Below are 144179 nucleotides of genomic sequence, written 5' to 3' on the forward strand. Positions count from 1 at the left end.
TGGTTTGTATATGTTATATATGATAAAATAACAATACATCAGATAATATATATGCTAAAATAACATCAGATAATTTGTTTTATGCAATTACTATAATAATAATCTATATAGCATATGTATTTAATAATGATTGTATTTGTAGTCAAGATTTGCAAAGTACTTTAAATATATTCTCTCATTCAGTCTTCTATAAGGTCGCTGAGAGGTAAGTGCTGTTATTATGCTAATTTTTCAGATAATGAAACTAACTAAGAAGGGCTAACTTATTTGTTTAAGGTCACATAGATACTCTCTTGTCCAAGACAAGAGAGTAAATCTTGCTACAGTTACCAGCCCTGGAGTCTTGCAAATCACTTAACCCAAATTGTTTTGCCAAAAAAAAAAAAAATGGAATAAGGAAAGAAGGAAGGAAGGAAAGAAGGAAGGAAGGAAGGAAGGAAGGAAGGAAGGAAGGAAGGCAGGCAGGCAGACAGGAAGGAAGGAAGGAAGGAAGGAAAGAAAGAAGAAAGAAAGGAAGGAAAAAAGAAAGAAGGAAAGAAGGATGGAAGGGAGAGGGATCCTATTATTGAATGCAAAAATTTTAGAACATTGATTTTTGTTTGTTTTAATCTCTTACCAAATGGAAATTTGGGAATTCATCATCATGACAACATTTATATTATGGTTTGCAAAGTGCTTTTAAAATGTTAAATAATTTGATTTGTACAACAATGTAGATACTATTATTGACCTCATTTTATAGATAGGGAAAGTGAGGATTAGAGAAGTGACTTGTGATTTATCTATATATCTATGAGATGTCTGAAGCCCCATTTTAACTCAATATTTTTGATTGCAATATCTGAGCTACTTTCACTGGGCTACCAAAGGTCTTGGTAATTAAAGATTAAAGGCAATCATTCTATGTTATGATATCCCATGTTTAAGACAATTTAAACAAAGAACAATATGTAATCCAAATTGTTTTTGTTTCATGCCTCAATTTTTTTTCCTTTTCCTTCTCTTCCCCATTCTTTTTTCTCTGTCCCTTCCTTTCCTCCCTCACTATTCCTTTTCTTTCCTTTCCTTGTAATTGAATCTGTGGAAAAGTGTTTTAGCTATGAAGAAAAAAGTCATTTAAATTAAACAAAAATTATTTTGCTCTAATGTGCCTTTCTTTTCTTCTTTATTTTTGGACTGCTTAAATTGTTTTTAAATGCTAAATTCCACTTTATAGTAAAACCACAGTACTGTAGCTTTTTTCCATGGTGGATTACAGATCAGTTTGGCTTTCAAGTTAGACAGATATGGACTTGGGAGGCACATTGTATCCGCCTTAGGTCAAGTTCCTTATGTTCCAGCATAGCAAAAATTGAATTGCCAAATATTTTTATTGGCTTGTCACCTTTACTATTGTAAAAACATTAATTCAAGTATCTATTAAAACCAGATCCTTGAAGGCTTGAAAATTAAACTCTTTTGTATGTAATTGATCTGCTTAGGTCCTATTTTGTACTTCGATTTCAAATTCAGTGAGTTAGATATTAGTGTTTTTAAGTTTATTGTAAATGTTCCTTTTGAAAAAAAAATTTCCTGACTTATTTGATGTATATGTTCTATTTTTTTACAGTTAAGGAAATGAATTTATTAATTTGAAATTAACATAATTTCAGTAATGTTTTAGTGTCTTTTTATAATTAGACTGTATTATAGAAATCATTCAAACATTATTTAGGAAGAGAAAGACTCAAAAAGATTATTTTTAGTATTAAATTATCTAGAAAAGGCTTAAAAGAGAGGCATTAAATATTCTTTAGAGATGATGTCAATAACAAAAACTAAGGCTGGTGGTGTAGTAACCTTTGTCTGGTGCCATTTAAAAAGCCTTTAGCAAGTTTCCATGCTGGACATGGATGCTTTTTTTTTTCCATTATTGCTTTTTTCTTTGACACATAAGATGTTTTGATTTCACAGTCAAAGAACCAGGGCAATGTCAGGACACCATCCAAAAAATCCTTGTCACTATCCAAAAGCTAAGAAATAAAACCATCAAGGATTTCATCGAAACTAGCAGAAATACTTCTTCCACACAAACTGAGGAGCATTTACAATATTTTTGTTAAGCTGGTCAAAGCACCAGGAATAATTGTTGCAACATAAAAGACATATCTAAGGTCAGATTTGAACTCAGGAAGATGAATTTTTGACTCCAAGCCCAACATTCAATTCACCATGCTACCTAGTTGCCTGAGAGTCAATTATGGCATATACTTTAGTGGGCCTTTTTTTTTTTTTCTCTTGGAGCTTGATTCTATCACTATTATTGTATTAGAGTATTATCAGAAAAAGCTGGCTTCTAAGTTAAAAAAAACTTGAGTTCAAATTCCACCTCAAACACTGAATTCCACTCTAATTCTGAGGAAGTCAATATTTCAGTACCTAGGATTTTCTAAGCCCATGAATTGGAGTGTTATGGGCTTTATGGAACCTATGATTAATATCCCAGTTCCATGTAATCATATACAACTTTGTGGTCATTGTTACTCCTCCCTTTTCTTTACTATCCGTATTCAATAAGAAATGTCTTCTTAATTCTAATTACTAAATATCTCTCCTATACATCCAGTTCTTTCGTTTGAATTGTAATCATTTTCATTCATGTACCCACCACATCTCTCCTGGATTTCTGCAGTCCTCACATAATTGGACTTTATTTTCTCCCTCTGGTTCTTCATATCTTCTTTCAGACAATAACCAAATTAATATTTCTAAAATGCACACCTGTGTTATCACCTTGTTCAAAAATTTTAAGTCACGCATTCTTTTCTCTAAGACAAAATAAAACAAAACAACAAACTCCTTCGTGTTCCATTTAAAGCTCCTTACAATATAGCAACTTTTTAAAAGGATGATTTTACATTATCCTCCCCACTCCCTAACACATACATTCTTTGTATTGCCAGAATTAATTATTTGGTTTTTCTCATAAATGACATTCCATTTTTGTGATTCACTGAATTTATACTGGTTGTCCATGTATGAAATGTTTTTCTATGTCTGTTTCACTTTTTTGTTTCTCAATTTCCCATTAATGTTCAGCTCATGTTAAAACTCATTTTAGGTTTTTCCCTTCCTTCCAACTTGTTTTCTTTCCTTCCTTCCTTCCTTCCTTCTTTCCTTTCCCCCTTTCCTTCTTTTCTGAAGACCTATTTTGTCATTTATTAAATATATAAAATCTAAAATCACTGAGGACAGCAACATTAATAGTGGGAGTCAACAGCTTAGGAAGGCATTCTAATGATAAGGTCATTGATCATTTGATGTATGGAGCCTCTTCTTCAGGGGGCAGAATATCTTGATTCCAGAATTATCATCCATGATTTTACAAAGTAGAATTCTTGATTTCATCAAATTCTTGAGGATTCTAAGTACCAGAAGAAGCACATTGAAATGTTGATTCCACTTCATTATTCTAACAGTTGTCACTCATGATTCTTGAAGTAGCAAAAGTCTTTTTTTTATTTTAGAAAGTATAACAAAAATTTCAGAAGTGACATTTTAAAAATAATTTTGAATATTTATTAATTTATTTTGTTTTTGCATAATTTTTATTTTCCAAATATTTATCTGACTTTTCCCTTTCCAAGAATAACATTCTTTTCAATGGAGGGGTGGGGGGATACAGATAGAAAGACAGAGAAAGAGGGGGGCAGAAAGAGAGAGGGTAGGGAAGAGAGACAGACAGACAGAGAGACAGAGAAAGGAGTTGTGGAAAACTAACATAAACCACACCTTTGCGAACATGAAAGAATTCACCAAGACCAGATGTGCTCATGATAACTACACAACATTGAATTGTGTGTCTGTACCCATGTGAATTTTCATTTACATTGTTGCAGTTCTTACATAATTATTTTTGTGTGTTTGTTCTTATTTCATTTTGTTTCAGTTCAGAGAAATCCTCCTACATAGCTCAATAGACTTCATATTCATTGTTTCTTATGGAATAATAATACTACATTACATTATCATATTACAGTTTGTTTAGCTCTTCTCCCATTAGTGGGCATTTGTTTTATCTCTAGTTCTTTGATATTAACTAAAACAAAGTTGAATGATATTTATAGAAAAACTAAACTAGTATTGTTTTTCTCATAATATGTACTTTTATGGTATTTTTATATCCTATAAAATTAAGGGATTGGAGTGGACTAGAAAATCGCTTTAGTCATAGTGTTCTGATTAGAAGGAAAAAAACCCATCATGGCATATGCACAGAAACATTGCTGGGAAAGCGAGCCTATGGTGATCAGGAGAACTGAGTTAGCAGCAATAAAATTATTTTAAATCCAAGTGGTGAAATTTGAATATCTACATTTTTACATGACTTTCTTATTATGAGAATTACAGTATGAAGATTTTCAGTAGCATATTCAACAAAATTAGATGATATATGGGATATTACCCTTTTCTTGAAAACATTTGGGATAAGTTTAATAGTTCCTATAATGACCAATTTGGTTAAAGTGATTATATAAGATTCTTGATATATCTTCTCCAAGATATGACATTCCAACTAAATGACTCAATCAGGATCATATAGCTAATGTGTTACAGAATTTGAGAACCCAAAGGGATCTCAGCAATGATTTGGTCAAAAGAAATATCTACTGACATACCTGACTTTGGTCTTCAAGTCTGTGTCTGAAGACCATCCCCACACATCCCTTCCCTGCTTCCCCATCATAGGAAATTGCAAGAAGGTAGTCTTGAACACAAAATTTTTGGTTCAAACTTTTTTTACTTATTACATTTATATTTTAATTTTCTTGTCTTTAATTTTGATTTGAAATTATTTCAAACAGAAATAAACAATTTAATGCACAGAGTGCCAGATTTGTAGTCAAAAAGATTTGGGTTCAAATTCTCTTTATCCTGACTGTGTGAGCCTAGAAAAATCCATTAATCTTTCAGAGTTGTAGGCAATCCCTAAGGTTAATATTTGCAAAGAAAGTGATTTTTTCCATGGATAGATGAAATTTCCTTATCTGGAAGTTCCATATACTAATGATTGGTTGGTATAGTCTTATGTAAGTATATCATGGGGATCTAAGATAGCATTCTGTACACAGAATATATTCAATTCCTCATTTCTCTAACTTGAACTAAGATGTAAAGAGGCATATGACATTGCCAACTACCATGAGTATTATAGTTATAGTTTTCTCTTCCAGATCACAACTTTTCCCATAGCAGTTCTGATACATCTTGGTTGTTACAAGAAATTAAATCGCAATGTTTCAGGAGTTTCATGGAAGCCACAGAAGATAGATTAAAGCCAGTAGATGACATAAAAATATTTTCATTTAAAATTGACCAATACATGGACCCACACAACACCGTATATCAAAATAAGATCAAAATGGGTGCATGATTTCGGCATAAACAACTAGATTATATCTAAATTAGAGGAACATAGGATAGTTTATCTCTCAGACTTATGGAAGAGGAAGAAATTTATAACCAAAGATGAACTAGAGACCATTATTGATCACAAAATAGAACATTTTGATTACATCAAATTAAAAAGCCTTTGTACAAACAAAACTAATGCAAACAAGATTAGAAGGGAAGCAACAAACTGGGAAAAACATCTTCACAGTTAAAGGTTCTGATAAAGGCCTCATTTCCAAAATATATAGAGAATTGACTCTAATTTATAAGAAATCAAGCCATTCTCCAATTAATAAATGGTCAAAGGATATGAATAGACAATTTTCAGATGATGAAACTGAAACTATTTACACTCATATGAAAGGGTGTTCCAAATAACTATTGATCAGAGAAATGCAAATTAAGACAACTCTGAGATACTACTACACACCTGTCAGATTGGCTTACAGGAAAAAATAAAGATGAATGTTGGAGGGGATGTGGGAAAACTGGGACACTGATGCATTGTTGGTGGAGTTGTGAATGAATCCAACCATTCTGGAGAGCAATCTTGAATTATACTCCAAAAGTTATCAAACTGTGCATACCCTTTGATCTAGCAATACCCCAAAGAGATACTAAAGAAGGAAAGGACCTATATGTGCCAAAATGTTTGTGGCAGCCCTGTTTGTAGTGGCTAGAAACTGGAAAATGAATGGATGCCCATCAATTGGAGAAGGGTTGGGTAAATTGTGGTATATGAATGTTATGGAATATTATTATTCTGTAAGAAATGACCAGCAGGATGAATACAGAGAGGCTTGGAGAGACTTACATGAACTGATGCTAAGTGAAATGAGCAGTACCAGGAGAACATTATATACTTCAACAGTGATACTGTATGAGGATGTATTCTGATGGAAGTAGATTTCTTTGACAAAGAGAGCTAACTCAGTTTCAATTGATCAATGATGAACAGAAGCAGCTACACCCAAAGAAAGAACAATGGGAAATGAATGTAAACTGTTTGCATTTTTGTTTTTCTTCCCGGGTTATTCCTACCTTCTGAATCCAATTCTTCCTGTGCAACAAGAGTACTGTTTGGTCCTGCACACATATATTGTGTCTAGGATATACTGTGGCATATTTAACATGTATAAGACCGCTTGCCATCTGGGGGAGAGGGTGGAGGGAAGGAGGGGAAAAATTGGAACAGAAGTGAGTGCAAGGGATAATGTTGTAAAAAATTACGCAGGCATGGGTTCTGTCAATAAAAATGTTATTAAAAAATTAAAAAAATAAAATTGATCAATATATAACCTATGATCAAATATTTAACCCAAATTTAACAGTACAGCACTGTGTTCTGCACCCTTTCCCCCAGCTTCCCTCCCCTTTCTCTCTGTTCTTATTCTCTCCCTGTTAAATCCCAGTCTTTATCTTTACTCTTCTCTATTTCTGCTTTCCACTCTATCTTTCACTATTCCCTTTCTTGCTAGCAAAGTTGGTAATTATTATGGTTATTAATGATGTCATTTCCTTAGTAATTAGTATCCTTATCAAAATCTTGTTATTCAATCAACTAGACCTTGCTCTATTTCTTTAAATCACAACCAACCAGAATTCATCTCTCCTGAAATTTCTTCAGCTAAAAGCTCTATTTTTCAGGTATTAGTGTTCCCAGATGTGTTTCTTCTTTATTTGAGTTTTCATGATATATTGGTTCATTCCATATATTTTCTCTAATAAGTGAAGTTTAAATTTATTTAGAGTTTTTTTTTCTTGTTGATTTTTCTATCCATTATGGTTGACATATGTTATATTAATGAGTTGGAGGGAGCGATGTTGGAGTGGGATAGGAGTGGGTTGAAGAAGACATGTTAGGAAAACCCAACAACTACTTCAAAATAAAATTTATCTCATAATGGATTTAATACATTTTTATCCTTTTAAATAAAATTAGTTTGGTGAATCAAAGTTGTTTCACTATTGTTTCATCTGAAAACATATTGTTCAGAGTAAAGTATTTAATAATCTGAAAAAGCAAAATCTGAGTTTGCTTCCAACTGTTCTTGAGATAAGTTTTTTTTGTTGTTGTTGTTTTTGTTTTGTGTTGTTTTTTGGTTATTGGTTTTATTTGGTGAAAAATACTACAAATGAGATGAGTAACAATAATGTTAGTACATTCATCCCAACAAATAAATTGAATAAACATATTTATAAAGAGAATTATGGTGGAAGGTAGATAATGGAATGCATATAGCACAGAACTTGGAATCAGGAAGAGCTAAATTCAAAATCTAGCCTTATAATATATTATTAAATCTTTGATGTGAATAAGTCACTTAACCATTATCTGGCTCAATTTCCTCATATCTATTATCCTGTTGTCTCATATTAAATGAGATAATATTTGAAAAAAAATATATCACAAATCTTAAAGCACTATATAAGTGGTAGCTATTTTTACTAGTGGTTGATATGTTTGTGGGCAAATATACATATATACATGCTGAAAAGCAGACAAAAATAGGCTTTATTTCTGAAGTGGCAATTTTGGGGAGCAACTTAGTTTCCAAGATGGTTTCATCAGAATTGCTTAAAGAGGTTTAGTGTTTAGTAATGAAAATATTGTATTTGTAACCTGCACAATAGTATTATTCTTTTTTGATTATTAGCTTCAAAGAATCCCCATGAATATTTTTTCACAAGCATCTCCAGGGGATACAGTTGAAAACAGTGCCAATCATGTCCTGCCCCCCAAAGGTGAAGAAAACAAAAGAGAACTCTACTTTGAAGAATGTCTTCTTGTGAAGATAGGAGTTTTAGAATATATTAGATTTAGCAAAGTATTTCTAGGTATTCTTTTTGAAATATGTTTAAATTTGAAGAAGTCAAATTTATTTTTTGCTACATTTTGTTTTACCTTACCTTCACTTTCAAATATATGTACATATCTGTATATATATATATATATATATATATATATATATATATATATATATATATACATTCCTCTTCTCCCCATTCAGGAAACAATCTGCTCTGTAAACGAAGAATAAACAAAGTAGGAAAAATGGAAGAAAGAAGGAAAAATAGAAAGGAAGGAGAGGAGAAATGACAAAGAAAGCTAAAAAAGAAAAGGAAAGGAAGGAGGAAGGCAGAAAGTAAGGGAAGGAAGAGAAAGGAAGGAAGGAGGGGAAAAGGAAAGAAAAGTTTTAGTAAAACTAATGCATTATCCAAGACCAACAATGTATTGGGTATTGAATACATATTGACCTTTACCCCTTTATTTTAAAAAAAGAAAAAGAAAAAAAAAAGGAAGAATGTTTCATCTTTTCTTCTATGTCATTACCATTGTGTTATCAACAAGTCACATTGACAATCATTTATTAAGTGCATATTATGTGCCAGACACTGTGCTAAGCACTGAAATTGTAAAGAAAATGAAAACATAATTATGAAAAATCGTCTGAAATGCTCTAAAGAAGCTCTAATATAAAGAGAATAAACTATGTACAAACAACCTATATGCAGTATAAATTGAATAATGAAGAAAAGAAAGGCAGCATATTTTTTTTATTTTTATTACTTAATAGCATTTTATTTTTCCAATTATATGTAAAGGTAGTTTTTAACATTTTTGCAAGATTTTGAGTTCCTTTTTTCCCTTTCTTTCTCCACCCATTACCTACCCTCTCTCCAAGATAGTGAGCAATCTATTATGCATTATCTTCATGTACAATCATTTTGAACATATTTCCATATTAGTCATGTTGTGAAAAAAAATCAGAATAAAAAGCAAAAATCATGAGAAAAACAAATAAACAAACAAAAATGGAGAAAATACAGTGTTTCATTCTGTAGTCAGTCTTCATACTTTTCTCTAGTTGTAGATGGCATTTTACATCCAAGTCTATTGGAATTCTGTCTGATCAATACATTACTGAGAAAAGCCAAGTTTACCAAGTTGATCATCACATAATCTTGCTGTTACTGTATGCAATGCTCTCCTGGCTCTTTTTACTTCACCCAGCATCAGTTCATATAAGTCTTTTCAGACTTTTTTGCAATAAGCCTGCTCATCTTTTCTTATAGAATAATAATATTCCATTACAATTCATACACCATACTTATTCAGTCATTCCCCAGTTGATGGGCATTCACTCACTTTCTATTTCCTTGGGAAGGCACTGTAATTAAGGGAGGATCTGGAAAAGCTTTTTGTAGAAATCCATTCATATAAGAGTTTCTAAACTTTTCCAAATTGCTTATATTTTCTTAAAAAGCAAAAATGTTCATCTATATTGAGATATCAAAAATATTGAATTTCTTGCCAGATTTTTGTTAATACTAAAAGTGTATATATTTTGGTATTTATTTTATCCTCTAGTACAAGAAAAGTCCATCCCTTATTTTAGAAGTAGAAAACCATGTGATACATTGGATTTATTCAATGTACACAGCATTTTCTCCTTTCTTCCTTTCTCCTTCCCTCCCTTCCAAGCTTTCTTTCTGTCTTTTCAGAAAGTGCAGGGATTTGGCAGTGAAATCTCAGAGACTAATCAATGACTTCATTTAAATATTAATCCTGGGGGAGCAGAGCAAAGATGACCAAAAAGACAGACGTGACTTTCTAAGCTCCTCTCATAACCTCACAACCAATTATTAAATTCAGCCTCAAAAATAGTGCTTGATTGGTAAAACCCAGGAAGATTAGAAATACAGCAACTCACCAGCCAAAGATAATCTGAAAGATCACCAGGAAAGATTTGTCCTGAGGAGCAGGAACAGACCAGCACAGGCAGGGAAGTAGGAGAGGCTAGCAAACAGAGCTGATGGGAAAGAGGGTGGCCTCTGTGGTTAAAAAATTACAGAGGAGACTCTGGCACAGGCTGATTGCTCTGCCTTGATTGCAAAACAGCAGATCAGCAGAGAAATTAAAGCCAAAGACAGAAAGTAAACTTAAAAATGCCAGAATCTAACAGAATCTGGCTATATCCACCCAAAACAGGAAGTGAGTGACCCAGAGCAGATGGTAACAGTTCAGCAGACACATTCTGCAGTATGGGGCTTTTCCTCAGGGCAGTTACAAATCTGCACAGCAGGTGGGCACAGCCTGGGGCACCCGCTAATCTGCACAGTGGGAGGCATGGCCTGGGACAAAAGAATTTCTGTGCTTCTGGGGGCAAAGACACTTCCAGTCAGTGCAGGATTACTTGCTGGTTAGCTGCTTATACCCACAGCCCTCTGGTGAACTTTGGCCTGGGGTAGTGAAACTTTCACTGCTCATTCTCTAGCCTCAGGGTAGGCGCTAATCCGCACAGTGGGATTCTTCACTGGGCACTTCTACCTTCTGCCCTCGATAACCAGGTCAGAATCACTTCCAGTGGGGGGAGGGAACTTTTTCCCAGAGAACTCTTATACCTCACTGCTCTTTGTACCTCTTTATACCTATCCCTGCTTTTGCAGAGGAAACTGGTAACTTCCTTGCCCTGAAGGCAGAACCTAAAGGTTTTAAAAAATGAGGAAAAAAAAATCAAAAGGACAATCAATAGCTTCTATACAAAAAGAGAGCAGGTTTGCAACCCCGAGGAGACTAATAGCAAACAGTCTCCAGACAATACCCCAAAGGGCAATGTGATATGGCCACCATCACATAACACTCTCCTAGAAGAGACCATTAAAAGTTTTAAAAAAGAGTTAGAAGAAAAATGGGGAAAGGACAGAGAAGCTATGCAAGAAAGTGACAACTTCTTGAAATGTGAATTGGAAAAGGTAAAGAATTGCCAGGAAATACAGGAAAACAAAATTTGTGAATTAGAAAAGGTAAAAAAAAAAAAAAATCCCGGAAAGTAGGATTTGTGATTTAAAAAAAATAAAGAATTCCCAAGAAAGTAGGATTTGTGAATTGGAAAAAGAAAATAACTCACTTTAAAAAAAATTAGTGAAATGGAAAAAATTCCATAGAGCAAAACAACTAATTTAAAAACTCAATTGAACATATACAAAAAGAAGTAAAAAAAAAAAAAAAAAAAAAAAAAAAAAAAAAAAAAGCTAAAGAAAATAACTCATTAAAATCAGAACTGAACAAAAAGAAACCAATGATTCATTGAGACATCAAGAATCAGTCCAGCTAAACCAAAAAGAAAAAAGAAAAAAAAGAAAGAAAGAAAGAAAGAAAGAAAGAAAGAAAGAAAGAAAGAAAGAAAGAAAGAAAAAGAAAAATTAGAAAAAAGTATTAAATACCCACTTGGAAAAATAACAGACTTGGAAAATTGATCTAGGAGAGATAATTTGAGGATTATTGGACTTCTTGAAAATTGTGAAGAAAAAAAAGAGCCTAGATACTATTTTACAGGAAATTAACAAAGAAAACTGCCCAGATGTAATAGAATAAGAAGGTAAAATAAGCATTGAAAAAATTCATCAAACACCTTCTGAAAAAGACCCTAAAATAAAAACTCCAAGGAATATTGTGGCCAAATTTCAGAACTATTAGATGAAGGAAAAAATATTCCAAGCAGTCAGAAAAAAACAATTCAGACACTGAGGTGCCACAATAAAGATCATCCAATATCTGGCTGCCTTCACATTAAAGGATCAAAGGGCCTGGAATCTGATATTCTGAAAGGCAAAAGAACATGGAATGCAGCTAAGAATAAACTACCCAGCTAAGCTGAGCATTTTCTTTCGAGGAAGAAGATGGACATTTAATGAAACAGATGGATTTCATTTGTTTGTAAGGAAAAAACCAGAACTAAACAAAAAAATTGATTTCCAACCACAGGACTCAAAAGAAGCAGAAAAGGTAAAAGGAACTCTTGAGAACTGTATTTCTGTTGTAGATATACATAAAGACTACCTGTATAATTTGATTTTACTGATATAACATTAAAAGGGAAGAAGAAATGGAAAGGGGATAGTGTCAGAAAAAGGGGAAAGGGGGGATAAAAAGAGGAAAATACATCCTATGAAGAAGCAAAGAAACCTATCATATCTGAGGGAATTTAGAGAGGGGGAGGAACATTGTATGAATCTTACTCTCATCAGAGTTGGCTCAAAGAGAAAATAATTGACATATTTGTTTTACAGAGAATCTTCTCTCACCTCAGTAAAAAGTGGGAGAGGAAAAGGGAAAAGGAAAAGAGTAATAAGGGAAGGGTACAAGAAAGGGGAAGAGATTCAAAAGGGTTGGGAGAGATTCTAAAGAGGGCACGCTGTGTGAGGCAAGTGGTGCCCATAAGTTTAATATTGGGAAAGGGAGTAAGGGAGGCCAAGAACAAGAAAAGCATAATCTGGGGATAACAAGATGGCAGGAAATAGAGAATTAGTAATTTTAATCATAAATTTGAATGGGATGTATTCTCCCATAAAATGGAGGCGGATAGCAGACTGGATGAAAAGTCAGAACCCTACAATATGTTGTTTGCAGGAAACACATTTAAAGCAGAGAGATACATACAGAGTAAAAGTAAAAGGCTGGAGCAGAATCTATTATGCTTCAGGTAAAGTCAAAAAAGCAGGGGTAGCCATTCTTATTTCAGATCAAGCAAAAGTAAAAATTCATCTAATTAAAAGAGATAAGGAAGGAAACTACATATTGCTAAAGGGTAGCATAGACAATGAAAAAATATCAATACTAAACATATATGCACCAAATGGTATAGCATCTATGTTCCTAAAGAAGAAGTTAAAAGAATTGCAAGAAGAAATAGACAGCAAAACTATAATACTGGGAGATCTCAACCTTGCAGTTTCAGAATTAGATAAATCAAACCACAAAACAAATAAGAAAGAAATTAAAGAGGTAAGTAGAATATTAGAAAAATTAGGTATGATAGATCTTTAGAGAAAACTGAATGAAGAACGAATGGAATATACTTTCTTCTCAGCAGTTCATGGAACCTATACAAAAATTGACCATATATTAGGACATAAAGACCTCAAATTTAAATGCAGGAATGCAAAAATAGTAAATGCTTCCTTTTCAGATTCAAATAAAAACTACATTCAACAAAAAGTTAAGGGTTAAGTTAAGACCAAAAAGTAATTGGAAACTAAATAATCTCATCTTAAAGAATGATTGGGTGAAACAGCAAATTATAGACACATTTAATAATTTTACTCAAGAAAATAACAATGATAAGACATCATACCAAAATTTGTGGAATGCAGCCAAAGCAGTAATAAAAAGAAAGTTTATGTCCTTAGAGGCTTACTTGAATAAAATAGAGAAAGAGAAGATCAATGAATTGGGCTTGCCACTTAAAAAGCTAGGAAAAAACCAAATTAAAAAACCCCAATCAAATACTAAACTTAAAATTCTAAAATTAAAAGAAGAAATTAATAATATTGAAAGTTAAAAAAAAACTAAGAGTTGGTTTTATGAAAAAAAACAATAAAATTGATATTGGTACATCTGATTAGAAAAAGAAGAGAGGAAAATCAAATTAATAGTCTTAAAAGTGAAAAGGGAGAACTTTCCACTGATGAAAAGGAAATTAGAGCAATAATAAGGAGTTGCTTTGCACAAATCTATGCCAATAAATTTCATAACCTAAGTGAAATAGATGACTACCTGCAAAAATATAGGCTTCCCAGATTAACAGAGGAGGAAATAAATTGCTTAAATAGTCCCATTTCAGAAAAAGAAATAGAACAAGCTATTAATCAACTCCCTAAGAAAAAATCCCCAGGACAAGATGGATTTACATGTGAATTCTACCAAACATTTAAAAAACAATTAGCCCCAATGCTATATAAATATTTGAAAAAATAGGGAATGGAGGAGTCCTACCAAATTCATTTTATGACACAGACATGGTACTGATACCTAAACCAAGTAGGATGAAAACAATCTCCCTCATGAATATCGATGCTAAAATCTTATATAAGATATTTTCAAAAAGACTACAGAAAATCATCCCCAGAATAATACACCATGATCAAGTAGGATTTATACCAGGAATGCAGGGCTAGTTCAATATTAGGAAAACTATCAGTATAGATGGCCATAATAATAACCAAACTAACAAAAACCATATGATCATCTCAATAGATGCAGAAAAAGCATTTGATAAAATTCAACATGCATTCCTATTAAAAACACTTGAGAGTATAGGAATAAATGGACTTTTCCTTAAAATAATCAGTATTTAAAACCATCAGTAAGCATCATATATAATGGGGACAAACTGCAACCCTTCCCAATAAGATCAGGAGTGAAACAAGTTTGCCCACTATCACCATTACTATTCACTATTGTGTTAGAAATACTTGTTTTGGCAATAAGAGTTGAGAAAGAGATTAAAGGAATTAGAGTAGGCAATGAAGAAACCAAAGTATCACTCTTTGCTGATGATATGGTGATATACTTAGAGAACCCCAGAGATTCTACTAAAAAGTTATTAGAAATAATACATCTTTAGCAAAGTTGAAGGATACAAAATAAACCCACATAAGTCATTAGCATTCTTATATGTCACTAACAAAATCCAACAGAGTTACAAAGAGAAGTTACATTTAAAGTAACTACTGATACCACTACACACTTGTCAGATTGGCTAAGATGGCAGGAAAAAATAATGACCAATGTTGGAGGAGATGTAGGAAAACTGGGACACAGATACATTGTTGGTGGAATTGTTAATACATCCAACCTTTGTGAAGAGCAATTTGGAACTATGCTCAAAAAGTTATCAAACTGTGCATACCCTTTGATCCAGCAGTGTTACTACTGGACTTATATCCCAAAGAGATTTTAAAGAAGGGAAAGGGACCTGTACGTGCAAGAATGTTTGTGGCAGCCCTCTTTGTAGTGACCACAAACTGGAAACTTAATGGATGCCCATCAATTGGAGAATGGCTGAATAAATTGTGATATATGGATATTATGGAATATTATTGTTCTGTAAGAAATGACCAGCAGGATGATTTCAGAAAGGCCTGGAGAGACTTACATGAACTGATACTGAGTGAAATGAGCAGGACCAGGAGAGATCATTATATACGTCAACAACAATACTATATATGATGATCAATTCTGAAGGACCTGGCCATCTTTAACAATGAGATGAACCAAATCAGTTCCAATGGAGCAGTAATGAATTAAACCAGCTATACCCAGCGAAAGAACTCTGGGAGATGACTAAGAACCATTACATAGAATTACCAATCCCTATATTTTTGTCCACCTGCATTTTTGATTTCCTTCACAGGCTACTTGTACACTATTTCAAAGTCCAATTCTTTTTGTACAGCAAAATAACTGTTTGGACATGTATATTTATATTGTATTTAATTTGTACTTTAACAGATTTAACATGTATTGGTCAACCTGCCATCTAGGGGAGGGAATGGGGGGAAGGTGGGGAAAAATTGGAACAAAAGGTTTGGCAATTGTCAATGCTGTAAAATTACCCATGCATATAACTTATAAATAAAAAGCTGTAATAAAAAATACTTTAAAATAAATAAACGAAGGAAAGAAGGAATAAATAAAGAAATATTAATCCTGCTGTTCAGGACAGCCCTTTTGCACCTGGTGTGCAGAAGCAGCAGAGACTTTTCAGACATTTGCATTATTATCAAGTTGTTGGTCTCTAATGAGGAAAACATATGGAGGACAGGAAAAAAACAGTTCCTTACATTTCCATTTTTCAGACTTTGACTTCTTACCTGAATAATATTATTCTCTTCTATAAAACAAAAAGAGCAATAAACTCTTCTATCAAATATGAAAAGTAAAGTTCTACCTAGAGAATATTTTTTTAATATAGCTAAAAGGGCAAATTCAGCAATTTAATTCAGCAAACTTTTTAAGCAGCAGTATACTTTGCTATAGAACTAGAAATTTGTGTGGGTGTGTGTTTGTATGTGAGAGAGATACAGAGATACAGAGACACAGACAGAGAAATGTGTGTAAGATACCAAAACTATGAAATATCGTATAGGAGTGAGGAGCTTTCTAGAAAGGGAAGATTTGGTTTACTGGATGGGTAAGTGGGAATGGTTTTGCAATTTGTCTGTCCCATTTCCATGCAGATTGACATACCCCACTTGCTGTAAAAAGAACCACTGTTTTTAGGAACCTTAAATCTTGCTACTTTCTTTCTCTTTTTTGAACTAGTGATTGTAAAGCATTATAGTAGACAAATGCACTGTTGGGGAAGACATAATTTCTGTCCTTAAATAGGGATCATGCAAAATAAAAATTGAAAAACAATTGGAGAATACAAGGAACACTTAATTAGGGGGATAAGCAAAAGCTTTATACAGAAATTATGGCATGCAGCGTTTTGGAGGAAAAAAGGTATTTAAGCATGCCAAAGGAAGTGAATTTGAATCTTGTCCTCGTGGCTTCCTTTTTATGAGAAAGTGGGTAATTTGTTTAAATTTCTCTAAGCCTGAGTTTCTCAAAGTAACAGGATTGTCTTTTCGACCTGAATTCTACCATCTCTATGTTCTCAAGCTTTGATCCTCTTAATTAAAAAAACAAAATGTGTTTAATAATAAATGATCTAATTCTTTCAAAATTAGAGAGTTGGCAATGTGTCGGATCATCCGTGCCCATTATTCTAGACTGCCAGTCTTCAGGATATCCCCAGATACACACAAAGATGAGCCAGTCTTGAGGTGCAAAAGAGCCTTTCTTTATTGATAATCCCAGCAGGAGTTAGCAAGAAGCAAAAGCAAGAGAGTGCAAGGTCAAGTGTCATATGTGTGTCTGCATCTCTCTCTCTGAGTTTGACTCAAAGCTAGCTATTTATATTTATTCTTTTCTGGAATTACCCCATACCTAGCCCACTCAGTACTACATAGGTGGAGCTGCAGAAAGCAGACACCTGGAGTTAGTGCTGCATCCTAGGTGGATATCCAGCAAGAGGACACACTCCTCACCATTTCAAGAAATGTATTAGCAGTTCTTTTAACACCAGCAAGATACAACCTCCTGCCTAAGAAACCAGCCCATTTTTACCTCCTGGGCCCACTCTACCATTTGACATGGCATACACGGCATTCTCAGAGAGAGAGAAATGTCCCTAACATGGCAATAATCACAAATATTGCTATTACAGGATTATTAACAGGAAGAAACTTAAAAGGTTATTTAGTCCAATATATTTATTGTTGGAGAAAAAGTATATTTAGAGGAGAAAATATATAAAGAGTACAAGATCATACCTAGAAAGTGGCAAAACCAGAATTCATACTCATACTTGGTCTCCAATTTGAGGATTCTATCATGCCCAAAAGTCTCTCCTGAGTTTACATTCTAAAGTGACTTATGATATATATTACATATTTTTCTCTAGTATGTCTCCTCCATCCCATTTTCAGTAAATCTATGGAATTTTACTCTTCTCATTTTGGTTGTACAAATTGTTTCTGTAGTTCTGAAATTTACCATACTAAATTCTATTGTCTGGCATATTGGGTAGAGATACTATAGGTGATTGACCTCAAAGTTCTATTTGTTTTATTTTTTTTTTCTTTTGTTTTACTGCAGCTACTGCTGCTGCTACTGCTTTGAATAAATGAGACTACTCATGAATGCAACAGATGCTTCTGGGTGGTTTTGTTTTCTTATAATTTTATAAGTTGAATAAAAACCTTATGGAAATGTTTAGTGGTATTTTCTTTTTCTCCCTTCCTCTTTAGTACTGAAGTAAATACCAGTATAATTGTTTGTTCTAAACACTCTTCCCAATCGTGAGACTAACAATTGACCAACAATGAGGAGTATGAGCCAAGGGTCATTCCTCTGAGCCAGAGTTCCTCTTACTTTAGATGAAAACACAGATTTGCCACTTTTCCAGGTACAAGATGGCAGCTTATCAGCAAATTCTTCTTTAGTCTCATTTTCTTCAAGGTGGTTAAGTTATTTTTTCAGTTCATTCCCCAAAACAAAAAAGAAAAAAAAAGAAAGGTTGAAATGCGGTGTTTCTTATTTTTTAATAGCTTTTTATTTACAAGATATATGCATGGGTAATTTTACAGCATTGATAATTGCCAAACCTTTTGTTCCAATTTTTCCCCTTCTTCCCCCCACCCCCTCCCCTAGATGGCAGATTGACCAATACATGTTAAATATGTTAAAGTATAAATTAAATACAGAATAAGTATACATGTCCAAATAGTTATTTTGCTGTACAAAAAGAATTGGACTCTGAAATAGTATACAATTAGCCTGTGAAGGAAATCAAAAATGCAGGTGGATAAAAATATAGGAATTGGGAATTCTATGTCTTAGTCATCTCCCAGAGTTCTTTTGCTGGGTGTAGCTATTTCAATTCATTACTGCTCCATTGGAACTTATTTGGTTCATCTCATTGTTAAAGATGGCCAGGTCCTTCAGAATTGATCATCATATAGTATTGTTGTTGAAATATATAATGATCCCTGGTCCTGCTCATTTCACTCAGCATCAGTTCATGTAAGTCTTTCCAGACCTTTCTGAAATATCTCCAAACAATAATATTCCATGATATTCATGTACCATAGTTTATTCAGCCATTCCCCAATTGATGGGCATCCATTCAGTTTCCAGTTTCTGGTCAATACAAAGAGGGCTGCCACAAACATTCTTGCATATTCAGGTCCCTTTCCCTTCTTTAAGATCTCTTTGGGATATAAGCCCAGTAGTAACACTGCTGGATGAAAGGGGTATGCACAGTTTGATAACTTTTTGAACATAGTTCCAAATTGCTCTCCACAAAGGCTGGATGTATTCACAATTTCACCAACAATGTATCTGTGTCCCAGTTTTCCCACATCCCTTCCAACATTCCTCATTATCTTTCCCTGACATTCTAGCCAATCTGACAGGTATGTAGTGGTATCTCAGAGTTGTCTTAATTTGCATTTCTCTGATTAATAATGACTTGGAGCATCTTTTCATATGGCTAGAAATAGTTTCAATTTCTTCATCTGAGAATTGTCTGTTCATATCCTTTGACCATTTATCAATTGGAGAATAGCTTGATTTCTTATAAATTAGAGTCAATTCTCTATATATTTGGGAAATGAGGCCTTTATCAAAACCTTTGACTGTAAAAATGTTTTCCTGGTTTATTACTTTCCTTCTAATCTTGTCTGCATTAGTTTTGTTTGTACAAAAACTTTTCAATTTGATATAATCAAAATTTTCTATTTTGTGTTCAGTAATGATCTCTAGTTCTTCTTTGGTCATAAATTCCTTCCTCTTCCACAGGTCTGAGAGGTAAACTATCCTGTGTTCCTCTAATTTATTTATAATCTTATTCTTTATGCCTAGGTCATGAACCAATTTTGACCTTATCTTGGTGTGTGGTGTTAAGTGTGGGGAAATGCAGTATTTCTTAAATAAAACAGCCTATGCTGAGTGAAATGAGCAGGACCAGGAGGGCTGATGGCAGGAGTTGGAAGGTTCTATCTGTGATGTTCGGATGTGGGCCCTCCCTCCAGTAATATAAATCTAAAACTTCCCTATAACATCTAGTCTGGGATGGTCGCTTGAGGTAGTAGGAGATGATTGGCCCAGGGTCACAGGGCCAATGAAAGAATTTTAACTTTCATCTTTCTGATTCCAAAACTCAAACTTTCTCCCTCATGCCAGGCTATCTCTCACATTTTTACCATAATAAATACAAATGTTACTACTACTATTCTGATATTTAATCTCATAATATTGGAAGCGTGGGGGGGAGGGAATTTTCATCTTAATGTAAATCTTAAGTAACAGAAGAAACACTTGATCTAAGCAGAAAAAATGGGAGAGATATACTTAAGGCAATATATAGATTAGGGGAATAAAAGGAACAATAATCAAACTACATGTCAGAAGTGCCACTTGGGATCTTAGCCTCTTCTACCCACATCCCACATATAGTAATTCATAAAGCAGGTTCTTTGGAACAGAAAAAGAAGGACCTTCATGACCTTTACATAAATGGAATCAGTGAGAAAAGAAACAAAGAGAGACAAAGATAGAGAGCAGAGACAGGGAAAAATAGAGACATAGGTCCAGAGACAGAGAAAATAAGAGACAGAGAGTGAAATAGAAAAAGAGACAAACATAGAGACAGTAAGACAGAGATAGAGGAGAAACAGATGGAGAAAGAGAGAAAGACAGAGGCAGAGAAACACAGAGAGAAAGGAAGACAGAGAGACAGAGAGGAAGCAAGGGAAAGAGACAGAAACTGAGACAGAGAGAAACAGAGAAAAAGAGGCAGAGAGAAAAAGACAATGTGAGGCAGAGAAACACAGAAACAGACAGAAAGACACAGACAAAGAAAGGAGGGGGAGGAGAGGAGAGAAGCAGAAGACAGAGCCAGAGAGAAATAAGATTGTTCAGAAAGAAAGAAAGAAAAAACAGGAAAATGAAATACAGTTCTGGGAAAGGGAAATGGGAAAGAATCATAATCCAGAGGAGGCAGAGACAAAGGAAGATAAGCACTATGCACAAAGGATGTCCATAGCCACTTTGGAGGTTTGTTTGTAGAGTAAAAGGTACTGAACCTCATGACTTTGCCATCTGTTTGTGAGAGAGATGTTTTTTGTTTGTTTTTTCTTTCCATTTTTCCTCTTATTCCTGTAGGTAAGAAATTTCCTTTTCTCTACTGCAAAAGGAAACTTATGCTTTCATTGAGCTTTATCAACTGTCCATATGATGTGTGATAAATAAATGGGTAAGTAGTTGGAGCTTTTCATTTGTTATCCTAAAGTGTTCTCTTAATTATACTGTGCATTGGCAGGATAAACTTCAACCAAGCATCAAATATCTTTGTTGAGTAAGAATTATCAGTCTGGGATTGCTTTCTATGTAAAGCCTTTTGCACTTTGATAGCATGTTCTAATTCCCCAAATCTGAATGATGGACAGACTTGACTACACTTTTCTCTCTCTTCCACAGCTTCTTTTAATGATCCCCAAGGTTTCTAATGAAATATTGCATGATCTTTCAAAGACTACCTCTGTGAGGTGGATCTTTGGGTTCTTTTCATGGGTAGTCTTTTAAAACAGACAGAACTCTAGCTCTATCTGACATGACTTATGTAATGGGACAAATGAGTGGTCCTTTTTATCCAAAAGAAACTTGATCCTTCTTTTAAATTCAGTGTAGAGCAAATTGATAGTTAGCTGATTATATTCCTTCCTTAAATAAAAATTTCTTTTCTAATTTTCAGTCTTATGTCTTTCAAGAAGCCAGAGCAAACTTTTACACAAGAGCAGGGAAAGCACGGATTACCAAAATAATGGGAAAAAATGTGGCACATATTAAATGTGATACCTTAGGAAACTGATATTCATTTTCAGCATATCAATTCATGAAGCCTAAGTAACTATTGTTAACAAAGCACAGGAAAGAAGGTTCAATGGATCCTGGTAAACTTGGACTTAAGACATGCATATGTTATATATTGTTGTTTAGTCTTTTTAGTTGTGTCCTATTCCATGTGATCCCATTTGGTATTTTCTTGGCAAAGATTACTAAAGTGCTTCTCCATTTCCTCTTCCAGTTCATTTATAGATAAGGAAACTGAGGGTGAAGTAACTTGCCAAAGGTCACAAAGGTAGTGTCTGAAACTGAATTTGAAACCAGGGTTTCTTGTTTGTAAGTAGTTTACATTCTACATTATTGAATATAATTTTGAAAATATTTTCATAAACACACGAATTAAGTTGTTAATTCTGAGTTAAGTGAGCAGAACCAAGAGAATGCTGTTCATAGCAATCACAAGATTATGTGATGATCAACTGTGATGATTTGCTCTTTTCAAAAATGAGGTAATTCAAGGCAATTCAAATAGACTGGGGAAAGAAAATGCCATCTGCATCCAGAAAGAACTATGGAGACTGAAAGTGGATCAAAACATAGTATTTTAATCTTTTCTTGTTTGTTTTATTTCCTAGGTTTTTTCCCTTTTAGTTTGTTTTTTCTTATACAAATATGGACAAATATGGAAATACATTTAAAAAGTGAAAAAAAGAAAACATTTTCACAAACATTTTCAAGAAAATGAATAGTACTTTTGTATTACTCCATTCAGAAGGAGTCAAGTATAAAATATATTTGGTGGCCACTTTTTGGAAATTTGGCCAAAGGTTGGACCTCTGCTGGCCAGTTAGACAAGTCAGTCAACAAGAATGTATTCAGTATCTACTATGTGCCAGGCATTGTGCTACATGCTGTGGACACAAAGGCTATAGCTCTCAAACTGTTCACAGTCTAATGTAACTTTTCAACTCTGAGCATGTGTGCTTATTCTATCTTGGAATATGAGTTAATCTTGCTTTTTTATAATTATTGTTTTCATTCTTTTGAATTATAGAAAACTACAGCTTTCAAAGAAATACAAAGGGTAATGGAGAATCACATGGTAGGCAAAGACAAGCTCCTATAGATTACAAAAAAGAAACTCCGAAGAGGAATTTGAGGAAAATATATTACCAAATACATATATGATTTAAAAAAAAAAGATGATCTATTCATGGGAGAAGCATAGATGGTCCATGGTCTTTCCTGTTATTTTTGAGACATCAACAAAAAGTAAAATAAAGGTCATGTTGTAAAGTTAAGATGGATTGTATTAAGCCCATTCCTTTGTTAACATTTTGCTTAATGTGAATTTCATTCATCCATTCATTTATCCTAATAATTAGAGAATAAGGCATTTGATTACTTAAATGAAGTTATGAGTAACCTCACCATTTACTCATCTTTTATTGAATTTCTTCATTTTGTCATAAGCAGAAACCATGTTACTGTAATATCTACCACATACCTTCCAAATCCTTTCTTTTAATTCAAAATTCAAATTATCGTAGTTCATAATAGTTCTAAGTCAGGTATGAGACAAGTGATAGGATGTGGATAGAGCCCCTGCAAATGTAGGCCCTCCCTTACCTCTATTACTGTCTAATGCTTTCAAAATGTTCTAGTGATAGACATGGAGGCTATAAATACAATGAATGAAGTAGTGTTTACTTTATGGCTATTCTAACATACAGACAATAAAGGGATTATACACATATGCACACATTTATATGTATATATTATGCATATTATATATGTACATATACAAATATAGGAACATATTTATATATTTGTACATAATTACATATATACATATATTTACATATGTGAGATAGAAGCAGAAAAAGAGAATAAAAATAAATAAAAGAAAATACAAGTGATTAAATATAGTATAGTTTGATTGGGAGAACAATATCAGTATTAAGAAAAGTTCATATAGGAAGGTTCTATAATTATAAGGTTCTGGTTAATATGACATAATTATATGTCATGGATTAGCTTTGATAGTGATATTTATAGTATAAAAGGGAAAAAGGATTAAGGTGGGGAGGGGGAAGAGTGCTCAATCCAAGCAACTGCTAGGTAAAAGTTTTTGGCCTGGAGTAAGGAAGATTTGAATTCAAATTCTTCCTCAGACACTTTCTGTCCTTATGATCCTGGACAAATAATCCATTCAATATCTTCCTCAGTTTCTTCTCTGGTAAAATGGGATTAATCTTAGAATGATAATCTGTACCTCTCAGAATTGATATGAAAATCAAAATGAGTAAAAAAGCAAAGAGAACTCTAACCATGGATAGATTTATTTTAAAAAAAAATTGGTTTCAAGATGACAAACCAAGATGAAAAATATGAAACAAGATATAAAAAATGAAACTGTAAATTAGATTATAATTCAGAAGGAAAAATACAATTGAAGAGAAAATAAAAAGCTAAAACAGAAGGTAGAGAGAAGCAGAGCCATAATGGTGGAGAGAACATACATTTCTTTCTGACCTTCTCCAATGACCCTCAACTAATTAGCAGATCCAGCCTTTGAATTAGTTCTGAACTGGCAGAATCCTCAAATATTAAGAGTGCAGCAAATTACCAGCAGAAGATAATTTTGAAGATTGCAAGAAAAGGTCTGTTTCAGTCAGGCATGGAGATAGGTGGGCAAGCATATGTAGGCAGGCAGAGCACAGCGGCCAGCACACACTGTAGACCAGGGCAGGGTTGGTCTCCACTGGTCCATACAGACTCTGCCCTGCAGAGAATCTACATGGAGGAATCTACACCATTGTTGCCCTGGCTGCAACCCAGTAGATCAGCAAAGAAGTTATAAACCATCCAACACAAACACAATAGGTAAATAGTGAACCCCAAAACAGGGTCTCATGGGACCTGGACACACCCACCAAGCACCAGGATCCATCACAAATAGGGACCCTTTACTGCCACTTGTAGAGAAAGCTTGGAAAACCTTCTTTGTCCTAAAAGCAAATCATATTTAGTGTACAGAGAAACTTCTATCACCTTATTGAAAAGTGGTAAGGGAAAGGCAAAAAAGGAAGGAGTAGACTAAATAGAAGGGAATACAGAAATAGCAGGGGAAAGATATAAAAAAAGGGGAGGGACTCTAAAGGGAGAAGGCTGCTTGAGGCAAAGGTTGCACATAAATTAAATACTGGGGAGGAGGGAAAGGTAAAAAGGAAAAAGAAAGGTATAATTTGGGGATAATAAGATGGCAGGAAAGACAGAATTCAGACTTTTAACTGTGAATGTGAATGGGATGAATTCTCCCATAAAATGGAGACAGATAGCAAACTAGGTTAAAAGCCAGAATTTTAAAATATGTTGTTTACCAAAAACACATTTAAAACAGAGCAATATAAAAAGAGTAAAGGAAAAAGGCTGGAACAGAATCTATTAAATGAAGTCAAAAAAGCATGGACAGCCATACTGATCTCAGATCAAGCAAAAGCAAAAATTGATCTAATTAAAAGAGATAAGGAAGGAAACTATATTTTGCCAAAGGGTACCATAGATAATTAAGCAATATCAATATTAAATATATATGCACCAAGTGGTATAGCATGGAAATTCCTAAAGGAAAAGTTAAGAGAGCTGCAAGAAGAATTAGACAGCAAAACTATAATAGTAGGAGATCTCAAACTTGCTCTCTCAGAACTAGATAAATCAAACCCCAAAATAAATAAGAAAGAAAATAAAAATGTAAATAGAAGGCTAGAAAAATTAGTTATGATAGATCTTTGGAGAAAATTGAATGGGGACATAAAAGAGTATACTTTCTTCTTGGCAATTCATGGAACCTATACAAAAATTGACCATATATTAGGATATGAACACCTCAAAATCAAATGCAGAAAGGAAGAAATAGTAAATTTATTCTTTTGAGATCACAATGCAATAAAAACTATATTCAATAAAAAGCCAGGGGAAAATAGACCAAAAATTAATTGGAAACTAAATAATCTCATCCTAAAGAATGAATGGGTGAAACAGTAAATCATTGAAAAAATTAATAATTTCATTCAAGAGAATGACAATAAGGAGATAACATGCCAAAATTTTGGGAATGTAGCCAAAATGGTAATAAGGGGAAATTTTATATCTCTAGATACTTACTTGCATAAAATAGAGAAAAAGAAGATAAATGAATTGGGCTTGCAACTAAAAAAGATAGAAAAAGAGCAAATTAAAACCCCCCAATCAAATATTAATTTGAAATTCTAAAAATAAAAGGAGATTAATAAAACTGAAATAAAATACAATTGAATTAATAAATAAAACTAAGAGTTGGTTTTATGAAAACAAAAAACAAAAAATGGAGGAACTTCTAAATAAATTTGATTAGAAAAAGGAAAGAGGAAAATCGAATTGTTAGTGTTAAAAATGAAAAAGGAGAACTTTCCACTAATGAAAAAAAATTAAAGCAATAATTAGAAGTTAATTTGCCCAACTTTATGCTAATAAATTTGATAACCTAAGTGAAATGGAGGAATATCTACAAAAAATATGTTATCCAGATTAACAGTCCCATATTAGAAAAAATAAATAGAACAAGGTAGTAATCAATTAGTAAGTAACTGTAAATTACAAATTAGTAAGAAAAAATCCCCAGGATCAGATGGATTTACATGTCAATTCTACAAAACATTTAAAGAACAATTGACTCTAATACTATATAAACTATTTGAAAAAATAGGGAATGAAGGACTCTTACCAAATTCCTTTTATGACACAGACATGGTACTGATATCTAAACCAGATAGGACAAAAACAGAGAAAGACAATTATAGACCAATCTCCCTGATGAATATTGATGCAAAAATCTTAAATAAAATATTAGCAAAGAGATTATAGAAAATCATCCCCAGGATAACACAGCATGACCAAATAGGATTTATACCAGGAATGCAGGGCTAGTTCAATATTAGGAAAACTATTAGCATAATTGTCTATGTCAATAATCAAATTAACAAAAACCATATGATCATCTCAATAGAAAAAGCATTTGATAAAATCCAATACCTATTCCTATTAAAAACACTAGAGAGTATAGGAACAAATGGACTTTTCCTTAAAATAATAAATAGCATCTATTTAAAACCCTCAATAAGCATCATATGTAATGGGGACAAACTGCAACCATTCCCAATAAGATCAGGAGTGAAACAAGGTTGCCCACTATCATCATTACTATGCACTATTGTATTAGAAATGCTAGCTTTGGCAATAAGAGAATAAAAAAGATTAAAGGGATTAGAGTAGGTAATGAGGAAACCATATTATCACTCTTTGCAGATGATATGATGGTATACTTGAAAACCCCAGAGAATCAACTAAAAGGCTATTAGAAATAATTCACAACACTAGCAAAGTTTCAGGATACAAAATAAATCCACATAAATCATCAGCATTTTTATACATCACTAACAAAATCCAACAGCAAAAGATACAAAGAGAAATTCCATTTAAAATAACTGTTGATAGTATAAAATATTTGGGAATCTATGTGCCAAGGGAAAGTCAGGAACTATATAAGCAAAACTACAAAGCAGTTTCCACACAAATAAAGTTAGATCTAAACAATTGGAATAATACCAAGTGCTCTTAGATGGTTGAGCAAATATAATAAAGATAACAATACTACCTAAACTAATCTATGTGATGATCACATTTAGCACCCAGAATATATTAAAATCAGCCACAGTCAGAATAAGGGAAAATCCTTGATCTTTATTCTCTGCAGAGGTGAAGGGGAATGGTGATATGAAGTGAGAGCAATTGCGACATGAATCTGGCCAGCAGTGCCTCTGCCTCTCTCATTCCACCCACCAAATTGTTTCTACATCATCTCCTATACAACATATCAAAACATGCACTGAGAGTTGGCGGGGCCATTCTTTCTCCAAGCATATATTAATAGAACATTGTCCAATTGCTATTTAGCCTCACGTTTTCATTGGGACCTCAGTGCAACAACTCAAGAGCTCCAGTCCATTACAAAGCTATTTATTTAGTGCTATACCAATCAAACTCCCAAGAAACTCTTTTATTGACCTAGAAAAAATAACAATAAAATTCATCTGGAAAAAAAAAGGTGAAGAATTTCAAGTGAACTAATGAAAAAAAAATCAAATGAAGAGGGCCTAGCTGTATCAGATCTAAAACTAACAGCAGTCATCAAAACCATTTGGTAGTGGCTCAGAAATAGACTAATTGATTAGTGGAATAGGTTAGGTTCACAGGACAAAAATAGTCAATAACTATTGCAATCTAGTGTTTGACAAACCCAAAGACCCCAGATTTTGGGATAAGAATTCACTATGTGACAAAAACTGCTGGGAAAATTGGAAACTAATATGACAGAAAGTTGGCATTAACCCACACTTAACACCATATACCACGATTAAAGTCAAAATGGGCTCATGATCTAGATATAAAAAATGATACTATAAATAAATTAGAAGAACATAAGATAGTTTGCCTCTCAGATCTTTGGAGGAGGAAGGAATTTGTGACCAAAGCAGAACTAAAGATCATTATTGATAACAAAATAGATAATTTTGAATATACTAAGTTAAAAAGTTTTTGTACTACAAAACTAATGCAGACAAGATTAAAAAGGAAACAATAAATTGGGAAAGCATTTTTCCATTTAAAGGTTTTAATAAAGACCTCATTTCCAAAGTATATAGAGAATTCACTCAAATTTATAAGAAATCAAGCCATTCTCCAATTGATAAATGGTCAAAGTATATGAACAGACAATTTTCAGATGCTAAAATTAAAACTATTTATACTCATATGAAAAGGAGTTCCAAATTAATATTGATCAGAGAAATGCAAAGTAAGGCAACTCTGAGATATCATTACACAAATCTCACATTGGCTAGAATGATAGAAAAATGATAATCCTGAATGTTGGAGGGGATGTGGGAAAACTGGGACACTGATACATTGTTGGTAGAACTGTGAATGGATCCAACCATTCTGGAGAGCTATTTGGCACTATGCTCCAAAAGTTACTGGGGTTCTATCCCAAAGAGATCTTAAAAGAGGGAAAGGGACCATATGTGCAAAGATGTTTGTGGCAGCCCTTTTTTTAGTGGCAACAATCTGGAAACTGAGTGGATACCCATCAGTTGGAGAATGGCTGAATAAATTGTGGTATATGAATGTTATGGAATATTATTGTTCTATAAGAAATGATCAACAGGATGATTTCACAGAGGTATAGAGAGACTTACATGAACTAATACTAAATGAAATGAGCACAACCAGGAGATCATTATACATGGCAACAACAAGATGATCAATTCTGATGGACATGGCTATTTATAACAATAACATAATTCATACCAGTTCCAATGGTCTTGTAATGAAGTGAGCCATCTATACCCAGAAAGAGAATTATGTTTGTTATTGTTTGCTTGCATTTTATTTTCTTTCTCATTTTTTCCCGTTTGATTTCATTTTTCTTGTGCAGCAAGATAATAGTATAAATATGTATGCATATATTGGATTACTTGCCATCTAGAGAAGAGGGTGGGGGTGGGGAAACTGGAACCCAAGGTTTTGCAAAGGTTAATGTTGAAAAATTATCCATGTAACTTGGTATGCAACCAAAAATAACTTACTCAGCTAGAATGAGCATCTTTTTCCAGGGAAGAAGATGGACATTCAATGAAGCAAGCAAATTTCACCTATTTTTGATGAAAAAGCCAAAACTTAACAAAAAGTTTGATCTACAAATATAGAACTCAAGAGAAATCTAAAAAGGTAAAGATTAATCTTGGGAACTATATTTCGGCTATAAAGATGTATAAAAAATACATGTATACCTTGTTCTAGAAACTAGATGTGGAAAGGACATTGTACCAGAAAAAGGGTAAAGTGGGGATGCTACATCTCATGAAGAGGCAAAGGAAACCTATTATATCTGAGAGAAAGAATGGAGGGGGGTGAATATGGTGGGTATCTTACTGCCTTCAGAATTGGCTTTAAGAGAAAAATTTTAGACATATTCAATTTATGGTGAAACTTCTCCCACCTCATTGAAAAGTGTGAAGGGAAAAGTGAAAAGGGAAGGAATAAGCTAAGTGGAAGAGAATACAGAAACTGGGAGGGAAAGGGGTAAGATAGGGGGAGGAACTCTAAGGCAGGGGGAGGGATACTAAAAAGGGAGGGCTGTGAGAAGCAAGTGGTGCTCACAAGCTTAATACTGGGAAGGGGGGGAAGGGGGAAAGAAGGGAGAAAAGCATAAACCGGGGTTAACAAGATGGCAAGTAATACAGAATTGGTCATTCTAACCATAAACGTGAACGGGGTAAACCCTCCCATAAAGAGGAAGCGGTTAGCAGAATGGATTAAAAGCCAGAATCCTATGTTGTTTACAGGAAACACACCTGAAGTGGGGAGATACATGCAGGTTAAAGGTAAAAGGTTAGAGCAAAATCTACTATGCTTCAGGTGAAGTCAAAAAAGCAGGGGTAGCCATCCTGATCTCAGATCAAGCTAAAGCAAAAATTGATCTAATTAAAAGAGATAAGGAAGGGCACTTTTTCTTGCTAAAGGGTAGCATGTATAATGAAGCATTGTCAATATTAAACATATATGCATCAAGTGGTGTAGCATCTAAATTCTTAAAAGAGAAATTAAGAGAGCTGCAAGAAGAAATAGACAGCAAAACTATAATAATGGGAGACCTCAACCTTGCACTCTCAGAATTAGATAAATCAAACCACAAAATAAATAAGAAAGAAGTCAAAGAGGTAAATAGAATACTAGAAAAATTAGATATGATAGATCTCTGGAGAAAATGTAATGGAGACAGAAAGGAGTACACTTTCTTTTCAGCAGTTCATGGAACCTATACAAAAATTGACCATATATTAGGACATAAAAACCTCAAACTCAAATGCAGTAAGGCAAAAATAGTAAATGCATCCTTTTCAGACCACGATGCAATGAAAATTACATTCAACAAAAAGCCAGGGGAAAGTAGACCAAAAAATAATTGGAAACTAAATAATCTCATATTAAAGAATGATTGGGTGAAACAGCAAATCATAGACATAATTAATAACTTCACCCAAGAAAACGATAATAATGAGGCATCATACCAAAATGTATGGGATGCAGCCAAAGCGGTAATAAGGGGAAATTTCATATCTCTAGAGGCCTATTTGTATAAAATAGAGAAAGAGAAGGTCAATGAATTGGGCTTGCAACTAAAAATGCTAGAAAAGGAACAAATTAAAACCCCCCAGTCAAACACTAAACTTGAAATTCTAAAAATAAAAGGAGAGATCAATAAAATTGAAAGTAAAAAAACTATTGAATCAATTAATAAAACTAAGAGTTGGTTCTATGAAAAAACCAACAAAATAGACAAACCCTTAGGAAATCTGATTAAAAAAAGGAAAGAGGAAAACCAAATTGTTAGTTTTAAAAATGAAAAGGGAGAACTCGCCACTAATGAAGAGGAAATTAGAGCAATAATTAGGAATTACTTTGCCCAACTTTATGCCAATAAATACAACAACTTAAATGAAATAGGAGAATACCTCTAAAAATATAGCTTGGCCAAACTAACAGAGGAAGAAGTAAATATCCTAAACAGTCCCATCTCAGAAAAAGAAATAGAACAAACTATCAATAAACTCCCTAAGAAAAAATCCCCAGGACCAGATGGATTTACATGTGAATTCTATCAAACATTTAAAGAACAATGAACTCCAATGCTAAATAAACTAACGTATATATTCGAGTATAAGCCGACCCGAATATAAGCTGAGGCCCCTAATTTTAACCCAAAAATCTGGGAAAACTTATTATATCAGTAGGTTTAGGTAGCGCACTGGTGCTCTCAGAGGAGGAGAGTGGGTGCTGGTATACGTATATAGAGAGGTTGCCAGCATTAGTATACAGTCCAGTTACCGATTGTGATACTACAGGAACAGCCGCATCACCATAGCAATGGCTGGCCTTGTAGTATCACAGTCCGCACTCGCGCTGTATACTACACAGCAGGAGAGCATTCAAAGGGATATTTACACATGTTTTGTCTAGTGACTCGAGTATAAGCCGAGGAGGGGATTTTCTGCCCAAAAATTGGGCAGAAAAACTCAGCTTATACTCGAGTATATACAGTATTTGAAAAAATAGGAATTGAAGGAGTCCTACCAAACTCCTTTTATGACACAGACATGGTACTGATACCTAAACCAGGTAGGCTGAAAACAGAGAAAGAAAATTATAGACCAATCTCCCTAATGAATATTCATGCTAAAATCTTAAATAAAACATTAGCAAAAAGATTACAGAAAATCATCCCCAGGATAATACACTATGACCAAGTAGGATTTATACCAGGAATGCAGGGCTGGTTCAATATTAGGACTAATATTGAACCAGCCCTGCATTCCTGGTCAATATATAATTGACTATATCAATAACCAAACAAACAAAAACCATATGATCATCTCAATAGATGCAGAAAAAGCATTTGAAAAAATCCAACATCCATTCCTAATAAAAACACGTGAGAGCATAGGAATAAATGGACTTTTCCTTAAAATAGTCAGGAGCATATATTTAAAACCGTCAGTAAGCATCATATGCAATGGGGAAAAACTGGAACCTTTCCCAGTAAGATCTGGAGTGAAGCAAGGTTGCCCACTTTCACCATTATTATTCAATATTGTATTAGAAACACTGGCCTCTGCAATAAGAGTCGAGAAAGAGATTAAAGGAATTAGAGTAGGCAATGAGGAAACCAAACTATCACTCTTTGCAGATGATATGATGGTATACTTAGAGAACCCTAGAGATTCTACTAAAAAGCTATTAGAAATAATTCATAATTTTAGCAAAGTAGCAGGATACAAAATAAATCCCCATAATTCCTCAGCATTTTTATACATCTCCAACAAAATCCAACAACAAGAGATACAAAGAGAAATTCCATTCAAAATAACTGTTGATAGCATAAAATATTTGGGAATTTATCTACCAAAGGAAAGTCAGGAATTATATGAACAAAATTACAAAAAAGTTTCCACACAAATAAAGTCAGACTTAAATAATTGGAAAAATATTAAGTGGTCTTGGATAGGCCGAGTGAATATAATAAAGATGACAATACTCCCTAAACTAATCTATTTATTTAGTGCTATACCAATCAGACTTCCAAGAAAATATTTTAATGATCTAGAAAAAATAACAACAAAATTCATATGGAACAATAAAAAGTCGAGAATCTCAAGGGAATTAATGAAAAAAAAAAATCAAATGAAGGTGGCCTAGCTGTACCTGATCTAAAATTATATTATAAAGCAGCAGTCACCAAAACCATTTGGTATTGGCTAAGAAATAGATTAGTTGATCAGTGGAAAAGGATAGGTTCACAAGACAGAATAGTCAACTATAGCAATCTAGTGTTTTACAAACCCAAAGATCCTAACTTTTGAGATAAGAATTCATTATTTGATAAAAAACTGCTGGGATAACTGGAAATTAGTATGGCAGAAATTAGGCATGGACCCACACTTAACACCATATACCAAGATAAGATCACAATGGGTCCATGACCTAGGCATAAAGAACGAGATTATAAATAGATTAGAGGAACACAGGATAGGTTATCTCTCAGACTTGTGGAGGAGAAAGAAATTTGTGACCAAAGATGAAGTAGAGACCATTACTGATCACAAAATAGAAAATTTTGATTATATCAAATTAAAAAGCCTTTGTACAAACAAAACTAATGCAAACAAGATTAGAAGGGAAGCAACAAACTGGGAAAACATCTTCACAGTTAAAGGTTCTGATAAAGGCCTCATTTCCAAAATATATAGAGAACTGACTCAAATTTATGAGAAATCAAGCCATTCTCCAATTGATAAGTGGTGAAAGGATATGAACAGACAATTTTCAGAGGATGAATTGGAAACTATTACCACTCATATGAAAGAGTGTTCCAAATCATTATTGATCAGAGAAATGCAAATTAAGACCACTCTGAGATACCACTACATACCTGTCAGATTGGTTAAGATGACAAGAAAAATAATGATGAATGTTAGAGGGAATGTGGGAAAACAGGGACACTAATGCATTGTTGGTGGAGTTGTGAACGAATCCAACCATTCTGGAGAGCAATCTGGAATTATGCCCAAAAAGTTATCAAACTGTGCATACCCCTTGATCCAGCAGTGCTACTACTTGGCTTTTACCCCAAAAAGATACTAAAGAAGGGAAAGGGACCTGTATGTGCCAAAATGTTTGTGGCAGCCCTCTTTGTAGTGGCTAGAAACTGGAAATTGAATGGATGCCCATCAATTGGAGAATGGCTGGGTAAATTGTGGTATATGAATGTTATGGAATATTATTGTTCTGTAAGAAATGACTAGCAGGATGAATACAGAGAGGCTTGGAGAGACTTACATGAACTGATGCTGAGTGAAATGAGCAGAACCAGGAGATCATTATGCACTTCGACAACGATATTGTATGAGGATGTATTCTGATGGAAGTGGATTTCTTTGACAAAGAGACCTAACTGAGTTTCAATTGATAAATGATGGACAGAAGCATCTACACCCAAAGAAAGAACACTGGGAAACGAATGTGAACTATTTGCATTTTTGTTTTTCTTCCGGGGTTATTTTTACCTTCTGAATCCAATTCTCCCTGTGCAACAAGAGAACTGTTTGGTTCTGCAAACATATATTGTATCTAGAATATACTGCAACATATCTAACATATATTGGACTGCTTGCCATCTAGGGGAGAGGGTGGAGGGAGGGAGGGAAAAATCGAAACAGAAACGAGTGCAAGGGATAATGTTGTAAAAAAAAATACCCTGACATGGATTCTGTCAATATAAAGTTATTATTAAATAAAATAAAATATAATATTTAATAAAAAAAGAAAGAAAAATTATCCATGCATATGTTTTGAAAATAAAAAAAGCTTTAATAAAAAAAAAAAACCTCAAATAGAATCATGAAGAATTGAACATGACTGAAAATGATCAAACATCAGGAAAAGATATTCTTAGTCTTACTAAAATAAACATACACACACACATACACACACACACACACGTGCACACAAGCACACATATAACTGAATCACATACCTACACAATTTCTTATACCCTCATTTACATACAGTATAAACACATTCACACACAAACACACACACACACACAAACACATATACATTCACTCACATACACTCATTAAACTACATTGTTTATATACAAATTGATGATAATTGCATTTATGAGTGGCAAAATAAACTCTGTCAGTGTAAAAAGAAATGGATTAGTGGCTTTTGGTAATATACTTTTTTTAAATATTCCTTTCAAAACATGGGGCCCATTGTTTAAGACAAATACTTAGTCTTATCCACAAAACTATTTGAGGGAAAGTTTTGTTTAATTGGTTTTTTGTTGTTGTTAATCAAATATGTACCATCTTCCAGATATGGGTATCTTGCATTCTGGGTGCTGAGGCCCCCAAAAGAGCCTTAGAATGGTCTTAAAAAGCAGCACCAGTTGAAAGCTTAGCACACATGATTTGCATTTTAGTTTATGGCAAAGATTGTTATGTTGGTGAAATTTTATTAGCTCAATTAACTACATCAGGAATGAATTACCAGGAAGCCTGCAAGAACGGCAATATATGTCATGATGTAAATTTAACTAGCCTTTTAACTTCTTCCCAAACTTTTTTCACTTTTCTGAGCTTTTACTTCTTTGGACAAATTTTCTCTTTCTCTCCCTTTTTTTTCTTTCTATTTTTCTGCCAATTACCTTTCATCTTTCAGTTAGCTATTCTATGTAATTTTTTCAGTCTTTCTCTCAACTCAAAGACACTGATAGCTTGCCTCTTATAAGAATGATGAGTTGCAAGCTATACTCAAAGCAAATATTTTCTTCCAGATCCCTGACAAAACAAAAACAACAAAAAAGATTGGATTCCTGAATATTACTCATATCTACACAGAAGACATAGGATTGAGTTTTTCTCTGTTACCTACTTTAAATTGACTCAGCATAAAGTCAGAGTTTGTAATTTTTTCTGGCCCCTTAGTAATCTTTCCTGAATTGATCAAATTTCAGTAGCAAACGTCTACAATCCATGTAACAGATAAAATGAATAATGCTGCTAAGAATAGGGAAACACTTAAAATATGGCCAAAATATTGTCTCCAATGACCCAAATTATAGTCTACCCAAAATCTTCTCCTATGTGATTCCTATCCATGACTTCCAAATCTTCTACAGATCATCATCTAACATTTGTGTCCATTTGTTTAGATCTTTGATATTATATACGTCAGTAAGAAATATAGCTTATTTATCATTTATTTCTTATTCCCTCCATCTAATTAATATACTCTCTTTTCTAGTCATATATGTCTGTCTTCAAGTGTATGAAATAATCTACTCATGCCCACTGAAAAATTCTCAAAACTATATATAGTATTCTATGACTAGTAACCTTATAATGGCATGGAAAATAATACTGGTAAAAAGCTAAACCTTTATTTCAAGAAGACCTTTAGGTCCCTTTAGGGACCATCCAGTTTGCAGCCACTTTTATTCATATCTATGCCCAATTTTATTTTTTTATCTCATCAGTTGCTCTTCAATATTTATGGACTGATTGGATCATTGTTTCAATTATCTAACTGCAAATAAGAATCTGGACATTAATATTCCGTGTTTACTTTGTTTTTCCTTTGTGGATAGTTAATCCAAATTCTTATGTGTAATTATGAATCCCTCTTAAAATACTCTTCAAAAATATCATAAGGGAGGTAAAAGCAAAATTCACTGAGAATTTAGAGAATGGATATTTCACTCTTTGGTCTTGGATGAATGGTAGAAATAAAAGAGAAACTCAAATGTGAAATGGGTGAGGACAAACTGAGTAGTTAGAGATTACTTTGATGGTAGTAGAAAAATTCAGAAGGGAAAAAAGTTAGGACAGGAAAGAAAAAAGGTCCAGTTTTGGACACGTTGAATTTGAGATGCCAATGGGAATATACAGAATTCATGAGGTAGAGGTAGATTTGACATATAGATCTAGAAAACATCTGCAAAATTAATGACAATATGCTGAGATAATTAGAGTGAAAATAGAAGAGAGTCCCAGGAGACAGCCTTTGTAGGCCTAGCCAGAAAAGATAGAGAAGATTTGATCAGTGAAATAGGAGAAGAACCAATAGAGAGCAATTACAAAAATATCAAGTTAATTCCCCTGGATCTCAGTTTCTCTTTCTTTAAAATTGGGGATTAAACTGGATAATCCCTTTGAAAATATGGCTATATTTGTTGTCATTAGTCATTAATACTAATGAGAGGCAATAGTGCTATCAGGAAGACTAGGGTTTTAAATTCATTTCATGTATGACTCTAAGCAAATCTCTTAGCTTCTTAATGATCTATGGGCAACTATATAAAACAAGGATCTTAACCAAAGGTCCATGAACTTCTGCCAATTTGGGGGGAACCATATTTTGATATAATTGGTTTCATTTATAATCCTATTGCTTTTATTTTATACATTTAAAAACAGCATTCTGAGAAACAATCTGATGTCTTCATTAGATTGTCAAAACGTTCTCTGAACCTCCATTTTCAGTTGGTAGCTACTTGATATCCAACCCATTCATTTTAATCATGTGGAAACTTTTTTTTTTGTGCCCAAAAATTAAGTGACCTCCCAAGGACACATGGATAATAAGCATCCAAGATAGGGTAGTCCACTAAATCCAAAATGAAAGTTCTTTACCTCTTTATTAGAATGTAGGAATCTCTGAATCATTAATTATTGCTCTGTTATATATGCTAGAGAGAGACATTGTATTCTAAATGATTATCTTCTATTTATAATTATCAATTTACTACAGTAGTTGGAGTTCCCTTACCAAGGTTTTCAGTCACTAATGAAGTCACAGTTTATTATGGTCATCTTGAATCTTCCTCCATGAATGTCCTACTTTGTTGTTTCATTGTGACAGGAGTTAGGCTAGGAATAACCATTTATTAAGCACCTTCTCTGTGCCCAAGAATGGTAGTAAGTTCTGGGGATAAAAGACCAAAAGTTTGTCCCTGATCTAAGAAGCCCCATATTGTCCAAGGCAACAACACCAACAAACAAGCTTTATAAGAGTAAACTGGAGATAATCAATAGAGGAAAAGATATAGCTTTAAGAAGGATTTGGCAAGATTTCCTACAAAAGGTGGGATTTTTCATGAGGCTTAAAAGAAGCCAGGGAAACCAGGACTCAAAGACAAGGAGAAATGGTATTCCAGACATAAGACATAGCCAGAGGAAATGCCGAGTTAGGAGATAGAGTGTTTACTCTTCAACAGTAATATGAAGTAATATGGAAATGGCTATGGTTTAGGGGAAAGACAATGATTTGGGGAATGGGTAAGTTGGATTTAATATTTAAATAGATGCAGAAGGGAATTAAGAGAAGGGCAAGACAGGGAAAGGGAAAGAAGGAAAGGAAGGAAAGAGGAATTGAAAGAAGGAAGGACGGAAGAAGGAAGGGAAGGGACAGTTAAATAGCTTCTACTATATTCCAGACACTATTCTAAATACTTTACAAATATTACTTTATTTGATCATCACAATAACCTTGAAAGATAGGTTCTATTATTAGCCCTATTTTACAATTGTGGAAATGGAAGCATATAGCAACTAAATGATTTGCCCATAATCACATAATTAGGAAGTGCCTGAAACCAGAAGTGAATTCATGTCACCCTGACAAGACAGTCTCTTTCTTATCTATTATTCCATCAAGCTGTGTAAACTTTTAAGTTAAAATCTTATTTCCCTTTAATACTCTGTGATCCCAGACACATCACATATCATTTAAGTTCTACTTTATCATCTGCAAATGGAAATATTAATACTTGTAGGACCTATATCAAGAAGATTCTAATGAGACTTATATGTGATAAAATAACTAGAAGACTTTATTACCTTTAAAAGACTACAATAATATTATGTGTCATTAAGAATATATGTTCTAGAGGCAGCTAGTTGGCACAATGGATAGAGCACCAGTCCTGAAGTCAGGAGGACCTGAGTTCAAAATCTGGTCTCAAACACTTAATACTTCCTAGCTGTGTAATGCTGGGCAAGTCACTTAACCCCAATTGCCTCAGCCAAAAAAAAAAAAAAAAAAAAGAATATGTGTTCTGTGGCAACTAGATAGTGTAGTGGATAGAATATCAGACTTGGAATCAGGAAGGCTTATCTGCATGAGATCAAATCTAGTCTCTGATACTGACCAGCTCTGTGACCCTGTTTACCTCTTCTGCAAAATGAGCCAGAAAAGGAAATGGCAAACCATTCCATTATTTATGCCAACAAAACCTCAAATGTCATAGCAAAGAGTTGGATATGACTGAAACAACTCATCAACAATATATGTTTTACTTTGGTCAACTTATTTACTGAACAACAGGGATTTTGTGGAGCTAGCACATTGTTCAAGTGTGCTATTATGCACTAGTTATATACTACACATCTTTTGCGGGGGTGGTGGTGGTGGTGGTGGTGGTGGTGGTTAAGTTACATCTTTTATTCTTTCTTCACTTCTATATATATGCATATATATATATATGTTATTCTATGCAATGATTATTGATATCAAAATGATGAGCCCTAAAAGATTGATAATGAGCCCTTCAAGATTCTCAATATTATTTAACAAAGATTATGGTATGATTGTTATTTCATATTTGCCAAATTAGTTAATTAAATATTAGAATGATTTTTTAAATTGAGGATTCCAGAAAAAAAAGGAATAAACTTGAAATGCTTCATTAGAACTCATTTGCCTTGAACATTCTGGTGAATTTGCATTGTATTTTACTGTAATTATCTAATGTTTTATTGTTCATGTATTTTAAATGTATCTCTTCATGGAGATAGCTATTCAAAATGGCACCATAGTAATTTTTAATCCATTGTCTCTTTTCTTTTGCAAATAGGATTTTTTTTTTCTAAATACATATAAAGATTGTTTTCAACATTCACTTTTTATCTCCCTCCCATCTCCCATACCCAAGACAGCAAGCAATCTAATATAGGTTAACTATGTGCTATCATAAAAATGTATTTCCACATTAATTATGTTGTGAAAGGAAGAATACAACAAGAGGGAAAACCCACAAAACAAAATGAAAACCAAAAAAAAAAAAAAAAGAAAGAAAAATGTATGCTTTGATCTTCATTCAGATGTCATAATTCTATTTCTGGATGTGGATAGCATTTTCCATCATGAATTTTCTGGATTTTTTTGTTTTGTTGCTAAGAAGAGCTAAATTGATCATTACACAGTATTGTTGTTACTATTCACTATGTTCTCCTAGATATTATATCAGTTCATGTAAGTCTTCTGAAATCTGATTGTTCATCATTTGTTATAATACAATAGTAGTATTCCATTACATGAACATATCACAACTCATTCAGCCATTCCCAAGTTTTTGGGCATCTTCTCAGTTTCCAATTCTTTGCCACCACAAAAAGAATTGCCATAAATATTTTGATGCATGAAGACCCTTTTTCCTTTTTTTATGATCTCTTTGGGATACAGTTCTTGTAGTGGTATTGCTAGATCAAAGGGTTATGCACAATTTTTCTGGGCATCATTCTAAATTGCTCTCCAGAATGATTGGATCAGTCCAAAACTTTGCCACCAATTTATTAGTGTCCAACTTGTCCTATATTCTCTCCAACATTTATCATTTTTCTTTCCTGTCTCATTAACCAATCTGTTAGGTTTGAGAAGGTACTATTGAGCTGCTTTAATTTGTTTTTCTTTAATCAATACTGACATATAGTATTTTTTTCTTGTGACTATGGATTGGGAAATGACTTATATTCTTATGTATTTAAGAAATGAAGCATTATTTTTGTTTTTCTTCCCAGGTTATTTTTACCTTCTTTTAAATCTGATTTTTCTTGTGCAACAAGATAACTTACAAATATATATATATACATATATTGTATTTAACATATACTTTATTTTTTTTTATAAATTTTTTTATTTAATAATTACATTATATTTACACTCATTTCTGTTCCGATTTTTTTTCCCCTCCCTCCCTCCACCCCCTCCCCTAGATGGCAAGCAGTCCTTTATATGTTGGATATAACATATACTTTAACATATTTAACATGTATGGGACTACTTGCCATCTAGGGAAGGGGGTAGAGGGAAGGAGGGGAAAAGTTGGAATAGAAGTTTTTGCAAGAGTCAATGTTGAAAAATAATTACAATAAAAAAAGAAATGAGGCATTTACTTGAAACACACTTTAAAAATTATTCTCCAGCTTTAATGTAATTAAAACTACCCATTCTGCATTTCATAATGTTTTCTCTCTTTTGTTTAGCCATAAATTCTTTCCTTCTCCAAAGATCTAACAAGTGAACTATTCTTTGCTTTTCTAATTTGCTTATGGTTTTGCTCTTTATGTCTAAATCATGTAGCCATTTTGACCTCATTTCAGCATACATTATGAGATACTGATCTAAGCCTAATTTCTTCAATACTATTTTTCAATTTTCCCAATAATTTTTGTCAAATAGTAAATTCTTATCATAGAAACTGAAGTCTTTGGGCTTATCAAATAATAGATTACAATAATCATTAATTAGTGTGTCTTCTGTACCTAGTTTATTCCAGAGATACATCATTTTAGTTTTATATCTGGTATGACTAGGCTACTTTGTTCAGGTTTTTTTCTTAATTCCCTTGATATTCTTTACCTTTTGTTCTTCCAGAATTTTATTTTTTTCTAGCTCTATGAATTTAGTTAGAATTGTCATTTTTTATTATATTAGCTCTTTCTACTCAGGAACAATTTATTTTGTGAAAGAAAATTTTTTCCAGTCATTTAAATCTGATTTTATTGTTTGAAAAGTGTTTTGTACTTGTATTTATGTTGTTCCAGTGTTTGCCTTGGCAGGAGTTCCAAATATTTTATATTGTCTAGCTATTTTAAATGGAAGTTCTCCTTCTGTTTCTTGCATCTGAGTTTTGTTGGTCACATAAAGAAATGCTGATAATTTATGTGGGAGTATTTTATAACTTGCTACTTTGAACATCCTTATTTCTTTTCTAATCTTATCAGGAAAGCTTTTTAGCTTATCTCCATTACAAATAATGCTTTCTGAACAAAAGCTATTTTTCCATCTAGTGAGATAATCATATGATTCCTGTTATTTTTGTTTTTGATATGGTCAATTATACTAATAGTTTTCTTTGATATTGAACCAACCCTGTATTTCTGGTATAATTCTTACCTGGTCACAATGTATTATCCCGGTGATAAATTGATGTTATCTCATTGCTAATATTTTATTTAACATTTTTATATTCATATTCATTAGGGAAATTGATCTATATTTTTCTTTCTCTGTTTCTATCTTTCATTTTTAAGTTATGCACCATATCTGTGTCATAAAAAAATTAAGTATACATCCATTTTGCTATTTGAATTCATACCTAGCACATAATTTTAAAAGGAAAAAGATATGATCACAACAATGAACGGGTTGGGTGGGGTGAGATGGGCTGGATTTCTGTCAAGAAATATAGCCTTGGGAGTGTTTTGAATGAAAGTTTGAAAAAGAGATTGCTAAGAGTGACTGAATAAAAATTTCTATATAAAATTCTAAGTTGAAAAAAAAATTCATTGAGCAAAGCCAGAAACAAATTATTCACACATTTTTTAATAGCCTGGACAAACTTTGCTAGCAGAAGGATATCAATGTTTGCATCCACTTTCAGTCTTACATGAATTTAACTTGACTATATGAGACAGAACACCGTAAGCTCATAGCTGTCGGCAGGGAAAAATAGCTGGGAATCAAACAAACAGCTTCATCGTTGAGATTGTTTCAAGCTAAAAACTCTTCCAGCAGCTGTTTGCTTTGGCTATTATTCCTGTCCATTTTTTAAGCCAAGAAAAAATTCTTTTTAAAAATGTGGGCTGGTTATTTCTGAAGTTAGGAAGAGGTCTTGTCCTTGCAGCATTGTTGGCTTTTTGCTGTTTTGACAGTTGGGGGAGAGGGCTTTCCTTTCTGTTCTCCCCTTTCCCATTTCACTGTGTTAACTCATAGAACTGGGGTTGCTTGAAGCAGGAAGGGAAAAAACACACACACACACACACACACACACACACACACACAAAACTTCTGAGTTCTTCAGTTCCAGACATGCAGTCCTGTGGTAGTTACCTTCAAGAAAAGTTTATGCCCCAAAAGAATGTTTAGTCTTATATAGCCACTAAGGGGAGAGAGAGAGAGAGAGAGAGAGAGAGAGAGAGAGAGAGAGAGAGAGAGAGAGAGAGAGAAAGAGAGAGAAGAGAAGAGACTTAGCTTTGGATGAAGGAAAGCTTTGCTTCTTTCTGCAACTTATAATAGTATTAGCTTCAAAATAATTTTTTTCAAGATGACTACTACTTTGATTTAAGGAATCTTTTTTTTTTCTTTCTGGAAAGCTGGAGTCTACTAGAGTGAGGTTAGACGCATTTTCTTTGGCAGCATAACTCTATTTTTATGGAAGCTATGCCTGTTCTTGGAGTTGACTCAAAGCTAAGACATCCAGCTGTTGGGTCAAAGCCTGTTCATTTTGCCCTACCGATACCAAATCTTGGCACCACAGGATTACATCAGTATTCTTCCAGATCTTTGGAACTTACTGAAGCTGAGGGTTCCATGCTTGCATGTCAGCTCACATTAAAGTCAACCTGTGATTTTGGGAAGAATAGATCTCTCCCAGGAAAAACCAAGGAGACTGAAGATAGTAAGGTCAGTGCTAAATATTGCCTATAACTCTCAATAATTAAATTATGAATTCATTCTTCTGGAGTGTTGAGAAATAGGGAGAAGAGGAACTAGAGAGTATGTGTATAAGAAAGAAGGCTTGGTAGATATTTGACAAGTTTAGTTAGAACCTTGGGCAGACACTATTTTAATGAAATTAATTTTTTGGTAAAGTTGTGAATGCAATTCTATTAACTTGCATCTTTAGGAATAGCTCCCTGAGTAATCTATTCAAAGAAGTTACTGGGTTTCCTACAAAATCAGGGAATGAGGAGAATGATCTGTTTCTGATTGTTGCTGCATATGAAATAGCAAGATTTTTCTCACCTTTTAGTTCTCCTGTAGAAATAGGTTTGTATCTCAGATAATTCACAAAAAGAAAGGGTATGACTTCTATCTAAAAACTGTTTTAATACTCTAAGTGAATCCTGGTTTAATTATAAGTCCAACATTGACCCTAAGTAGAAGATGAGAAATATATAGCCCTTTCTCCTCCTTGCAGAAGTGGGGGACTACAGGTATAGAACATGGCATTTGGTTTAGTTTTGTTGCAGTGTTTTCCCTCTATCTTTTTTTTTTCTCTTTTATGTTATAGAGAAGTTCTCTAGGTGAGGATTGAGGGTAAGTTAGAATAGCACTGTAATTATTTCAACACAAAAGATTTTTTAAAAGTAAATTTAGATAATTTTAACTTGGATAGATGGATTACTGTGAGTAAAAAAAAAAAAAACAAAAAAATTAGACATTCTTTGTTTTAATGTTATAGATATATCCAGGAGATTTTATCTAATTTTCACCTTTTTTTTGGAATACTTGTACCTCTCTTGATCACTTATCTGACTTCTAGTCATTTAGTAGATTATAGCTTGCACACAGTAGTACTTCATTCTGGTTAGTTTGTACTGATTTTTGTTTTGTGCTAGTTTGCTTTAAATACATTATACCCAATAACTGTTATGTCAAAGGCAAGTGTTATATAGATTACATGGTCTCATTTCCCATATCTCTTGATAGATGACATTTTTAGATTTGTATAACCTCCATCATAATATATTCTGACAATGCGAAACATAAAAGGGGTAGCATGGTAGTGCAGTGGATAGGGTGCCTGGCCAGGAGTCAACAAGAATATTCATTCTGAGTTCAGGTCTGATATTTATTAGCTGTCTGACTTGGATAAGTCACTTAACACTATTTGCCTTAATTTCCTCATCTGTAAAAATGAGCTGGAAAGGAAATGGCAGACTATTCTATCATTTTTGCCAAGAAACTTCAATTCTGTCACTGAAATTGAAAGAAGTGATCAATAACAACAATAATAATCCTATTTACTGTAACTGGAAATGAGTAAGGTTTTGATGTCCCTGTTATTTTTTTTTTTAGTTGTTTCAGTCATGTTTGAATCTTTATGATCACATTTGGGGTTTTCTTGGCAGAGATATTAGAGTGGTTGTCCATTTCTTTTTCCAGCTGATTTTTAAGATGAGAAAACTTTAAGATTAAGTGACTTGGATAGTGTCACACAGCTAATAAGTGTCTGAGGCTATTTGAAGTTTAGTTTTCCTGAGTCCAAGCTAGCACTCTATTCACTGGATTATCTAACTGCTGTAATATGATTACTATTTACAGCTCATGGAGACACTACCCTTCCATGGTTCTGACTTGTCAGCAATTGCTTCAGTTTTCCCAAGTCATTGTAATAAGAAGAACTATAGAGTGCCCAGATAGAACAATAAAATTACAGTGTCTTCATAGATGTACAGTTAGATGAATCTCAGAAACCCTTTATCAGCAGCTATATGGAGCAGTTGTTGTGGACTTGAAGTCAGGAAAAACTGTCTAGAAATTGAACCTCAGACCCTTCTTAAGTCATTAAGTTTTAAACTTCTGTCTGTCTCAGTTTTCCCAACTATAAAATTAGGATAACACATGTCTCAGGGATTTTTATGAGGATCAAATGAGATTATATAAGTAATGCACCTGTGACTTAATAGGTGCTTAATAAATGCTTCTTTTCTTACCTTCCTCTATTTACCCTCCAAATTACCCCACTCCCATTCATTTTATATATGAGGAAACAGAAACCCAGAAATGATGTGACTTGCCTAAGATCATATAAATTATAAATATTAGGGATAGGATTTCAATCTAACTCCTCTGATTCCAAAGCTAGCAAGTGTTCTTTCCAGAGGAAAGAACTTGTCTAAAATCTTGACCTGTGGCTAACTGTGGATTTATGACTAGGGTAACTTGACCCCCAAAAAAGATCATCTCTAGAACATTCCAGAAAAATAATTACAAAGTCTTTTTGGAGGACTTTCAGTATGGTGGAGCTCCTCACTTTTATAGTGGGTCCATTCTACTCATGGATGGTTGAAATTGGAAGTTTTTCTTTGTATCTGGGTAGGTGGTGGAGTCCAGAAGACTCAACTTCCTGATTTCAAATCTGGCCTCAAACCCTAACTATCTACATGAGTCTGACCCAGTCACTTAACCTGCTTGCCTCAGATTCTTATTTGTAAAATGAGTTGGAGAAAGATATTGAAAATTCTTCTAATATTGTGTTGCCAAAGACATCCAAAATGGGGTCTTGAAGAGTCAGATAAAATTGAAATGATTGAACAATAAAATTCTCCTTATATCTAGTCTCAGGTTTCCTTTTTGCAGCTTCTTCTTTTTCTTACCTTTCAAGCTCAGGGACCATGCATCACACATCTAATTCTTAAAAAAAAAATTGAAAATGACTATCCTGTCTTCTATCTTCTTTAAATCTTCTCTTCTCTGTATTAAAGACTCCTGGTTCCTCCAACCGCTATTTTGATGGCACTGTTTTGTTTTTCTCTACCAGCCCGACCTTCTTTGGACACATTTCAACTCATCTAAGTTCTTCCTAAAATGTGGCACTCAGCTTATGATTCAGGACTCCAAATGTGGTATGGCATGCCTCAAGAAGACAGCCTATTTCCTAATTGTTTATGTCAGTTTGGCATATGATCCCTCCCAGCAGGCAGGCTCTGACCATCACAATTCTTTTTTGCCTGTGATGGGTACTGGACATCCCCTTTCCTTGGGTTATCCATAGACTCTCATTAAGCTTCATGAGTTGAGAATATGCCTCATTTATTCTACCCCATTCTGTCATTTATGGGAAGAACTTTAAATCCGTTAATAAGCTCTATATAGTCAGTGGATCATCTATAAGTGTTCTGGTCCACATTCTGTTTTTTCTCAGACTTTTAGATATCATTCTGACTTGCCCCCTGCCCCTTCTTATTCTTGTTCTCCTTGTTTTATCACATTTGCATTATTCCCAATTTTTAAAACAGGAATTCTTTACTTAGGATCTATGAATGACAGAGATAGATAGATAAATAGAAGATAGATAGATAGATAGATAGATAGATAGATAGATAGATAGATAGATAGATGGCTATGTGCTTTTTGCTCTTGCTAACTCATTTTCTGTCATGTCTGACTCATTGTGATCCTGCTTGGGTTTTTCTTGACAAACATATTTGCACAACTTACAATTGCTTTCTCCAGTTTGTTTTATAGAAGAGAACATTGAGATAAAAAGAGCTATGTAATTTGCCCAAGATCATACAGTTAGTAAGACTTTGAGGCTCAGGTCTTTGTTATGCGAGGCTGACCCTCATTCCACTGTGTCACCTAACTGTTTCTTACACATACATATATACATACATAACTGTACCACCATATAAGTGACTTACTTTTTAATATTTTGCATTATTCCTATGCATTTAAAAAGTATACCATTCTTAGAAGGGATACATAAACAGGTTTTTTTTTTTTAATTATACCTTTTTATTTACAAGATATATATGCATAGGTAATTTTTCAGCATTGAAAATTGCAAAATCTTTTGTTCCAATTTTTCCTCTCCTTCTCCCCACCTTCTTCCCAAGATGGCAGGCAGACTAATACATGTTTAAAATGCTAAAAGATATGTTAAATACAATATATGTATACATATCCATACAGTTATTTTGCTGCATAAGAAGAATCGGACTTTAAAATAATGTACAATTAACCTGTGAAGGAAATCAAAAATGCAAGCATATAAAAATAGAGGGACTGGGAAAGTTATATAGTGATTCACACTTATGTCCCAGAGTTCTTTCACTGGGTGTAGATGGTTCTATTCATTACTGCCCATTTGGTACCGATTTGGTTCATCTCGTTGTCAAAGAGAGTCACATCCATCAGAATTGATCATCATATAGGCCACATCCATCAGAATTGATTATCATATAGTATTGTTGTTGAAGTATATAATGATCTCCTGGTCCTGCTCATTTCACTCAGCATCAGTTCATGTAAGTTTCTCCAGGCCTTTCTGAAATCATCCTGCTGGTCATTTCTTTCTTTAAAAAAGAATATATATATATATATATATATATATATATATATATATATATATATATATATATATATATATATAAAATTAAATATGTTTTCTGTAAACAACATATTGTAGAGTTCTGACTTTTGATCCAGTCTGATATCCACCTCCGCTTTATGGGAGAGTTCATCCCATTCAAATTTATGGTTAAAATTACTAATTCTCTATTTCCTGCCATCTTGTTATCCCCAGATTATGCTTTTCTTTTTCTTGTCCTCCCTTACTCCCTTTCCCAATATTAAACTTATGGACACCACTTGCCTCACACAGCGTGCCCTCTTTAGAATCCCTCCCAACCCTTTTGAATCTCTTCCCCTTTCTTATATCTTTCCCTTATTCTTTTCCTTTTCCATTTTCCTCTCCCACTTTTTAATGAGATGAGAGAAGTTTCTTTGTAAAGCAAATATGTCAATTATTTTCTCTTTGAGCCAACTCTGATGAGAGTAAGATTCACACAATGTTCTTCCCCCTCTCTAAATTCCCCCAAATATGATATGTTTCCTTTGTCTCTTTGTGGGATATAGTTTCCCTCTTTTTATCTCCCCTTTTCCCTTTTTCTGACACTATCCCCTTTCCATTTCTACTTCTCTTTTTTATGTTATATCAGTAAAATCAAATTATACATGTATTTTTTTCTTATAGCTTTTTATTTACAGGTTATATGCATGCATAATTTTATAGCATTGATAACTGCTAAACTTTTTGTTCCAATTTTTCCCCTCCTTCCCCTCCTCCCTTCTCCCAGATGGCAGGTTGATCAATACGTGTTAAATATGTTAAAGTATAAATTAAATTCAATATAAGTATATATATAATAATATATATATATTATATATATATATATAATATATATATATTATATATATATATATATATATATAATATATATATATATATATATATACACACACACATACACACATGTATTCTTTATGTATATCCAGAACAGAAATACAGTTCTCAAGTGTTCTTTTTATCTTTTTCTGCTTCTCTTGAGTCCTATGGCTGGAAATTGAATTTTTTGTTTAGATCTGTTTTTGTTTTTGTTTTTGTTTTTGTTTTTTTCCTGAAGGAACAAATGAAATTCATCTGTTTCATTAAATGTTCATCTTCTGCTGTGGAAGAAAATGCTCAGCTTAGCTGGGTAGTTTATTCCTGGCTGCATTGCAAGTTCTTTTGCCTTTCTGAATATCAAATTCCAGGCCCTTTGATCCTTTAATGTGGAAGAAGCTAGATCCTGAGTGATCCTTATTCTGGCACCTTGATATTTGAATTGTTTTTTCCTGGCTGCTTGGAATATATTTTCCTTAGTCTGATAGTTCTCAAATTTGGCCACAATATTCCTTGAAGCTTTTATTTTAGGGTCTTTTTCAGAAGGTGTTTGATGAATTCTTTCAATGCCTATTTTACCTTCTGATTCTATTACATCTGGGCAGTTCTCTTTGATGATTTCCTGTAATAGTATCTAGGCCCTTTTTTTCATCATAATTTTCAGGAAGTCCAATGATCCTCAGATTATCTCTCTTAGATCTATTTTCCGGGTCTGTTGTTTTTCCAAATAGATATTTAACATTTTTTTCTAATTTTTCATTTTTTTTTTTTGGTTTTTCTTGAATGATTCTTGATGTCTCAATGACTCAATCATTCATTTCTGTTTGTTCAATTCTGATTTTTAATGAGTTATTTCCTTCATTAGCTTTTTTTACTTCTTTTTGTATATGCCCAATTGAGTTTTTAAATGAGTTGTTTTGCTCTATGGAATTTTTTTCTATTTCACTAATTTTTTTTTTAACTGAGTTATCTTCTTTTTCCAATTCACAAATCCTACTTTCTTGGGAGTTCTTTATCTTTTCCAATTCACAAATCCTACTTTCTTGGGAGTTCTTTAGCTTTTCCAATTCACAAATCCTCCTTTCCTGGGAGTTTTTTATCTTTTCCAATTCACAAATTATATTTCCCTGCACTTCCTGGGAGTTCTTTACCTTTTCTAGCTGTCCTGTCAATGGGCTGCAAAGAGCGGCTGAGATGCAGGAGTGCTCTGGGAAATGCTCCACCCCTGAAATGACTAGGCTTGGGTATCACAGATGAGCTATGGAAGTGCCCTGTGAGGAGCCCTGCTGTGATGATTAGCAACTGCCTTGGAGCTAGAGACTGAGTAGCTAAAGTATCACTGCCTCCCTGCAAAAGCCTACTTTGAATATTAGCAATTGCCCTACCCTTCATGGCACCAGAAGTGTCTCTGCCGGGGGAGCATATTGATCTGGGGAAATTCCATTGCCCCAGGCTAAGCCCCACACTGTGCAGATTAGAGGCTGCCCTGGGATATGCCCTCTGCTGTGCAGATTTATGACTGTGCCCCCAAAAGCCCCTAGCTGCAGAATGCCATTGCAGAGTTGTGTTATGGTTTCTGCTGAGTTACTTCCAGTCCTACGTGGGCACAACCAGATCTTGTTAGGCTCTGGTGTCCTTCAGAATACCTACAACCATAGGCTCTAATTTCTCTGCTGGTCCACTACTCTGCAACCAAAGCAAAGTAGTCAGGCTCTGGCAAAGAGCTCTCAGTAAACCTTTCTACCATGGAGGATGCCCCACACCTGGTTCTATCCTTACCTGTGCTGGTCTGTTCCTGCCCCACAGGACAAAACTTTTCTGGTGATCTTCCAGATTATCTTCGGCTAGTATTATGTATTATGAATTATGATATGAATTCTTTGTCAAATAGTGAGTTCTTATCCCAAAAGCTGGGGTCTTTGGGTTTGTCAAACACTAGGGATAGTTAAAGTTATTGACTGTTTTGTCCTTTGAACCTAATGTATTCCACTGATCAACTAGTCTATTTCTTAGCCAGTATTAAATGGTGTTGGTAACCACTGTTTTATAATATAATTTTAGATCTGGTACAGCTAGGCCACATTCATTTGATTTTTTTCATTAGTTCCCTTGAATATATTGAGCTTTTATTCTTCTAGATAAATTTTGTTGGTTATTTTTTCTAGGTCATTAAAATTGTTTTTTGGAAGTCTGATTGGTATAGAACTAAATAAATAGATTAGTTTAGGTAGTATTGTCATCTTTAGTATATTTGCTTGCCCTATCCAAGAACATTTAATACATATACAGGCTTGCCATGCTGCTAAGGGAGACAATGTCAAAAAAAATTTTTTTTTAAGGATATTCCATTCCTCATGCCCATCAATTGGAGAATGGCTGGGTAAATTGTGGTATATGAATGTTATGGAATATTATTGTTCTGTAAGAAATGACTAGCAGGATGAATACAGAGAGGACTGGCGAGACTTACATGAACTGATGCTAAGTGAAATGAGCAGAACCAGGAGATCATTATACACTTCGACAACGATATTGTATGAGGACATATTTTGATGGAAGTGGATTTCTTTGACAAAGAGACCTGAGTTTCAATTGATAAATGACAGACAAAAGCAGCTACACCCAAAGAAAGAACACTGGGAAACGAATGTGAACTATCTGCATTTTTGTTTTTCTTCCCGGGTTATTTATACCTTCTGAATCCAATTCTCCCTATGCAACAAGAGAACTGTTCGGTTCTGCAAACATATATTGTATCTAGGATATACTGCAACATATCCAACATATAAAGGACTGCTTGCCATCTAGGGGAGGGGGTGGAGGGAGGGAGGGGGAAAAAAATCGGAACAGAAACGAGTGTCAATATAAAGTAATTATTAAATAAAAAATTAAAAAAAAAAAGAAGGATATTCCATTCCTCTTAGTAATCTGGAGAAAAGGAAGACATTCTTTAAGGCTTTATTTAGGAGACCATTGAGCATTAACTAGCCCCATGACATGTTCATAGGATCATAGATTTAGAGTTGAAAGGGCTCTTACAAACTATTAAATCCAATCCCCTAATTTTACAAATAAATATACTGAGGCTCAGAGAGATTGTGACTTGCCTAGAGTCCAGCAGTAAATGTTCAAAGTAGCATTTAAATCTTGATCTTCCTGAGAAGTCCAGTGTCCTTTTCACTAAGTCCATATTAACTCTCTCTTTTGATCACTACCTTTGGGCCAATCTTGTCCATAATTTTCCACAAAATATCTATTAGGGGCAACTAGATAGAGTAACAAATAAAGCATTGGCCCTGAAATCAGGAAGTTCTGAATTCAAATCCAGCTTTAGCCACTTAACACTTCCTAAATGTATGACCCTGTGCAAGTCACTTAATCTCAACTGCCTTGCAAAAAAATAAAATATCTACCAAAAAATCTGCTTTTTTATTTAATTTTATGCATTCCTCTCATTTTTAATACCTTTTACAAACCATGATTCATAATTCTTATAGGTTATACTTCTGAAGAACACAGTTAGGTTGCATGTAAATTGCAAGACAAAGTTAAGAAGTCACATCTTCCCAAATTCAAATATGTTTTTTTTTTTAAATTCTACTTTATTTTCTTTATATATATACATATATATAATTTTATTTTATTATAACTTTATATTGACAGAATCCATGCCAGGGTAATTTTTTTACCACATTATCCCTTGCACTCTCTTCTGTTCCGATTTTTCCCCTCCCTTCCTCCACTCCCTCCCCTAGATGGCAAGCAGTCCTATATATGTTAGATATGTTGCAGTATATCCTAGATACAATATATGTTTGTAGAACCGAACAGTTCTCTTGTTGCACAGGGAGAATTGGATTCAGAAGGTAAAAATAACCTGGGAAGAAAAACAAAAATGCAAATAGTTCACATTCATTTCCCAGAGTTCTTTCTTTGGATGTAGCTGCTTCTGTCCATCATTTATCAATTGAAACTGAGTTAGGTCTCTTTGTCAAAGAAATCCACTTCCATCAGAATACATCCTCATACAATATCGTTGTTGAAGTGTATAATGATCTCCTGGTTCTGCTCATTTCACTTAGCATCAGTTCATGTAAGTCTCTCCAAGTCTCTCTGTATTCATCCTGCTGGTCATTTCTTACAGAACAATAATATTCCATAACATTCATATACCACAATTTACCCAGCCATTCTCCAATTGATGGGCATCCATTCAATTTCCAGTTTCTAGCCACTACAAACAGGGCTGCCACAAACATTTTGGCACATATAGGTCCCTTTCCCTTCTTTACTATTTCTTTGGGATATAAGCCCAATAGAAACACTGCTGGATCAAAGGGTATGCACAGTTTGATAACTTTTGGGGCATAATTCCAGATTGCTGTCCAGAACGGTTGGATTCATTCACAACTCCACCAACAATGCATCAGTGTCCCAGTTTTCCCGCATCCCCTCCAACATTCATCATTATTTTTTCCTGTCATCTTAGCCAATCTGACAGGTGTGTAGTGGTATCTCAGAGTTGTCTTAATTTGCATTTCTCTGATCAATAATGATTTGGAACACTCTTTCATATGAGTAATAGTTTCAATTTCATCCTCTGAAAATTGTCTGTTCATATCCTTTGACCATTTATCAATTGGAGAATGGCTTGATTTCTTATAAATTAGAGGCAGTTCTCTATATATTTTGGAAATGAGGCCTTTATCAGAACCTTTAACTGTGAAGATGTTTTCCCAGTTTGTTGCTTCCCTTCTAATTTTGTTTGCATTAGTTTTGTTTGTACAAAGGCTTTTTAATTTGATATAATCAAAATTTTCTATTTTGTGATCAGTAATGGTCTCTAGTTCATCTTTGGTCACAAATTTCTTTCTTCTCCACAAGTCTGAGAGATAAACTATCCTATGTTCCTCTAATTTATTTATAATCTCATTCTTTATGCCTAGGTCATGGACCCATTTTGATCTTATCTTGGTATATGGTGTTAAGTGTGGGTCCATGCCTAATTTCTGCCATACTAATTTCCAGTTATCCCAGCAGTTTTTATCAAATAATAAAATTCAAATATGTTTTTAGATTCTTATTATCTCTGTGATCCTAGGCAAGTAACTTTAGCAAATTTATGTTACTTTCCTCTTTTGTAAAAATGAATTGTAGAAGGAAATGACAAACTATTCTGTATCTCTGCCAAGAAAATCATAAATGGGGTCAGAAATTGTTGGACATGACTGAAAAATGTCTGGACAATAAACGCCACACAAATACAAATACAAATAAAGTTTCTTTGTTCTTTTTTTCTAACCAGCTTAGAAGGGATTCACGTAGATGCCCACCATCAAACTACATGTCTGCTTTCCAAGAGCATTTTAAGTGTATGTAAATGATCAGTATCAGCATTTTTGCCCAAAACTGTAAAACGGGACAAAATACAACATGACCATCTTAGTTATGTTTATATCTCTCAAGAACTTAGTACATTGTAAAATAGATATTTGATTTTTTTAAATCTTAGAAGTTGCTGTAACCCTCCTCCAAATATAATTTCACACATCACCTGTCATGAAAGTGACAATGTGGATAATAAATGTTAAAATGAATTCAAGAGAAAGCATACAGTAGACAGTGAAGAACAGGTACACTGTACATAAGTGGAATTAATTTTAATTTATTTAGAACTGAGAGGAAGCAGACCTTTTGAAGGGGTATAATTAAATAATTTTATTGATGCTGAAAGTTTGTTTTGTGGAACAGTGGGAAGTTAAATTTGGGTGAGATTTTTAAAGGATTTTGATGGTAGAAAAAAAGTATTTGGTTTATTTTGGTGGAAGGAGGATGGCATTGCTGAAGTAGAAAGAACTGGATTTATAGTTAAAAGATCAGAGTTCAAATCACAACCGTAACAGAAATTCCTGTGTGGTTTTATGCAGTTCACTTAATCTCTGTTTTGTCATTAGCAAAATGTGTGGGGATCCTAAAATCAGAGGCAGAAGAGACTTTAAGGCTATCAGATTCCTTCTACGAGAAGGAGGAGGCCAGAAAGGTTGTGATTTGTGTGTCAGTTTAAGGCAAATAAACAATTTATAAAGCTTCTAAAATGTGACAGGCCAGGAGCTAAGTACTGATAATACAAAAAACAGTCCCCAGTTTCAAAGAGCTCACAGTCAATTAGACATATAGGAAGTTGATAGTAAGTCACCCCTCCTGTAGAAAACTACAGTACTTTTTAAAACTTTGATCTGACAGTCTTGGATTAAATACATTTGAGGAAGGGGAAAACATATAGTCAGATAAGGCAATTTAAAATACTGTCAAAGCAAATGGAATCCTTTTTTGAAAAAATGTTAATTATATTTTGGGCAAATAGCAAATAAATAAATCTTTGGGTATGAGTTGTTTCTGTATCTTCCTCCCTTACTTCATAGCTTTTGTCTCTCTTTTTGTCTCTGTTTATCAGGATCTCTGTCTTTATCTCTCTGTATCTCCATCTTTTTCTGCCTGCTTCTCTGTCCTTTTCTACCTCTTTTTGCCTCTGTCTTTGTCTCTGCCTCTCTTCTCTTCCGTCTCCCTCTCCTTTTCCCTCTTCTCTCCCTCCCCTTTCCCCTTCCTTTCCTCTTCTCCCTCTCCCTCCTCCTTCATTTCCTCCTCCTCTTCCCTCTCCCTCCCCTTTTTTCTCCCTTTTCTCCTCTCCTCCTTCTCTCCCCTCTCTCTCCTTTTCTCTCTCTCTCTTCTCTTTTTTCTCCTTCTCTATCCTTCTCTCTCTCTCTCTCTCTCTCTCTCTCTCTCTCTCTCTCTCCTTCTTCTTCTTCTCTCTCCCTCTCCTCTTTCCATCTCTGTCTCTAATTTCATATAATTTAAAATCCATTTTTGTAAATTTTATAGTACTTGTGTGTTTATTCTTTCCTCTCAAAGAGGACCAAGGATATCAGGAGGTCACTGTCTTGATTTGCAATTTGGTATAAGTGTGGTACAATTGTACACATTTTCACAAGGCTGCACAAGTAGTATCACAGATAAGATTCAAAAGAATCCATGAGCAGTGTTTTTTTTTTTCCATTGTGTTACATTTCCTAAGCATCAGTCAATTATGAGTTCAAGTCTTGCTACTGATACAGAGGTGGGAAGGAAGTCACTTAATCTTTCATGTCCCAGGTAACAACAAAGATGATGATGAAGATAGATAACATTTATATAACACTTTCAGATTTGGAAATATATCATTACAACAAACCTAGAAGACTGGTATTATTACTAATCCCCACTTTCCAGATGAATTTATACATTAGCATTTGGAAAGGGAATTTTCTAATTGGAGAAAGTTCCCTACACTGAAAAATAGTATATGTCTAGACCCCCACTTTTAATCTACCTAGCATAAAAACCAAAAAAGATCCAGAATTCTTAAGAGAGGAAAAAAAAATTCCTCCCCATATCCAACAAAATGAATTCCTTAAGGGGAAAGAAAGTAATTTGACATGTCAGGTGAATACTATATGCTGACTGAATGATTTATATCAGGAGTAAGTAGGCTCCTACAAATTTCTAAGGGAAGTTTTCCACACTGGATAGCCTTCCAGATGCAGAGTTTTTACCACTAACCTCTCCAGCTCCAGCAGTTTCTTTTTATCCCCAACTCTTCTAAGAACCAATTCTAGAACTCCTGCCCTCCCTCAAACTAAAGCAATTCCTAAGGAAGATTCCTCTTTAAGAAAGCAAAGAGGAACCTACCCTTTGATCTCTGTCATGGGGGGATATCCTATGTCTAAAATGTTTGAATGTAGAATGTTTTCTTCTATGGAAATATTATTACATATGGTTATTACATAGTAATGTTAGTATAACTTCTTCCAGCCTCACTTTCCCCATCTGTAAAATAGGGATAATTATATCATCTATCTCATAGGCTTGTTACAAAAATCAAAGGAGATAATGTATTGAAGACTCTGAAAACTTAAAAGCACTACATACATCTTAACTATTTTTGTTGCTGGTTTTATTATTCTTCTTTTTCTCCTTTCTTGTGAGAAGGACTTCCGGTTAAGATGGCGGAGAGGAGGCACACAGCTGCATAAGCTCCGTGCTTTCTCTCACTATCCATTTCATTACAAGCCTTTGAATTAATGTTTGACTGAAAAAAACCCCACAAATAGTTACCAAGAGAAGCCATCCTTGAGATTCGCCAAGAAAGGTCTGTCTTTACTGGAGGGCTGGGACGGTTTTAGATTGGGCGCAGGCGGCGGGCAGCAGCAGTGAGAGCACAGGAGCAGACTGGAGAGGGGGTGGGGAGTGATCGAAGCCGTCTCTGCGGGGAGAGCTTCGCTACAGGACTGGATACTTTGCTTCGGCAGCAAGTCAGCAGCCGGGCAGAGAAGCTAAAAACACCGGGGTTGAAGAATACAACCCCAAACAGCTGGAGTCTCTCAGGACCTGGCCGCCCCCCTCTTCCCCCCCACAGTGACTCAGCACGCTTTTGGGATCTCAGAGCGCAGGCGCACACAGTCCTGCTAGTGCCTCACTGCTGCCCCCTGCAGTCTGTAGAGGAAGTTCGATAACATACCCAACCCCTCCCCCAAAGAAAGACTCCAGTTTTTTCTGTTTTTCTTTGGCAGTTTGTCTTTGATTATTAGACAGAATGAGCAAGAAGCTGAAGAGGACTTTAACCCTTGACAGCTTCTACACAGATAGAGAGCAGACTCTAAATCCTGAGGAGACTAAAAACAGACAGTCCCCAGGTGAATCCCCAAAGGAGGAGATCATCTGTTCCTCAGCACAGATGAACCTCATAGAAGTAATTAAAAAGGCTCTCACAAGGGAGCTAGAAGAAAAATGGGGAAAGCAGAGTGAGGCTTGGCAAAAGGAGAGGGAAGCTTGGGAAAAGGAGAGGGAGGCTTGGCAAAAGAGCCTGGAGAAAGTTAAAGAGAGAGTGGATAAAGAAGTAAAATCCTTGAAAAATAGGATTGGTGAACTGGAAAACAAAATTGGCGAAATGGAAAAAAAATCCACAGAACAAAAGAACTCAATGGGACAATTAGAAAAAGATTTTAAAAAAGTGAGTGAAGAAAATACTTCACTGAAAATCAGAATTGAACAAGTGGAATTGAATGACTCGAGGAGATAAGAAGAATCAATTAAGCAAATCCAAAAAAATCAAACAATGGAGAATAATGTGAAATACCTTCTGGGGAAGACAACAGACCTGGAAAACAGATCCAGGAGAGACAATCTGAGAATCATTGGACTTCCAGAAAAACATGATGAAAAAAAGAGCCTGGACACTATTTTCTAGGAAATTATCAAAGAGAACTGCCCAGAAATCATAGGAACAGAGGAAAAAATAAACATTGAAAGGATTCATCGATCACCCACTGAAAGGGATCCTAAAATCAAAACACCAAGGAATATAGTGGCCAAATGCCAGAACCCTCAGATGAAGGAAAAAATATTGCAAGCGGCTAGAAAAACCCAATTCAAGTATCAAGGAGCCACAATAAGGATCACCCAGGATTTGGCAGCATCCACATTAAAAGATCGAAGGGCCTGGAATATGATATTCCGAAAGGCTAAGGAACTTGGTATGCAACCAAAAATAACTTACCCAGCGAGAATGAGCATCTTTTTCCAGGGAAGAAGATGGACATTCAACGAAGTAAGCGAATTTCATCTATTTCTGATGAAAAAACCAGAACTTAACAAAAAGTTTGATCTACAAATATAGAACTCAAGAGAAATCTAAAAAGGTAAAGATTAATCTTGGGAACTATATTTTGACTATATAGATGTATAAAGAATACATGTATACCTTGTTCTAGAAATTGATGTGGAAAGGACATTGTATCAGAAAAAGGGTAAAGTGGGGGTAGTACATCTCATGAAGAGGCATAGGAAACCTATTATAACTGAGAGAAAGAATGGAGGGGGATGAATATAGTGGGTATCTTACTGCCTTCAGAATTGGCTTTAAATGAAAAATCTTAAGACTTATTCAATCTATGGTGAAACTTCTCCCACCTCATTGAAAAGTGAGAAGGGAAAAGTGAAAAGGGAAGGAATAAGCTAAGCAGAAGGGAATACGGGAACTGGGAGGGAAAGGGGTAAGATAGGGGGAGGAACTCTAAGGCGGGGGGAGGGATACTAAAAAGGGAGGGCTGTGAGAAGCAAGTGGTGCTCACAAGCTTAATACTGGGAAGGGGGGAAAGGGGAAAGAAGGGAGAAAAGCATAAACCGGGGTTAACAAGATGGCAAGTAATACAGAATTGGTCATTCTAACCATAAACGTGAACGGGGTAAACTCCCCCATAAAGAGGAAGCGGTTAGCAGAATGGATTAAAAGCCAGAATCCTACAATATGTTGTTTACAGGAAACACACCTGAAACGGGGAGATACATGCAGGTTAAAGGTAAAAGGTTGGAGCAAAATCTACTATGCTTCAGGTGAAGTCAAAAAAGCAGGGGTAGCCATCCTGATCTCAGATCAAGCTAAAGCAAAAATTGATCTAATTAAAAGAGATAAGGAAGGGCACTATATCGTGCTAAAGGGTAGCATGGATAATGAAGCACTATCTATATTAAACATATATGCACCAAGTGGGGTAGCATCTAAATTCTTAAAAGAGAAACTAAGAGAGCTGCAAGAAGAAATAGACAGTAAAACTATAATAGTGGGAGATCTTAACCTTGCACTCTCAGAATTAGATAAATCAAACCACAAAATAAATAAGAAAGAAGTCAAAGAGTAAATATCTTAGATATGATAGATCTCTGGAGAAAATGTAATGGAGACAGAAAGGAATACACTTTCTTTTCAGCAGTTCATGGAACCTATACAAAAATTGACCATATATTAGGACATAAAAACCTCCTTTCTTGTGAGAAGACATTGTTTTCTTAAATGAGTACCAAATCAAATCAAGTAAATAAGCATTTACTAAATCCTACTGTGTGTCAGTCACTTAGGATAAAGAAAAGAAAAAAAAAAAAAAAAAAAAAAACAACTTAACTGCCCTCAAGGAATTTAGAGTCTAATGGGGAAACAACATACAAATCACTATGTACAAGAAAATATATAATTTAAATTGGAGATCATCTCTGATGAGATGGCATTAGCATCAAGAGCAGTAGGGAAAAGCTTCTTGAAGAACATGAGAGTTTAACTGACACTTGAAGAAATTCAGAGAAGCCAGGTAGAAGAAATGAGGAAGGAAAGAGTTCTAGGTATGAAGGACAGACAGTAAAAATGAAGAGTAATAATTTTTTTCTACTATGTTGTAAAAAATGCTTTGTTTTACTTTGTAAATTAAAAATAAAATAAATATATATTTTTTTAATGCAGAATAAGTCCCATAGGAATTGAGGAGAAGTAGAAATCCCTCTGGGCCTGGTAGCTTAGAGCAGATATTTTAGAGGAAAATGTTGAGCTGGATTTCAGACTCTATGAGTCTGCTTTAGATAAGAAGACAGTAGAGATCAATCCATGACACAACCAAATGCTATGCCATTTGTTGATGTCCGTTTTACCATACCCTTGATTGATGACTTGAAAGAAAAGGGAGAAAAAAAGTAATATTTCAAATTCTCTTGAAAAAAAATATACATATTTGTTGCCACTCCAAAAGGATTTGTCTAGAACTGTGTGAAATGCTTTTCTCTTGGATAATATTCATTTGGACCAGGAAGAGAAATTTGATATCTATGGGACAATCCACTCCTTTGCTACATGGCAATATCCATTAAGGAAGTGTTGCAACTGCCGCCTGGAGGAAAAGCCACCAATGAGTGTGGGAGGTGGCAGAATTGGAAAGAATATGGGAAGTTCCTATTGGAAGGAAAAAAAGTTACTGTACCTTTTTATCAAACTCAGAAAATGAATATTACTCCTTTCAAAAGACACGGATACTTGACATTGGGTATGCCTATTGTAAAATTTTGCTGCCTGGATTTTTTTCACAGCCAAAATGACCTGATGTGTTGAGTAAGGGTACATTTTTCTGGAACAATTTATATTTCTCAGATTTACTATTCAGGATCCCTTAACCTTGATGAATTGCTAAAAGACTAGAATTTTGTTGCAGGTATGATATCTTTATGCCAAGAAAAATCCCTGAGATTGTATTTCAAATAAATTCTTATTTACTTCAATTCAATGCTGGACAAGGATATATTTACTAACCAACAGAGATTCCCCATCTTTTGTGTTACCTCTGCTTTTAAATTATTGCTAAAGATTTGGGGCAGATAGAATATCAATGTTCCATTTTATCTACAATATAGATAATATCATAGAATTTAGGAATAGAAGACATCTTAGAAATCATTTAGTCTAATTCATTCATTTTATAGAAGAGGAAACTAAGGTCTAGAATGCCCGGAGCATAGCATGGCAAAGAGCATTTGAATTCATTCAGTACCTTAAACCAGATCTCCTTCCATCATGTCTCTCTCCTTTTCTTGCTTCCCGGAACATCTTGAAAATTTCTGATAAAGGAATCTTGATATAATGAGTGTGACCAAATCAAGGAAAATGTATGATTAGGTTTTGTAGAATAAGAGAAATTAAGTAACTGGCTTAGAGTCCAGTCAAAGATAGAATATGAACTCAAAATTTTGGGATGCCAAGTCCTTGCCTTTGCCTCCTGAGTAAAAAGAAGACATTTACTGAGTTGCAATAATAATGATGATGATGATGATGACATAACAATCACAATAACTCACATTTATATAGTACTTTAAAGTTTGCAAAGTCCTTTGCAAATATTATATCATTCTTTTATAACAACAACTCTGGGAAAAGGTGATATTATCTTTTATGAATGTGAAAAATGAAGCAAGCCAGTTAAGTGACTTTCCTGAGGTCTTATATAAGTAAATGTCTGAGGCTAAAATTGAGTTCAGCAATGAAGACAGGAAAATTAACAAAATTTAATGTCAGGAAAAGCAAATAGGATAATATATGGTTATGAGAGCTATTTCCAGTCAAAAGACCAAGGAAACAAAGGGCTCTAGAAGATATTCTGAGGACCTGGTCAGGAATGCAAACAGTGGTCAAAAAAACAATCATAGAGAAGAGTATGAGTGGAAAGAACTTGGTCTGGTATGTATATTGCTAGATGAGAAGACTTGCTGTTAGTTATTGGATGCTACAGTGTTGTTTTCCTCTGTATCAATAAGGACAGATTTATTCCTTTGTTATTCTGATAGAAACTTCCATCATCCTTGTTAATAAGAGTAGCTCAGTTGCATGTGCATTGGTTAGTGGGTACTCAAAATTAAAAATGATAATAACAAGCACTAACTGTTAAGCAATGGGAATACATGTACAAACAATGAAGCCATCCTTGTTCTCTTAAGAGCATGTTTTCTAATAGAATAGGCAGATGGATTCACGAAGAGTATGATACAATAAATAAAATAACTGAATAAAGACAACCTTTGACTTCAAGTATTGAGTGCTTTCTATTGTGTCATATTGCTTAGAAGGAAGGGAAAAAGCATAGCGAAGGAAGGAGGAAGGTAGAGAGGGAGAAAAGGAAAGAATAGAGAGAGAGAAGAAAAGTAGGGAGGACAGATGGAGAGAAGAAAAATGGGAGGGAAAGAGAGAGATGGAGACAGAGACAGAGACACTGACCAGAGTGAGAGAGAGAGAGAGAAATGGAGAGAGACAGAGAGAGGTAGAGACTGACAAACACACACACACACACACACACAGAGAGAGAGAGAGAGAGAGAGAGAGAGAGAGAGAGAGAGGGTTTTTGAGCCATTATTATATAACAGAGAAACAAACAAAAATAATAGGATTTGATGTTAAAAATCTGGGTTCTCAATCTGGATATTCAACTTACTAGCTGGTGAATAAAGGCAGACCGATGCTTTCTTTTTCTTATTAATAAAATAGGAATAATGGTTCTTGCACAGCATATTACCAGGGCTGAAAAAAGATACAAAGAGACAAAATATGTGACAGAATTCTTTATTGTAAAGTATCAAATAATGAACATTTATTACCATATTTTTTCTCTGTTTTCACTTTTTCAAGACTTCTATTTCTCTGCATTTTCTGTTAAAGTAAGTCAAAAGTAAATTACTTAACTTTTTTTTTCTTTTTTTCCCTCAATCGAATGTAGGTGAGTAAAGCAATATACTGCAGTGGTAGAAAAACAGCCTTGAGACCAGGGATCAATTAACCATCAAGTATTTATTAAGTATTTATTGTGTGTCATGCACTTTGCTATATGCTAGGATTATAAATATAATGAATGAAGCAATCTAAAACATAGTGAACTGTGTGATTCTCAATGCTCTAGAGAACTCTTTAATGCTATTCAATCCACTTTTAATCAGAGCCTTTGTTGGGAGACATTGCAGTAAACTTTGAGTATTGAATTATTTTTTAAAAAATATTGTTTATGATCTCAAGGAGTTAACAATCCTATGTGTACATTTTTATAACACACCCAAGAAGACACGAAAGGGAAGGGTGAGGCATGGATACAAAAGGGCATCTTTTCCCTTAAAGTTGAAATCAGATAGAGAACCAGATGCAGAGAGAAACAAATCAGTTTCTGCCCTTTTTCAAAGAAAGTATTGGCAAGATTTTGCATCTCTCCCCTCTACCTCTCCAATCATAGGGGAAAGGAAGTTGAGGGAGGTGGTGTTAGTAAAGATTTGAGTTAACACCATGGAAATAAGATTAGACCTGATAAATCTAAACCTAAAAGGGAATCTATTCCTTCAAGTTGAAACCAGGAACATCAGCAATTACAGATGGAAGGTACCAACATGTTTTAGTAGAGGGTGTTTTCTCAATCAGGAATTCCATATGCCAATAGAATTATAGATGGAATTCCTGTCTCTATCTCTAGATGACCTCATGATATCAATAAATTTTGACCAGTCTATCTTCTGATTGTAGGACATTATAGAGACTAAAACACACTTCACTGAGTTTATTCATTCAGTCAAGAGGCATCCAATAATTTTTTACTAGATGTTAAGTAATCTGCTAATCACTAGAAAAATAGAAAGGCAAATAGATTATTCTAACCTATGCATTTCAAATTCTTATTTCAAATTCTGTTTCAAATACTCATAGGCTGGCATTTTCTACTCATGTCAAAAATAATTTCTCTCTAAAATATTAAATATTCTGAAGTCCTGCCTTCAAAAAGTCAGCACATACTGAGTTAAACACTAAGGAGAAGCCATAAGGAGGCATGTATACAGGCATGTATCATCTATCTATCTATATCCATAAGATTAAGGAGAGATTGAAACCTATTTCCACTTATTACATTACCAGCTATCTTTAACACATTGCTATCAACCTCATAAACCTACTAGTTCTATAAATGCCAAATATTATTGTTGCTATTTGTAGAAATTTATTATTTAATTTTCCCTTAATTACATGTAAAAACAATTTCTAACATTCATTTTTTTTATTATGAGTTTGGGGGCGGAGCCAAGATGGCGCAGAGGACACATGTTCTTTCTTGCCCTCAGACAACTTTTTTCATGAAATGGCCTCAGAATTAGTGTTTGACTGGGGGAAAAAATGAATATTGGGAATACAACACATTACCAACAGAAGATATCCTTGAAATTTGCTAGAAAAGGTTGGTTTTTGCTCTCAGGCGGGGACAATTAGACCAGGCATAGACCTCAGGCAAGCAGTGAGAGCATGAAAGGCAGCTAACACTGAACAGATCGGAGCGGGGTGGGATGTGGTCTCCACTTGTGGAAAATTTGCAGGGAGAATTTTACCGCAGTGTGATCAACTTTGTCCTGGCAGCAAGCCAATAGATTAGGAGAGAAGCTATAAACACAGGGGGCAAAGACTATAACCCCTAAATACTAGAGTCTCTTGGGACCTGGCTACACCCAACCAGTACGCAGAGTGACTCAGCAGGCCCTCAGAGTGCAACTGTGCAGATGCAGTGCAGCCATTGCTGTCCAACCTCTGCTTTACTGCTACTTCCTGTTGTTTGTTGAAGAAGCTTGGTAATAGCATACTGCCCCAAAAGCAGACTATACTTGTTTTTGTTTGTTTGTTTGTTTGTTTTGTTTTTTTTTTTGTTTTTTTTGTTTTGTTTGTTTTTTGTCAAAAAGAGTAAAAAGTTAAAGCAAGCTCTAACTATATATAGCTTCTATATTGATAGAGAGCAGACTTCAAACCCTGAGGAGACTAAAAACAGTTTGTCTCTAGATGAAACCCCAAAGGGGAATATGATCTGATCCCCACCACACAAGGCTCTCCTAAAAGAAATTTAAAAGTCTCTTAGAAGAGAATTAGAAGAAAAATGGGGGAAAGGGAAGCTTGGCAAGAGGGCCTGGATAAATCATCCTACTCATTCAAAAGATACAGTGGATAAAGAAATCAACTCCCTGAAAAACAGAATCAGTGCACTGGAAAAAAAATAGCTCTCTAAAAAATAAAATTGGTGAAATGGAAAAAAAAATTTCATTGAACAAAACAATTCATTTAAAACTTCAATTGGACAATTACAAAAAGAAATAAAAAAAGTAAATGAAGAATATAATTCACTAAAAATCAGAATTGAACAAATGGAAATAAATTACTCAAGGAGACACCAAGAATCAGTCAAGCAAAACGAAAAGAAAAAAAAATTGAAAAAAAAAATGTTAAATACTTATTTGGGAAAATAGCAGACCTGGAAAATAGATCTAGAAGAGATAATCTGAGGATTGTTGGACTTTCTGAAAATTATGATGAAAAAAAAAAAGCCTAGACACTATTATTCAAGAAATCATCAAAGAGAACTACCCAGATGTTACAGAACCAAAGGGTAAAATAGCTATTGAAAGAATTCATCAATCAACTGCTGGGATCTCAAAATCAAAATTCCAAGAAATATTATGTCTAATTTCCAGAACTATCAGACCAGGAAAAATACTACAAGCACCTAGGAAAAAAACCAAAAAACAATTCAAATATTTGAATTGAGCAACAATAAGGACTACTCAGGATATACAGCATCCATATTAAAGGATCAAAGGGCTTGGAATCTGATATTCCAAAAGGCCAGGGGACTTGATATGCAGCCAAGAATAACTTACCTAGTCAAAATGAACATTTTTTTTTTCCAGAGAAGAAGAGGGATATTCAATGAAATAGGTGAATTCCATCTATTTCTGATGAAAAAAACCAGAACTAAACAAAAAGTTTGATCTCCAACTATAGGACTCAAGAGAAACGTAAAAAAGTAAAAAGAAATTTTGGGAACTGTATTTCCGTTTTGGGTTTACACAAAGAATACACGTATAATTTGGTTTTACTGTTAAAAAAGAAGCTAGAGGTAGAAAGGAAATTGTGGCAGAAAAAGGTAAAGTGGGGGTATTACATCTCATGAAGAGGCAAAGGAAACCTATTATATCTGAGAGAAATAAGGGAGGGGGGTGAACATAGTGTGTACATTACTCTCATCAGAATTGGCTTAAAGAGGAAAAATATTAGACATATACGTTTTACAGAGAAACTACTCCCACCTCATTAAAAAGTGGGAGGGGAAAAGTGAAAAGGGAAGGAGTAAGCTAAGCAGAAGGGAATACAGAAATTGTGAAGAAAAGGGTTAAGAAAAGGGTAGGAACTCTGAGCTGGGGGGAGTGATTCTAAAGAGGGAAGGCTGTGTGAAGCAAGTGGTGCTCATAAGCTTAATACTGGGGAGAGGGGTAAGAGGGAAGGAAAGGAGAAAAGCATAATCATAAGCTGGGTTAACAAGATGGCAGGAAATGCAGAATTAGTAATTTTAACCATAAATGTGAATGGGGTAAACTCCCCCAGAAAACAAAGGCAGATAGGAGACGGAATTAAGAGCCAGAATCCTACAATATGTTGTTTATAGGAAACACACTTGAAGCAGGGAGATACATATGGAGTAAAGGTAAAAGGCTGGAGCAGAATCTACTATGCTTCAGGTGAATTCAAAAAAGTAGGGATAGCCATTATGATCTCAAATCAAGCAAAAGCAAAAACTGATCTAATTAAAAGAGATAAGGAAAGGCACTATATTTTACTAAAAGGTAGCATAGATAATGAAGCAATATCAATATTAAACATATATGCACCAAGTAGTGTAGCATCTAAATTCTTAAAGGAGAAGTTAAGAGAGCTGCAAGAAGAAATAGCAAAACATAATATTGGGAAATCTCAACCTTGCACTCTCAAAATTAGATAAATCACACCACAAAATAAATAAGAAAGAAGTCAAAGAGGTAAATAGAATACTAGAAAAGTTAGGTATGATAGATCTTTGGAGAAAACTAAATGGAGACAGGAAGGAGTACACTTTCTTCTCAGCAGTTCACAGAACCTATACAAAAACTGACCATATATTAGGATATAAAAATCTCAAATTCAAATGCAGAAAGGCAGAAATAGTAGATGCATCGTTTTCAGATCACAATGCAATGAAAAATAAAAAGCCAGGGGAAAATAGACCAAAAAATAATTGGAAACTTAATCATCTCATCTTAAAGAATGATTAGGTGAAATAGCAAATCATAGACACTGTTATGGGCCAGAACTTGAAACAAGGTGCTAAGTCACTGGAATTTATAGAGACAATGCTTATGTACTTAGTTCACACCTTTAGAGTTCACACCTTTAAGAGAGTTCACATATTAGTTCACACATTAGAGTTCACACCTTTAAGCGAGTTCAAACATTAGTTTACACATTAGAGTTCATACCTTTCGAGAGCATATATAAGCTAGGAGACTCAACTAGGATTTATTTTGAGAGATTCACAAGTCAGAAACCCGTAAGCCCACTCTCTGGGAGGCGGAGTCACATTCATTCCATATGCCACCTTTGTGCTGGCTGGAGATTTGGAAGGAGCTAGAGGCTGAAGCTTAAAGGGATGAAGGATTAACAGCAAGAGCTCTTGGAACCAAGGAGAGAGACAGGTCTCTAAGAAAGTTAATTGGGCTATTTTGAAGAAGACAATAAAGGAACTGAACTTTTAACAGCTGGCTGCATCTGGGATGATTACTCTGAACTGACACTAAGGCTGCCTCCAGAAGCCCCCCAATGAAATTTGCTCCCAGAAAACATTATATTTTAGAGAAGAGAACATTACAAGACACAATTAATAATTTTATCCAAGAAAATGACAATAATGAAATGTCATATCAAAATTTGTGGGATGCAGCCAAAGCAGTAATAGTGGGAAGTTTTGTATCTTTACAGGCCTACTTGCATAAAATAGAGAAAGAAAAGATCAGTGAATTGGGCTTGCAAATAAAAAAAGCTAGAAAAGGAACAAATTAAAAATCCCCAGTCAAATGCTAAATTTGAAATTCTAAAAGTAAAAGGAGAGATTAATAAAATTGAAAGTAAAAAATAAACTGTAGAATTAATCAATAAAACTAAGGGTTGGTTCTATGAATAAACTAACAAAATAGATAAACTCTTGGTAAATTTGATTAGAAAAAGGAAAGAGGAAAATCAAATTGTTAGTCTTAAAAATGAAAAGGAAGAACTTGCCACTAATGAAGAGGAAATTAGAACAATAATTAGGAGTTACTTTGCCCAACTTTATTCCAATAAATTTGATAACTTAAATGAAAGGAAGAATAGCTTCAAAAATATAGCTTGCTCAGATTAACAGAGGAAAAGCAAATTGGTTTAACAGTCCCATTTTAGAAAAAGAAATAAAACAAGCTATTAATCAACTCCCTAAGAAAAAATCCCCAGGACCAGATGGATTTACATGTGAATTCTACCAAACACTGAAAGAACAATTAACTTCAGATTCCCAAGAAACTATTTTAATGACCTAGAAATAATAACAACAAAATTCATATGGAAGAACAAAAGTTCAAGAATTTCAAGGGAATTAAAGAAAAAGAAATGTAATGAAGGCAGCTTAGATGTACCTGATCTAAAACTATATTTTAAAGCAGCAGTCACCAAAACCATTTAGTATTGGCTAAAAAATAGACTAGTTGATCAGTGCATAGGTTACATTCACAGGACAAAATAGTCAATAACCACAGTAATCTTGTGTTTGACAAACCCAAAGATCCCAACTTTTGGGATAAGAATTCACTATTTGACAAAAACTGCTGGGAAAATGGGAAATTAGTATGGCAGAAACTAGGCATGAACCCACATTTAACACTGTACACCAAAATAAGATCAAAATGGGTTCAAGATTTAGACATAAAGAACAAGATTATAAATGAAGTAGAAGATCATAGCATAGTTTACCTCTCAGGCTTGTGGAGAAGGAAGGAATTTGTGACCAAAGAAGAACTAGAGATCATTATTGATCACAAAATAGAAAATGTTGATCATATCCAGTTAAAAAGCTTTTGTATAAACAAAACTAATGCAAACAAGTTTAGAAGAGAAGCAATAAACTAGGAAAACATTTTTATAGTCAAAAGTTCTGATAAAGGCCTCATTTGCAAAATATAGAGAGAATTGACTCTAATTTATAAGAAATCAAGTCATTCTCCAATTGATAAATGGTCAAAGGATGTGAACAGACAATTTTCAGATGATGAAATTGAAACTATTTCTACTCATGAAAGAGTGTTCCAAATCATTATTGATCAGAGAAATGCAAATTAAGACAACTCTGAGATACCACTACACAACTCTCAGATTGGCTAAGATGACAGGAAAAGGTAATCAGGAATTTTGGAGAGGATGTGGGAAAATTGGGACACTGAGTCATTGTTGGTAGAGTTGTGAATGGATCCAACCATTCTGGAAAACAATTTGAAACTATGCTCCAAAAGTTATCTCACTGTGCATACTCTGATCTAACAGTGTTACTACTGGGCTTATATCCCAAAGCGATATTAAAGAAGTAAAGGGACCTGTATGTGCCAAAATATTTGTGGCAGCCCTTTTAGTAGTGGCTAGAAACTGGAAATTGATTGGATGCCCATCAATTGGTGAATGGTTGGGTAAATTGTGGTATATGAATGTTATGGAATATTATTGTTCTGTAAGAAATGACCTGCAGGATAAATACAGAGAGGCTTGGAGAGACTTACATGAACTGATGTTAAGTGAAATGAACAGAACCAGGAGGTCATTATACACTTCAACAACAATACTCTATGAGGATATATTCTGATGGAAGTGGATATCTTTGACAACGAGAAGATTCAATTCAATTCTAATTGATCAGTGATAGACAGAACCAGCTACACTCGGAGAAAGAACATTGGGAAATGAATGTGAACTCCTTGCATTTTTGTTTTTCTTCCCAGGTTATTTTTACCTTTTTGAATCTGATTTTTCTTGTGCAACAAGAGAACTGTACCGATGTGTACACATATATTGTATTTAAGATATAATTTAACATGTTTAACATGTATGAAACTTCCTGCCATCTAGGGGGGGAATGCAGGGAAGGAAGGGAAAAGTTGGAACAGAAGTAATTGCAAGGAACAATGTTAAAAAATTACCTAGGCATATGTTCCATCAATAAAAAGTTATAATAAAAAAAGAAAATTAAGATATGTGGCAGCCATATAATATCACAAAAAAATTTGAACCTCCCCCCCAAAAAATAAAATAAAATAAATAAAATTTTGAGTTCCAAATTCTCTCCTTCCCTCATTGAGAAAGTAAGCAATTTGATTTAGGTTATGTATGTGCAGTTGTAAAAAGCACCTTTCTATATTATTCTTTTTTTGAAAGAAAACATAAGCAAAAAACCCTTAGGAAAATAAAGTTTAAAAAGTATGCTTCTTTCTATATTCAGAAACCATAATTTCTTTGTCTGAGGATGAATAATATTTTTCATCATAAGTCCTTTGAAATTGTCTTTGATGATTGTAGTGCTGAGAATAGTTGTCATTAATAACTGATCATCTTACAATATTTTTGTTGCTCTGTAGACAGTACAATTCATTTTGTATCAGTTCATGTAAGTTCTTAAGTTTTTTTTTCCCTGAAAGTGTCCTGCTCATCATTTCTTATAGCATAGTAGTATTCTATCACAATTATGTCACAATTTATCATTCATTTCCCAACTAAAGAGCTCCCTCACAATTTCTAACTCCATTCCACCAGAAAAGAGCTACTATAAATATGTCTGCATCTATAGGTCCTTTATCTTTTTAAAATTTTATCTTTTGATACAATAGTGACACTGATAGGTCAAAATTTATGTACTGTATTACACTCCTTTGACCATAGTTCCAAACTGTTGCAAAGAATGTTTGAATGACTTCACAACTCTACCAAAGTTCAACATTTGTCTTTTTATTTTTTGTCCCATTAGCCAATCTTATAAGTATAACTTCAGAATTATTTCAATATAAACTCTTTCTAACTGCCCCAATAATGCAAAACATATAAAATGTAAATGGTTCAATCTTATAAAGACCTTCATTGTTTTCCTTTTCTATTTACCACTTTATGCTTATCTTGAGTCTTGTATTTGAAAAGTCAAATTTTCTCTTCAACTCTGTCCTTTTCATGAATAATTCTTGCAAGATTTCTATTTTGTTGGATGAATATTTTTTTCCACTGAAGCAGTATGCTCAGTTTTGCTGGTAGTTGAATCTTAGTGGTAATTCTAATTCCTTTGCCCTCTAGAATATCATATTCCAAACCTTCCAATCCTTTAATGTAGAGAGCCATTAAATCTTGTATTATCCTAACCATGGCTTCCTAATACTTAATTAAAATATTTTAATTAAAGAAAGATTGAGTCATTTCAGTTTTCCAAACCTGCCTTGAAGCAAATAATTTTTTATTGGCTGCTTACAATATTTTTTTTTCCTTGACTTGGGAGCTCTGGAATTGTCTATAATATTTCTGAAATTTTCATTTGGGGATCTCTTTCAGGAGATGGGGTGGATTCTTTCCATTTCTATTTTAGCCCCTGGTTCTAGAGCATCAGGGTGGTTTTCTTTGATAATTTTTTGAAAGATGATGTCTAGGATCCCTTTTTATTCATGGCTTTCAAGTAGTCTAGTTATTTCCAAATTATATCTCCTGTATCTCTTGTTCAGGTCAGTTGTTTTCACAATGAGGTATTTCACCTTGTCTTCTATTTTTTAATTCTTTTGGTTTTCTTTTGTTTCATGATTTCTCATAAATCATTACCTTCTATTTACTCGATTCTAATTTTTAAGGAATTATTTTCTTCAGTGAGATGTTATGCGCCTTTTCCATTTGACCAGTTCTGCTTTTTAAGGAATTTTTCTTGATTTTAAAATATCTTTTTTTTTTTTTTTTGCATTTTGTAAGTTCTACTTTTCAAGACACTTTTCTTTCATTGACTTTTAAAAAACCTTTTTTTGCTACTTCTCCTATTCTGTGTTTTTTTAAGGTATTATTTTCTTCAGTATTTTTTGTGTCTCCTTTACCAAGCTGTTGACTCCTTTTTTTGCAATTTCCTTAAATCACTCTCATTTTGCTTCCCATTGTTTTCTTATAACCCCCTTACTTGATTCTGAAAATCTTTTTTGAACACTTGCATGGCCTGAAAATAATATATATATATAGGCTGTGGGTGTTTCCATTTTGATTTTATTATCTTCTGAGTGTGTTTGATCTTTCATAGTAACTTTCTATAATCAGAAATTTTTCTCTTGTTTTTTCACTTTTAGTCTATTTCTTGATTTTTAAGTCTTTGTTAAAATAGCATTGTGCTTGCAAGATGGAGAGTCTACTGTCCTATGCTTCAGAGGTTTTGACCAACTGTTTTCAGGGATATTTTTAGGGAATTATAAGTTGCCAATATGGTATAAATTAAAGAGATTTCTGTTTACTACTCTCCTGGCTTGTGCTCTGATCTGTAAGTGATGACAAGCACTTTGGAATTGTGATAAGAATTCCTGCTCTACTGTGGCTGCAAGTTTTGGTGTGGTAATATTCCTCCTTACCCTGGAACTGCCTGTGATCTGGATCTGAGTATGGACAAAGTTGTTCAATTGTCTGTCAACTGAGAGCTCCAGAAGAAGACATTGACATTGCTGCTCCAGTAGCTCCTGAGGCTTTATACTGGTTTTCTGTGACCCCCACATGCAGTAGTGCAGCTTGGGACAAACTGTGCTCCACTCTCATTCAGATGTGAAAGATTTTTCTAGCTGCCCTTCTAAGTTGTCTTTGGTTCGAAAATTAATTTGCCCTAGTTGTTGTGCTCTGTTTTGTGGCTTTATTTAAAGTTGTTCAGAGTGGTCTGGGGAGAGCTCTGGTGAGTTGCTATCTTTTCTCTATTATCTTTGCACCCCCTTTGTTGTTATATTTTTAAGAGTTAATGAAATGAATATCAAACAAGTTAATGGTGCCATCTTTGCTTCTATTTTAATTAAAGAATGATTGTCATGTCAGTTTTTCAAACCTGCCCTGAATTTTAAAAGTTCTACTCCCATGTCTTTAAGCAATGTCTGTTACATGATTTGTTTTCTTCTTTATTGGCATCATTTCTACCATCCCTCAAAGTAATGACTATCTTGAAAATATCTAGGTAGTACATTGTATTACTCTGAAACTGAAGCTTTAATGAGACCTAGTGTATGCTTCCTCTCTCCCTTCTTCCTTTTTTCCTTCCTTCTTTCCTTCCTTTTTTTCCTTCCTTCCTTCCTTAGTTATTTCCTACTTCCCTCTCTTTCCTCCCTTCCTACTTTCCTTTACTCCTTTCTTCCCTCTTTCCTTCCACCCTTCCTTCCCTCTTTCCTTTCATCCTTGCTTTCCTCTTTCACTTCATCCTTCCTTCCTTCCTTTCTTCTTTTCTTTTCTTTTCTTCCTCTTTCCTTCCCTCTCTTTCCCTTTCACTCTTTTATTCTTTCTCTTCTTCCCTTCCTCCATCTTTACTCCCTCCTTCTTTATCTTATTTTCTCTGTATTTCTCCCTTTCTCTATCTCTATCAGTTTATCTCTCTGAAAAAAAATTCACTTCTGATAATGTTGTGCACAACTCCAGCTTCATTTTTTCCTACCTGGCCCCTTGTACTGCTATCCAAACTGTGCTCCAGAGGACTTGGCAGTATGTTCTTCCTGTCGTGCATCAGGCTTTCATTTCCAGGCCATCTGTAAAATTATAATACAGGAAGGGAGAATGACAAACAAGAGGGAGGGCCTCCTGGTTAAAGGAGGGAAGCTGCTATGTGCCAGAGGAAAAGGGCTGAGCAAATCAGATGTGATTTAGAGTGAGTAAAGCAGAAGTCAAGGGACAAGGCCTTGAATCTTCATCCCCACCAAAAAATGAGGAATTCCTGGCAACACATTTTATGCAATGGCTGTGGCTTTTTGTGTGTGTGTGTGTGTGTGTGTGTGAATTGTGTTTCAAAGAGGAAGAAGAAAACAAATAACAATGAATTGTAAAACTTAAGAAATGGCTATATTAAAAACAACAAGCAAGCTCCAGATTAAGCTGTTGTCTTTTTTGAGGACCTCAGAGGTCAGCCTCTTAATGGAGCCTCCTGCAAACCCACTGAACTGCATCTGGGAGATTTTGAGGGAATCCTCAAGGAAAAGGCTGTGGGAAGCTTCTCTACCCTTTTCCCCTTTCCATTTTATTCTGCCTGTCTTCCTCAGCATAAATCACAACCCTTTCACTGATGGACATGTGCCAAGCTGCAGACTTACAGGAGTGTTTTTTCCTCATTGGCTACTGAGCAATGAGCCTATATCTTTTGTAATATGATTCAGGGGCTTGTACTTGGCACATTCTCTGTTTCTCTCTCTGTCTCTGTCTTTCTCTCTCTCTCTCTCTCTCTCTCTCTCTCTCTTTATATCTATTTATAAATATATAGATAGATAGATAGATAGATATATGTATAAATATAGATAAATAGATATAGATATAGATATATGTGTATGTGTACTATATGGATATCTTTGATCATTAATGAAAAAGTATAGATGTTTTATATGTGGCCTGGTATCCCAAAACAGCTAGGTGACATGGTGGATAATGTGTCAGACCTGGAGTTCATCTCTAGCCTTAAACCCTTCTTGGCTGTGTGACCCTGCATAAGTCAATTAACCATCTTTACTTTAGTTCCTCATCTGTAAAATGAACTGGAGAAGCAAATGGAAACAGAAACTTTGCCAAGAAGACCTCCAGTGAGGTCACAAATTGTTGAACATGACTGAAGCGACTGAATAACATTTCAGCATGTTCATATTTCAGCAGGGCAGAGTATTTATATCTCTGAATATTGACAGAATCAGGATACACTGGGGTTTTTATTACAGTTCTTTTATGCTGGATGAGTCACTTAATCTCATTTGGTTACAGGAAGAATGGCATATTGGAAAGTGTTAAATTTAAATTCAGAGGACCTTGGTTTATGTCCACAACCTATGATTTGCTAATCTTTGGTTTTGGGAAAATCTCCCATATTCTCTGCACTTGATTTTACCCAATTATAAAATGACTTGTTAATTTGGATGACTTTAATTTGAATCCTTCAAGCTCTTAATCTGTGAACTTTTTCTTTTCAAAATATATGCATAGTTTTCAACATTCACCCTTGCAAAAATTTGTGTCCCAAATTATTTTCATTCCCTTCCTTTCCTACCCCTCAAGGAAAGCTTCAAAGGAAAGCTCATGGGAAGCTTACCATCGGTACATGGAATGTGCATATATTTATAGACAACATAAAATCTATTAGACCTGAAAGAAGAACAGCTCTTGTTGCAAGAGAACTCAACAGGTATTATATCTAAATAGTATCCCTGAGTGAAACAAGGCTGGCAAATGAAGGCTAAGTTACTGAAGTAGCAGCTGGATACACATTATTCTGGTATGACATCAGTGAAAAGGAGTGCCACAAAGCTGGTGTAGGTTTGATTGATGCCAAAATCCTGTAAATGTCTCATCAGACTATCCTTCTTGCTGACAAATGTAATGAATCCAATAAAATACTCCATGAGCATGGGAGCTCTCTTAAGAACCTCTCCCACACACACACACACACACACACACACACACACACACACAAAAATCTTTAGTAGAATATTGTTATGGGCCAGAACTCTACTTGAAACAAGGATTCTTACAAGGTGCTAAGTGGAATTGATAATACAATGGTTATCTAGTTTAGCATGGTGATTAATAGTTCTCTAGTTCAGTATGATTGATTTAATCTTAAAACGAATAATAGTTCCCTAGTGATATAATGGTTGGCTTATACTCAGTATGATGAATAGATTTAACTATAATAGAGCATATAAACTGGGACAAACTCAGCCAGACAGATTCACTCCATCTCATACCACCTTGGTGGCAGGCCTCTCCTCCTTTAGTTCTCCACTGAAACCAAGACTTGGAAGGCCTCCAAGAAAGCTAGCGGAAGCCCCATGCAAGGAGACAAGATTTTGAAGGACATAATAAAGGATTTGGACTTTAACGAAGAATTTAACATGTCATTTCTTTGTGTATCTGTGAACCTCAGCAACAATAGCAGTTGCAATGGTAATAATAGCTCATATGTTGATAGTGTTTTTCACTTTTTTATATTATTTTTCATCTTTACAACAATCCTGTCATCTTGGTAGTATAATTATCAATAACTCTATTTTACAGATGAGAAAACTGAGCTTTGGAGAAAACTACTTGACTTACTCATAAACTACATGATTTGCAAGTGGTATTGTGCAGGGTCTAAATTAATCTTTTCTGGCTTATTCCATTAGAAAGTATCTTAAGTAAACATTATTATTTTTATTCTTATTGACTTTCCTAATTTTTTTATAGCTTTATGGTGGATCATTTTGTGTTATTTTTATACCCTCCCAAGAAAAAAGCAAGAGTAATAGAATAACATCTTCCTCAGTTTTCTAAGGAAACTACCATCTGGTTTTCTTTTTTGTACTTCAAAGTGCAATTGAATGAGTTTTTGCATAAATAATCTTTTAGAAAGTGTAGGAGCTGTGTGAAAATGGGGAAGAAATCCTTATGAATTAAGCTACTCATAAATTCCCTTTGCAAGCTCTTGGATTGTTCTATGCTTCAACATTTGTTTATGTGCTCATTAGCTGTTTGAATTATTCTGTCTTGATATGGATCAGCATAGATATGCTGCATCTATTAGAAGGATATAGATAATTTTTAATAATCACAATGGAGAAATTATCTTCATTAAGGAGACATTTCACCAAGTCAAGACTTTAATAGTAATATCTATATGTCCTTATCAATAGAATGGGAGGTAGCATAGGATCTAGTTAGACTGCTAGAGTTGGAGTCAAGAACCACCTAAGTTCAAATACTGTCCCAAAAACTTAATAGCTATGTGAAGTAATATACCCTTTCTGAGATGAAGATGGTAAGGAAAGAGAATAATAAGCATTTCTATAGTACCTATTATTTACCAGGCAACATATGAAATGCTTCATAAATATTGTCATTTCGCCATCAGCACAATTCTTGAAGGTAGATGGTGTTATCACCACCATAACTGAGCTTCATACATACAGCTAATATCTAAAGAAAAATTTGAATTTAGATCTTCTTGATATTATACCACCTAACTGCCTAGATGAGCTTCAGTTTCATCATCTTTCAAATGGAAATTATGATATCACCTTTATAAGGCTTTATAAGGAACATGTTAGATAAAGCACTTTTTAGACTTTAAAGTATTATATAGATGTTAGTTATTATTATTCCTCATGATTGGAATACATTATTGAATGTGAGCCTAATTTAATTAAAACATGATATTTCAAGGATGAGTCTGAATAAGTGTTTCCCTGATATAGAGACATCTTGCTGATGAGTAGAAAATATAGCATTTTATAGATGTTAGGAAAAAGAGTATGCATTTCATGAAATCTTAAGAGAAGCATTAGGTTCTTCATCTGCAAAATAATACAGTCTGAAAATGTATCCTCCAAGGGCCCTTCTACATTTAATGTGGAACCTCTATCTATCTATCTATCTATCTATCCATCTTATTGTAATTACATAATTACAGCATATTGATTACGTTTGAACTTAGAGAATCATTACATCACCATGCTAAGTACTAAGTATATATGTGAACTAGAGAACAATCATCTCATCAATTTCACTGAGTTCATACCTTGTTTCAAATATACTTCTCCAGAGTTTCAGCTCTCTACAGAAAAAGAACAATAGATTGGCTGAAGCAGTTGAAGAAGTCATAGGTGGGTATCAAAAAAGCCAACATCATGCACTGTATCCTAGGTCATCATCAGCCATCTTGCTTTTTGCTATGTTATTTGGCTTTGATTATTCTAGAAGATAGTACACTGCCTATTTTGTGCAACCCTGTGTCACTTGAATCTAATTCACATACAAGTCAAGATATCAGTCATGCTGTCTTTGGTACAGACAGTGGAAGAAAAATTTAGAACACAAAGTTTTACAAAAATCTTTATATCTTTACATATATTCAGAAAAATAAAATACTATTTTAAAAAAGATTTGATTTTCAATCCCAGCTTTGCTCAGTGCCATCAATGTAATATCTTTAGACCTTTATTTTCCTCATTCATACAAGTAGTAAATTAGATTAATCAGATATACTTACCTGATGCCTAATTATATTTCAGTATTATTAACTCCTTTAATAATTCTCTGTATTTTATTTTATGGATTTAAAAACATTATTCTGAGAAGGGTCTCATAGCCACATTTAGACTGATGGACTAAACCATGTGGGACTTTCACATGAAAAAAAGTTAGGGACTGCGATAATAGTGTATCTATATGTTCCTTTTCAATTCTCATTTTCAAAGGATAAAATTCCTTTTTTATTTATTTACTAGCTAACTTATTAATTCACTACCTAATTTACTACTGATGCTAACTTGCTGCTAATAATAATTTTATAAATATGATTGACTTTTTATGGAGGTTGTTTCCTATTTTGTAGGTACAACCTATAAAAATTTAATAATTTAACTTAAAAATATATGTATCAACAACCTGAGATTTTTCAGAGTTTGAGGAAGATTACATTGTTAGTTATTTTAGAATAATACAAGAATGAAAGATCCCTTAATTCCTCTGGCTTCATTTAGTTTTAATATATTGCTTTCCAAGAGCTATATCTATCATAATATTCTCAAAATCTTGGGGATAACTATATTCCATTTGTGATTTTTTTTAAATGAGGGTCTATTATTTAAGGGAAAGTTAATACAGGTTCAAAGATTCTATGACTTGAGAGAGAGAGCTCAAAAGGCATCCATCCCAAACTTAGCTGAATCAAAATTCCTTCTGTAATTTTCATGACAAATGATTCATCTGAAGAATTGCAAGTTAGTAAACTTGTGATTCCATGCAACTCCTTTACATTCTACTTTTGAACAATTAATTATTAGGATGTTTTTCCATTTATTGCATTGAATTCTATCTTTCTTTACCATAGTGCTCTTAATCCTGTTGTCTAGCCTTATATAATGCAATGTAATGTCTTTTCTACCTGACATCTCTTCAAATATTTAGGCATTTAACATTCTTCTCCCCACTGTCAGTCTTCTCTTGTGCAGGATAAACATACCCAGTTCTTTCAGGGAAACATATGATGTGATTTCAAGTCTCCTCATCCTTCTGATTATTACCCTCTATATGTAATTCATATAATCAATAACAGAACCCTAATTAAACATAAACTGATGAATTTTATTAAGAATAATCACCATATCTTCCTTCTCATACTGCATGGACATCTCTAAAGCAATGGGTCAAGATAATGCTCCATACAGCCAGAAAGATTTTTCTGTTATTGTCTCTCAGCAATCTATTATTCTTTGAGATTCACTACATGTATCTTAATTACCTGGTCCAAGCCTTCCTTTTTTCATCTACATAGAGGTTAAGGAAATCATTTCTTAGAGAATTATACCTTCTCCATTCTATTAGTCAGTTACATATTTGGTGAGGGACAGAATGGGAAACCTTAGGTTTCACATTCATGTTATAACTTGCTTGGGTTTTTGTTGTTGTTGTGGTTGTTGATCTTAACACTGGTCCATTTTACTAAGCCAAAAGTTAAAGAGAAAAATGTAATACCACCTAAATCTATCAGCATGCAGTTGCCCCATAAGCACTTACTGAATGTACCCCCCCAAAAAAATCTACTATCTATCTTTATATCTCTCTCTCTGAATTTATGTATATACACATTAAGTATATACATACATACTTACAAAAATACATTTACTTGGATACATAGATATCTGTGTATGTATATATATATATATATGTTTATAATTCATGGGAAAATATATGCATATACATCTCTCTTTATATATATAAATATATTAGAGGTAATTACTTCAGTTACTTCTGAAAGAATTGAGATTCTGGCCTTTGATTTAGGTTCTGGTAATGAGTAAAAAAAAAATCATAGTATTTCATAGTATTTCTAAAAATATATTTATCATTTGAATCATAAAGTGCATTACTGTATTTTAAGTTCTATATGATATATGATATTGACTATAAGAAATTGATTATTCATAAAACATTATAAATTTATCTCCAGAAAAATGAAAATGAGGAAGGGACTCAAGAAATTAACTGAAACAACATTTCTTCCAGAAATCATCTTCTAGAAGGTTGTAAATGTTGCTTTAAGTTTTCCACATAAGATGAAAGTTCCCTAAGATTTCAGGAAAGGTAGAAAACTACTAAGTTCCAGTTCATATCCAAAAAAGGTCACTGTTTACACAGACAATCTTTAATAGAGATTTTCCAGAAAAAATTGGTTTAGAACACAGCTCTGGAGAAGACAGATTGAGAACTCACAGCCACACTTTATTGCTAATCTTATTGTGGTTTTTCATATTGTGGGAATGCAAACTGTCCAATGTAACTCTACTTCCATTACTCTTACCACTTTTCTTCAGGGAAAGAAAAGTATCACAAATCAAAAATTTGCTTAAGTTTAAACATTAGGAAGAGCTTTCAAGGAGGAAAAATTCTGCTACATAAGCATGGAATCTTTAAAACAATAAGTATGCCACAAAAATTCTTGACATATTGAATCTGACTATAGGAACCCAGCCTAGTTCAGAGATGAAAGGATACTATTGAATCCTGCTTGGATGTACCGGCATTCTGTCCTCCTTCAAAGGAATATTGCTGTTTCCTGCTGCAGGTAGGTGTAATGTTCTTAGTTCTTTTGAAAGGACTTATTCAAAAGTTCATAAAGCCCTTATGTTGATTCCCCAGCATTAAGAGTTGGTTATAATTTCTTCATTTTTGGTTTGACTCAAGAGCTGAAAGAACAAATCACTTATAAAGGGGTCATGCAAATGAATAATAATGTCATGTCTTTTTATGGCCCCTCAGTAAAAAAAAAAAAAAAAAAAAAATTCCAGTCTCTGCCTCCCTTCCACTCCCATTCATTCCAGTCCAGTCTAGAGTGAAAAAGGAAAACTCTTTTCAAAGTTTTGGCATGAGGTAAAAAATGTTAAGTGCCTAGTTCAAGTGACATATTTGGTTTATAAGTCATTTTCTTGATTCTGTATAATTCTCAGCAAGTTGCTTTTATTACACTCAAAAACTTTCTGTAGTATTCAGTAATGATCACAATTGGTGTCTCAAAATTTGAATTGAGAAACCATGGATATTTCACTATAAATGTACATCAATAACATCTCAGTGTAGAATACTTTTAAGTAGAGTCCTTTGGGTCTGGCTTATTTCCTTTAGTTGATGGGTCTATGTCAGAACTCATAAATATCTCAGTTATGAAAAATGTAGTTTATCTACCACCAGGTACCATCTATCTTCACATGTAGCCAGAGAATTTCAGATTTGGGAAGGATCTTAAGAAGAAAGTCACCTAGTTCAATACCTCTTTGAAGCACAAATCTTCACATGGCAGTTGAAGTTTATGAGTGAGAAAGAGAATTAATAATCTCTATGTCAATTAATTCTCACTTTTTTCAAGAAAATAATTAAATTATGTTCATGCAACTAGAAATTTTTATTCACACCCACCACCATGGAACATTATTTCTTATCTCTCAGAATCTTGTGCTCTTATTATTTTTCACAATCAGTATGGAATTATGCTATGTTGCAAAGGTACAGATTATGGAGGAGCTACTTCCTTTTTTTTTGCTTTTTTTATTGAGACATTTGGGGTTAAGTGACTTGCCGAGGGTCACAAGCTAGGCAGTGTTAACTGCCTGAGATCACATTTGAACTCAGGTCCTCCTGAATTCAGGGCTGGTACTCTATCCACTACTTACTTCTTAAGTAGCACTTTCTCTTAGAAGAACCATATTTAAGGAGATAAGCATGGGACAATGAATGGAATTCTGCATTCAGAATTAAAAGTACAGGTTCTGATTCTAAGTGAACATAGGGAAATCAATTAATATATCTCTAGACAATGGTTTCTTCATCTGTATAACAAAGGAATTGAAAAAAAAAATTTCCCCACATCTAGATTCATTATTTTCATTCCTGTTTAGGATTTGAATCATCTTCTCTTTCAAAGGATGATTGATGTCCACTGGCAATATCATTCACAATTTAAATGTCACTTTTGTATTTCTAGCTGTAGATTTAAACTTGATAATATTAAAAATAATTTCCCTAACACCTTATTAACCATTAAGTATAAAACAAATACATTTAATTTAATGTTTCAAGTAATTTCTTTTGACAAGTAAATAAAAATATTTTTTAATTAGTAAAAAAAAAATCTCTTTTCAAATTTGTGTTTTAATTACTATTTTGTAGTATTGTTTTCATCATTTTTTGATTTAGAAATTCATGTGATATCAAAAATAAAAATATTCTTTTAAAAAGTAAGTTTATTTTTGTTTCCATTTGACTATAATTCATTCATTATTGTGACAATTATATTTCTAGGTATGAGATATAGATGCCTGTTATCTACTTAAGTATTATTGTTTCTAGATTTAAATACCAAATTGTTAATATTAAAAATTGTTTTATTGAATTTTTTAAAGTGTCATTGACAAAAATAAGCAGTAGAATTTAAACATTTAAAGTATCAAAAGCAGCTATGGATACCTAAAATCAGATTTAAACTTTTACCAGAGCTGCATATGACTTTGAACCAAAAGGAAATGAGCTGGTACTCTCTCCTATGAATGGCAATGAGTATGTTTTTATTAATTCTTAGATTTAATTAGCTTTACAAAAGAAAAAGAAAAAAAATTTAGAACCAAAACTATCTTGCACAGTGTGTAAACTTGAACATTTTAGTCTAAATTATTTGAATTTACACTTCATATCTTATTTGATATTTCCTGACCTGTGTATAGATTCCAAAGAATTATAGAGAAAGACTAATAAAGGTGAAAATAATGTCAACTCCTTTCTTCCTAAAGACCTTCATCACATTATATACATGTGAACCACTGAGTCGAGGATAAATACCCTTGAAGTATAGTAATAATTATGTGATGTGAATTTCTAGGTATTAGATGCAAGATTGGAATGGAGACAAAATACCAACTGATTACAAAAATAGAGTGGATTTAATAGGGTTTAAACTGATTAAAAGCATATCAAATAAAAAGGAAAAACACTTTTGAAATGAAATGTTGATCTCTTTATTATTCTGTATTGCCAATTTTATTTTAAAGTAATTGTATAAAATTGATTTTTGTTATCATTACGTATCAATCCTAACTACACTATCTTGGGCCAAAAGGTCAGTGAAATGTTTGGACATTCTAGTAATTAGCCATGTGGCACTATAGAAATGGTTCATGGAAGAGTGGATTTAGAGTTTTAAAATTAATTGGCATTCTTCTTGAATACACCATGTGTCATTTGCCATGAAGTCTAGCTTGGCTGATTTAGTTGAAAGCAGATTAGGTATCTTAAAAAAATAAAGAAGAAAAAAAAAAGGTTGATATGACATCAAAAAGTTCTGTAACACATCTGTGGTATTACAGCATGTGAAAAAAAAATTCAGTACAAATATTTTAATAAATTGGTGAGAAAATTGATGCTTTGGGGGTCAAAGTAATGTTTACATATCATCCCTTTAATGAGGTCAAAAGAAGATCATAATCAAATAGTGACAATAAGTTAGAGAAGTACTGAGAGATGTCTTTCTTATTTATAGTAACTAGTAGAGTCTGTAGAAGATATTTTTTCTTCTTTGACCCAGTGATGCTTGTCAACAAGATAAATGAGGCTTGAGACCTTTAATGACAAAGTACATTTTTAAAGTTATTATTGTTCTGTTATTCATAAAAGACATAAAAACCAATGTGGGCAGACTCTATAGTGCCTACTGAATTATTTGGGAATGTTTAGTTTGGCCTTATTTTTCATTTGTTGAAAATAGATGAAAAGAATAAAACATTAAATTCATAATGCAACTTAGAAAATTATTATATGTGAGAAAATGTTTCCATTTTTTGAGGGGGATTTTTATGAGAATATATAGCAATACTAAATGTTCATCAAAGGCTAACACTCTCCTATCCCCAGTCTTCTCCTGAGCTGTAGGCTATAAATATTTGATTTTTAGGTTTTTTGTCAAATATTCTCTATTTGAAACAAACCCAGCTCAATGAATTCAAGGTCTTGTACTGGGTCAGAATGAAGGAGGATTTCATTACTCTCTATTTTAAGCATTCATAGGACCATTGCCAAGTGTTGCCATCTTGAAAATCTTTAAGCCATTGAGAGCCATATTTAACTAAATATAATAAGATTATATCTAACTTAGGAGTTTCAGGAAACCTGACATATAAGCATATTAATTGACCAAAAGAAGTAGTTATTAAACATTTACTAGAAAAGTATTGTCAAAAGAAAAAGAAAGGAAAAAAAAGATTCTTTCTTCAAGGAATTCGTATTTTAATTCTGTCAACAAAATGAAAAAGCTAATATTTTAATTCATTGAATTATATATTTAAAATGTTAAGGGGCCTTCCAAATCATCTCCCCCCAAATCCAACTGTACTTAATTCAATTAAACAAAGATATATTTTCATGTGTATACAACTTGCTTCACATATAATATATGCATGTATTTATATTTATATGGTCCAGAGTGAAGATACGATTTTATGAATTCCAAACAGATGACAAGGACAGGATTTGAAATCAAGTCCTCTGATTCTCAGTTCAAAGCTTTGTTTCTTATAACTGAAAAGCTGCAAATTTTGTCAAATATTCAAGATGAATATTTGTGAAATGTCTACTTTTACCTGCTTTTTGTGCACCTTCCAAACTGTTAGACTTGCTATCCTTTTTTCAGTCACATAAACAAAACCTCTGCAAGTTGGACTTTTCACCAGATGTCAGGGACATGGGGGGAAGACTTCCTTTTACTAATAGTTGAACTTTTATGGGACTCCACAGATGTCTTTGATCACTTAATATTTTCTTCTTTATAAGCACTACACATGGACAGTTTAAAAAAAAAGACCCCCCCGAAACATAATGAAAAACTTCATATTTTCACAGAATATTTACCTAAAAGCTTCATTCAGTACATTTTAGCCAGTCATACTTAATTCTTTTGGTTGTCATGTTGACATTTTAAACTATTCAATATTCTTTTTTTTTTTAAACAAAAAACTTTGAACAGATGACATTAAAATATATGAGATATTTCCTGTTGGCCATGAGCAGTATTAAGACCCATTTGGGAAGGGAAAAAAAAAAGATTGAATTGTCTACAGAAGGAAAATAAACCCACATGGACTACAAGCAATATCTGAAGGCTACCCTGAGTATATGAGAAATCAATACGAGTGAAGGAATTCAGATTTGAGGTTAAGAAAGCTGCTTGATACAGTTTACTCATAACTCATCAAGTTTTTAATGATCCCATTAAAGTGGAAGTTGAGAAAGGGAAATACAAGTCATTAAAAAAGCTGTATAAGGTAACCAAGTTAATAATGAATGATCCTCCAAGTTGTCAAGCTGAGAGGTTTAAAATTCCTCTGCATCAATTGTCAATTGCTGGTCTTTAGGGATTGCCTTCAAAAGTGCCAATAGTAATGCTACCAGACTGGTAACCTCAATTATAGTTGGAAAAGAAAATTTCTGAATCTTATGATGCATGCAGGTGTCAGGTATCAACCTCCTTGGGGTACAACAATATACTTGCTTTATTATGCATAAAGCCTTACATTATATTTTATGTAATGCTTATTTTAGTTCTTTGCTAGTTTCCACACACGTCTTCCATTAGATTTTTGTTTCCTTTGAACTTCCCAGCAACTTGTAAATGAAAATTCTTATACTATAACTTATCCATGAACTCATAGATTAGTGTTTGGAGCAAGATTTGAAAATCAAGTCATTCTAATTGCAAAACTCTTACTACTGTGCTATTTATATGTCCAAATTTTACTTTCATCTGAATATTTTTCCCTCTAACTATCTTAATTGCTTCCCTTGAATTCCTATAGTTTTAAATACCATGATGGCTACTCTTTTGGAGCTATACTCCCAGTTGACATTCTATTCTTTGTAACAGCAACAATTAAAATTCTGGGCAGAGGGCGGAATGACAAGTAAATTTTTGTTTTATTATATTTTTGTTACTACTACAAAGAAAATAAAATTTAGTCACTGGTATTCCAAATACTTCCATTCTTTGTAATAACACAGATTTGTGAAACAAAATTTGGAAAGTTGACCAAATGAACAAAATTTCTGATTGACAAAGAAGACAAGTTTCTTGAACATTGGATAGAGTAAAGTGCTTCCATCCTTGGTATCTAAGTATTGTATTTGCATATTAGTTTCAGGTTGGATGCAGAATGCTAAATCAAGTATGAATGTGTGTTTTGCCTACTCATAAAGAGGTACTCTTGTACTCCACAAAGTTCAGTATTACCCAGTCCTACAAAAGCCACTTTTCTCAACTCTGGGATTGTAATAAAGTGACATAAAATCAGAGACTTTGCTCTTTGAAAGGAACAGATGAGAATGTCTAGTTCAGCACTCTATGGCTGCTGGAATGAACATCTTTCCCTATTCAAATTTGAATTTGCTTCTGTAGCTACATAGCCCAGAAGATCTTTGGAGCTTGAATGTGCCAATAGCTAGTTAAACTAACTCTAGTTATACCAATGTCTTTTAGGTTCAATCTTTTTAACCTTGTATATTATTCTAGTATCATTTTCTAAATCCTGAAAGCCACTGTAATTAAAGATTAACCATTGTATATTTATTCGTAATACTTCCAAGAAATGTAGAGCATAATTACTATAGCATCTCAACAATTCCCTTAACAGCTGCCCACATTTCATCTAAGCTGACTAGCAGCAAAGTAATTTACACAAGCCTTATTTCTCCCTTATTGATCTTTCTTTTTTTGCCTTATTTCTGACAAGTTCTATTTCCAGTACTCTACAGGTTTTTCATACATCACTGTCATTTTTTTTTCCGCTTGTACCTGGGAATGACTGAGATGGAAAAGCCCTGGTCCATTACATTATAGACAGTTAAGATTAAAAGTTTGATTATAACCAGAATCAGAAGAAGCACACACTGAATAACTGGGAATTTTTCATTATTCAAGATCACTAGGTAGATCCCTCTTGGGATTCATCCATTCAACAAATATGTATTAAATGTATATTTAAGTGCTTGTGGATATGTTCATATCATAGAACAAGGGCAGGAAGGCATTCGATAGACTATTTATTCTAATATTTCCCTCTTACCATATTTTACAGAAATAGAAAATGAGAACCAGAAAAAGTGGGACTTGCTCACATTACACAGGGAATAATCTAGCAACCATCCAAAGACAGGATTTGAACACACATTCTCTAATTTCTGAGCTAGGACTCATTCATGTACTAAATGGCCTATAGGAGAAATATAAATCAATATATCTAGGGTACTCCAAATCTTGATTGTTGGGGGCAGAGTGAGGAGGGAGAGAAAGTAATAGTTGATATATAGAATAAGTTATAGAAAAGGGGGAAAATAAAGAAAATGGTGAAAATATTTCACATTATTAAACATATTATATATATGTATGTATATATATATATATATATATATATATATATGTTAATCTTAGAATTCATTCTCATTTTCAAATTTTGATCATAAGCACATTGGTCTAAGGAACTTAAAGCAAGCAAATTACTTTTGACAATTCAGGTAAGCAAATTTTCTGCAACTTGAAGAATTGCTTGAGATATTAAGAAATAAGTTGACTTGCTCAAACAATGCACATCATAGGAAGGATTTGACATAAGATCTTTTTTGTTTGGAGACCAGCTCTATTCATTATACTATGATGCCTCTCATACTTCCATGAACATATTAAATCTTTTTCCTTTATATTGTAAGAACATCAGTTTCTTACCTGGAAAACAAATCAATAACAAAATTTTATAAAATGGGATAATAAGGCCAAATTTTATATCTTTTATTCATAAGAGGTCCTCACATGATTCTATTCCCTTTTGATGAACATGGGAATAAACTATCCTATATTCCTAATTTCCTAATTGCAAAACTACTCAACAAATTATCTTCCTCTTATTTCAAATACTGAAAAAATAAATGAAATATGATATGCCTCTTTATGGTTACCAATCATGCAATAGTTATAAATCAAAAGATCAGTATTTTGAAAGCTTGGAAGGAATCTCAGAGTACATATAATCCAGCCTCTGATTTTGCCACTGTCCACATGATAGATATAAATCCACTTGCTGGGGCAGCTAGGTGATGCAGTGGATCGAGCACCAGCCCTGAAGTCAGGAGGAGCTGAGTTCAAATCTGGTCACAGACACTTAACCTTTCTAGTTGTGTGACCATGGGCAAGTCACTTAACCCAAATTACCCTCAGCAAAAAAAAAAAAAAAAAAAAAAAAAAAATCCACTTGCACAAAATTCATGGAGTCACATTGAGCCAGGTATGACTAAAAAATAAAATGATATTTTATAAGGTCTCATCTATTTCTAAATTTGAGAACCTATGATTAATTCATCTGAGTCAGTGTCTTTGTCCTCTGAGAGTGGGAAATTCATAAGGGAAGTAAAGATTTACAAAAAGATAGCTCCCTTCTGTTGCCAATCCTATAAAGGACTTTTGTTTTCATTATAGCTTTTTATTACAGAACATATGCATGGATAATTTTTCAACATTGTGCCTTAGACTCACTTCTGTTCCAACTTGTCCTTCCCTCCTTCCACCCCTTCCCCTAGATGGAGGCAGTCTCATACATGTTAAACATGTTAAAGTATATCTAAGGTATACATGTGTGCATATCTGTACAGTTCTCTTGTTGCACAAGAACAATCAGAATTCAGAAGGTAAAAATAACCTGGAAAAAAATGCGAGTAGTCCATATTCATTTCCCAGTGCTCCTTCTCTGGGTATAGCTGATTCTGTCCATCACTGATCAATTGAAACTGAATTGGATCTTCTCTTTGTTGAAGATATCCACTTCCATCAGAATACAACCTTATACAGAATTGTTGTTCAAGTGTATAATGCTCTCCTGGTTCTGCTCATTTCACTTAGCATAAGTTCTTGTAAGTCTCTCCAAGCCTCTTTGTGTTCATCCTACTGGTCATTTCTTACAGAAAAATAATATCCCATAACATTCATATAGCACAATTTACCCAACCATTCTCCAATTGATGGGCATCCATTCGATTTCCAGTTTTTAGCCACTACAAAAAGGCTGCCCAAAACATTTTTGCACATACAGTTCTCTTTCCCTTCCTTAACATCTCTTTAGGATATAAGCTCAATAGTAACACTGCTGGACCAAAGGGTATGCACAGTTTGATAACTTTTTCAGCATAATTCCAAATTGCTCTCCAGAATGGTTGAATCCATTCACAACTCTATCAACAATGCATCAGTGTCCCAGTTTTCCCACATTCTCCAAAATTCCTGATTACCTTTTCCTGTCATCTTAGCCAATCTGAGAGGTGTGTAATGGTATCTCAGAGTTGTCTTAATTTGCATTTCTCTGATCAATAGTGATTTGGAAAACCCTTACATATGAGTAGAAATAGTTTCAATTTTATCATCTGAAAATTGTCTGTTCATATCCTTTGACCATTTATCAATTGGAGAATGGCTTGATTTCTTATAAATTTGAATCAATTCTTGATATATTTTGGAAATAAGGCCTTTATCAGAATCTTTAACTGTAAAAATATTTTTCTAGTTTATTGCTTCCCTTCTAATCTTATTTGCAATAGTTTTGTTTGTACAAAAGCTTTTTAACTTGATATAATCAAAATTTTCTATTTTGTGATCAATAATGATTTCTAGTTCTTCTTTGGTCACAAATTCCTTCCTCCTCCACAAGTCTGACAGATAAACTATCCTATGTTCTTTTAATTTCTTTATAATCTCATCCTTTATGCCTAAATCTTGAACCCATTTTGATCTTATCTTGGTGTGTGGTGTTAAGTGTGGGTCCATACTTAGTTTCTGCCATACTAATTTCCAGTTTTCCCAGCAGTTTTTGTAAAATAGTGAATTCTTATCCCAAAAATTAGGATCTTTGGGTTTGTCACGCACTGGATTGCTATAGTTATTGACTATTTTATCTAGTGAACGTTACCTATTCCACTGATCAACTAGTCTATTTCTTAGCCAGTACCAAATGGTTTTGGTGAGCGCTGCTTTATAATATACTTTTAGATCAGATACAGCTAGGCCACCTTCATTTGATTTTTTTTCATTATTTCTCTTGAAAAATGTTTTCTCAATGTTTTGTTCTTCCATATGAATTTTGTTGTTCTTTTTCTAGTCATTAAAATAGTTTCTTGGGACTCTGTTTGGTATAGCACTAAATAAATAGATTAGTTTAGGTAGTATTGTCATCTTTATTATATTTGCTCAGCCTAGCCAAAAGAACTTAATATTTTTCCAATTATTTAAATCTGACTTTATTTGTGTGGAAAATGTTTTGTAATTTTGCTCATTATAATTCCTTACTTTCTTTGACAGATAGATTCCCAAATATTATATCCTATCGACAGTTATTTTAAATAGAATTTCTCTTTGTATCTCTTGCTGTTGTATTTTGTTGGTGATGTATAAAAATGCTGAGGACTTATGTGGATTTATTTTGTATCCTGCAAATTTTTGAAAGTTGTAGATTATTTCTAATAGCTTTTTAGTAGAATCTCTGGGGTTCCCTAAGTATACGATCATATCATCTGCAAAGAGTGATAATATGGTTTCCTCATTACCTACTCTAATTCCTTTAATCTTTTTCTCAACTCTTATGGAGGAAGCTAGATTTCTAATACAATATTGAATAGTAATGATGATAGTGGGCAACCTTGTTACACTCCTGATCTTATTGGAAATGGTTCCAGTTTATCCCTATTACATATGATGCTTACTGACATTTTTTAATAGATGTTCCTGACTGTTTTAAGTTAAAGTCCATTTATTCGTATACTTTCAAGTGTTTTTATTAGGAAAGGATGTTGGATTTTATCAAATGCTTTTTCTGAATCTGTTGAAATGATCATATGGTTTTTGTTAATTTGGGTTATTGATATAGTCAATTATGCTAATAGTTTTTCTAATAGTGAACCAGCCCTGCCTTCCTGGTATAAATCCAACTTGGTCATGATGTGTCATCCTGGGGATTATTTTCTGTAATCTTCTTGCTAATATTTTATTTAAGATTTTTGCATCAATATTCATTAGAGAGATTGGTCTATAATTTTCTTTTTCTGTTTTCAACCTACCTGGTTTAGGTATCAGTACCATGTCTGTGCCATAAAAGGAATTTGGTGACTCCTTCAATCCCTATTTTTTTCAAATAGTTTATATAGCATTGGAGTTAATTGTTTTTTCAGTTTTTGGTATAATTCACATGTAAATCCATCTGGTCCTAGGGATTTTTTCTTAGGGACTTGGTTAATAGCTTGTTTTATTTCTTTTTCTAAAATGGGACTGTTAAACCAATTTGCTTCTTCCTCTGTTAATCTGGGCAAGCTATATTTTTGAAGCTATTCTTCCATTTCATTTAAGTTATCGAATTTATTGGCATAAAGTTAGGTAAAGTAACTCCTAATTATTGTTCTAATTTTCTCTTCATTAGTGGCAAGTTCTCCCTTTTCATTTTTAAGACTAACAATTTGAGTTTCCTCTTTCCTTTTTCTAATCAAATTTACCAAGAGTTTATCTATTTTGTTGGTTTATTCATAGAACCAACTCTTAGTTTTATTTATTAATTCAATAGTGTTGTTTTTTTACTTTCAATTTTATTAATTTCTCCTTTTATTTTTAGAATTTCAAGTTTAGTGTTTGACTGGGGGTTTTTAATTTGTTCCTTTTCTAGCTTTTTTAGTTGCAAGCCCAATCCATTAATCTTCTCTTTCTCTATTTTATGCAAGTAGGCCTGTGATATGAAACTTCCCAGTATTACTGCTTTGGCTGTATCCCACACTTTTGGTATGACATCTCATTATTGTCATTCTCTTGGGTGAAATTATTATGTCTATGATTTGGTGTTTCACCCAATCATTCTTCAGGATGAAATTATTAAGTTTTCAATTATTTTTTTGTCTATTTTCCCCTGGCTTTTTATGAATGTAATTTTCATTGCATTGTGATCTCAAAAGAATGCATTTACTATTTCTGCCTTTCTGCATTTGAATTTGAGGTTTTTATGTCCTAACATATGGTCAATTTTTGTATAGGTTCCATGAACTGCTGAGAAGAAAGTGTACTCCTTCCTGTCTCCATTTAGTTTTCTTCAAAGATCTATCATACCTAACTTTTCTAGTATTCTGTTAACCTCTATGACTTTGTTATTTATTTTGTGGTTTAATTTATCTAATTCTAAGAGTGCAAAGTTGAGATCTCCCACTATTATGTTTTGCTGTCTATTTCTTCTTACATCTCTCTTAACTTCTCCTTTAAGAATTTAGATGCTACACTACTTGGTGCATATATTTTTAATATTGATATTGCTTCATTATCTAAGATATAGTGCCTTTCCTTATCTCTTTTAATTAGATCAATTTTTGCTTTTGCTTGATCTGAGATCATAATAATTTTTTTTTTGAATTCACCTGAAGCATAGTAGATTCTGCTCCATCCTTTTATCTTTACTCCATATGTATCTCCCTGCTTCAAGTGTATTTCCTGTAAACAACATATTGTAGAATTCTGACTCTTAATGCAGTCTCCTATCTGCCTTTGCTTTCTGGGGGAGTTTACCCCATTCACATTTATGGTTAAAATTACTAATTGTGTATTTCTTGCCATCTTTTTAATCCCTGCTTATGCTTTTTTTCCTTTCCTCCCCTCTTATCCCCCTGCCCAGTATTAGATTTGTGAACACCACTTGCCTCTCACAGCCCTCTCTTTTTAGGATCCCTCCCTTCACCTTAGACTTTCTCTCCTTTTGTTACCCCTTTTCCACACAATTTCTGTATTCCCTTGTGCTTAGCTCACTCATTCCCTTTTCCCTTTCCCCCTCTCACTTTTCAATGAGGTGGGAGAAATTTCTCTGTAAATTGAATATGTCTAATATTTTTCTCTTTAAGCCAATTCTGATGAGAGTAAGGTACATACTATGTTCATCCCCCTCCGTTCTTTCTCTCCGATACAATAGATTTTGTTTGCCTCTTCATAAGATGTAGTACCCCCACTTTAGCCTTTTTCTGGTACAATTTCCTTTCCACCTCTAACTTCTTTTTTATATTACAACTGTAAAACCAAATTATACATATTTTCTTTATGTATATTCATAACAGAAATATAGTTCCCAAGATTTCTTTTTTCCTTTTTATGTATCTCTTGAGTCATATATTTGCAGATCAAACTTTTTGTTTAGTTCTGTTTTTTTCATCAGAAATTGGTAGAATTCACCTATTTCATTGAATATCCATCTTTTTGTCTGGAAAAATTGCTCATTTTAGCTGGGGAAGTTATTCTTGGCTGCATACCATGTTACTCAGCCCTTCAGAATATCAGATTCCAGGTCCTTTGATCCTTTAATGTGGATGCTGCTAGAACCTGAGTAATCCTTATTATGGCTCCTCTACATCTGAATTTTTTTTGTAGCTGTTTGTAGTATTTTTTTCTTGGTCTCATAGTTCTGGAATTTAGCCACAATATTTCTTGAAGTTTTTATTTTGAACTCCCTTTCGGTAGGTGATCAATGAATTCTTTCAATGTCTATTTTATCCTCTCTTTCTATAATATCTGGGCAGTTCTCTTTGATGATTTCCTGAAAAAATAGGCTCTTTTTTTCATCATAATTTTCAGGAAGTCTTATAATTCTCAGATTATCTCTCCTAGATCCATTTTCCTTGTCTTTTGTTTTCCTGTGTAGGTATTTAACATTTTTTCCATTGTTTCATGTTTTTGTTTTTTGGGTTTTTTTTTGCTTTTGCTTGACTGTCTTGGTGTCTCCTCAAGTCATTCATTTCCATTTGTTTAATTCTGATTTTTAATGAATTATTTTCTTCATATAGTTTTAAATTTCTTTTTGTAATTGTCCAATTATGTTTTCAAATGAGTTGTTTTGTTCTGTGGAATTTTTTTCCATTTCACCAATTTTATTTTTTAGAGCACTATTTTCTTTTTCCACTTCATTAATTCTGTTTTCCTTGCAATTGTTTATCTTTTCCAATTCACTAATTCTATTTTTTCAGGGATTAGATTTCTTTGTCCAATCTATCTTTAAATGAGTGGGATGACTTATCCAGACCCTCTTGCCAAGTTTCCCTTTCCTTTCCCCATTTTTCTTCTAGCTCCCTTGTAAGAGCCTTTTAAATTTCTTCTATGATAGTCTTGTGTGATGGAGACTAGATCATATCCTCTTTGGAGATTCATCTGGAGACACTGTTTTTAGTATCCTCAGGTGTTGAAGTCTGCTTTATATCTGTATAGAAACTATCTATAGTTAGAGCATACTTTAATTTTTTATTAATTTTGACAAAAAAATTCAAAGAAAACAAACAAACAAACAAAAAGCAAATGTGGTCTGCTTTTTGGACAGTGTGGTGTTACCAAGCTTCCTCTACAAACTACAGGAATAACAGTTGAGGCAGCAATGGAACAGTAATGGCTTTGCTGCCTGCGCAGCAGCTACTCTTTGAGACTGAGAGCATGCTGAGTCACTCCTGGTGCTGGGTGGGTGTGATCAGGTCCTGAGAGACACCAGTGTTTAGGGATTGAAGTCTTTACCCCCTCTGTTTATAGCTTCTCTACTGATCTACTAGCTTGCTGCCAGGGCAAAGTAGCTCACACTGGGGAAATTTCTTTCTGCAAATTTTCCAATAGCTGAGATCACCCCCCCCCCCATACACACACTCTAGTTTGCTCAGCTTTAGCTGCCTTCCATGCTCTCACTGCCTGCCTGTGGTTTGTGCCTAGTCTAACTGTCTCTGTCTGCGAGCAAAAACAGACCTTTTCTGGTGAATTTTGAGGATATCTTCTGTTGGTAATGTATTCATGGTTTGTTTTTTTTTAGTCAATCACTAATTCTGAGACTGTATCATGAAAAAAAGTAGTCAGAGGGCAAAGAAGGGCTTAGATAGATATGTGTATCCTCTCCGACATCTTGGCCGGAAATCCTCCTATAGAGGATTTTTGCAAAATCTTGTTTCAAGTTTTTGTCCTTCTCTCCCTCCCTCCCCTTCCAAGACAACAAGCAATTCTATATAGGTTAAACATGTGCAATTCTTCTAAACATATATCCATATTCATCTCTATATTTTCTCATTTTTATCAGCTCTGAAAAGAAGAGATTGCATTTGATTATCTCTAAGGTATTAATTAGTTCTTTTTTTTTTTTTGTTTATAAGACTCTGTGTCCTTATCTCTCTTAGGCTCAAAACACAAGATGCACTCACAGTTCCAATTCACTATTTATTGGTATTGGAGACTTGAACTTCTGTATTTGGGACCTAGGTCAATTAAGACATTCTGGTAACCCTCAATCCTAGGATTTTAGGCACAGTAAATAGATTTCTGAGTCAAGAAGAACTCATCTTCTTGAGTTCAACATCTAATATATAATCTGAGCACCACATTATACAGAAGAAGAAACTATCTTTGAGATTCAGTCTATCATCTAAACCTTTCATTACACAGAGGAAGAAGTGAGGCCCAGCAATGCAAAATGCCTTGTTCAAGGCCACATCGTTACTTAAAGATCACATTAATTGATTTGCCTTATCGTTAGCAATTACACTTAGATAAATTTAATTTGGAAAGGTGAGACATGGAAAAGGCACCAAACTCGGAATCAAGAGACATCTTTATTCCAACTCTAACATGGGCAATTATTAACTATTTTAATATGATTTCGATAAATATCTTTATTCTAGATACATGCCTTTAACAAGTAACTTTGCTCACCTTGGGGCCTCAATAGATCTGACAATTTTCTCTTTACATTTTACCAGAATTTCATCTATTCTGAGAGCCACTAGATGTAATGTTCTTGTTTGTTCTTCGGGAGGTCTTGGAGCAACTTTCTTTTCAGCAGATTAATCACCACAAGAATAGCCTGGTGTTAAAGTACAAATTCTTTATTATCTCCTTCAAAGTCCTATCTCTATCACTTGGGGCTCAACTAGTTTTCTTAGAGGACTTCCAGAGTCTTGGTTTCAGTGGAGAAAATGCAGGAGGACAGGCCAGCCACCACAAGGCTGATGAAGATGGAAATGAATCTCTCTCTCCTTGGCTCTGAAACCTTGAGGGCCCACCTCAAGTCTGCTTGTCTTCTCTGGCTCTATCTCCAAGCATCTGAGTCCCTCAGAAGAGCCACCAGGAACTTGACCAAATGTGGAATTGAATCTCTTCCAGGTCTTGTTGGCTGTTATATACTCCATTATCATATGTGTGAATCTTGTGGAACTATATTAAGTACTAAGTACATGTACTGAACTAGAGAATTATTAAGCACCATGTTAAACTAGATAACTATTGTCTTTATCAATTCCACTGACTTAACACCTTGTAAGAATCCTTGTTTCAGAGTTTTGGCCCATAACAATTATATAGAAAGATGAATAGATGGATACATAGCAGGCACTATGCATTATGCTAAGGATTGCTAAAGATAAAAAGAGAAACAATGAACTTTCTTTCAATAGAGGAAATTAAGACCTAAAAACAGTTGGGACAATTGGGGAATAAACATGAGAGTTTCAATAAAATCACATGAAGATCTGGTTCTGAGCAACAGAAGATCAAAGTTCAACTATCAGAACCTACTTCTAGGCATGCAACAATTTTTATTTTTTAATTTTAATTTTATAAAATTTATTTTAATAGATTTTTATTTGCAAAATATATGCAAAGATAGTTTTTTTTAAATTCATCCTTGCAAAACCTTGTGTTCTAAATTTTTCTCCCACCCCCTTCCCTATAAAACAAGTAATCCAATATATTTTAAATAAAGTGCAATTCTACTATACATATTTCACAATTATTATGCTACACAAAAAAAAATCAGATAAAAAAAGGAATGAAATGAGAGAAAAAAATGCAAGCCAACAATAATAAAAATGGTGAAAATACTATGTTGTGGTCCACATTCACTTCCTACAGTTATTCTGTATGCAGATGGCTTTCAAGATTATTGGATTTGGCTGAATCACCTCCCTGTTGAAAAAGAGCCAAGTTCATCAGAGTTGATCATCCTATAATCTTGTGTGTACAACGTTCTCTTTTTTCTACTCACTTCACTTAACATAAGTTCATGTAAATCTTTCCAGGTCTCTCTAACATCATTCTGGTAATCATTTCTTATAGAACAATAATATTCCATAGCAATCATATACTATAACTTATTTAGCCATTCCACAACTTATGGGCAACTATTCAGTTTCCAGTTCCTTGCCCCTACAAAAAAAGGTTGTTACAAAGATTTTTTGCATATGTGGGTCTTTTACCCCATTTATGATCTTTTTGGGATATAAAACCAGTAGAGACACTGCTGGATCAAAGAATATGCATAGTTTGATATCCCTTTGGGTATAATTCCAAATTGCTTGCTAGAGTGGTTGGATCAGTTCACAACTCTATCAACAACGTAGTAGTGTCTCAGTTCTCCCATATCTCTATCAACATTTATCATTGTCTTTTCCTGTCAGCCAATCTGAGAAGTGGATGGTGGTACCTCAGACTTGTCTTAATTTTAATTTCTCTAATCAATAGTGATTTCTTTGTTTGAAAATAGTCTGTTTATATCCTTTGATCATTTGTCAATTGGAAAATGGTTTGTATTCTTATAAGTTTGAATCAATCTCTATATATTTTAGAAATAAGACCTTTATGAGAAACCTTGGAAGTAATTTTTCCCCAATGTTCTGCTTCCCTTCTAATCTTGCATTAGTTTTGTTTGTAGAAAATTTTTAAATTTAATATAATCAAAAGTATCCATTTTGCATTTCATAATGTTCTCTGTTCTTTTTTTGGATACAAATTTTTTCCTTATCCACAGATTTGAGAGGTAGAATATCCCTTGTTCTCCCAATTTAAATATAGTATCACCCATTATGTCTAAGTCATGAACCCTTTTCTTGGTATAGGGTATTAGATGTTGGTCAGTGTTTAGTTTTTTCCATACTGTTTTCCAATTTTCCCAGTTATTTTTGTCAAATAGTGAGTTCTTATTCCAGAAGCTGGAATCTTTGGGTTTATCAAACTAGTTTTCTATAGTCATTGACTATTGTATCTTCTGAGCCTAACCTATTCCACTGATCAACTACTATATTTCTTAGCCCATATCAAATGGTTTTGATGACTATAAGCAATATTTTTTAAAAATTAATATTATTTTATTTTAAAAAATAGAAAGACAATTTTCAACATTAACCTGTGCAAAACATAGTGTTCCAAATTTTTCTCCCTCTCTCCTTCCTTCTCCTCTCCCCAAGACAACAATCCTATGTAGGCTAAACATGTGCAAATCTTCTAAACATATTTCTATACTCATAATCTTACACATGAAAAATCAGATCACAAGGGGAAAAAAACATGAGAAAGGAAGAAAACAACGAAGCAAACAACCAACAACAACAACAAAAAAGGTAAAAATTCTATGCTTTAATCCTCAATCAATGCCCATAGTTTTCTCTCTAGATGTAAGTGGCTTTTTTGATTACAAGTATATTGGAATTACCATGAATCACCTCATTGTTGAAAAGAGCCAGGACCATCACAATAGCTCATCACATGTTGTTGTTGTTATATATAATGTTCTCTTAGTTCTGGTCACTTCACTTAGCATCAGCTCACATAATTTTCTCACATAATGAAGTCAGCCTGCTCATCATTTATAATATTGTCTTACATTCATAAACCATAACTTATTCCCTGACTAAGGAACAACCACTCAATTTTAGTTCTTTGCACTTACAAAAAGGGCTGCTACAAGCCTTTTTGCACATGTGAGTTCTTTTTTTTCATTTATGATGTCTTTGGGATACAGATCCAAAAGAGACACTGTTGGATCCAAGAGTATGGATCCAAAAGGGTTATAATATCTTTGGGGTATATTAAAATCATCCAAATTGCTCTCTAGAATAGTTGGATCATTTCTTAACTGTAAAGTATCCATTGTATCAAAGGATTAGAGTAAGATGTAAATAAAAAATGCAAATGCCACAAAATATTTAATATTTTGCATATTAGTGTAACAATAATGCAGTAGGAAATTTATAGTAGCCCAAGGTTAATTAAGATAATGTCAAAACAGCCTTATACCACTCTAATTTTCATGTTAGGGCCAGCTAAGTGGCTTACTGCATAGAATGTCTTACATTGAATCAGAAAACTCATCTTCCTGAGTTCAACTTCTACCTCAGATGTCAAGTTACTTAACCTTTTTTATCTCAATTTTCTCATCTGTAAAATGCACTGCAGAAGAAATTGAAAACCATTCCATTTGTCACATACTCCCCAAATGGGATCATGAAGCATTAGAAACAACCAAAACTACTAAAAAAAAAATAATAATTCTCACATGCACCTGTCTTATTTCCTTCTTGTCAGCTTGACCTTCCAAATGCCTTTTCTTGTATTTCTTTGGATATTTAAATATCATTTTGAAATTCTTTTTACTTACTTCATTTTTACTAATGCTGGCTAAAAAGGAATAAACTCATTTGTATTTCTAATTGGTTTGTGTTGCCCAATCTTATTTCCAAGTGATTTATTATAAATTTCTTCCATCCTCTCATTTCCTAGCTTCCATGGTGCATGTTGTATCACTTAGTGCATTGTCATTTTTTAGAGGCATTCTTACTTGGCTTATTGGCCTACTATGCATCTAAATGGAAACTTTTAAAAGAGAACTATTAAGCAACTTCTGAACCAAAAACTGGACAAATGGAAAATGGGCATCCAAAACATCCCTACTAATTAGATTCAGATTTCAGCCTTCCCACACTTTCTTAGTTTATTCATGAGAGACATTATTAGATTGCATGATTTTTAATTTGCATGTCAAATTACAAATAAAAACAAGGAAAATGTAAGAACAAAGTTTATGGTTATATGAAACTGTTAACTATTGAAATAAATTATCAAAATATGTTGCATTTATTAGCAATAAGTGTTAACTATGCAACAATTTTATAATATGATTAATATCTAAAATTTTTAAGCCAAACATGTTTCAGGACACATCATTAAAAGAAATGTGAGATGCAGGACTTAAAGTAATTGTTTGTTTTTTTAATGTAGTGATTTAAATGAGAAACATTAAATCTGCAAATGAAATTAGAAAAGAGTCTGTGAGGCAATTAGTGCAGGAAGGTTCTTCCAGATGTTGGAGAAAGCATGGAAGCAGGATCTACTGCCCACTAGGGAAAGGAAAGGAAGTGAGGGGGAACAGAAGAAAAAAAAAATGAAGGAATAAAAAAAAACCCTGGTATTTGAAAAGAACTGAGAACAGGAAGAAAGTCAATGGGAGATCTGGCAAGAAGTGATTAGTCCTAGCATGTCTTAAAATGTGGAGAAAAAAAATTAGTCAGATTCTGAAGCTAACCAGTTATTTTTACATGAATGAATATTTTATACATAACTTGTAAGTCTAAGGCAAGGTAAATATTTTCTTATCTTCCTGTTCTTTAAGGCTACATAATCTCTTTCTCTTGGAAGCTTTAAACACCCCACTTAACAGTAAGATCTTACAAGGCAGAAACAAAGTTGCTCAGTATTTGCCCAACATAATTTAGATAATAACCAGGAGAGATAGGCCTCAAACTCTAGCACTCTGATTCCCTATCTTTTCACTGGAGCATTCTGCTCATTGTTTTTTTAATGTAGTTCAATATTACTATAACCCTTATTATTTTAGCCCAACCTTTATTATTTTAGCTTCCAAGAAACAAGAAGTTCATGTCACCTATTTTGATGAGAGAAGATGTCCAAAACTAAGGAAGATCTGAGTTCAGTTTTGAAAGGCTGAATGCTGACAGATATTGAGGAGATGGGGAAAATGTTGAATTTTTGGTCAGCCCTAGTTTGAAGGTCTTCTTAGAGTACAATATTTGTTTAAGTATCATTTATTGATTCAGGTTCTTCTCCAGCCATGTTGAGTGACCTCAAAGGATCTAGACTAATTCAGATCCTGGAGACTTCATGACCAAGCCAACTGTGGCTGATTGTGACCAAGCACTTAAATTGTCTCAGATATTTCTGTTACCTAAGGTCCAAATGCATCTTAAAAACCACTAGTCCAACAGGTCCAATTTGTTCCAAATAAACAACAAAAATTTATTAAGCACCTACTATGTACTGAGGATTGTATAAGATATTCAGGATATAAAATATAAAAGATCTTGACCTCAAGGGATTTATTATTATAAGAGAAGGGAGAGAGCATGTAAATGGGAATTTTGACCACAGAATACAACTTTGGTCTAGACAATTATGAGGCCTGTGGAGCCATTAGGGTAGGAGATTATCATAAATGTTCCAGTAGCATGTTAAAATTAATTTAATGTTCTTGGAGTGATACGAAAAACATTCACTCTAAGGTAAAACAAAGTCATTTCTCATCCTCAGTATTATTTCAGTTACATGAGGACTGACCTTTGGTTACTCCATATAGTAAATAAGTAATTCTGGAGAATTTTAAAGATAAAGACAAAATTTAATCTCAATCTGTATCTAACCTTCCTGTCAATATTGAGAAAAATCATATCATAGCCACTTCCATTTTCTAGCTAAGGAAATCTATTTGGAACAAAGAGGTATCATTGGCCAAGATGAATTGTCCCTAAAATGAAGAATTTCATCTTTCTTTTCCTTTTTCTTCTTCTTCTTCTTTTTTTTTTTTTTTTGGTGGAAGGGAGGTCAATGAAGTGTATGTGGGAAAGTGGATGGACATATGAATTAATTTTTGTAGGGAATTTCCAGTGTGAAAAGTACCTCTACCAATATATAACAGCACCAGATTTGTTCTTTGACACATTGTTGAGTGAATTTCATGGGAAACAGAGAGCTCAAATAATAGCTTCAATGAGTTCTCATTCTAATGGCATAACTTTTTGTTGCAAATTTTCCCCTTCTTCCCACCCTCCCCATCTGGCAGATAGTCTAATACATGTTAAATATGTTGAAATACATGTTATATACAATGTGTATACATATTTATACAGTTATCTGGTTGTACAAGAAAAATCAGAACAAGGAAGAAAAAGAAAAATTGAGAAAAAAACAAAACAAAATACAAGCAAATAACAACAGAGAAAGTGAGAATGCTATGTTGGGTTCCACCCTCTGTTCCCATGGTTCTCTCTCTGGGTGTAGATAATTGTCTTCATCATTGCAGAAGTGGAACTGGTTTGAATCACATCTCAATGTCAAAAAGAGCCACGTCCATCAGAATTGATCATCATATAGTCTTGTTGTTGCCATGTATAATGATCTTCTGGTTCTGCTCATTTCACTTTGCATCAGTTCATGTAGTTCTCTCCAAGCCTCTCTGAAATCATCCTGATGGTCATTTCTTACAGAACAATAGTATTCCATAGCATTCATATACTTTAATTTATTCAGCCATTCTCCAATTGATGGACATCCACTTAGTTTCTAGTTTCCTGCCACTACAAAAAGGGCTGCCACAAATATTTTTGCACATGTGGGTCCCTTTCCCTCTTTTAAGATCTCTTTGAGATATAATCCAATAGAAACATTGCTGGATCAAAGGGCATGTACAGTTTGATAACTTTTTGAGCATAGCTCCAACCTGCTTTCCAAAATGGTTAGATCTGTTCACAATTCCACAAACAATGTATCAGTGCCCCAGTTTTCCCACATCCCCTCCAATATTTGTCATTATCTTTTGCTGTCATCTTAGCCAATCTGACAGTGACTGTACTAAAATTTATAAAGAAATCATCCTGTAAAATCAGAATAGCAAATATCTGGACTCTAAAAATCCACATTTTTCAAATTATTTCAGCATTTCTAAAGATTTTCATTCAAAATTTTCATTTTCAGACCATGATGCAATGAAAATTACATTCAACAAAAAGCCAGGGGAAAGTAGACCAAAAAATAATTGGAAACTAAATAATCTCATACTAAAGAATGATTGGGTGAAACAGCAAATCATAGACATAATTAATAACTTCACCCAAGAAAACAACAATAATGAGACATCATACTAAAATGTATGGGATACAGCCAAAGCGGTAATAAGGGGAAATTTCATATCTCTAGAGGCCTACTTGCATAAAATAGAGGAAGAGAGGGTCAGTGAATTGGGCTGGCAACTAAAAATGCTAGAAAAGGAACAAATTAAAAACCCCCAGTCAAACACTAAACTTGAAATTCTAAAAATAAACGGAGAGATCAATAAAATTGAAAGTAAAAAAACTATTGAATTAATTAATAAAAGTAAGAGTTGGTTCTATGAAAAAACCAACAAAATAGACAAACCCTTAGTAAATCTGATTAAAAAAAGGAAAGAGGAAACTCAAATTGTTAGTCTTAAAAATGAAAAGGGAGAACTCACCACTAACGAAGAGGAAATTAGAGCAATAATGAGGAGTTACTTTGCCCAACTTTATGCCAATAAATTCGACAACTTAAATGAAATGGAAGAATAGCTTCAAAAATATAGTTTGCCCAGATTAACAGAGGAAGAAGCAAATTGGTTTAACAGTCCCATTTTAGAAAAAGAAATAAAACAAGCTATTAACCAAGTCCCTAAGAAAAAATCCCTAGGACCAGATGGATTTACATGTGAATTCTACCAAACATTTAAAGAACAATTAACTCCAATGCTATATAAACTATTTGAAAAAATAGGGATTGAAGGAGTCCTACCAACCTCCTTTTACGACACAGACATGGTACTGATACCTAAATCAGGTAGGTTGAAAACAGAAAGAAAATTATGGACCAATCTCCCTAATGAATATTGATGCTAAAATCTTAAATAAAATATTAGCAAAAAGATTACAGAAAATCATGCCCAGAATAATACACTATGACCAAGTAGGATTTATACCAGGAATGCAGGGCTGGTTCAATATTAGGAAAACTATTAGCATAATTGACTATATCAATAACCAAACTAACAAAAACCATATGCTCATCTCAATAGATGCAGAAAAAGCATTTGATAAAATCCAACATCCATTCCTAATAAAAACACTTTAGACTATAGGAATCAATGGACTTTTCCTTAAAATAGTCAGTAGCATCTATTTTAAACTGTCAGTAAACATCATATGCAATGGGGAAAAACTGGAACCTTTCCCAGTAAGATCTGGAGTAAACCAAGGTTGCCCACTATCACCATTATTATTCAATATTGTATTAGAAACACTAGCCTAGGCAATAAGAGTTGAGAAAGAGATTAAAGGAATTAGAGTAGGCAATGAGGAAACCAAACTATCACTTTTTGCAGATGATATAATGATATACTTAGAGAACCCCAAAGATTCAACTAAAAAGCTATTAGAAATAATTCATAACGTTAGCAAAGTTGCAGGATACAAAATAAATCCCCATAAATCCTCAGCATTTTTATACATCATCAACAAAACCCAACAGCAAGAGATACAAAGAGAAATTCCGTTCAAAATAACTGTTGACAACATAAAATATTTGGGAATCTATCTACCAAAGGAAAGTCAGGAATTATATGAGCAAAATTACAAAAAACTTTCCACATAAATAAAGTCAGACTTAAATAATTGGAAAAATATTAAGTGCTCTTGGATAGGCCAAGCAAATAAAATAAAGATGACAATACTCCCTAAATTAATCTATTTATTTAGTGCTATACCAATCAGACTTCCAAGAAAATATTTTAATGATCTAGAAAAAATAACAACAAAATTCATATGAAACAATAAAAGGTCGAGAATCTCAAGGGAATTAATGAAAAAAAAATCAAATGAAGGTGGCCTAGCTGTACCTGATCTAAAATTATATTATAAAGCAGCAGTCATCAAAACCATTTGGTACTGGCTAAGAAATAGATTAGTTGATCAATGGCAGAAATTAGGCATGGACCCACAATTAACACCGTATACAAAGATAAGATCAAAATGGCTCCATGATTTAGGCATAAAGAACGAGATTATAAATAAATTAGAGAAACATAGGATAGTTTATCTCTCAGACTTGTGGAGGAGAAAAAAATTTGTGACCAAAGATGAACTAGAGACCATTACTGATCACAAAAGAGAAAATTTTGATTATATCAAATTAAAAAACCTTTGTACAAACAAAACTAATGCAAACAAGATTAGAAGGGAAGCAACAAACTGGGAAAACATCTTCACAGTTAAAGGTTCTGATAAAAGCCTCATTTCCAAAATATATGACTTGACTCTAATTTATAAGAAATCAAGCCATTCTCCAATTGATAAATGGTCAAAGGATATGAACAGACAATTTTCAGATGATGAATTTGAAACTATTACCACTCATATGAGAGAGTGTTCTAAATCACTATTGATCAGAGAAATGCAAATTAAGACAACTCTGAGATACCACTACATACCTGCCAGATTGGCTAAGATGACAGGAAAAAATAATGATGAATGTTGGAGGGGATGCGGGAAAACTGGGACACTGATGCATTGTTGGTGGAGTTGTGAACGAATCCAACCATTCTGGAGAGCAATCTGGAATTATGCCCAAAAAGTTATCAAACTGTGCATACCCTTTGATCCAGCAGTGTTACTTCTGGGCTTATATCCCAAAGAAATACTAAAGAAGGGAAAGGGACCTGTATGTGTCAAAATGTTTGTGGCAGCCCTGTTTGTAGTGGCCAGAAACTGTTTGTAGTGGCCAGAAACTGGAAATTGAATGGATGTCCATCAATTGGAGAATGGTTGGATAAATCGTGGTATATGAATATTATAGAATATTATTGTTCCGTAAGAAATGACTAGCAGGATGAATACAGAGAGGCTTAGAGAGACTTACATGAACTGACGCTAAGTGAAATGAGCAGAACCAGGAGATCATTACATATTTTCAACAACGATACTGTATGAAGATGTATTCTAATGGAAGTGGATTTCTTTGACAAAGAGACCTAACTCAGTTTCAATTGATCAATGATGGACAGAAGCAGTTACACCCAAAGAAAGATCACTAGGAAATGAATGTAAACTATTTGCATTTTTGTTTTTCTTCCCAGGTTATTTTTACCTTCTGAATCCAATTTTCCCTGTGCAACAAGAGAACTGTTCAGTTCTGCATACATATATTGTATGTAGGATATACTGTAACCTATTTAACATGTATAGGATTGCTTGCCATCTGGGAGAAGGGGTTCTGTCAATAAAAAGTTATTATAAAAAAAACTTATAATATATAAAAAAATTTTTTTCATTCCAGAGACCATATTTAGATAATTTTCAAATTATGGTATCCTTGAGGTGCCATGTTATATTTCTCTAGATTCTATCAGTCAATCAGTTAATAAACATTTATAAGTGCCTACTATGTGCCAGATAGAATTGGTCAGACAAAAACAAAATCAATGGAATTACATACTCTTTATTTGCTCACAGACCAATTGGAGACACAAATAATTATAAACAATATACATATAGTGAGTAAGATGAAAATAATCAATGATGAGGACATCAGAATAAAGGGGGTAAAGGTTTCATGTGAAGTCCAGGTTAGCTTCCTGGAGGCCTCAGAATCAGCCGGAGTCAAGATAAGCAAAAGTCCTTAGTCTTTAGGGGGAAAAGTGAAGGGGATTGACAAAATTGCCACGCACTCTCTACCGACCAACCTCCTTCCCTTCTCCTCGTCCTCCTCCAAAGTGATTCTAGCTTGTCTTACTCCACACCCTAATTCCTCCTACAATTATCTGTATACACCAAAAGATAGTGCCAGCACAGAATAGTGAGAAGGGCCATTTTTCCAAGCATATGCTAATAGAGTATTGCCCACTAGGTAATTAGCCTTAAGTGCTCAGTTACCTGATTCCAATGCACCTATTCAGAGTTTTAGCCCTTTATAGATTCCTGTAAAAAGTGTGATTTTAGCTGACTCTTTTAGGAACCATAGGAATTTAGAAAGTTAAGTTATATGAGAATAATTCATGTATGGAAGAGAGGCAGTGAAAATTCCTAGAATCAAGAAATAGAGAATATTGTCTAATTAATAGAAATGAGACAAGTTTTAGTAATAAAATATGCACAAATCAAGGATTCCCCAACTGAGGATCCTCCCAAGTTAACTATTGGTTTTTGTTTTGTCCCATTTGTCTCAGCTAATCCTAGTCATAAACAATTTAATTTTTTTTTAAATTTTTAAATCTTTTGCTTATTGAAAAATCTCTCAGAGATGAATAGCCCATCATTAAGTCTATTTTTTGAATCTTTCCACATTTGGATAGACGTTTCAAACCTTACATCATAGGTGTTGTTTTAGAAAACCTGTTCACCTGACTTTTTTGGGATGAGGATAAAAAGTGGAATTTTAGTCTTTTTTTTTCTTGTTTATTTTTAGTGTGGAAGATGAGTTTTTAAGTGTAATCTGTGTATATGGTTAATGGATATGCACAAAAATAAAATTCAAAGTTCTGATTACATCCATACATATGTGTATAATAAAAACTAATTAACTTCTCTGATTTAGTAATGTATTGAAGGCTTCACTTTGAATCATAACATGAGCTCTGATCACTAAATATTCTTGGTATTTAAGCAAAAAGAAATAGAAAATAATTGTGTAAAAGTAACTAATGCTTGTTGCTACTTAGGATTTTTTTCTACTTGTCCAAAATAGGAATCTTATGTTTGGGAACCTTCAATAAATCTGTCTCATTATCATAGAAATTATTGGAAAATTAGCAACTATGTTATATCTAATATTTAATTTTGTCAGAAGGGGAAAATAATTTAACATTTATTAGTAAGATGTCACAAAAAATGATCTATTAGGACAGTCCTTAGGGAATATGTGCATATATGTGTGCATATATATGTATATGTGTGAATTGTATAAACACAAATATGCATATTGTGTTTGCATATACATATGTGTATGTGCATTTAACCTCTAAAGAAATACTGGTCCCATCTATGAAAAAGATTGTTGAGAAATCTCCTTTACTATCAAATTGGATGCATGCTGTAAGCATTTGAGTTGAGTTTGTGGTGAATATAATAAGAATGGGGAAAACAGATGCTGGAAATATTCTACATTTGGTTTACCAAATAGTTGGTCTTTTGACACATTTTCTCCATGTATGAAATAGTAGTTCAATTTAATGGTCAAGGGAGTACACATTACATAGTGTATATCTATACATATATTTATGTATGTGTATATGTGTGTGAATATATACAGAGAGATGTATATGTATATTATATATATAGATTATAGTTTATATATTATATAGTTAATATAATTTACAAAATATGCAATGCCAAGTAGTAAGTTTTGATTCAAAAAAATGTAAAGAAATTTTGTTTTCATTCAAGCTGTAGACTTCAAGATACATCTTAGAAACAATTATCAGTAAATATGAACAAGAAAGAGAATAAAAATTGTTTTTTCACATGTGAATCTTTTAAATTAAACATGGTAACTCTGGCAGTATTTCATCGCCCTCTTCATCTAATTTTTTTTTAAATTTTTGAGTAGATTGGAGAATAGTTGTCACAAAATGAGTAAATCACACAATTTTGGAATAGTCTCTCTTTATCCTGAGAAACCAGATAGTCAACATGCATTCATTAAATATCTGCTTCAAAGAAATATGTCAGTATCCCTCAGAAAAAGACATATTCCCTCCAGTACTAGAGAATATTCTCTTGCTACTTACCTTTTTAATAAAAGTAATTATGAAGAAATTTTTCCTCATATAAGGAAGAATTCCTCGGTTATTACCATTCTTCCTAGTTCTGCATTCCTGGACAAAGAAAAACAATGTTATGTCAACTTCTTCATGATAGTCTTTGAATATTTGTAATTTTTTTTCACAATGATTAAAAAAAAAGGTGTAACTAGAGTAAGGTACATGTAGCCTGTCCATATGGGCTGAAATTTAGTGGGCACAAAAAAATTAAATAATCTGGAAAGATTATATTATTGAAAATTCTATATATTTACAATATGACAGTTCCTTCAATTCTTCTATAGTGTTGTTGTTTGTATTTAGTTTTCAAAGAGAACAATCTTAATTGTGGCTTGCAGGCTTTAAGAGAGGGAGGGAGGATTGTGCAGAATTATCAGAGTCCAGTGGAAAAATACAAATCAGGATAACTGGAGATGGTCCTGGATACAGAAAAAAAAAAAAAAACAGAATAAATAAATTAGGAAACTACCATATTTGTCCCCTAAACTCCTGAGAAGCACATCAAATAAGCTTCTCTTTGATTGTCTCCCTTAAATCAGTGGGCTTCTTACAGCAAACTTACAGTGCCTTGAGATCTACCCATAATATTCAAGAGCAATTATCTTGAAGGTCTCCCCACAACAAAGAACCAAGTGATATTTAACTAGGTCACTGTTTAGTATTAGTCTGGCATCAAAATTACTAGTTACAGTTATGCAATTCTACTTTCCCACTCAATATCAGCTTTATTTTTGTTTCTTTCAATTAATGACTTCATAAGACAATTTTCTTTCTACAAAAAACAATAAAGAAAATATGTAACTGTTTGATTTATACCTACACATCCACAGACATTCAAATACACATTCATTTTTATCAGGATTTATAGCAGACTATTTCATAGCAGGTCATTCATTCCCATGACTTTTGAAGTCAACATAATCACTATGAACTGAAAGGTTCTTTTTTTTTTTTTTAACTTCCAGCTCTTGCAAAGAGCATCAAAGAAAATTTATGTGAAATAAATAACATCTGTTTTGTCCCAACTTGATGAGTCTTTATTACACCTGAGCTCTCTGTGAGAGTTCAAGGCACTGACTACAGGAAGATAGGGAAGGAGGTGTGATGTACTGTGTTAATAATTTGAAGAGGCCATTTACATGAAGATTTCTTAGTATTTCTACACTAAATATTGCTCTGATCTCTTAAAGGATACAATGTCAGAGACAGTAATGTGAACAAACATACATGCTCTATTGAGATGACAAGTCTTTATCACTAAAGAGGATGACTATAATGGCAGACATCACTTTAGGAAGGGAGAAGTGTTTTTTTGCAGTCATAAATACTATATGGCTAGGAAAACCATCTTACTTAATAGAGAAGCCCATTTCATTTCCCAATGTATTTCCTATGGTAAAATATTACTATGGGTAAAGATTTATGACTTTTTAGGCTTTTTCAATATGATATGTTAGAACTGACAAAATATAAAACATTTGATATTCTTTTTTTCCCTTTAATTTTTTGCCTTCCTGTTATAATGTCACCTTTCTGCAATCCAACAAAATGACTAAGGGTTCCCAGCAGTATTTTGGAAGATAATGGGGTGTCACTTTTAAAAAATTTTTCTCCATATAAAGTGAGAGGCAAACCACAAACATTTTAGCAGCTATATCTGACCAATTTCTATACTCTTATTATGCAGTTGCATAATGGGAATGAATTGATCCCTCACTTAAGAGTTATTCAGGTCTTTGTCTTCTTCAGGTTTGGCTCCTTTTCTTCCCAAATCTTTATATAGTTGCATAAAGGAAGTGAATTGAACTCTCTCTTAAAGTTATTCAGGTTTTTGTCTTCTTTACTAGTTCTTTCTCTTCTTCCCAAGTCCACAGTGTGAGATGTGTGTTTTGGAAATTCACATCTTCTATAAATTGAATCAAAAACTAGGATCCAGTTTTCTAGGAGAAATATCAATAATCTTAGATATGCAAATGATACCACTCTGATTGCAGAAAGTGAAAAGGAATGAAGAAGCTTCTGGTTGAGGGTGAAAGGAGAAAACATAAAAGCTGACTTGAAGATTAATATTATGAAAAAAAACCTAAAATCATTTTTTGGAAAAAAGAGAGAATAGAAATGGAAACACTGTCAGATTTTATATTCTTGTGCTCTCAAGTCACTGCAGAAGGCAACTGCATCTATCTCTGAAATTAAAAGACTTTTCTTGAGAGGAAAGCTATACCAAATTTGGACAGCACACACTAAAAATCAAAGATATAATCTTGCTGTCAAAGGCAGGTGTAGTCAAAACTATGGTTATGCATTGTTGTCAGAGTTCAATTCTATGGAACGCTAAGTGCCACAGAATTGACACTTGAATTGTGGTACTAGAGAAGACTTTTGAGAATCCTTTGGATAATAAGAAAATAAAATTAGTAAATACTTAAAGAAATTTATTCAGACCATTCATTGCAAGTACACATTCTGAAGGTGAAACATAATAAGAAGTCAGAACTAATTGGAAAAGATCCTGATGTTTGGGAACTATTGAGGACTAAAGAAGAAAGAGACAAGGATGGCATGAGTAGACAGGGTCATGGAAGTTAATGAACATAAAATTGGACAGATTTCAGGAGATACTAGTGGAGAGGAGGACCTGGCAATGCTGTGGTTTATTAGGTCACAAATAACCAGACCCAAGTTAGTGATTAGCAAACAACTATTATAACGGAGTTACCCTTGAATTCCCTACTTTCTGTAAGTTTATAATGGGGTTGTCCTTGAGCCTAAAAGTTGGAGAGTCATATTCTTAATATAGCTCTAGAGTGGAGGAAGACCTCAGAGGCTATTTTATAAAAATCATTGAAGCTCAGGGAATTTAAATTGCTTACACTTACAGAGCAGGTAAGTTTCAGAAGTGGGATTATTCCCAGATTTTAACCTACTTAAGATAAATAACACTCCACATTAAATTCTCTGAACCTACTCCCATTCATTCAAACTTTTTTCTTTGCTTATAAATGTGTTTCCTTTGAAGTAATACTACATTTCTCATTCATTTGAATAACCAAAGAGTGGAACAGAGTGTGGCATATTGATGAACTTTAGGTATAACGTAACCTAATATGTCTTTCTGATAGTTCTTTAATACACCATTTGTATAATAAATGAAACCAGGATTCCTTGGTGAGATAAACTATAAATTATAATTTTATTAATAAATGCTTTTTATTTCTCAAAATACATACAAAGATAGTTTTCAGCATTCATCCTTGAAAAACCTTGTGTTCTATATTTTTCTTCCTCCCTTCCCACCTCCCTTCTCCCTTAGACAACAAGTAATCCAATATAAGTTCAACATGTGTAATTCTTTAAAACATATATCTACATTTATCATGCTGCACAAGAAAAATTAGACTAAAAAGAAAAAAGAAATGATAGAAAAAGACAAGCAAGTAAACAAATGAAAAGGTGAAAATACCGTATTGTTATCCCCATTCTGTTCCCATAGTCCCCTTTCTGGTTGGGGATGGTTCTCTCTATCACAAGTCCATTGGAACTGGCCTGAATCACCTCATTATTAAAAAGAGCCAAATCCATCACAGTTGATTGTCACATAATCTTAATGTTGCTGTGTAAAATATTTTGTTTCTATTCACTTCACTTAACATCAGTTCATGTAAGTCTCTCCAGGCCTTTCTGAAATCATCCTGCTCATCATTTCTTTTAGAACATAAATTATACTTTTTAAAAAATGAATATGAATTAAGAATGCCTACTTTTTCTTTCTTAGTAAAATTTTGAATAGATAGAAATTTCTGAAAGACAGGATGATAGCAATTTAAAATGACATGTATAGGACAACTAGTAAATAATTTGGAAAGCAGGAGAATGTATTTTTCAAATATTGTCTTAGTATATGAAAGGATATCACTGTAATTTAAGATTAAATGGCTGAATAAAGGATAGATTAAAAAGGGGGTGAAAAAGTCTTATTTCAAGCCTTTATTTTATAAGAAAGCAATGTAGTTCAATGGAAAGATTGCTGGAAAAATAGAGGTCATTTAATGAATTAAAAATGTAGGGAAAATAGGCCAATTTCATTTAAGAATTTAGAAATAAAATATTATCAAAGAGGGCATAATTACATGTCAATAATTATTTAGTACATTTATGCAAAAAAGTATTAGCTTGCATTAATGGAATTCTTATTTCTCAGGTATTTTCTATTTTAATGAAATCACATTTTTAAGGAGGAGTTCATCTAATCTAATGAGATTACTTTAATTATTAATGAACATCATTACTCCAAGTCCAGAGTGCCAGGGGTCCTCAAACTACAGCCCGTGGGCCAGATGCAGCAGCGGAGGACATCTATCCTCCTCACCCAGGGCTATGAAATTTCTTTATTTAAAGACCCACAAAACAAAGTTTTTGTTTTTACTATAGTCCAGCCCTCCAACAGTCTGAGGGACAGTGAACTGGCCCCCTATTTAAAAAGTTTGAAGACCCCTGATAGACCATATATTAGATCTTAGAACATGGGTTCAAATTATGGTTTTACTAATCTTACTGTGAAGTTTGTAATTCTTACTTTGTAAAAAAAATAAAGAGCTGGACTAGATGATCTCTTATGTACTTTCTAGTTCTAAATTGCTAATTTTGTGATCTGGTTTCAAAATAATACACTCTCTTGTATACTATATTTTATATTCATTCATATTCAACTATCTGACTTTTTGTGAGTCCCCCCAATTTGGGTTTTTCCTAGCAAAGGTACTCGAGTGGTTCACTATTTCCTTTTTCAACCCATTATACAAATGAGGAAAATAAGGAAAACAAGGCTGAATGCCTTGCTCAAAATCATAGTAAGTATCTGATTTGACTAGATTTGAACTCAGAAAAGGGAGTCTTCCAGAAAACAGGGCACTCTATTCACTGGGCCACCTAGCTGACCTTTGAATACAGTATAACATATTCTACTGTAAGACTTACTTAGAATACAAGAGCACCATATTTTTTTGACTTCTGACTTCTGCACATTGTATGTATTTGCATTTTTTTCTCTGCTGAGAAATACCAATCTACTCTATAGCACTGTTCTAGCATATATATAAAAATAATGATGAATGTTGGAGGGGATGTGGGAAAACGGGGACACTGATGCATTGTTGGTGGAGTTGTGAACGAATCCAGCCATTCTGGAGAGCAATCTGGAATTATGCCCAAAAAGTTATCAAACTGTGCATACCCTTTGATCCAGCAGTGTTACTTCTGGGCTTATATCCCAAAGAAATACTAAAGAAGGGAAAGGGACCTGTATGTGCCAAAATGTTTGTAGCAGTCCTGTTTGTAGTATCTAGAAACTGGAAAATGAATGGATGCCCATCAATTGGAGAATGGCTGGGTAAATTGTGGTATATGAATGTTATGGAATATTATTGCTCTGTAAGGAATGACCAGCAGGATGAATACAGAGAGGCTTGGAGAGACCTACATGGACTGATGCTAAGTGAGATGAGCAGAACCAGGAGATCATTATACACTTCGACAACGATATTGTATGAGGATGTATTCTGATGGAAGTGGATTTCTATGACAAAGAGACCTAACTGAGTTTCAATGGATAAATGATGGACAGAAACAGCTACACCCAAAGAAGGAACACTGGGAAACGAATGTGAACTATTTGCATTTTTGATTTTCTTCCCGAGTTACTTTTACCTTCTGAATCCAATTCTCCCTGTGCAACAGGAGAACTGTTTGGTTCTGCAAATATGTATTGTATCTAGGATATACTGCAACATATTTAACCAATATAGGACTGCTTGCCATCTTGGGGGGAGGGGGGAGTAGAGGGAGGGAGGGGAAAAAAACGAAACATAAGCGAGTGCAAGGGATAATGTTGTAAAAAATTACCCTGGCATGGATTCTGTCAATACAAAGTTATTATTAAATAAAATAAAATTTAAATTAAAAAAAACTCTTTCTCAACTCTTATTGCCAAAGCTAGCATTTCTAATACAATATTAAATAGTAACGGTTATAGTGGGCAACCTTGTTTCACTCCTGATCTTATTGGGAATGGTTACAGTTTGTCCCCTTTACATATGATGCTTACTGCTGGTTTTAAATAGACTCTACTGATTATTTTAAGGAAAGGTCCATTTATTCCTATACTCTCAAGAGTTTTTAATAGGAATGGATGTTGGATTTTATCAAATGCTTTTTCTGCATCTATTGAGATGATCATATGGTTTTTGTTAATTTGATTATTAATATGGCTCATTATACTAATAGTTTTCCTAATATTGAACCAGCCCTGCATTCCTGGTATAAATCCTACCTGATTGTGGTGTATTATCATGGGACTGATTTTCTATAGTCTTTTTGCTAAAATCTTATTTAAGATTTTAACATCAATATTCATTAGGGAGATTGGTCTATAATTTTCTGTTTACAACCTACCTGGTTTAGGTATCAGTACCATGTCTGTGTCATAAAAGGAATTTGCTAGGACTCCTTCATTCCCTATTTTTTCAAAATAGTTTATAAAGCATTGGGGCTAATTGTTCTTTGAATGTTTGGTAGAATTCACATGTAAATCCATCTGGTCCCAGGGATTTTTTTTCTTTAGGGAGTTGCTTAATAGCTTGTGCTATTTCTTTTTCTGAAATGGGACTATTTAAGCAATTTACTTCTTCCTCTGATAATTTGGGAAGCCTATATTTTTGGAGGTAGTCATCCATTTCACTAAAGTTATCAAATTTATTGGCATAAAATTAGGCAAAGTAACCCTTTATTATTTCTTTAATTTCCTTTTCATTGGTGGAAAGTTCTCCCTTTTCATTTTTAAGACTAGTAATTTGATTTTCCTCTCTCCTTTTTCTAATCAGATTTACCAAAGGTTTATCAATTTTATTGGTTTTTTCATAAAACCAACTCTTAGTTTTATTTATTAATTCAATAGTTTTTTTTTTACTTTCAATATTATTAATTTCTCCTTTTAACTTTAGAATTTCAAGTTTAGTAATTGATTGGAGGTTTTTAATTTGGTCTTTTTCTAGATTTTTAAGTTGCAAGCCCAATTCGTTGATCTTCTCTTTCTCTATTTTATTCACGTAAGCTTCTAAGGATATAAAATTTCCCCTTATTACCACTTTGGCTGCATCCCACACATTTTGGTATGATGTCTCATCATTGTCATTATCTTGAGTGAAATTATTAATTGTGTCTTTAATTTGCTGTTTCACCCAATCATTCTTTAAGATGAGATTATTTAGTTTCCAATTACTTTTTGGTCTATTTACACCCAACTTTTTGTTGACTGTAGTTTATATTGCATTGTGATCTGAAAAGAAAACATTTACTATTTCTGCCTTCCTGCATTTAATTTTGAGGTCTTTGTATCCTAATATATAGTCAATTTTTGTGTAGGTTCCATGAACTGCTGAGAAGAAAGTATACTCCTTTCCATCACCATTCAGTTTTCTCCAGAGATCTGTCATACCTAATTTTTCTAATATTCTATTTACCTCGTTAATTTCTTTCTTATTTGTTTTGTGATTTGATTTATCTAAATCTGAGAGTTCAAGATTGATATCTCCCACTATTATAGTTTTGCTGTCTATTTCTTCTCGCAACTCTCTTAACTTCTCCTTTAGGAAGTTAGATGCTATATCACTTGGTGCATATATGTTTAATACTGATATTGCTTCATTGTCTATAGTACCCTTTAGCAAGATATAGTTTCTTTCCTTATCTCTTTTAATTAGATCAATTTTTGTTTTTGCTTGATCTGAGATAAGGATGGCTAGCCCTGCTTTTTTGACTTCACCTGAAGCATAATAGATTCTGCTCCTTTACTCTGTATATATCTCCCTGTTTTAAATGTGTTTCCTGTAAAGAACATATTGTAGGGTTCTGACTTTTGATCTAGTCTGCTATATGCCTTCTCTTCATGGGAGAGTTCATCCCATTCACAATTACAGTTAAAATTACTAACTCTGTATTTCCTGCCATTCTAATATCCCCAGATTATACTTTTCTTTTTCTTGCCCTCCTTCCCTTCTTCCCTAGTATTAAACTTATTGGTCCCACTAACATCACACAGCTCTCCCTCTTTAGTATTCTTCCCTTATTACTGTTTTTCCTTTTCCCTTTTCCTCTCCCACTTTTTAATGAAGTAAGAGAGGTATCTCTGTAAAACAAATGGGTCAATTATTTCCTCTTTGAGCTAACTCTGATGAGAGTAGGATTCACACAATGTTCCTCCCCCTCTCTAAGTTCTCTCAGATAGGTTTCCTTTGCCTCATTGTCACATGTAGTTTCCCCCTTTTTATCTCCTCTTTTCCCTTTTTCTGACACTATCCCCTTTCCATTTCTACTTCTCTTTTTATGTTGTATTGGTAAAATCAAATTATACATATAGTTTTTATGTATATCTACAACAGAAATACAGTTTTCAAGAGTTCCTTTTACCTTTTTCTACTTCTCTTGAATCCTGTTGTTGGAGGTCAGATTTTTTGTTTAAGTCTGTTTTTTTCCTTAGAAACAAATGGAATTCCTCTATTTCATTAAATGTCCATCTTTTTCCATGGGGAAAAAAATACTCAGCTTAGCTGGGTAGTTTATTCTTGGCTTCATTTCAAGCTCTTTTGCCTTTAGGAAAATCTGATTCCAGGCCCTTTGATCCTTTAATGTTGAGGCAGCCAAATCTTGCATGACCCTTATTGTGGCACCTCGGTATTTGAACTGTTTTTTCCTGGCTGCTTGTAAATTTTTTTCTTTAGTCTGAAAATTCTGAAGTTTGGCCACAATATTTCTCGGAATCTTTATTTTTGGGTCTTTTTCAGAAGGTGTTTGATGAATTCTTTCAACACCTATTTTCCCTTCCGGTTCTATTACTTCTGGGCAATTCTCTTTGAGGATTTCCTGTAAAATAGTATCTAGGCTCTTTTTTTCATCATAATTTTCGGATAGTCCAATGATCCTCAGGTTATCTCTTCTAGATCTATTTTCCAGATCTGTTGTTTTTCCGAGTAAATATTTGACATTTTTTCCAATCTTTCATTTTTTTGGTTTTGCTTGACTGATTCTTTTTTTGTTTTAATATTTTATTTTATTTTATTTTATAATAACTTTATATTGATAGAATCCATGCCAGGGTAATTTTTTTACAACATTATTCCTTGCACTCATTTCTGTTCCGATTCCCCACCCCCTCCCTCCACCCCTTCCCCTAGATGGCAAGCAGTCCTATATATGTTAGATATATTGCAGTATATCCTAGATACCATATATGTTTGCAGAACTGAACAGTTCTCTTGTTGCATAGGGAGAATTGAATTCAGAAGGTAAAAATAACCTGTGAAGAAAAACAAAAATGAGGCTAGTTCGCATTCATTTCCCAGTGTTCTTTCTTTGGGTGTAGCTACTTCTGTCCATCATTTATCAATTGAAGTTCAGTTAGGTCTCTTTGTCAAAGAAATCCACTTCCATCAGAATACATCCTCATACAATATCGTTGTCGAAGTGTATAATGATCTCCTGGTTCTGCTCATTTCACTTAGCATCAGTTGCTTGACTGATTCTTGATGTCTCAATGAATCAGTCATTTCTCTTTGTTCAGTTCTGATTTTTAGTGAGTTATTTTCTTCATTAGCTTTTTTACTTCTTTTTATATATGTCCAATTGAGTTGTTTTGCTCTTATGGAATTTTTTTCATTTCACTAATTTTTTTTTTTTTTAGTGAGTTATTTTCTTTTTCCAATTCACAAATTCTGTTTCCCTGCACTTCTTGGGAGTTTTTTGCCTTTTCCAATTCACATTTCAAGAAATTGTTTTCTTTTTCCACTTTATCAAATTTTTCTTTTAGTGAGTTATATACCTTTTCTGTACTCTCTTGCATAGCTTCTCTTTCCTTTCCCCATTTCTATTCTAGTTCTCTTTTAAGGTTTTTAATAGTCTCTTCTAGGAGAGCCTTTTGTATTGGGGACCAAAAATTGTCTGGAGACTGTCTGCTATTAGTTTCTTCAGGGCTGAAAAGCTGTTCTCTTTCTGTATAGAAACTATCAATCATTCTTTTGATTTTTTTACTCATTTTGTTAAAGCCTATAGGGTCTGCCTTCAGAGCCAAGAGGTTACCAGCTTCCTCTGCAGAGCAGTGAAAGGTATATGGATGGGTAGCTTTCCTGCCAGCTGGCTACAAAAAGCAGCAAAGTACTGGAGTGCTCTGGGAAAGAGTTCCTCACCAGGAAATAATTCAGACCTGCAGGGCCGAGCTGGGAAAGCACCCTGCAAAGAACCCCCACTGTATGAGATAATGACTGCCCTGGGGCTAGACGCTGAGCAGTGAGAGTTTCACTACCCCAAGCCAAAGCTTGCCCTGGGGCTGTGGGTATTAGCCGTTGAACAGTGAATGGATTTGCAGGGGCTGGAAGTGTCTGCTCGGGAAGCACAGTCTGTTGGGGAAGTTCTATTGCCCCAGGCCAAGCCCCTCACTGTGCCAATTAGAGGCTTCCCAGGCTGTGCCCCCCTGCATTACAGTCTGCCTGAGTCACTTCTGGGTTCGAGTAGTTACAGCCAGATCTCGTTAGGTTCTGGCATTTTTTAGAATACCCTCTGTTGTAGGCTTTAATTTTTCTGCCAGTTTACTACTTTGTAGTTAAGGCAGAGCACTTAGCCTATAGCAGAGTAGTCTCTATAATTTCTCTAGCCATAGAGATCACCCCCCTCCCCTGGTCTGCTCAGGATGCTAGTCTCTAGCTGCCAGTGCTAATCTGTTCCTGGCCCCTCAAAACAAACCTTTCCTGGCAATCTTCCAGATTGACTTCAGCTGGTAAGTTGTAGTGTTTCTAATCTTCATGAATTTAAGCAGTGAGGAACTATTTTTGAAGCTGAATTAAATAGTTGGTTATGAGGGGAATGAGAGGAGCTTAGAAAATAGTGTGTGTCTTCTCCACCATCTTGGCTCTGCCCCCGAAAGTCCTCATTTTTAGTTTCAAGTACTACTGGGACTGTGTTGTGGAATGAAAGACATGTGGATTTAAAATATACTTGTGAAACATACATACTTTTTCATGTCTTAAATGGCAATGGTGATTTGAATTATATTTGAAAGATTCCTAATTTTTTGAAATTCCTAATTTTTCTACCTGTTAGGTATGAATATGAATATTTTTAGTGTGTATCTGACTGTGTGTATGTGTGTGTGTATGTTTGTGACAAATTTGTGCGTCAATGTTGGTCTCTGTGTATGTCTGTCTGTCTCTATCAGTCTCTCTCTGTCTACCTGTCTCTCCTCTTTGTCTGTCTCTTGTGTGTGTGTGTGTGTGTGTGTGTGTGTGTGTGTATGTGTGTACATGTTTCTTCTCTTTATCTCTCCTCTCTCTCTGACTCTCTCTGTGTGACTCTCTCTATATGTGTGTATACATATAGACACATATATCTATATTTAGAGGTAATACATGTATATATATGTATGTGTATTTTTATACTTTCTTTTTTATTGGAGGAAGTTTTTATTATCATTATTACTATAGCTTGTATTTACAAAACATATATATGGGTAATTTTTCAACATTGACCCTTGCAAAACCTTCTGTGCCAACTTTTCCCCTCCTTCCCTCCAATCCCTCCCCAGATGGCAGGTAGTCCAATACATGTTTTTTCCTATACTCTCTAGTGTTTTTAATAGGAATGCATGCTGGATTTTATCAAATGCTTTTTCTGCATCTATTGAGATAATCATATTTTTTTGTTAATTGGGTTATTGATATAGTCAATTATTTCAATAGTTTTCCTAATATTGAACCAGCCCTGCATTCCTGGTATAAATCCTACTTGGTCATGGTGTATTATCCTGGGGATGTTTTTCTATAATCTTTTTTGCTAATTTTTTTATTTAAGATTTTTGCATCAATGTTCATTAGGGAAATTGGCCTATAAATTTCTTTCTCTGATTTCATGCTACTTGTCTTAGGTATCAGTACCATTTCTGTATCACAAAAGGAATTTGGTAGGATTCCTTCAATCCCTAATTTTTCAAATAGTTTATATAGCATTGGAGTTAATTATTCTTCAAATGTTTCATAGCATTCACATGTAAATCCATCTGATCCTGGGGATTTTTTCTTAGGGAGTTGATTACTAGCTTGTTCTATTTCTTTTCTTTCTTTTTTTTTTTTAATGGAACTGTTTAAGCAATTTACTTCCTTTTCTGTTAATCTGGGCAACCTATATTTTTGGAGATATTCCTACATTTCATTTAGGTTATCAAATTTATTGGCATAAAGTTGGGCAAAATAATTCCTAATTATTGCTATAATTTCCTCTTCAGTAGTGGAGAGTTCTCCCTTTTCATTTCTAAGACTAACAATTTGATTTTCATTTTTCATTTTTCTAATCAAATTTACCAAAGGTTTATCTATTTTGTTGGTTTTTTTTCATAAAACCAACTCTTAGTTTTATTTATTAATTCAATAGTTTTTTATTTTCAATTTTATTAATCTCTCCTTTTATTTTTAGAATTTCAAGATTAGTATTTGATTGGGAAGTTTTAATTTGCTCTTTTTCTAGCTTTTTTTGTTGCAAACCCAATTCGTGATCTTCTCTTTATTTTATGCAAGTAAGCCTTTAGGGATATAAAATTTCCCCTTATTACCACTTTGGTTGTATCCCACAAATTTTGGTATGTTGTCTCATTTTGTCTGTAATGTCTGGTTACCTTTCTTGGATATCCTTGGTGTTTCTATGGTCTTTTATAGACATGCTTCTAACATTTGCTTTTCAGATGCATACCCCAAGATATCATCTGTGTAATGTAACAACGTAACTTTTGAAAATTATTTTCTTACTGGAGTAAGAGCAGTAACAAATATTTGACACATAGTGGGTTATTTGTCTTCTCTGCCAACATTGAGCTTTCAGATGGACTACTTTACCATATTGAAAGCATTGACGAGTCTCTCTGGAAGTTCCTTGACAAAAGGGACTCTGTATTCAACATGTTCAGATCTTGAGAAGTCTACATCATAGCCTGGGTATAAAAGGTATTTGTGCCTATTTTGGCACAGTGTCTTATGATCTCTTCTAAAGGAGCATCCTTGTGTAGTCCTAGTATAATTCTTCTACAAACCCTCATCAGCATTTTCTTTAGCAAGTTATCTTATCATAATTTCTGTTGCTACATTTTCACCAACAGATTGTATGAGAACTGTCTGCAGACATCCTATGAAATTAGCAAAGGGTTCATTTGGACATTGTGCTATTTTTTTGAAGTCTTCTCCTCTATCTTGTCTTCCTGGGAGAGTGTCCTATGTTTTGATAGCAGCAGCAGAAATTTGCTTATATGCTGCTATATGGTAAATAATCTGTGCTAAAGTGTCTGCATAAAGATCTAAATCTGCTAGTTGATTAAAGGTGACTGGTATATTAACTCCAGGCTGTCTATTTCATTAGGCTTTTATTCTACAGAGTTCATTATACTTAGAAAGCCACAACAAAATGTGGCCAGGTTCTAAAAATGTCCTTTGTATAGATTTCCAATCATTAAGGGTTAAAACTTCAAAAGCCAAATTCTCTAATAACATCTTAACATAAGATGATGTAGACTCATAAAAAGTGTAAGCTTTTTTAGATCTTTGATAATTTCCAGATTAAATGGAATGTATTTTCTTTGTTCTTGACCTGAAGATCAAATTCTTCAATCACAGGGTACACTTCTATTCTCAAATCAAATATATCATGTCCTTCATTTTTAGTTTTTATTAATGCCTTTTGTAATTGTGAGATGGGGGTGGACAAAGCTGCTGCATAGGTAGTGCTGATTGAGAAGCACCACACTCCTCAATTTTATCAGTGCTATATTTAAACTCCTTTCTTGTCCAATTCTTCATGCTTTTCAGCTGCTTTATTAGTACCATCCCCCTCTTGCTCTTTTTCCTTTTTTTCTTATTTTGAAACTTGTGGCATTCCTTAAAGCCAGTTGTATTATGTTAGTTATATATATATTATATATATATATATATATATATATATATATATATATATATATATAATGTTTCCTTGGGAATTGAATCAGGACCATTATCATTGTAATATTCAATTAGTTGCTCTCCAACTAGTTTCCACTTATGTGGCCCTAATTTCTCTTCCTTAGAGAACCAAGGAGATACACACTCTGATATTTCTAAGAGTTCAATGATCTGCTCCCAAGTTACCAACAAACATTGCTTCTTTATTAACCTAATTATATATTCTACACACTTCCCTTGGGGTGGGGAAGGCTCTTTTCTAAGTTTTTGCCCCATTTCAGCTGAAAAAAAATGAAAGTGACTAGTTTATTCATTTTATTTCCTGGTGACAGAGACTTCTCCACTGAACTTGCTATCCTGTTAGTCAAGCTGCTGAGTATAGGTCCTTATGTCCATGTTTGGGTGCCAAAATAAAATGTTCAGGCTAGCTTTCTTAGAGGTTTTTTGGATGGGCCTTGGTCTCAGCAGCATAGTCACCATGAGGATAGTCAGGAATAGAGTCTAAAGTCTTTATTCTTGAGTCTCAAGTCTGAGATTGAACTATAGCACACTCACTCTCATACTCTCCTTCAAAGTTATAATATCATTCTTTATGTCTATATCATTAAGCCATTTCAACTTACATTAGTATGCAGTGTTAAGTGTGGATCAATCCCTAGTTTCTGCTATACTAGTTTCAAATTTTCACAGCAGTTATTGTTAAATAGTGAGTTCTTATCCCAAAAGCTGGGGTCTTTGGGTTTTTCAAATTATAGATTGCTATATTCATTGATTTTTTTGTCCTGTGAACCTAACCTATTTCACTAATCAATTACTCTTTTCTTTAAAATTTTTAAACTTTAATTTTGGGGTGTCTTTCAGGAGGTGTTCGATTAATTCTTTCAATGGCTATTTTACCTTCTGATTCTATGACATCTGGGCAGTTCTGTTTGATGATTTCCTGAAAAATAGTATCGAGGCTCTTTTTATCATAATGATTTTCAGGGAGTCCAATAATCCTTAGATTATCTCTCCTAGATCTATTTTCCAGGTCTGTTGTTTTCCCAAGTAGGCATTTAACTTTTTTTTCCTATTTTTTTTCTTTTTTGGGTTTTGCTTGACTGATTCTTGATGTCTCATCTAGTTATTCATTTCCATTTGTTCAGTTCTGATTTTTAATGAATTTCACCTTTTTTAGTTCTTTTTGTATTAGTCCAATTGAGTTTTAAATTAGTTAAATTTTAATTTTTTTCCCACTTCACAAAATTTTTAAGGGGTTATTTTCTGTGTTCAGTTCACAAATTCTGTTTTTCTCAGAGTTCTTTACCTTTTCCAGTTCACATTCTGTTTTTCAGGGAGTAGTTTTCTTTTTCCAATCTGTCTTTTAATGAGTTATATGCCTTTTCCAAACTCTGTTACAAATTTTTCCTTTCCTTTCACCATTTTTTTTCTATCTCTTTTAAGATTTTTAAAAATTTTCTTCTAGAAGAGCCTTGTGTGGTGGAGATCAGACTATATCACACTTCAGGGCTTCATCTGGAGACAATTTGATTTTAGTCTCCTCAGGATTTGAAATCTGTTCTTCTCTTTCAGTATAGAAGCTATCAATAGGTAAAGCTTGCTTTGCCTTTTTGTTCATTTTTTTTTTTTAAGTTGGGAACTGCTTTTAGGGCAAAGAAGTTCCAAGGTTCCTCTATAGGCACCAGGAAGCAGTAGTGGCTACACTGGGATCATGCTTAGTCATTCCCAGTGCTGGGTGGGCATGGCCAGGTCCTATGAGACTCTGACACTTTGGGGTGCAGTCTACCTTTTGCATTTGTGTTGGATGTTTTATAACTTCTCTGCTACTCTATTGATTTGCAACCAGGGCAAAGTAGCCATCACTGTGGTAGAGTCCTCCCTGTAGATTCTTCACCACAACACCTCACCCCAGGGTCTGTTTAGCATGTGCTGGCTTTTGTGCTCTGCCTCCCTGCCTGTGCTTAGCTGCCTCCTCCCCTGCCACATCAAAACAGACATTTTTTGGCATTCTTAAAAATTATCTTTTGCTGTTAATTTATTACCCTCCCAATATTCATGGATTTTGTCTGTCCAGCACTATTTTAGAGGCTGAATTTTGTAATTAGTGGGAGGATAGTAGGAGAGCTCAGAAAGAAATGTGTGTCCTCTTTACCATCTTGGCTCCATCCAAGGATGTTTATTTTTAATATACATTGCTTTATGAATCATGTTGGGCGAGAAGAATCAGATCAAAAGGGAAAAACCATGGGAGAGATAAAAAAGAGAAAAAAAAGTGAACATAGCATGTGTTGACTTATATTCAATCTCCTTAATTCTTTTTCTGGATGGACAGAAAATGCCAAAATCTTTTGGGATTGCATTGGATCATTGAACTACTGAGAAGAACCAAGTCTTTCACAGTTGATTATCGCACATTCTTGATGTTACTGTGTACAATGTATTCTTGGTCCTGCTCATTTCACTCAACATCAGTTCATGTAACTCTCTCTAGGCCTTTCTATAATCAGTTTGTTCATCATTTTTTATAGAACAGTAGTATTACATTACTTTCATGTACCACAACTTGTTTAGCCATTCCCTAATTGATGGGCATTCACTCCTTTTCCAATTCTTTGCTACCACAAAAAGAGGTGCTATAAACCTTTTTGCACATGTGGGTCCTTTTCCCTCCTTTATGATTTCCTTGGGGTACAGATCCAGTAATGGTACTGCTGGGTCAAAGGTATATACAATTTTATAGTTCTTTGAGCATAGTTCCTGATTGTTCTCCAGAATGATTGGATCATTTCACACCTCTACCAACAATGCTTTAGTGTCCCAGTTTCCATATCCTCTTCAATGTTTATTATCTTTTCCTGTCATTTTAATCAATCTGAGAGGTGAGATGCTACCTCAGAGTTGTTTTAATTTGCATTTCTCTAATTAATAGTGATTTGGAGCATTTTTTCATAAAACTATAAATGGCTTTAATTTTGTCATCTGAAAATTGTCTGTTCATTTCTTTTGATCATTTATCTTTTTTTTAAATAAGAGCTTTTTATTTTCTTTTATATATGTGTGTGTGTGTGTATATATATATATATATATATATATATATATATATATATATTAAATAACTTTTTATTGATAGAACTCATGCTAGGGTAATTTTTTACAGCATTATCCCTTGCATTCACTTCTGTTCTGATTTTTCCCCTCCCTCCCTCTACCCCCTCCCCCAGATGGCAAGCAATCCTTTACATGTTGAATAGGTTACAGTATATCCTGGATACAATATATGTGTGCAGAACCAAACAGTTTTCTTGTTGCACAGGGAGAATTGAATTCAGAAGGTATAAATAATCTGGGAAGAAAAACAAAAATGCAAGCAGTTTGTATTCATCTTTTGATCATTTATCAAATGAGGAATGATTTGCTTTCTTATAAATTTGACACAATTCTTTATATATTTTAGAAATGAGATCTTTATCAGAAATATTGGCTGTAAAGATTTTTTCCCAGCTTTATACTTCTCTTTTAATCTTGTTTCTGTTGATTTTGTTTGTGCAAAAAAACTTTTTAATTTAATCAAAGTTGTTAATTTTGCCTTTCATATTCTCTAGTTCTTCTATATTTCTTTATATATGCAAGTAGGTGATGTAGTGGCTACAATCTAGACTGTAAAACCTATCTTGGGAACATAATAGCTTTAGTAGCTTTGAGAACCTTGGATGAGTTATTTAAATTCTTCTATTTTTCTTTCCTCACTTGTAAAAAGTGGATAATACTCAAATCTCTCAGACTTGTTCTGAGGATCCAGTGATGTGATGTGTTTTTAAATGAAAAGCTCAGAGAAGGAAATATATGCAGAATATTTGCAATATCAACCAATTAAGGAGCAAAAATGTGGTCAGTGAATCAATTTTATTTTAGAATAACATATTGATATACTTTGCACTTATTTGACTAATTTTGGGCATCCCAGAAATTACCTGAATGATGTTCAAGGGTAAAGTGAGTTTTTATTTTCTAAAATTCAAAGTGAACCATATTTTCCTGTCCCTTTTATGAGTCCTAATTTGGGAAGGGATGCTGGGGGAGGGGGGGGGAGAGGAGTTGAAATGTAAGCACAATTGGTAAAATCAGACAGTGTGACAACCTACATCTGAATTATTGTTTCAAACTCACTTTGCTAAAATCTCGTTATGTTCCATGTCTTTCTTCTGGAGCAGCAGAAATCAAGATGGTAGACCAATATGTACACCTGGGAATATTTTAGTATTCAGTATACATGAGATATAAAAGGAGGTAATGTCAATATAATACAAAGACTGTGAAATTGCTCCTGTGTACTTTTCTATGTTGTCTACTAACACATAAACTCACAAAGTGATACATCTGGAACTATAAGGGATCTCAGATATCTACTAGCTCCAACTCTGTCATTTTACCAATAAGGGAACTGAAGTCCAAGGAGAGTAAGTAATTTGTCCCAGGTTACATGGCAAATTAAAAAGTACCTCTGAGACACTAAAGCACACTGACTTCCACAGCAATGTTCAAATAGCCAAAAAGAGTTACCATGAAAAAACTCCTTGAGGGATGTTTTCTCAACCCCTTAGTTCAATTTTTTATTTAATTTGATTTTAGCAACACTAAAATTCTTGGTCACCATCTTCCAGGTATTTTCTTTCTTTCTTTCTTTCTTTTTTTCTTTTTTTCTTTCTTTCTTTCTTTCTCTCTTTCCTTCCTTCCTTCCTTCCTTCTTTCTTTCTTTCTTTCTTTCTTTCTTTCTTTCTTTCTTTCTTTCTTTCTTTCTTTCTTTCTTCCTTCCTTCCTTCCTTCCTCCTTCCTTCCTTCCTTCCTTCCTTCTTTCTTTCTTTCTTCTTTTCTTTCTTTCTTCTTTTCTTTCTTTCTTCTTTTCTTTCTTTCTTCTTTTCTTTTTTATTTTCTTTTTGCCACATTACATTATAATAAAATGTTCTAAAAACAAAACTGTCTTGAAATATATAATGGATGATTACTCAGGTCTGAGTTGGGTAAAAGTTTTATGGATTATAGAAGTTAGAAGTAGAAAACACAGCATTTAGTCTAATCTCCTCATTTTACAGATGAAGAAATGAGGTCTAGAGATGGGCAATGACTTGGTTAACATCATGTAAATGGGAGAGATGATATGACAATCCAGCTTTTCTGATTACTATTCTCAATTCTTTACTATATACATGAGGGTAATTGACAGCTAGACCACAGTGGAGAAGGGAAAAAGAAAAGTGGCTAAAAGAAATTAGGTGAGAAGGTAGTAAAGGCAAATGATGCTTATATAATATATTTTTGTTCATGTTCCTGATAATGGTATGTTCCACAACTTTTCCATATGCCATGTGAGATTTCTAATGGTTAAATTAAGATATTTGAAATAATTTAAATGGTTACAAACTTCAGCCTGATTTACATTAGCTATAGTGTTGCATTTTAGTTAAACAGAGCTTTATGCTTAATGTTTCTTTTAGTATTTGGAGTGTAAGAAGTACACTAGCCACACAATAATTCTGAAGCATAGGTACCATCCTATTATCATTATCCCCATTAAACAATTGTAGAAACCGAGGTAAACAGACTTCAGTGCCTTTTCCTGAGTCACATAGCTGGTATGTGAAGCTGTATTCTAACTCAATTTCTGTATTTCTGTATTTCTGACTCCAGATCCATTATCCTTCTTCTGTATCATGTAGCTGTTTTTCAAAAAGGATAAATGATTTTTTTAAAAAGTGAAGAAAAACCAGCTGTCATCCTTGGAACTTAATTATTTTGGTCTGAAATATAAAAGGCTGGAGAAAACATCTGTCTTGGATCACCACATTCCCATCTCACCATCCACTGAACCATAACGATTGTCACTGCATTTCTGGCTCTTCAGTATTCTTAAATTTGGCAGATAAAGAAAGCCCTGCTTAATACCTCACAGACTAGGTACCCAAGGGGCTACTTTTTACCCCAGTTATTTATTTTTCTAGATAGCTTTTGATTGATTCTCAGATATCCTTCTCTGGCTTAGTCCGGTCTCGTCCTCTACAAAACAGGGACATTTAAAAAAAAAATTCCTATCCTCCAAGTGCAGTAATAAATTGACTTTAAATAAATACTTTTACATCAAATGCCCAGGACAATCTCTTCCACAGTTGCTTTTCTTGAGTATCTACAGATGGTAGGGAAAAAAAATCAGAAGAGAAAACCAGATAAGCAAGAGTGTCTAGTCCCTTACATTTTAAAATGTGATGCTTGTCTTGATATAATAATGGGATTGGAGTGTGGGAAGGGGTTGTATTACTTAAGTATTCGAAAGATAGAATAATTTCACTGATTTGTATCATCCTTCCAAAAGAGAGCATGCAGTAGGTCTTCCTTTAGAGCTTTTAACATTATATGTATTATAGTTGCATATAGTGGGCATATATCAAATGACAGCTCTTGAAATACATTCAATTTACTTATTTTTACAGTCATAACTTTTGGACAGTGTCTTTGCTACTTACCAATTTTTTTTTGGTAATGTGCTGAGGCATACTTATGAATGCCATACTTTACTGGATTATCCTTTGAGTCATCCAAAAATCCTTAATGATTGTGGCATGCTGTAATATTCAGATAGATATTATCCCTCTGAGATTCAGTAAAAAACAGGTTTTGGTTTCAGGGAGCAGCTTGTAATCATTGAAGATACTACAAATTTTCTAAAATGCAACCCAGTCTTCTCCTTTAGTCTTATTAAACTCTTATCCCCATTTGCCACTCTGCTGTGCCTTTTGAAGTTAAATGTACTCATGGAACAGATCTATCATCATCTGGACAAAGACACAGCTGTTCACATGCAATTATTTGTATATGACATTATCCTAAATCCCTCAAGCTCTGGATGTTGTGCAGCCTATTCAGTAGACATTACTGAAGAAAAAAAGTACCTCTCAAAAAAGTCTGGTCTGACTGTCCATTCACACAATAAAAGCCAAGTGGTTAAATAATGATATATATTGATCTAAAGTGTGCATTGCATGATAAATGTTGTGATTGCCTATGTCAAAACCTTTTTTTTAATTCCTCCCTAATTGATTCACTTTCCTAGTCATCCAAGAGACTTTTTCTAAATCTCTTCATTCTTCCTCAAATCTCCCATACTTTGTCCTATTCTTATAATCTCTGCTGAGAATTTTGTTCACTAAAAAACAAACAACAAAACTGTAATCATTCACCACAACTCATTTATACCATCCAGATGCTTTTTTCCTGTTGTCTTTTTTTCTAAATATATTTCATATTCATTTTGGCCCTTCACATCAAGTGAAAATCTTCTATGTGTGCAAACGATCCCACCTGTCTTTTATAGTAGGTTGCCCTTCTCTTATTCTTATTCTCTCTTCAATCTTAAACTGCTCCCAATTTCTTACTTCCCTATTTCCTCCAAACTTATTTATACTTCTCCTTGCCTAAGAGTTATATACTGGTATATAATGATTATTTTTAATGATATATTTAATTTTCATTTAACATTTTATCTATGACTTTTTTTAGTTTAGATAATAAAAAATAAATAAATCAAAACCCATTTTTGTAGTTTTTGTCAATTTCTGAGGTGCAGATCTTCATACTAAAAATTTAACAAATGGCTGTAGAGAGCTAGTTTAACATGACACTGATATCTTTGAAATCATAAAAAAAAAAAACCTCCTTTCCCATTACTTATATAAAAAGAGCATTGCAAGGATTTGAATAGTGATTTGATATCAGGATGAGGGGAAAGGAAAAGTCAAAAATGACTGCTATTATGAATTTGGATGCCTGGAAGAATATTAGTGGTATTTGCCGAAATTGGAAAATAACAATAGGACAGATCAAGCTTTGGAGAAGAAATAATGATTTGAGATGTAGTGAGCTTGATATGCAGCTGGGCCATCCAGGTGGAGATAACAGTCAGAAATTATAAATGCAGAACTGGAGCCAGAGAAGAAAAGTTAAAATGAAAAGGTTAAAATGATTTGTTGCATCCTTCAAATGAAGTAATTAAATTCTTAGGAATGACAAGAGGGCTTGAGTAGTGATTAGAGCAAAGGGACAACAATCAGTCATTAAGCATTTATTAATTGCATCTATTTACTAAATGATGGCAATAAAAAGAAAGCCAAGGACAAAATCCTGGTCATCAAGGCGCTCACAGCATGCAAATAACTATATACTTAAAAGATATATAGAGTTATCTTGGAGGAAAGATCACCTATAAAGGAGATAATATACCTGAAGACCCTGATTCCTTCACTAATGGTAATTATGGTATGGTAAATTAAGTAAGTACTATAATCCAAAGTATCAATGGATAATCTTTTTAAATTCTTTGACTTGTTTTCTTTACATAGGTAATTACTTAAATCTTCTGTAACTAGGAGTTGACAATATGCTGAGTCAATCAACAAATATTAAGCACAAATTCTGTTTGCACAGGCTTATATGCTAGTTGCCACTGTTGGACAGGATCCATAAATCTCTTGGTAAAAGTAATTTCCTGATAAGGAGACTTCCCCTTACCAGTGTGATTTCAGATCTTTTCTGTGTCTTACCCTGAAACATTGCCTAGAGAACTAAGAGATTAATTAGTTTGCAGAATGTCAAATAATCAGCATATATCTGAGAAAAGACTTTAATCCAAATTTTCCTGAAGCCCTGAATTAATTGTGTCTTTGAGTGCTAATGATGGAAAGGGACAAAAAAAAAAAAAAAAAAAAACAAAAAAAAAAAACTGGCTCCTGCCCTTGAGGAGGGAATTAAAATTGCATTTTAACTGAAGGATGAAAAAGATATAGTAAAAAAAAAAAAAAAAAAAAAAAATCATGCTAGAGACCTTTATTTACACTTCATTGGCTAATAACTGGTGATCATGATCTCCAACCATATATAGTAAGTAATTCTTCAATATCTTCTCAATGTGGTTTGGGGGCAAGCAGTAGCAGTTCCATGACATAATGGGTGAAAACTCCAGTAGTAAAAGTGACATGGAACCCTATTCTCTCCAGGATAAAATATTTAATTTTCAAATTAGCTTTAAAAGCCTTCTCCTTAACATCTCCTTTATCATGTTTTCTGATTGCAAGATCATAAAAAGTGCATGTCAAGTTTCAAAAATCTCCAATTCAAAAAGCATTTATCAGTTCTTCCTACTCTAGGCCAAAGGTGAACAGCATACTTTCTCCCTCCAGTCTTATCATTCCTGGATCATGTCACCAGATTTTTTTTTCTATTTTATTAAAATATAGGAAAATATTTATAAAAGTAAATAAAAATATAATGAATATTTTAAAATTAAGTTGATATGTGACCCTCTGGGATACTTATGTATTGATTATTGCCCTTGTTTTCACTTGAGTTTGACCCCAGGGCTCTAAACTACTAATTAAGCTTTCAGAGAAGATACAAACCCTCTGTGACTCATTTGTGGGCAGATAGGTGAATCAGTGGATAGAGTGCCAGGCCTTAAATCAGGAAGCCCTGAGTTCAAATCGGGCATCAGACATTAGCTATGTGACTCTGAGAACGTCACTTAACTGTATTTGCCTCAGTTTTTTCATCTGTAAAATGAGCTGGAGAAGGAAATGACTAACCATCCCAGTATCTTTGTCAAGAAAATCCCAAATGGGATTCATAATTGAAACAACTGAACAAGAACAGTGATAGAGGGTACTTCTCTAAAACATTTTTTATACTATTGTAACAAATTACAGGTTTCCCTAATTACCCACATCTTGTGTCTTTTTAAATATTCTCTCTTCCCTGCTCTCTCTGTCCCAACTATAGTGGCATATTTACTATTTCTCAAAGCTAGCACTACTGACTGACCCCTAAACTTTTCTACTCCTGAAATTTGTTCTCTCCTGCCTGCCATCTTCAATAAATGGATAGCCTCCTTCAAGACTTACTCATGTGCTTTCTCCTACAGAGCAGCTTTTCCAAGCTTCCTTAGTTGTTGATATCCTGATTCTTCTTTCTCCAAGTATCATGTATATGTTTAGAGCTAAAAGAGATATCAGAAATCATCTAATCTAGCCCATGTAATTTTAGAGATGATTTAACTGTGACCCATCAAGTTAAAGTCCTTTGCTCTAGTCACATAGGAAGTAATGAGAGAATTGCATTCAAATTCTTTGGCTCCAATTTTAGTAGTATTTCAAATAGACTCCACTTCTTTTCACTTTTCTTTTTGCATGTTACCTTCCCCAGGTGAGGACAGGGGAAGACAGATAGCATCTCCCCCTTTTAGTCTATGTAGTCTCACAGTCTAACATAGTTTCCTGCATGTTGACCTCTGACTGCATACCAATGCATATACCAATTCCATATACCAATATGGAACCCTTTGAACCTAGAGAACCAGCTCAATGCTGTGAGGTCATTGATAAAGGGTAATCCTGGATGTTGGAACTCAAGCTATTAATGCATATAGGCAAATTGAGATTTGCCCAGAGCACTGAAAAGGTAATAAATTTTTACTGGCTAGGATTGATTCAAATCATCACACCCTCATTCAATTCATGGCCCAGGAACAAGAAAATATGCCGACCTGCCCATGAGAAATGCTAAGAAGAGGCTTTAATCTTCTCAGTTCTATTTGAGCTGTCATCCCCAGCTGGGACGACATCAGAAAAAAACCGCCAGAGTAGTCAAGTTTTTGTCTGGCAAACATCTTATAATTCTGATGCCAATTTGTTGGTCACTGCTTTTCCTCTGGAGTTATTTTTTTTGGAATGTTTGAGAGGTTTCTCAGTTGCCAGAGGTCTGGCCAATCTCCTGAATTTGGGGATTGTCAGGACTGGAAGATGGTTTATGCTGGCCTCTTTGAAACTTTGAAGCTCCTGGTCTCCTGCTTTTTTATGACTTCTCTACTGTACATTCAATCAACACTGTTGGATGAGGATTCAGTATTGGTTAAAGAGCTATTTTCCTCTCACATAGGTTTATTACATAAGAGAATCAACATAGTCTGAGTAGAAGTAAACAATTAAAAATTACAAGACCTCTTCTAATCTTCTAATAGATAGAAAAGCTGTTTTTTTTTTTTTTTTTTTTTATCTTTCCAACAAAGACAGTGTGGGATGGTTTGAGATTTTTACTATTTTCTGGGATGCCTTGCTTTCAACTACCTTTTCAGCAGGTTGCCCACTTGAAAGAAAAAAAAAAATCTGACCAAAATACATTGTTCTTTGCATGGTTCCATCATTTTGGGGATATTTCTTTGGAAAAGATGAATAATACAAATAAATATAGATTGCCTGATGTGTCTTTTTTGATGCTTATAATTGCAAAATAATAATTGATCACATTTATGTGCTTAAATTAACATTTTGCAGGGCACTTCAAAAATATTAGTGCAGTTTTACAGAACTAGCATTTTAAAATACACTAAAATGTATAGGACCTTGTGTATGTATCTGTGTACGTATATACATACATGTATAATATATGTGTAAATAGTATATACACACATGTATACATATATATAGATAGATATAGAAACATCTTGACAAGTGGCGGTATATATATATACAATAGATATATATATTGATGTGTATCTATATAAAAATATATACACACATATATACATAATCAAATATACAGACATACCTACATTCTTTAACAATAACCTTAAGCTATTAAAATTTTAAACTAAAAACTTTTGGGACAATCTATGCACATAGATATAGATATTTACACATATATACACATGCACATATAGATACTTAGATTCAGAGATATGTAAATGTAGTTTATCTGTCTCATTTGATCCTTATAACAATGCTTTGATGAAGGTGCTATTATGTTTTCCATTTCCAGATGGAGACACTGAGCATAATATAATAATAAAATGTTGTTTGTCCTTTTTTCTTGAAGAGTACCATGATATCAGGGAGGTGATAACATGATATGCTTTTGAGTTGAATCTAACTGAGGATGGACTAAGTCTTAAATCTCACTTCTCTTTCACAGTCAGCTGGGTCTAGTGGTAAGATAAACCTCAGCCACTGATTGAATAATCCTAGAAAAGCCATTAATTTCCTAATCCTCAGTTTCTTCAACATAATTTGGTGATAGAAAAAGAATCTACCTACCTCTAGCTTCTGGAATAAAAACTCACTTTTTCACAAATACTGCTGGTAAAATTGTTTAAATGATATGTCAGAAACTTGGCATAGACCTATATCTCACACCTTATACCAAAATAAGGTACATGATTCTGTCATAAAGGATGATACCCTAAGAGAATTAGAAGATCAAAGGATAATTTACCCTATCAGATCTTTGGAGAAGAGAAGAATTTATGACCAAAGAAAAACTAGAGAATATTATGAAAGGCAAAATTGGAATTTGATTACATTAAATTAAAAAGGGTTTGCACAAACAGAACTAACAGAAACAAGATTAAAAGAAAGTACAAAGCTGGGAAAATATTTTTACAACCAATGTTTTGGATAAAGGCATCTCTAAAATATATAAAGAGCTGTGTCAAATTTACAAGAATTGTAATTTGGTCAAATTGATAAATGGTCAAAAGATATGAACAGAGAATTTTCAGAAGACAAAATTAAAGCCATTTATAGTCATATGGAAAAAATGCTCTGTCACTATTGATTAAAGAAATACAAATTAAAACAATTCTGAAGTACCACCTCACATCTCTAAGATTGGCTAAGATGATAGGAAAAGACAATGATAAATGTTGGAGGGGATATGGGAAAACTGGGACACTAATACATTGTGGGTGGAGATGTGATGATCCAACAATTCTAGAGAGCAATATGGAACTATGCCCAAAAGAGTATAAAATTGTGCATACTCTTTGTTCTAGCAGTGCCACTAGTGGGTCTGTATTCCAAGGAAATCATAAAAGAGGGAAAGGAATCCATATATACAAAAATGTTTGTAGCAGTTCTTTTTGTGGTGGCAAAGAATTGGAAAATGAGTAGATGTCCATCAATTGGGGAATGGCTGAACGTGTTATATATAGGAGGGTAATGGATTCACAAAGCAAAATAATAATAATAATAATAATAATAATAATAAATCTATCTCATAGTTACAAGATTTTTTTTAATGAGATAAGATATACCAAGCACATGGGAACCTTAAAGCCCTAATTAATTTAGTGGATATAGTGTTAGAATTGAAGTAAGCACGACAAGGACTCACCTTGTGCCTCAGGTACTTTGGACAAGTCATATATATATGAATATGAATATATGTGTGTATCCTGCATATTTATATACATATATAATATATACATGTGTGTATTTGTGTATACAATATATATTAGGTATGTTATACATGTGTATATGTATGTGTGTTTATACATTAATGTAGATGGTAAGATTTAGCAATAAATTAGTTGCATACCATTAATACAAATAAAGAGTTTGTGAACAGATAGAGTGTAAAAGAGAATGATCAGAGAGGGGAAAGTAGAGACCAGGGTTGGAAAAAGCAAGGATAGAAAGAGCAAACTTAGAACTGAATTTGTCAGGAATTGACAAGTCCTTCACTTTTACCCTTCCCCCCAGTACTGAATATCTCATTTGATTGTAGCTACTCAAGTAAGGCAATCCTTAAGGGATAGTCTGGCCTGGTCAGAAAGAGGACTTTTGGTGGTTGGAGTGGATACCATTCAAAAGTCAGAAAGAAAGTCAGCTACTAACTTGAGAGCCAAAAAACAGACCTTACCTTGTTAGTACCGGGGGAGAATACAATAGGAAGATGGATCACTGTTTCATTTTTAAAAATTTTTCTCAGTTGGTCATTATGAGTTTTTCATATTTTAAGAATATTTTTTATGCTGGAGTATTAAGGGACAGGTCAATTCTCCGAGAGTCTCCACAGCTGTGAATCATAACATCTGAAGGAGCTGCAAGAGATCTTTTGATGACACAGGTGTTGCGGCCTGGAAATAAGATAAATTGGAGGTAGAGGGAAAAAGAGAGAGGTCAGACAACGCAAAGGCCTCTTGGTCAGAGAGGTCAGAGAATAGCAAGTGCCTCTCAGTCCCCTTGTATCATCCTCTTACAAGAGGAGATTCATTCTGCTATGTTGGATCTCCAGCCGTCACTATCAGGTGGTTCCTGTATGCTTACACTGGAGAAAAATTATACTAATTTTATACTCATTATCTTTCTAGCTTACATCCTATTAATCCTTATGGGGAAGTCTGTACATGAGCTATTCCTGAGCATGATTTTTTTTTCTCCAAGTTAACTCTGGAGTGGGGCCAACATAAGCCAAGAGAGTAAAAGGAAAGTCTGTGATAAATCTGAAATACATGATTTTACTTTTACTATTTTGATAACTATCTGGTTCCTTTGTAATCCCATGAAATTCATGTATTTCAAAATAGTATTCTGAGAAGGGGTCACTAGGTTTCAACAGACTATCAAAGAGATTTATAAAACAAATAAAAAAGGTTAATAATTCTTCCTTTAGAGGTCCCTAGAATTGAATTGGGTTTCTGTGAACTTGGAGGTTAATAGCTTTACTTGAAAGAGTTTTCTAGTTAGGTGTACATTCTCTTAAGATGCTGTCAGTCTCTAAGGAAATCATCATCTTTTTTTTTTTTTCAATCTGATGCTTGGAACACTTTCTATAGAGAAAGTATACTTTTAGATGACCTAAATGGTGTTGGCTTGTTGAAAATGGAAGCTAATAAACATATGAGGTAGAACCTAGAAAAAGATTTGGATAGACAAGTATTGACAGATGAAACTGATGCACACACAATCTTGTCAGTTAAAAATCATAGAATACTAGAAATGTAAGCTATCATAAAGATAATCTTATTCAATCCTCTTAACTTTTATATTAGACAATACAAGCCCAGAGAGTTTTAAGTGACTTCATATGTTGATGTGAACATGCATATACATGTATTCATACCTCCTTTCCTAGAATATAAACTCTTTGAGTTCATGGATTATTTCTTTATTTTCTCTTTTCTTAAAATCCTCACAGTTTGCCTGACACCTAGGATATACTTAATAAAACCTTTTAAAAATTGATTTCCTCCAAATCCCAGGACGTCTTGTTATGTTTATTTTAGGCATCATCTTTGGTCTACTAGTTTATGCTGCATGTAATCTTAACTTTTACAAATGCATCACTGAAAAACAAATATGTGTATATATATATATATATATATATATATATATATGAAAATATAGAGGAAGCAATATTTAAATGTACAATTTTAAAAGGGAAATTAGAATGTTCTTACCTACTTGTGTGGTGACAAGCAGTCCTATGGTATCTCCATACAAAGACAAAGAACAAAGGATTCTCTTTAAATAATTCCTCAAATTTTGCTTCCTGGCAGGACAAACTACTTTCTATATTTTCATGGACTTGGTGCTTTTTGCTTATCAAACAGGATTCTGAAATGAACACATTTATTGAAAGTGTAGAGGTAAATACCCAAATATATCATATTGATACTATTTGTTTCTCTTAACATATAGTAGGAATATTTTTTTCATTTTCCCTTACTTTGATTTATTATTCTAAATCTTTTATAAGTCTCTTTGATTGGCAGTAATTTTGTAATAATTTAAGACACTCTCAACGTATTCCTCTCCTTTGCCGAAATAGGTGATAATAAATGCAATTTTGCATATTTTTAAACCCCCAAACTACAACTTCTGGAATAAGAACTCCCTTTTTTGCCAAAATTGCTGGGAAAACTAGAAAATAATGTGACAGAAATTTGGCATAAACCTCCATCTCACAACTCATATCAAAATAAGATCAAAATGGATACATGATTTGGGCATAAAGGATGATACCATAAACAAATTAGAAGAAGAAGGAATAATTTATCTATCAGATCTTCAGAGAAGGTAGGGATTTATGACCAAAGAACTAGAAAGCATTATAAAAGGAAGAATGGATAACTTAGATTACATTAAATTATTTATTTTTATTATAATAACTTTTTATTGATAGAACCCATGCCAGGGTAATTTTTTACAGCATTATCCCTTGCATTTACTTCTGTTCCGATTTTTCCCCTCCCTCCCTCCACCCCTTCCCCCAGATGGCAAACAGTCCTTTACATGTTGAATAAGTTACAGTATATCCTAGATACAATATATGTGTGCAGAACCGAACAGTTTTCTTGTTGCACAGGGAGAATTGAATTCAGAGGGTATAAATAACTCGGGAAGAAAAACAAAAATGTAAGCAGTTTATATTCATTTCCCAGTGTTCTTTCTTTGGGTATAGCTGCTTCTGTCCATCTTTGATCAATTGAAACTGAATTAGCTCTTTTTATCGAAGAGAACCACTTCCATCAGAATACATCCTCAAACAGTATCGTTGTTGAGGTATATAATGATCTCCTGGTTCTGCTCATTTCACTTAGCATCAGTTCATGTAAGTCTCGCCACTCCTCTCTGTATTCATACCCCTGGTCATTCCTTACAGAATAGTAATATTCCATAACGTTCATATACCACAATTTACTCAACCATTCTTCAATTGATGGGCATCCATTCATTTTCCAATTTCTAGCCACTACAAACAGGGCTGCCACAAACATTTTGGCACATCAGGTCCCTTTCCCTTCTTTAGTATCTCTTTGGGGTATAAGCCCAGTAGAAACACTGCTGGATCAAAGGGTATGCACAGTTTGATAGCTTTTTGAGCATAGTTCCAAATTGCTCTCCAGAATGGCTGGATGTGTTCACAATTCCACCAACAATGAGATTACATTAAATTAAAAAGATTTTGCATAAACAACAGAAACAAGATTAAAAGGGAAGTACCAAGCTGGGATAAAAAAATTTACAGCCAGTATTTCTAATAAAGGTCTCATTTCTAAAATATATGAAGAACTGTATCAAATTTATAAGAATACAAGTCATTCCCCAATTGAGAAATAGTCAAACGATATGAACAATTTTCAGATGACAAAATTAAAGTAATTAATAGTTATATGAAAAAATGCTCTAAATCATTATTGATTAGAGAAACACAAGTTAAAACAACTCTGAGGTACTACCTAACACCTCTCAGATTGGCTAAAATGATAGAAAAATATAATGATAAGTGTTGGAGGGGGATGTGAGAAAACTGGGACATTAATGCATTTTTTATTAAAGCTTTTTATTTACAAAACATACACATGGGTAATTTTTCAACACTGACTCTTGCAAAACTTTCTGTTCAAATTTTTCCCTCCTTCCCCCCACTCCCTACCCTAGATGTCAGGTAGTCCAATACATGTTAAATATGTTAAATCTAATATATGTGTACATATTTATACAATTATCTTTCTTCACAAGAAAATTGGATCTAGAAAGAAAAAACAAAACCTGAAAAGGAAAACAAAATGCAAACAAACATCAAAAGAAAGCATGAAAATGCTATGTTGTGGTCCATACTCAGTTCCCACAGGCCTCTCTTTGGGTGTATAAGGCTTTCTTCATCACTGAACAATTGGAACTGGTTTGAGTCATCTCATTGTTGAAGAGAGCTATAGTCAGTATAATCAGAATTGATCATATAGTCTTGTTGCCGTGTATAATGATTTCTGCTCATTTCACTTAGCATCAGTTCATGTAGGTCTCTTCAGGCCTCTCTGAAATCATCCTATTGGTTGTTTCTTATAAAACAATAATATTCCATAACATTCATATACAATAACTTATTCATCCATTCCCCAATTGATGGGCATCCATTCAGTTTCCAGTTTCTAGCCACTACAAAAAGGGCTGCCACAAACATTTTTGCATATGTGGGGCCCTTTCCCTTCTTTAAGTTCTCTTTGGGATATAAGCCCAGGAATAACACTTCTGGGTCATATGGTTTGATTAACTTTTTGAGCATAGTTCCAAATGGCTTTCCAGAATGGTTGGATCCATTCATAGTTCTACCAACAGTATATCAGTGTCCCAGTTTTCCCACATCCCCTCCAACATTCTTCATTACCTTTCCCTTTCATCTTGGCCAATCTGACAGATGTGTAGTGGTATCTCAAAGTTGTCTTTATTTGCATTTCTCTGATCAATAGTGATTTGAAGTGATTTGGATTTTCATATGACTAGAAATAGTTTCAATTTCTTCATCTGAAAGTTGTCTTGTCTGCATTAATTTTGTTTGTAGAAAAACTTTTTAATTTAATATAATCAAAATTATATCTTTTGGAATTAATAATGATCTCTAGCTCTTCATTGGTCACACATTCCTTCTTCCTCCATAGGTCTGAAAGGTAAACTATCCTATGTTCTTTTAATTTAGTTATATTATCATTCTTTATGCCTAGATCATGAAACCATTTTGACATTATCTTGGTGTACAGTGTTAAATGTGGGTCAATACCTAGTTTCTGCCATACTAGTTTCCAATTTTCACATCAGTTTTTGTCAAATAGTGAGTTTTTATCCCAAAAGCTGGGGTCTTTGGATTTCTCAAACACTAGATTGCTATATTCATTGATTATTTTATTCTGTGAACCCAACCTATTCTACTGATCAATTACTCTTTTCTTAGCCAGTACCAAATGGTTTTGATGACTGCTATTTCATAATACATTTTCAGATCTGGTATAGCTAGGCTACCTTCATTTGATTTTTTTCCCCATTAATTCCCTTGAAATTCTTGACCTTTGTTCTTCCAGATGAATTTTGTTGTTATTTTTTTCTAGGTCAGTAAAAGTTTCTTAGGAGTCTGATTGGCATAGCAGGAAATAAATAGACTAATTTAGATAGTATTGTCATATTTGCTATATTCACTTGACCTATCCAAGAGCACTTGATATTTTTCCAATTGTTTAGATCTGACTTTATTTGCGTGAAAAGGGTTTTGTAGTTTTGCTCATATAGATCCTGACTTTCCTTTGGCAGATAGATTCCCAAATATTTTATAATATGACAGTTATTTTAAATATTAAAAGTTAATTTAAAATTAAAATATTAAAATTTTTTTTTTATTTTTTTTTTATTTTAAATTTTTTTATTTAATAATTACATTATATTTACACTCATTTCTGTTCCGATTTTTTTTCCCCTCCCTCCCTCCACCCCCTCCCCTAGATGGCAAGCAGTCCTTTATATGTTGGATATGTTGCAGTATATCCTAGATACAATATATGTTTGCAGAACCGAACAGTTCTCTTGTTGCGTAGGGAGAATTGGATTCAGAAGGTATAAATAATCCGGGAAGAGAAACAAAAATGCAGATAGTTCACATTCGTTTCCCAGTGTTCTTTCTTTGGGTGTAGCTGCTTTTGTCCGTCATTTATCAATTGAAACTCAGGTCTCTTTGTCAAAGAAATCCACTTCCATCAAAATATGTCCTCATACAATATCGTTGTCGAAGTGTATAATGATCTCCTGGTTCTGCTCATTTCACTTAGCATCAGTTCATGTAGGTCTCTCCAAGCCTCTCTGTATTCATCCTGCTGGTCATTTCTTACAGAACAATAATATTCCATAACATTCATATACCACAATTTACCCAGCCATTCTCCAATTGATGGGCATCCATTCATTTTCCAGTTTCTAGCCACTACAAACAGGGCTGCTACAAACATTTTGGCACATACAGGTCCCTTTCCCTTCTTTAGTATTTCTTTGGGATATAAGCCCAATAGAAACACTGCTGGATCAAAGGATATGCACATTTTGATAATTTTTTGGGCATAATTCCAGATTGCTCTCCAGAATGGTTGGATTCGTTCACAACTCCACCAACAATGCATTAGTGTCCCAGTTTTCCCGCATCCCCTCCAACATTCATCATTATTTTTTCCTGTCATCTTAGCCAATCTGACAGGTGTGTAGTGGTATCTCAGAGTTGTCTTAATTTGCATTTCTCTGATCAATAATGATTTGGAACACTCTTTCATATGAGTGGTAATAGTTTCAATCTCATCCTCTGAAAATTGTCTGTTCATATCCTTTGACCATTTATCAATTGGAGAATGGCTTGATTTCTTATAAATTTGAGTCAGTTCTCTATATATTTTGGAAATGAGGCCTTTATCAGAATCTTTAACTGTGAAAATGTTTTCCCAGTTTGTTGCTTCCCTTCTAATCTTGTTTGCATTAGTTTTATTTGTACAAAGGCTTTTTAATTTGATGTAATCGAAATTTTCTATTCTGTGATCAGTAATGGTCTCTAGTTCATCTTTGGTCACAAATTTCTTTCTTCTCCATAAGTCTGAGAGATAAACTATTCTATGTTCCTCTAATTTATTTATAGTCTCGTTCTTTATGCCTAGGTCATAGACCCATTTTGATCTTATCTTGGTATATGGTGTTAAGTGTGGGTCCATGCCTAATTTCTGCCATACTAATTTCCAATTATCCCAGCAGTTTTTATCAAATAATGAATTCTTTTCCCAGAAGTTAGGGGCTTTGGGTTTGTCAAACACTAGATTGCTATAGTTGACTATTCTGTCTTGTGAGCCTAGCCTTTTCCACTGATCCACTAATCTATTTCTTAGCCAATACCAAATGGTTTTGGTGACTGCTGCTTTATAATATAATTTTAGATCAGGTACAGCTAGGCCACCTTCATTTGATTTTTTTTTCATTAATTCCCTTGAGATTCTCGACTTTTTATTGTTCCATATGAATTTTGTTGTTATTTTTTCTAGATCAATAAAATATTTTCTTGGAAGTCTGATTGGTATAGCACTAAATAAATAGATTAGTTTAGGGAGTATTGTCATCTTTATTATGTTCGCTCGGCCGATCCAAGAGCACTTAATATTTTTCCAATTATTTAAGTCTGACTTTATTTGTGTGGAGACTTTTTTATAATTTTGCTCATATAATTCCTGACTTTCCTTTGGTAGATAGATTCCCAAATATTTTATGGTATCAACAGTTATTCTGAATGGAATTTCTCTTTGTATCTCTTGCTGTTGGGTTTTGTTGGTGATGTATAAAAATGCTGAGGATTTATGGGGATTTATTTTGTAGCCAGCTACTTTGCTAAAATTATGAATTATTTCCAATAGCTTTTTGGTAGAATCTCTGGGGTTCTCTAGGTATACCATCATATCATCTGCAAAGAGTGATAGTTTGGTTTCCTCATT

The 144179-nt window shown here is 33.7% G+C and overlaps 1 long non-coding RNA gene across 1 annotated transcript; it reads left to right on the plus strand.

Moving 5' to 3' along the window:
- Positions 1-43127: 43127 nt before the first annotated feature.
- LOC127564673 (uncharacterized) lies at positions 43128-81134 on the plus strand. Its single transcript, XR_007954330.1, has 2 exons — positions 43128-43582; positions 80816-81134. It is a non-coding gene; the product is annotated as an uncharacterized LOC127564673 (long non-coding RNA).
- The last annotated feature ends 63045 nt before the right edge of the window (positions 81135-144179 follow it).

Source organism: Antechinus flavipes, chromosome 5, assembly GCF_016432865.1.
Source record: "Antechinus flavipes isolate AdamAnt ecotype Samford, QLD, Australia chromosome 5, AdamAnt_v2, whole genome shotgun sequence".
Taxonomy (NCBI): Eukaryota; Metazoa; Chordata; class Mammalia; order Dasyuromorphia; family Dasyuridae; genus Antechinus; species Antechinus flavipes.